Source organism: Salmo trutta, chromosome 12, assembly GCF_901001165.1.
Source record: "Salmo trutta chromosome 12, fSalTru1.1, whole genome shotgun sequence".
Lineage (NCBI taxonomy): Eukaryota > Metazoa > Chordata > Actinopteri > Salmoniformes > Salmonidae > Salmo > Salmo trutta.
Window position 1 is genome coordinate 36,715,262 of NC_042968.1, and position 125,524 is coordinate 36,840,785.

Below are 125,524 nucleotides of genomic sequence, written 5' to 3' on the forward strand. Positions count from 1 at the left end.
CCACCTGGCCATGCTGCTGCTCCAGTTTCAACTGTTCTGCCTGCGGCTACGGAACCCTGACCTGTTCACCGGACGTGCTTGTTGCACCCTCGACAATTACTATGATTATTATTATTTGACCATGCTGGTCATTTACGAACATTTTAACATCTTTACCATGTTCTGTTATAATATCCACCCGGCACAGCCAGAAGAGGACTGGCCACCCCTCATAGCCTGGTTCCTCTCTAGGTTTCTTCCTAGGTTTTTGGCCTTTCTCAGGAGTTTTTCCTATGGAGTTTTTCCCAGCCACCGTGCTTCTTTCACATGCATTGCTTGCTGTTTGGGGCTTTAGGCTGGGTTTCTGTACAGCACTTTGAGATTTCAGCTGATGTACGAAGGGCTATATAAATAAATTTGATTTGATTTGATGTATCCTCCTAACACACACAGACACGCATGCACACACACTTCCTTATGCAACATGTGTTGTGAGACACCTCTGTATGCCTTTTCCATCCATTCGTCCGTCTGTCTGTCTGTGGGGCTGTCCGTCCATCTGTCTGTTCACCCCCAGTCTGTTTTTTAGGTGATTGATTCCCCTGAGGTTAACTGTCCTCTTAGGGTCAGACTACAGTAGGTTGATAACATGGTGAGAGGTGAGTGTTCAGCTAATACTTAACTGGATTTCACATCTAAGGCTAATTATTACACAACACACACACACACACACAATTTTTGTTCAGTGTCGATGCTAAATGCATATATGGGAAACAATGACTACTTCACATTTGTTTTTCTGGAATGTAAAGTTGGAGGCCTTGCCTTGTTCATGTGTCAGTGAGCACAGATGTGAGTTACACGATGACCTGGGACACACCTGAAGTTAATTAAATCCAAGTCAATGAATATATGCTCAAAAAAATAAAGGGAACACTAAAATAACACATCCTAGATCTGAATGAATGAAATAATCTTATTAAATACTTTTTTCTTTACATAGTTGAATGTGCTGACAACAAAATCACACAAAAATAATCAATGGGATTCCAATTTATCAACCCATGGAGGTCTGGATTTGGAGTCACACTCAAAATTAAAGTGGAAAACCACACTACAGGCTGATCCAACTTTGATGTAATGTCCTTAAAACAAGTCAAAATGAGGCTCAGTAGTGTGTGTGGCCTCCACGGGCCTGTATGACCTACCTACAACGCCTGGGCATGCTCCTGATGAGGTGGCGGATGGTCTCCTGAGGGATCTCCTCCCAGACCTGGACTAAAGCATCTGCCAACTCCTGGACAGTCTGTGGTGCAACGTGGCATTGGTGGATGGAGCGAGATATGATGTCCCAGATGTGCTCAATTGGATTCAGGTCTGGGGAACGGGCAGGCCAGTCCATAGCATCAATGCCTTCCTCTTGCAGGAACTGCTGACACACTCCAGCCACATGAGGTCTAGCATTGTCTTGCATTAGGAGGAACCCAGGGCCAACCGCACCAGCATATGGTCTCACAAGGGGTCTGAGGATCTCATCTCGGTACCTAATGGCAGTCAGGCTACCTCTGGCGAGCACATGGAGGGCTGTGCAGCCCCCCAAAGAAATGCCACCCCACACCATGACTGACCCACCGCCAAACCGGTCATGTTGGAGGATGTTGCAGGCAGCAGAACATTCTCCACGGCGTCGCCAGACTGTCACGTCTGTCACATGTGCTCAGTGTGAACCTGCTTTCATCTGTGAAGAGCACAGGGCGCCAGTGGCGAATTTGCCTATCTTGGTGTTCTCTGGCAAATGCCAAACGTCCTGCACGGTGTTGGGCTGTAAGCACAACCCCCACCTGTGGACGTCGGGCCCTCATACCACCCTCATGGAGTCTGTTTCTGACCGTTTGAGCAGACACATGCACATTTGTGGCCTGCTGGAGGTCATTTTGCGGGGCTCTGGCAGTGCTCCTCCTGCTCCTCCTTGCACAAAGGCGGAGGTAGCGGTCCTGCTGCTGGGTTGTTGCCCTCCTACAGCCTCCTCCACGTCTCCTGATGTACTGGCCTGTCTCCTGGTAGCGCCTCCATGCTCTGGACACTACGCTGACAGACACAGCAAACCTTCTTGCCACAGCTCGCATTGATGTGCCATCCTGGATGAGCTGCACTACCTGAGCCACTTGTGTGGGTTGTAGACTCTGTCTCATGCTACCACTAGAGTGAAAGCACCGCCAGCATTCAAAAGTGACCAAAACATCAGCCAGGAAGCATAGGAACTGAGAAGTGGTCTGTGGTCCCCACCTGCAGAACCACTCCTTTATTGGGGGTGTCTCGCTAATTGCCTATAATTTCCACCTGTTGTCTATTCCATTTGCACAACAGCATGTGAAATTTATTGTCAATCAGTGTTGCTTCCTAAGTGGACAGTTTGATTTCACAGAAGTGTGATTGACTTGGAGTTACATTGTGTTGTTTAAGTGTTCCCTTTATTTTCTTGAGCAGTGTATTACTGGCAAACACTCTGAAACACATATACAAAGTGCTCGCTTAGGCTATTCAGTCATCTCAAATTGTTTAATGAATAAATGAATGAATACACTCAACTAATCCTAGCTATTTACCCACATACCAGGTCATTGGCATGTGGTATTCAGTGTTTAATGAATATATCCATATGCTTAAACATGAATCTACTCAGGTCGCTCTTGCAAAATAGATTTATTCCAATGAGACTACCCTGGATTTAAACTAAGGGTGAATAAATACCAAGAAAATGAAGCTTCACGTTAGCTTTGATGACTTGTCTGATAAAGAGCAGAGAGGCAAATTTGGAGTGGGCAACATAAGGCTAATTAAATGACTTAGACTTTGTGGTCTAACTAGGCTATACACTCTTAGAAAAGGGTTATTCAGCTGTCCCCATAGGACAACCCTTTGAAGAACTCTTTTTGGTTCCAGGTAGAACCATTTTGGTTCTAGGTATAACCCTTTTGAGTGTAGAGGGTCATCGGTTGACTTCACCAGTCATTAATCTTGGTGAATTGTTAAATAATCCCCTCAAATATCCAAATAATGGAATAGTACCTTATCTAACACGGGTTTTGGTGCTTGATGTATCTTGATTTGTTCCCGCCTGTCTTGATTGGATTGCTTAATAACGGATCTAAAATATCGCCAAATGTTGCAATGTTGGGTTAATCCTCAAACTCATTGACGTGGCGCAAGCCTGTTGTGTGGTCTCTGAACGCGTGGAAGGAATGGCTGTGGTAGATGACTTTTACCATCGATTGAAATCGATTCAAGTTATTCATTGAAACGTCATAGACTACCTTTAAAGGACTTGGACCTGCTGAAACCATGGGTCAATCACACAGTGAGCTAGACGACGAGGTGGCCCTCACACATATCCAGGAACGCTACCGAAAGTTCGCCAGCGAGTGTCCCAGTGGCAACATGCATTTACAGAATTCAAGAAAATCTTTGGAATTAACAGCGATTTGATAGAGGAATCCGCATACATGGACAACGTGTTTCGATCGTTTGATGCAAACAATGTACGGTTTTAGGTACCTGTGTACTGATTTATTAAGCTAAGCATCTTTAGAGGAAGGGATCATGGACATCGGTAGGCTAGTAGCCTTCGTCAGAAGCTGAGAGAATTGTAGATTATACAACAATTCATTAATTCTGATATTATCTTGGTTATATAGCCTAAAGAAATACAAAATTAAAAATATGAAAAAAAATATATAGCTGTTAAGAGCTTTGGACCAGTAACCGAAAGGTCGCTAGCCTGGTTCGAATCCCGAGCCGGTGAAAAATATGTTGATGTGCCAATATAAATGACTAAAATGTAATTGTCTGCCCTGGCTTGTATGCACGTTCTGTTTTGGGTATCCCCGCGCGCAGTCCGTGGTGCTGAAACGCTTAAATACGTAACAACGTCACACAAAGATCCTCTCCTACATCACATTCATTGGTGTTAAGTTTATTTAATTCCTTATTTTTGCTTCTACAGTAATTGTTTTTATCCATAGGACAACATGCTAGACTTTATGGAGTATGTGGCAGCAGTGCACCTCGTTCTTAGAGGAAAGCTCGAGGACCGACTGAGGTGGACGTTCAAATTGTACGACAGAGATGGAAACGGACACCTTGACAAAAAGGAGCAAAAACAAGTTGTCAAAGTAAGTGTATAGGGGCTTCGTTTTTATATGTGTGTTTTTTTGTTGTTGAAGTCCTGACTTAAACACATGGAAGCCAAAGTAATCTCAAATATGTTATACTACAAACTGGCCTGCCGATGTTCTTGTGGTTAAAGGCCTACGTGACGCCCACCCAGTGAATGGCCATAATAGCATCACATTTAAAAGGAGCTTCATCTTGTTTAGTCTCTATGGATTTGAAAGGTTTCCAGGAACACGTAGCCTAGTTTAGATGGTAACTTCGACCAATTAGATTGTTGAGTTCTAGGGGATCAATTGTCAGAGACATTGTGGAGGGAGTTGGCTTGGAACATCCCCTATAAGTGCCCTGAAGCTAAACAGCGGTGTATGCTGCCGGAGATCCTCTCTGAACGTGATGCATGTAAACAAGATACTGTGTATTATCCTCTCATCAAATTGAGATGCCTCAATATTTTCCCATGCTAATTGTACTTTTTAATGCACTGTGCATACCAAAACCCTATAACCAGCAAGCCTAATTATATGCAGGGATATGACACTAAACGTTTGATATGATATGCAGGATATTGAGGCATAATATCTGCTTCAATCTAGACAAAATGTGTGTATGTACCCTGCTCCCACTCATCATAGTACATTCGTTTTCTCATGTCTTCCTCTCTCTGCAGATCATCTACAATATCAAGAGGCATGGGAACCCATCTGAAACAGAGAACCTGACCCCTGATCAATTCAATGACCGGATCTTTGACCCAGTGGATAAGAATAAAGATTGCAAGGTGTGAGGTGTCTGTCTAGCAATAGAAATGTTGTATCTGTGTAGGCCTGTATTTGTGCAATACACTCATTACATTGTGGGTGTAGTAAGAAAATACAAAAACATTTCAGCTCGGCAAATTAAGGTATATACCCAGAGTCAGCAATGTTGAGATGACGAGTGCGTGGCCTAAGAGCTCTATTTTCATGGCATCTGACCATAGCACCACCAGGAGTTTGCTAAACGGCATTGGCGCTTGGATCGGAACCGGTGCTATGGTCATATGACACGAAAATAGATGTATTTGGCCTCGGCTTCTTGTTATTAGCTGATAGGAGTAGAACCCAGTGTGGTCATCTGCTGCAGTAACCCATCTGTGACAAGGACCATTCTGCACACCACTGTTGTACTGTGCCGTTATTTGCCTGTTTGTGGCCTGCCTTTTAGCTTGCACGATTCTTGCCATTCTCCTTCGACCTCTCATCAACGAGCTGTTTTCACCCACAGGATTGCCACTGACTGGTTGTTTTTTGTTTTTCACACCACTCTTGAAAACCCTAAACACTGTCGTTCGTGAAAAGCCCAGGAGGCCGTCCATTTCTGAGATACTGGAACCGGCGTGCCTGGCACCGACCATCATATCACGCTCAAAGTTGCTTAGGTCACTTGTTTTGCCCATTCTAATTTTCAATCAAACAGTAACTGAATGCCTCCATGCCTGTCTGCCTGCTTTATATAGTAAGCCATGGCCATGTGACTCACTGTCTGTAGTAGCGTACTAATTTTGTGAACTGGGTGGTGTACCTAATAAACTGGCCACTGATTATGTATATGGTATATATGTACAGTATACAGTTGAAGTCGGAAGTTTACATACACTTAGGTTGGAGTCATTAAAACTCATTTTTCAACCACTCCACAAATTTCTTGTTAACATACTATAGTTTTGGCAAGTCGGTTAGGACATCTACTTTGTGCATGACAAGTCATTTTACCAACAATTGTTTACAGACAGATAATTTCACTTATAATTCACTGTATCACAATTCCAGTGGGTCGGAAGTTTACATACACTAAGTTGACTGTGCCTTTAAACAGCTTGGAAAATTCCAGAAAATTATGTCATAGCTTTAGAAGCTTCTGATAGGCTAATTGACATCATTTGAATCAATTGGAGGTGTACCTGTGGATGTATTTCAAGGCCTACCTTCAACCTCAGTGCCTCTTTGCTTGACATCATGGGGAAATCAAAAGAAATCAGCCAAGACATCAGAAAGAAAATTGTAGACCTCCACCAGTCTGGTTCATCCTTGGGAGCAATTTCCAAATGCCTGAAGGTACCACGTTCATCTGTACAAACAATTGTACGCCAGTATAAACACCATGGGACCACGCAGCCGTCATACCGCTCAGGAAGTAGACACGTTCTGTCACCTAGAGATGAACGTACTTTGGTGCGAAAAGTGCAAATCAATCCCAGAACAACAGCAAAGGATCTTGTGAAGATGCTGGAAGAAACAGGTACAACGTATCTATATCCACAGTAAAACGAGTTCTATATCAACATAACCTGAAAGGCCCCTCAGCAAAGAAGAAGCCACTGCTCCAAAACCGCCATAAAAAAAGCCAGACTACAGTTTGCAACTGCACATGGGGACAAAGATCGTACTTTTTGGAGAAACGTCCTCTGGTCTGATGAAACAAAAACAGAACTGTTTGGCCATAATGACCATCATTATGTTTGAAGGAAAAAGTGGGAGGTTTGCAAGCCGAAGAACACCATCCCAACCGTGAAGAACCGGGGTGGCAGCATCATGTTGTGGGGGTGCTTTGCTGCAGGACGGATTGGTGCACTTCGCAAAATAGATGGCATCATGAGGGAGGAAAATTATGTGGATTTATTGAAGCAACATCTCAAGACATCAGTCAGGAAGTTAAAGCTTGGTCGCAAATTGGTCTTCCAAATGGACAATGACCCCAAGCATACTTCCAAAGTTGTGGCAAAATGGCTTAAGGACATCAAAGTCAAGGTATTGGAGTGGCCATCACAAAGCCCTGACCTCAATCCCATAGAAAAAGAGAATGCCTCAGTGAGGAATAGGCATGGGTCATTTTCAGATTGAAACCTACTCTCTGTTTCGGACCATTTTTGTCCTGTTCCGTGACTGGTGATCAGGACCCTGGCCTACCAATTACCACTGGCCAGCCACTCAGTCTCAAAGACCAAGAGATGAACAAGGGAAGCAACTGAGGCTTACTATGTAAGAAGAGGTTTAGAGCTTTGACAATGTGTGAGCTACCGATCTCATATAAGGTAACTTTTGAAACATTTCACAGGGTATCCACTTTTATCCAGCTTCGTATGAGTGTCTTTGTCTTCAGTACAGTCTCGTGTGTGTGTGTGTGTGTGTGTGTGTGTGTGTGTGTGTGTGTGTGTGTGTGTGTGTGTGTGTGTGTGTGTGTGTGTGTGTGTGTGTGTGTGTGTGTGTGTGTGAAATTGTTATTTTATTGTGTTTAGGAGCAACCTTGTTTGTGTATCCTGAAAATGTTTCACATGCAACATCCTTAATGTCTATAATACTGTATAACTGTAGCAGTAAATTAATAAAATGCCTTGAAAAAAATAAACATTCTTCGATATTGCTATGAAGTTGAAGGTTTAATGGCAAGTGAGATTCTGGCCACATTCAGTGTACACAAACAGCAGCATCTTCCAGTTACATGATTGGCTCTTATTCCTGGGTTAAAAGTATAAACTAAGCAACAAATATTTAAGGTAAGAAAAGTAAGAATGCTGTCCTAAGCTCTTTCAAGTTTAAAGAGAGGCATTACACTGATGGCCATTACACAGGTTCAAATGTCTGACCAAAGCTGACCAACAAGGAAGAGAAGGGCAAATCAGCCAATCAAGAGCTTGGGACTGTAAGGTTCTATCTGCATTTTTGTCTAAATGTAGTTATTGACATAGGTTTGTTCTGTTCAATGTTCTCTCCCTATATAGTAAGAGAGAACAAAGGAGACAGCATCGGTCAAAATCGTGATTTATGACCCTATGTCCGGCTGGTTCGTACATGCCCAAATAAGGGCATCCGGTCTGGACATCCTGGCGGGAAGGTGTCACGTGGTTAGGGTCATATAGTTTTATCCTGTTCTGTCACGTGTTAGAGTGTGTGTTATATCTATATTGCATCTCTTTGAAGTTGTCATGATGATTGATGTGTAGGGCCCTCATTGAACTGGGGGGGTTGTGTTTGAACATTTCAAAGAGGATGACCCCACACCCCCCCTATTTTATTGCTCTTAGGGTTGTTGTCTATGAATTAGGAATGTCCGGGGGGTTATGTGTTGGAGGCAGACGTCTTGTAAATACGCCCCAGACACACATGCGGCCCCAGAACACTAAACAAGATTTTAAAAATAAAAACCCTGAACATTAAACAGAAAATTATGACTCCTAGGCCAATTCTCGGGGTACTATGCGTCTCTTGTCGTGAACCCAATGATAAAAGCATCGAGGATCTTTGGGGTGAGGCCCCAGAATGTTTTAAAGAGTTTTTGGATACTAGTGATGGCCACATGACATATATGTTCAAACCTGAGGATTCAACGGTCAAGATTTTCACAGACAGTGGCCCCAGACCCCTTTATCGTGCAAAACCCGGGAGTTTTTCTCCTGCACTGCGTATGAGAGAATGGCTTAAGATACAGCTAGCGCTCTGTCAAATTGAACAGGCCCTGAGTGGTACAGCCGTTCCAGGCTATGCTATGGAAGAGAGGGTGGAGGGTCGCTATGATTTACAAGCCATCAGGATCTCTTCAATGGCTTATAGCCCCGACTCCAAAGTGACAATTTTAGCATGTGAACAATTTGATAGTACAAATGCTACCAAGTCTGTAAATTCATATGTATTATCGAAAGCCTGCAAGGATGTGAATTATTTTATGCCTGTGTTTAGCTTTAAATGGAGGTATTACCCTATATTCATAACCCTGATGAATAAGCTGGACAATCTTTTCAAAAATCGTGAACAATTACGTCGATGGCCGCTTCTATCCTTAAGACACACGGGCGAGAGTCTACAGGCCAGACGTAGGATCTATCCCTGGGGTGAAAACTTACCGAGTCTTGACGCTGGGGAGTTGGACACAGACAGCGGTTGGGGTTCAGTGACAACCCTATAGCCGGGCCCGTTATCCGTAAGAAAGGAACAGTAAAAATGTATTGTATTAATTATTCAAAGGTCTGTACTAAATATTATGAATTAAATAAATGGTTTTAAAGCTACCCCTTAACGAACGGGAATCTGTCATTTCTTCAAACGTTGTTTATACATAAAAAACATTAATGCGTGTTACAATATTGCACAAGCTGTTTTTAAAAAGGTCTGTACTAAATATTATGAATTAAATAAAATGGTTTTAATTAAAGCTGTATCTCACCTTTAAAGTTAGGGGCTATGCATTTACGAGCCATCCCCAGGCAGCGCTTGAGAAAAAAGGGATTCCGGAAAGACGTGTGCGTGCGCAGGGGGTGTGTGCGTGTGAGGGAGGGTAATTGTGTGTGTGTGTTTCAAAACAACAAAAAAGGGGGGGGGGTGTCTCTGCATGGGGGGCTTTTTGAAACCAGAAAAAGTGTGTGTGTGTGTGTACGTTTGTTTAGGACTGGCACGTGCGCAGGGGGGTGTGTGCGTGTGAGGGTGGGTAATTGTGTGTGTGTGTGTGTGTGGGTGTGTCTCTGAATGGGGGGGGCTTTTGAAACCAGAAAAGGTGTGTGTAAGTTTGTTTAGGATTGCCGGCGTCTCTTCAATTGGTCTAGGCACTTTCCATTTTATTACCCCCCAAGCCCTTTCAAATACGTATTTATCTCACCTTCAAACATGTGGGGGCTAAAAAAGTGAAAAAGCCCAGGCATAAGATATCAGGTCTAGACGAACTCCTACTGTTTAAAACATATGTTATTTTCTAATCAGCGCATATACTAACGGTCCCCCACCCCGGGATATAAATTTACAACGGACACCCCAACGCTGTGCTATGAAGCATAAGTGCAATATCGGCAGACCGAATATGTCGAGACACCCGCCTGTGGTTTTGGGTCTCTAGACATTAGAGTACTTTATATGGCCCTTTTTTTGCATACAGGATGACGCCCGAAAAAACGGCACCCCCACTCTGTAAACTCATTGCAGAATAGTGAAACTAGCCAGACGGTAAGACATCCTATAGCGCACCTCAAAAGACTCCCGGCCAACAGACAGAAGAGTTATCAGGCCAACAGATAATCTCGGAATCGGTCCTAATGGAGCTTTCTGAAGGTGAGTTAGTGAAAATAATATATTAGATTTGGAGAGGTATTTTCAGGGAATTGTATGGATATTAAAAATGTGATATCACTATTCTAAAACTGATGGACAATGATTTTAAGGTAATATGTCAAATGCCCGTATTCTCATATTTAAAAAATGTGTATATTTCGTATATATGTTAATATTATCTAACGTCTGTAGGCTCGCAATCCTTTACGCAGATGCTCCGTGGGCTAGATGATTTGGAACCGAATTTGTCAGAGAGGGATTCTCAGAATCAAACTGCGTGCAGCGCCGAAAGCAGCCAGTCTCCATCACACTATTGTAGACGTAAGTTCTATAGTAAAAAAAAAAATCCCTAAGAAAATGTATACATTAAAAACAAAAAGTGTGAACCCTATATTAAAAGCTATTTTTTGTGTTTACAGCGGACAGACCCAAAAGAAGGATCACGGGTGCTTCATGTACTCTGAACGAGGACATCGATGCTATTCTGCCTTTCTGTTCGAACGGGTTTACCCTAACACCACCCAGGAACCAAGCGACACATTTCCGCCCCAAACAGGGCACAACATCGGCGCAAGTGCATAGCGAAGAATCCCCCAGGCCCAAAAAGTTAGTTCTTCAAGAAACGGCCCTACACGGGCATGGTGTGAAGCCCTTATGTTATTAGTAATACAGAGTTTATTATAATTTATACATTTTTATGATTGAAAATGCTAAAACAATGACAAATAATGTTTTTACAGACTCCTCCCCGGCGTATAACGGCACAGAAGACCATACACACCGAGAACCCGCAAAGGATTTCGGAGCGCCTGACATTCACAATAAAACAATGAAACCGGATGATTTCAACGTTTTAAATGACATTTCACAGGTAGACGACTGGCTATTCTGTAACGCAGCCAATCTTCTTGATTCCTCCAATTCTTATGTAGAAACACCCAAACCTGAAATAGACCAAGTGGGGTTTATCAAGGCCTTTTCAAAGGCTCTAAAATCCAGAAATGTCTTGCTACACCAACGAATGGTTGATTTACTCGAGCGGCAATACAGTCAGGATCTATCCTTCTGGCATAGAACAATGCCCCGGTTGTTAAAACCGTTTAAAAAACGCAAATAACGGCGCTAAAACCAGTTACAGAAATGGACGTGCCTATAATTGAGACAGTTGAAAGCCTTTTGGCGAAAATACCCCCGATCTACAAGCTTTAATTGAACGGATGAACGAGGGTGGAGTATCAGACATAATTCCGATAGACGAAAATCTATTTTCCCAAATTCCCGCCGACCTAATTGAAATAATTAAACATATGAACGAGTCAGGAACAACATATGAAAACCAATTATCTCAAATCCCGCCCGCCCTAGTTTTTTTAATAAACCAGATGAACGAGAGCCTGAGATCTTCTACACCTGACCCTCCAAGCAGCCCGCTATTAATGCCCCTTTCAGAAGAGTCTGTAACGCAATATGATGTTTTTGAGGAATTGGAAAATTGTCTAATAAATCAGGAGGGAGATGGTCTTGATAGAAGTGTCAGGGTTGTGTACAGAAATAAATTCAGCAATACAGAGGTTAGACGGTTTTTCAATTTCACATGGGTGAATCAAAATCTCGATTATGCTGTTTTTTACGTGATGATTTTGGATACTCTGAACGAACTGTTAGAGAGGGCAAGAGATTATGGCGAACCTCGTGATGTCTTACAGTTGGAAATTTGTGGAGATAGCATGCAAAACACTGTATCTCTTATTTTACCCAATAGTGAAGCAGATCTTGAACAATTTATAGCCCTGCTGGAACGACTTGTTCAATCAAATTTATCCATCATAGCCGATAGGTCGCTGGAGCTTGTTGTGCAAATAATACGGCAACCCCTGGGTGGTGGGGGGCAGAGAAGGAAGCTAGACCTAGCACATTTACTAAACCCTGGATGTACGGATCTATAGGCGTTGCAAAAGGCTAGAGAGCTTCAAAATGCTGTCGGTCTGGGCATGCAGGATGCAGTGGCATTCTCTGACATAGTCAAATTTGAAAACTTTCTGAACATCAAGATTGTGGTTTTGTACCACAGTAGAGCTAATGCTTCTCTCTTGAAATTCCAAAACAACCCCCAACCTCATCCTCAGATCCTGTACTTTTATGTGCAAAACGACCATTACTATGCCATTACCAACATCGGAGCGTTTTTAGGCGCACCATATGTGTGTCCAGCCTGTCATACCGGCTACACCCGAAAGGGGGGCCACTCGTGCCGTTATAACTGTTCCGTATGTCTGGATGAAAAATGTCCGATGCAGCCCTTAAACCTGACACCCTGTGCCGATTGTCACAGGACATGCCGTTCGGCCTACTGTTACGAAAAACACAAAATTGAAACATGGCACCCCAAGGCCTGTAAATCTGTAAGCAGTTGTGATATTAACAGGAAATGTCCAAAATGTCAATGCAATTACAACCTTAAAATAGACAGCCCTAAACCTCATGTGTGTGGAATCATTCATTGCCCAATCTGTAAAGGGCCTTTGAAAAGCAGAGACTCTGAACTGGTTCAAGATGTGCCCCACGAGTGTTATATTCAACCCTTGTCTGAAGATGAACATTCAGAGAAATACGTTTTTATGATTTTGAGACTAATCAACAATCAGGGGTTCATTTGCCTATTTTTGTATCTACCATGACTTTCAAGGGGGATAAGTGGTCAGCTGAGGGACCCAATTGTGCACTCCTCTTTCTAAAACACTTCAGAAAACCCCAGTACAGAAACTTTACGTTTATAGCGCACAATTCTAGAGCATATGATTCGTACCTTCTTTTGAACCCTCTGATACAGCAAGGCGTTGCACCCAGTGTCATAGCTCAAGGTAGTAAAATCTTGTGTTTTGTAGACCCCGCTTTCAACCAGAGATACATTGACAGTTTAAGCTTCTTACCCATGAGATTGTCTCAAATGCCTGAGGCCTTGGGCTTTGAGAACTCTGTGAAAGGTTGGTTTCCCCATTTTTTTACATCTGAGGAGAATTTACACTATATAGGATCTTATCCGAGACCTGAAATGTACGGTTGTGATCAAATGTCTCCCAAAGAGCGAGAGAGATTCATGACATAGTACGAGACCGTATGTCACAGCACTTTTGATTTCCACAAAGAGATGGAGTCATACTGTGACAACGACGTGGTTATCCTTCGCGAGGGGTGCCTCAGATTCAGAGCGGAGGTCATCAAAGATGCAGGCATTGACCCCTGGAGTTGTACAACTATTGCATCGGCATGCATGAAAACCTATCGTACACACTTTCTACCTCTAGCATCTATAGCTATCCCCTCGCCTGACAACTACCGACGCCAATTTAAGTCATACTCTAGTGGCTCCAATCAGTGGTTGGAGTACTTGGCCCAGGATAAAGACATTTTTATTCAACATGCTTTGAATAGCGGTGAGAAGGCGTTTGGGCCTTATCATGTAGATGGATACACACAGATTGACGGTGTTGAGACCGTGTTTGAGTACAACGGTTGTTTCTTCCACGGTTGTAAATCTTGCTTTGAGCCACAGGCCATGTGTGTCCTAACCCAAAAGACTTTTGGTGAAATGTACCTAGAGTTTCAAGACAAATGTGAATCTTTACAGGCTACTTATGGTTTGAAAGTGAATGTTATGTGGGAGCATGAGTGGACCGCACTCAAAAAGTCTGATCCTCATGTTCGAGCTTTCCTTTTGCAGCTTTGACCCACCAGAACCCTTGGAGCCACGACAGGCCCTGTATGGAGGCTGTACCAATGCTTTGACCTTGCGGTATGTAGCGCAACCAGACGAGACAATAGGTTATGTAGATTTTACATCTCTTTATCCTCATGTAATGAGTTCCTCATGCTATCCTATGGGGCATCCTGAAATTATTCACCGCGACTTTGACTTACCCCAAAACTATTTTGGTCTGATCAAAGCAACGGTCTACCCACCTAGGGGTTTGTTTATACCAGTGTTGCCTTACAAGGGACCTCAAGGAAAACTTTTCTTTCCCCTATGTCGCACCTGCAGTGAAAACAACAACCAGGAAAAGCCTTGTGATCACTCACATCAGGAAAGAGCCCTTACAGCTGTCTGGGTTACACCTGAATTCACAAAGGCTCTAGAGAAGGGGTATCATGTGGCCAAAATCTTTGAAGTGTGGAACTTTTCCAGGAAATCAGACACTCTTTTTAAAGAGTACATCAAGACCTTCTTGAGATGCAAGCAGATGGCTTCAGGCTATCCTTCATCGGTCACAGATCAAGAGAGCAAAGACAAGTACATTCGAGACTATCACGACAAAGAAGGCATTCTTCTTGACCCTGACAGAATAGAGGTCAACAAGACCAAACGAAATGTGTCGAAATTGTACTTAAACTCGCTTTGGGGGAAGCTTTCGCAGAGATGCAATATGCTAACAACGTCGATCATTAAAGACCCCGAAGAATTTTTGGAATTTGTTTTTTCGGACCATAAGACCCAGGGTTAGAGGGGGTGTAATACACGTTTTTCAACATCTGCTCCGCCATCCTTCCTGCCTCTCTGAGGTACAATAACGTTAATGAGCCACTTTCAAATAACGACAACATTTCAGTTTCATTTTTGTATTTTTATTTTTGCAAACATCATGTATTACATATACAGACAATTTAGGATTCGTTGCAGGATACTTGTCCCCGTTTTCTCAATGATCCCAGCATGCAACACCCTGTATATTTGGTTTAGATTTACAGGCTTTTGTCGCTGAATTTTTAAAACACACACATCAGCTATATAAGTATATAAACAACAAATGTGATACATGTTACAATTAAACGGTGTTTCAAACAAATAAAGTAAAATCTTAGACAAGTTTGTTTCTAGTTCTTCAGAATCATCCACAAGACGGGAGACCAATTGTGTCCATTGCAAACTCTCGCCCGTATGTCGTACATGATTCATGATTTGCTCCATTTTTAGCACACGCTCTACATTAGCCCAGGTATTATGGGTTGTGTAGAATGATACAATGTTCACTTTATTTTCAATAATTTGATGCATCACATTTGTAAGTTCTCTCAAAAGAAAAAACGTATTTATTCTCTCTAACAACGTATGTATATAGTTCCCCATTGCTTTACATCTAAATAACAAATAGGTATTGTCACTCGGTCTCTGGGGTTTTGTTGAGCCAGAAGGTCATCACATCCTCCACCACAGCTTCCCGGTATTTGTTGTCGTCCACCAGGGTGTGTCGGATTTCTTTGAGTTTCTCGTGGATGTAGATCGCCTCCTTCAGTTCATGTAGGAAAGCCTCGGTTACCCCGTAAACTCTGGGAACAGACGGCACAAGACCCATAGACTCCAGGGCTCTGACCAGCGCAGGTTTAGGACCACAGTCTTTTCACCAGCTCCTCAAAATGGTTGAAGAAGTAGTATTTTGGGGGCTCGTATAAACACGGATGCCGGCGCTGGCTGGGGTGATTGATCTCACAACCGATGCATTTTTCAAGTATATACTCTCCAATCACCACGTTTAAAAGTGTGGCGACAGAGGCCTTGATGGTGTCCACAAAAATAGTACTGACCACCCCATCAAACACGTTCTCGTTCTTAGAGGAAAGCTCGAGGACCGACTGAGGTGGACGTTCAAATTGTACGACAGAGATGGAAACGGACACCTTGACAAAAAGGAGCAAAAACAAGTTGTCAAAGTAAGTGTATAGGGGCTTCGTTTTTATATGTGTGTTTTTTTGTTGTTGAAGTCCTGACTTAAACACATGGAAGCCAAAGTAATCTCAAATATGTTATACTACAAACTGGCCTGCCGATGTTCTTGTGGTTAAAGGCCTACGTGACGCCCACCCAGTGAATGGCCATAATAGCATCACATTTAAAAGGAGCTTCATCTTGTTTAGTCTCTATGGATTTGAAAGGTTTCCAGGAACACGTAGCCTAGTTTAGATGGTAACTTCGACCAATTAGATTGTTGAGTTCTAGGGGATCAATTGTCAGAGACATTGTGGAGGGAGTTGGCTTGGAACATCCCCTATAAGTGCCCTGAAGCTAAACAGCGGTGTATGCTGCCGGAGATCCTCTCTGAACGTGATGCATGTAAACAAGATACTGTGTATTATCCTCTCATCAAATTGAGATGCCTCAATATTTTCCCATGCTAATTGTACTTTTTAATGCACTGTGCATACCAAAACCCTATAACCAGCAAGCCTAATTATATGCAGGGATATGACACTAAACGTTTGATATGATATGCAGGATATTGAGGCATAATATCTGCTTCAATCTAGACAAAATGTGTGTATGTACCCTGCTCCCACTCATCATAGTACATTCGTTTTCTCATGTCTTCCTCTCTCTGCAGATCATCTACAATATCAAGAGGCATGGGAACCCATCTGAAACAGAGAACCTGACCCCTGATCAATTCAATGACCGGATCTTTGACCCAGTGGATAAGAATAAAGATTGCAAGGTGTGAGGTGTCTGTCTAGCAATAGAAATGTTGTATCTGTGTAGGCCTGTATTTGTGCAATACACTCATTACATTGTGGGTGTAGTAAGAAAATACAAAAACATTTCAGCTCGGCAAATTAAGGTATATACCCAGAGTCAGCAATGTTGAGATGACGAGTGCGTGGCCTAAGAGCTCTATTTTCATGGCATCTGACCATAGCACCACCAGGAGTTTGCTAAACGGCATTGGCGCTTGGATCGGAACCGGTGCTATGGTCATATGACACGAAAATAGATGTATTTGGCCTCGGCTTCTTGTTATTAGCTGATAGGAGTAGAACCCAGTGTGGTCATCTGCTGCAGTAACCCATCTGTGACAAGGACCATTCTGCACACCACTGTTGTACTGTGCCGTTATTTGCCTGTTTGTGGCCTGCCTTTTAGCTTGCACGATTCTTGCCATTCTCCTTCGACCTCTCATCAACGAGCTGTTTTCACCCACAGGATTGCCACTGACTGGTTGTTTTTTGTTTTTCACACCACTCTTGAAAACCCTAAACACTGTCGTTCGTGAAAAGCCCAGGAGGCCGTCCATTTCTGAGATACTGGAACCGGCGTGCCTGGCACCGACCATCATATCACGCTCAAAGTTGCTTAGGTCACTTGTTTTGCCCATTCTAATTTTCAATCAAACAGTAACTGAATGCCTCCATGCCTGTCTGCCTGCTTTATATAGTAAGCCATGGCCATGTGACTCACTGTCTGTAGTAGCGTACTAATTTTGTGAACTGGGTGGTGTACCTAATAAACTGGCCACTGATTATGTATATGGTATATATGTACAGTATACAGTTGAAGTCGGAAGTTTACATACACTTAGGTTGGAGTCATTAAAACTCATTTTTCAACCACTCCACAAATTTCTTGTTAACATACTATAGTTTTGGCAAGTCGGTTAGGACATCTACTTTGTGCATGACAAGTCATTTTACCAACAATTGTTTACAGACAGATAATTTCACTTATAATTCACTGTATCACAATTCCAGTGGGTCGGAAGTTTACATACACTAAGTTGACTGTGCCTTTAAACAGCTTGGAAAATTCCAGAAAATTATGTCATAGCTTTAGAAGCTTCTGATAGGCTAATTGACATCATTTGAATCAATTGGAGGTGTACCTGTGGATGTATTTCAAGGCCTACCTTCAACCTCAGTGCCTCTTTGCTTGACATCATGGGGAAATCAAAAGAAATCAGCCAAGACATCAGAAAGAAAATTGTAGACCTCCACCAGTCTGGTTCATCCTTGGGAGCAATTTCCAAATGCCTGAAGGTACCACGTTCATCTGTACAAACAATTGTACGCCAGTATAAACACCATGGGACCACGCAGCCGTCATACCGCTCAGGAAGTAGACACGTTCTGTCACCTAGAGATGAACGTACTTTGGTGCGAAAAGTGCAAATCAATCCCAGAACAACAGCAAAGGATCTTGTGAAGATGCTGGAAGAAACAGGTACAACGTATCTATATCCACAGTAAAACGAGTTCTATATCAACATAACCTGAAAGGCCCCTCAGCAAAGAAGAAGCCACTGCTCCAAAACCGCCATAAAAAAAGCCAGACTACAGTTTGCAACTGCACATGGGGACAAAGATCGTACTTTTTGGAGAAACGTCCTCTGGTCTGATGAAACAAAAACAGAACTGTTTGGCCATAATGACCATCATTATGTTTGAAGGAAAAAGTGGGAGGTTTGCAAGCCGAAGAACACCATCCCAACCGTGAAGAACCGGGGTGGCAGCATCATGTTGTGGGGGTGCTTTGCTGCAGGACGGATTGGTGCACTTCGCAAAATAGATGGCATCATGAGGGAGGAAAATTATGTGGATTTATTGAAGCAACATCTCAAGACATCAGTCAGGAAGTTAAAGCTTGGTCGCAAATTGGTCTTCCAAATGGACAATGACCCCAAGCATACTTCCAAAGTTGTGGCAAAATGGCTTAAGGACATCAAAGTCAAGGTATTGGAGTGGCCATCACAAAGCCCTGACCTCAATCCCATAGAAAAAGAGAATGCCTCAGTGAGGAATAGGCATGGGTCATTTTCAGATTGAAACCTACTCTCTGTTTCGGACCATTTTTGTCCTGTTCCGTGACTGGTGATCAGGACCCTGGCCTACCAATTACCACTGGCCAGCCACTCAGTCTCAAAGACCAAGAGATGAACAAGGGAAGCAACTGAGGCTTACTATGTAAGAAGAGGTTTAGAGCTTTGACAATGTGTGAGCTACCGATCTCATATAAGGTAACTTTTGAAACATTTCACAGGGTATCCACTTTTATCCAGCTTCGTATGAGTGTCTTTGTCTTCAGTACAGTCTCGTGTGTGTGTGTGTGTGTGTGTGTGTGTGTGTGTGTGTGTGTGTGTGTGTGTGTGTGTGTGTGTGAAATTGTTATTTTATTGTGTTTAGGAGCAACCTTGTTTGTGTATCCTGAAAATGTTTCACATGCAACATCCTTAATGTCTATAATACTGTATAACTGTAGCAGTAAATTAATAAAATGCCTTGAAAAAAATAAACATTCTTCGATATTGCTATGAAGTTGAAGGTTTAATGGCAAGTGAGATTCTGGCCACATTCAGTGTACACAAACAGCAGCATCTTCCAGTTACATGATTGGCTCTTATTCCTGGGTTAAAAGTATAAACTAAGCAACAAATATTTAAGGTAAGAAAAGTAAGAATGCTGTCCTAAGCTCTTTCAAGTTTAAAGAGAGGCATTACACTGATGGCCATTACACAGGTTCAAATGTCTGACCAAAGCTGACCAACAAGGAAGAGAAGGGCAAATCAGCCAATCAAGAGCTTGGGACTGTAAGGTTCTATCTGCATTTTTGTCTAAATGTAGTTATTGACATAGGTTTGTTCTGTTCAATGTTCTCTCCCTATATAGTAAGAGAGAACAAAGGAGACAGCATCGGTCAAAATCGTGATTTATGACCCTATGTCCGGCTGGTTCGTACATGCCCAAATAAGGGCATCCGGTCTGGACATCCTGGCGGGAAGGTGTCACGTGGTTAGGGTCATATAGTTTTATCCTGTTCTGTCACGTGTTAGAGTGTGTGTTATATCTATATTGCATCTCTTTGAAGTTGTCATGATGATTGATGTGTAGGGCCCTCATTGAACTGGGGGGGTTGTGTTTGAACATTTCAAAGAGGATGACCCCACGCCCCCCCTATTTTATTGCTCTTAGGGTTGTTGTCTATGAATTAGGAATGTCCGGGGGGTTATGTGTTGGAGGCAGACGTCTTGTAAATACGCCCCAGACACACATGCGGCCCCAGAACACTAAACAAGATTTTAAAAATAAAAACCCTGAACATTAAACAGAAAATTATGACTCCTAGGCCAATTCTCGGGGTACTATGCGTCTCTTGTCGTGAACCCAATGATAAAAGCATCGAGGATCTTTGGGGTGAGGCCCCAGAATGTTTTAAAGAGTTTTTGGATACTAGTGATGGCCACATGACATATATGTTCAAACCTGAGGATTCAACGGTCAAGATTTTCACAGACAGTGGCCCCAGACCCCTTTATCGTGCAAAACCCGGGAGTTTTTCTCCTGCACTGCGTATGAGAGAATGGCTTAAGATACAGCTAGCGCTCTGTCAAATTGAACAGGCCCTGAGTGGTACAGCCGTTCCAGGCTATGCTATGGAAGAGAGGGTGGAGGGTCGCTATGATTTACAAGCCATCAGGATCTCTTCAATGGCTTATAGCCCCGACTCCAAAGTGACAATTTTAGCATGTGAACAATTTGATAGTACAAATGCTACCAAGTCTGTAAATTCATATGTATTATCGAAAGCCTGCAAGGATGTGAATTATTTTATGCCTGTGTTTAGCTTTAAATGGAGGTATTACCCTATATTCATAACCCTGATGAATAAGCTGGACAATCTTTTCAAAAATCGTGAACAATTACGTCGATGGCCGCTTCTATCCTTAAGACACACGGGCGAGAGTCTACAGGCCAGACGTAGGATCTATCCCTGGGGTGAAAACTTACCGAGTCTTGACGCTGGGGAGTTGGACACAGACAGCGGTTGGGGTTCAGTGACAACCCTATAGCCGGGCCCGTTATCCGTAAGAAAGGAACAGTAAAAATGTATTGTATTAATTATTCAAAGGTCTGTACTAAATATTATGAATTAAATAAATGGTTTTAAAGCTACCCCTTAACGAACGGGAATCTGTCATTTCTTCAAACGTTGTTTATACATAAAAAACATTAATGCGTGTTACAATATTGCACAAGCTGTTTTTAAAAAGGTCTGTACTAAATATTATGAATTAAATAAAATGGTTTTAATTAAAGCTGTATCTCACCTTTAAAGTTAGGGGCTATGCATTTACGAGCCATCCCCAGGCAGCGCTTGAGAAAAAAGGGATTCCGGAAAGACGTGTGCGTGCGCAGGGGGTGTGTGCGTGTGAGGGAGGGTAATTGTGTGTGTGTGTTTCAAAACAACAAAAAAGGGGGGGGGTGTCTCTGCATGGGGGGCTTTTTGAAACCAGAAAAAGTGTGTGTGTGTGTGTACGTTTGTTTAGGACTGGCACGTGCGCAGGGGGGTGTGTGCGTGTGAGGGTGGGTAATTGTGTGTGTGTGTGTGTGTGTGGGTGTGTCTCTGAATGGGGGGGGCTTTTGAAACCAGAAAAGGTGTGTGTAAGTTTGTTTAGGATTGCCGGCGTCTCTTCAATTGGTCTAGGCACTTTCCATTTTATTACCCCCCAAGCCCTTTCAAATACGTATTTATCTCACCTTCAAACATGTGGGGGCTAAAAAAGTGAAAAAGCCCAGGCATAAGATATCAGGTCTAGACGAACTCCTACTGTTTAAAACATATGTTATTTTCTAATCAGCGCATATACTAACGGTCCCCCACCCCGGGATATAAATTTACAACGGACACCCCAACGCTGTGCTATGAAGCATAAGTGCAATATCGGCAGACCGAATATGTCGAGACACCCGCCTGTGGTTTTGGGTCTCTAGACATTAGAGTACTTTATATGGCCCTTTTTTTGCATACAGGATGACGCCCGAAAAAACGGCACCCCCACTCTGTAAACTCATTGCAGAATAGTGAAACTAGCCAGACGGTAAGACATCCTATAGCGCACCTCAAAAGACTCCCGGCCAACAGACAGATGAGTTATCAGGCCAACAGATAATCTCGGAATCGGTCCTAATGGAGCTTTCTGAAGGTGAGTTAGTGAAAATAATATATTAGATTTGGAGAGGTATTTTCAGGGAATTGTATGGATATTAAAAATGTGATATCACTATTCTAAAACTGATGGACAATGATTTTAAGGTAATATGTCAAATGCCCGTATTCTCATATTTAAAAAATGTGTATATTTCGTATATATGTTAATATTATCTAACGTCTGTAGGCTCGCAATCCTTTACGCAGATGCTCCGTGGGCTAGATGATTTGGAACCGAATTTGTCAGAGAGGGATTCTCAGAATCAAACTGCGTGCAGCGCCGAAAGCAGCCAGTCTCCATCACACTATTGTAGACGTAAGTTCTATAGTAAAAAAAAAAATCCCTAAGAAAATGTATACATTAAAAACAAAAAGTGTGAACCCTATATTAAAAGCTATTTTTTGTGTTTACAGCGGACAGACCCAAAAGAAGGATCACGGGTGCTTCATGTACTCTGAACGAGGACATCGATGCTATTCTGCCTTTCTGTTCGAACGGGTTTACCCTAACACCACCCAGGAACCAAGCGACACATTTCCGCCCCAAACAGGGCACAACATCGGCGCAAGTGCATAGCGAAGAATCCCCCAGGCCCAAAAAGTTAGTTCTTCAAGAAACGGCCCTACACGGGCATGGTGTGAAGCCCTTATGTTATTAGTAATACAGAGTTTATTATAATTTATACATTTTTATGATTGAAAATGCTAAAACAATGACAAATAATGTTTTTACAGACTCCTCCCCGGCGTATAACGGCACAGAAGACCATACACACCGAGAACCCGCAAAGGATTTCGGAGCGCCTGACATTCACAATAAAACAATGAAACCGGATGATTTCAACGTTTTAAATGACATTTCACAGGTAGACGACTGGCTATTCTGTAACGCAGCCAATCTTCTTGATTCCTCCAATTCTTATGTAGAAACACCCAAACCTGAAATAGACCAAGTGGGGTTTATCAAGGCCTTTTCAAAGGCTCTAAAATCCAGAAATGTCTTGCTACACCAACGAATGGTTGATTTACTCGAGCGGCAATACAGTCAGGATCTATCCTTCTGGCATAGAACAATGCCCCGGTTGTTAAAACCGTTTAAAAAACGCAAATAACGGCGCTAAAACCAGTTACCGAAATGGACGTGCCTATAATTGAGACAGTTGAAAGCCTTTTGGCGAAAATACCCCCGATCTACAAGCTTTAATTGAACGGATGAACGAGGGTGGAGTATCAGACATAATTCCGATAGACGAAAATCTATTTTCCCAAATTCCCGCCGACCTAATTGAAATAATTAAACATATGAACGAGTCAGGAACAACATATGAAAACCAATTATCTCAAATCCCGCCCGCCCTAGTTTTTTTAATAAACCAGATGAACGAGAGCCTGAGATCTTCTACACCTGACCCTCCAAGCAGCCCGCTATTAATGCCCCTTTCAGAAGAGTCTGTAACGCAATATGATGTTTTTGAGGAATTGGAAAATTGTCTAATAAATCAGGAGGGAGATGGTCTTGATAGAAGTGTCAGGGTTGTGTACAGAAATAAATTCAGCAATACAGAGGTTAGACGGTTTTTCAATTTCACATGGGTGAATCAAAATCTCGATTATGCTGTTTTTTACGTGATGATTTTGGATACTCTGAACGAACTGTTAGAGAGGGCAAGAGATTATGGCGAACCTCGTGATGTCTTACAGTTGGAAATTTGTGGAGATAGCATGCAAAACACTGTATCTCTTATTTTACCCAATAGTGAAGCAGATCTTGAACAATTTATAGCCCTGCTGGAACGACTTGTTCAATCAAATTTATCCATCATAGCCGATAGGTCGCTGGAGCTTGTTGTGCAAATAATACGGCAACCCCTGGGTGGTGGGGGGCAGAGAAGGAAGCTAGACCTAGCACATTTACTAAACCCTGGATGTACGGATCTATAGGCGTTGCAAAAGGCTAGAGAGCTTCAAAATGCTGTCGGTCTGGGCATGCAGGATGCAGTGGCATTCTCTGACATAGTCAAATTTGAAAACTTTCTGAACATCAAGATTGTGGTTTTGTACCACAGTAGAGCTAATGCTTCTCTCTTGAAATTCCAAAACAACCCCCAACCTCATCCTCAGATCCTGTACTTTTATGTGCAAAACGACCATTACTATGCCATTACCAACATCGGAGCGTTTTTAGGCGCACCATATGTGTGTCCAGCCTGTCATACCGGCTACACCCGAAAGGGGGGCCACTCGTGCCGTTATAACTGTTCCGTATGTCTGGATGAAAAATGTCCGATGCAGCCCTTAAACCTGACACCCTGTGCCGATTGTCACAGGACATGCCGTTCGGCCTACTGTTACGAAAAACACAAAATTGAAACATGGCACCCCAAGGCCTGTAAATCTGTAAGCAGTTGTGATATTAACAGGAAATGTCCAAAATGTCAATGCAATTACAACCTTAAAATAGACAGCCCTAAACCTCATGTGTGTGGAATCATTCATTGCCCAATCTGTAAAGGGCCTTTGAAAAGCAGAGACTCTGAACTGGTTCAAGATGTGCCCCACGAGTGTTATATTCAACCCTTGTCTGAAGATGAACATTCAGAGAAATACGTTTTTATGATTTTGAGACTAATCAACAATCAGGGGTTCATTTGCCTATTTTTGTATCTACCATGACTTTCAAGGGGGATAAGTGGTCAGCTGAGGGACCCAATTGTGCACTCCTCTTTCTAAAACACTTCAGAAAACCCCAGTACAGAAACTTTACGTTTATAGCGCACAATTCTAGAGCATATGATTCGTACCTTCTTTTGAACCCTCTGATACAGCAAGGCGTTGCACCCAGTGTCATAGCTCAAGGTAGTAAAATCTTGTGTTTTGTAGACCCCGCTTTCAACCAGAGATACATTGACAGTTTAAGCTTCTTACCCATGAGATTGTCTCAAATGCCTGAGGCCTTGGGCTTTGAGAACTCTGTGAAAGGTTGGTTTCCCCATTTTTTTACATCTGAGGAGAATTTACACTATATAGGATCTTATCCGAGACCTGAAATGTACGGTTGTGATCAAATGTCTCCCAAAGAGCGAGAGAGATTCATGACATAGTACGAGACCGTATGTCACAGCACTTTTGATTTCCACAAAGAGATGGAGTCATACTGTGACAACGACGTGGTTATCCTTCGCGAGGGGTGCCTCAGATTCAGAGCGGAGGTCATCAAAGATGCAGGCATTGACCCCTGGAGTTGTACAACTATTGCATCGGCATGCATGAAAACCTATCGTACACACTTTCTACCTCTAGCATCTATAGCTATCCCCTCGCCTGACAACTACCGACGCCAATTTAAGTCATACTCTAGTGGCTCCAATCAGTGGTTGGAGTACTTGGCCCAGGATAAAGACATTTTTATTCAACATGCTTTGAATAGGGGTGAGAAGGCGTTTGGGCCTTATCATGTAGATGGATACACACAGATTGACGGTGTTGAGACCGTGTTTGAGTACAACGGTTGTTTCTTCCACGGTTGTAAATCTTGCTTTGAGCCACAGGCCATGTGTGTCCTAACCCAAAAGACTTTTGGTGAAATGTACCTAGAGTTTCAAGACAAATGTGAATCTTTACAGGCTACTTATGGTTTGAAAGTGAATGTTATGTGGGAGCATGAGTGGACCGCACTCAAAAAGTCTGATCCTCATGTTCGAGCTTTCCTTTTGCAGCTTTGACCCACCAGAACCCTTGGAGCCACGACAGGCCCTGTATGGAGGCTGTACCAATGCTTTGACCTTGCGGTATGTAGCGCAACCAGACGAGACAATAGGTTATGTAGATTTTACATCTCTTTATCCTCATGTAATGAGTTCCTCATGCTATCCTATGGGGCATCCTGAAATTATTCACCGCGACTTTGACTTACCCCAAAACTATTTTGGTCTGATCAAAGCAACGGTCTACCCACCTAGGGGTTTGTTTATACCAGTGTTGCCTTACAAGGGACCTCAAGGAAAACTTTTCTTTCCCCTATGTCGCACCTGCAGTGAAAACAACAACCAGGAAAAGCCTTGTGATCACTCACATCAGGAAAGAGCCCTTACAGCTGTCTGGGTTACACCTGAATTCACAAAGGCTCTAGAGAAGGGGTATCATGTGGCCAAAATCTTTGAAGTGTGGAACTTTTCCAGGAAATCAGACACTCTTTTTAAAGAGTACATCAAGACCTTCTTGAGATGCAAGCAGATGGCTTCAGGCTATCCTTCATCGGTCACAGATCAAGAGAGCAAAGACAAGTACATTCGAGACTATCACGACAAAGAAGGCATTCTTCTTGACCCTGACAGAATAGAGGTCAACAAGACCAAACGAAATGTGTCGAAATTGTACTTAAACTCGCTTTGGGGGAAGCTTTCGCAGAGATGCAATATGCTAACAACGTCGATCATTAAAGACCCCGAAGAATTTTTGGAATTTGTTTTTTCGGACCATAAGACCCAGGGTTAGAGGGGGTGTAATACACGTTTTTCAACATCTGCTCCGCCATCCTTCCTGCCTCTCTGAGGTACAATAACGTTAATGAGCCACTTTCAAATAACGACAACATTTCAGTTTCATTTTTGTATTTTTATTTTTGCAAACATCATGTATTACATATACAGACAATTTAGGATTCGTTGCAGGATACTTGTCCCCGTTTTCTCAATGATCCCAGCATGCAACACCCTGTATATTTGGTTTAGATTTACAGGCTTTTGTCGCTGAATTTTTAAAACACACACATCAGCTATATAAGTATATAAACAACAAATGTGATACATGTTACAATTAAACGGTGTTTCAAACAAATAAAGTAAAATCTTAGACAAGTTTGTTTCTAGTTCTTCAGAATCATCCACAAGACGGGAGACCAATTGTGTCCATTGCAAACTCTCGCCCGTATGTCGTACATGATTCATGATTTGCTCCATTTTTAGCACACGCTCTACATTAGCCCAGGTATTATGGGTTGTGTAGAATGATACAATGTTCACTTTATTTTCAATAATTTGATGCATCACATTTGTAAGTTCTCTCAAAAGAAAAAACGTATTTATTCTCTCTAACAACGTATGTATATAGTTCCCCATTGCTTTACATCTAAATAACAAATAGGTATTGTCACTCGGTCTCTGGGGTTTTGTTGAGCCAGAAGGTCATCACATCCTCCACCACAGCTTCCCGGTATTTGTTGTCGTCCACCAGGGTGTGTCGGATTTCTTTGAGTTTCTCGTGGATGTAGATCGCCTCCTTCAGTTCATGTAGGAAAGCCTCGGTTACCCCGTAAACTCTGGGAACAGACGGCACAAGACCCATAGACTCCAGGGCTCTGACCAGCGCAGGTTTAGGACCACAGTCTTTTCACCAGCTCCTCAAAATGGTTGAAGAAGTAGTATTTTGGGGGCTCGTATAAACACGGATGCCGGCGCTGGCTGGGGTGATTGATCTCACAACCGATGCATTTTTCAAGTATATACTCTCCAATCACCACGTTTAAAAGTGTGGCGACAGAGGCCTTGATGGTGTCCACAAAAATAGTACTGACCACCCCATCAAACACGTTCTCGTTCTTAGAGGAAAGCTCGAGGACCGACTGAGGTGGACGTTCAAATTGTACGACAGAGATGGAAACGGACACCTTGACAAAAAGGAGCAAAAACAAGTTGTCAAAGTAAGTGTATAGGGGCTTCGTTTTTATATGTGTGTTTTTTTGTTGTTGAAGTCCTGACTTAAACACATGGAAGCCAAAGTAATCTCAAATATGTTATACTACAAACTGGCCTGCCGATGTTCTTGTGGTTAAAGGCCTACGTGACGCCCACCCAGTGAATGGCCATAATAGCATCACATTTAAAAGGAGCTTCATCTTGTTTAGTCTCTATGGATTTGAAAGGTTTCCAGGAACACGTAGCCTAGTTTAGATGGTAACTTCGACCAATTAGATTGTTGAGTTCTAGGGGATCAATTGTCAGAGACATTGTGGAGGGAGTTGGCTTGGAACATCCCCTATAAGTGCCCTGAAGCTAAACAGCGGTGTATGCTGCCGGAGATCCTCTCTGAACGTGATGCATGTAAACAAGATACTGTGTATTATCCTCTCATCAAATTGAGATGCCTCAATATTTTCCCATGCTAATTGTACTTTTTAATGCACTGTGCATACCAAAACCCTTTAACCAGCAAGCCTAATTATATGCAGGGATATGACACTAAACGTTTGATATGATATGCAGGATATTGAGGCATAATATCTGCTTCAATCTAGACAAAATGTGTGTATGTACCCTGCTCCCACTCATCATAGTACATTCGTTTTCTCATGTCTTCCTCTCTCTGCAGATCATCTACAATATCAAGAGGCATGGGAACCCATCTGAAACAGAGAACCTGACCCCTGATCAATTCAATGACCGGATCTTTGACCCAGTGGATAAGAATAAAGATTGCAAGGTGTGAGGTGTCTGTCTAGCAATAGAAATGTTGTATCTGTGTAGGCCTGTATTTGTGCAATACACTCATTACATTGTGGGTGTAGTAAGAAAATACAAAAACATTTCAGCTCGGCAAATTAAGGTATATACCCAGAGTCAGCAATGTTGAGATGACGAGTGCGTGGCCTAAGAGCTCTATTTTCATGGCATCTGACCATAGCACCACCAGGAGTTTGCTAAACGGCATTGGCGCTTGGATCGGAACCGGTGCTATGGTCATATGACACGAAAATAGATGTATTTGGCCTCGGCTTCTTGTTATTAGCTGATAGGAGTAGAACCCAGTGTGGTCATCTGCTGCAGTAACCCATCTGTGACAAGGACCATTCTGCACACCACTGTTGTACTGTGCCGTTATTTGCCTGTTTGTGGCCTGCCTTTTAGCTTGCACGATTCTTGCCATTCTCCTTCGACCTCTCATCAACGAGCTGTTTTCACCCACAGGATTGCCACTGACTGGTTGTTTTTTGTTTTTCACACCACTCTTGAAAACCCTAAACACTGTCGTTCGTGAAAAGCCCAGGAGGCCGTCCATTTCTGAGATACTGGAACCGGCGTGCCTGGCACCGACCATCATATCACGCTCAAAGTTGCTTAGGTCACTTGTTTTGCCCATTCTAATTTTCAATCAAACAGTAACTGAATGCCTCCATGCCTGTCTGCCTGCTTTATATAGTAAGCCATGGCCATGTGACTCACTGTCTGTAGTAGCGTACTAATTTTGTGAACTGGGTGGTGTACCTAATAAACTGGCCACTGATTATGTATATGGTATATATGTACAGTATACAGTTGAAGTCGGAAGTTTACATACACTTAGGTTGGAGTCATTAAAACTCATTTTTCAACCACTCCACAAATTTCTTGTTAACATACTATAGTTTTGGCAAGTCGGTTAGGACATCTACTTTGTGCATGACAAGTCATTTTACCAACAATTGTTTACAGACAGATAATTTCACTTATAATTCACTGTATCACAATTCCAGTGGGTCGGAAGTTTACATACACTAAGTTGACTGTGCCTTTAAACAGCTTGGAAAATTCCAGAAAATTATGTCATAGCTTTAGAAGCTTCTGATAGGCTAATTGACATCATTTGAATCAATTGGAGGTGTACCTGTGGATGTATTTCAAGGCCTACCTTCAACCTCAGTGCCTCTTTGCTTGACATCATGGGGAAATCAAAAGAAATCAGCCAAGACATCAGAAAGAAAATTGTAGACCTCCACCAGTCTGGTTCATCCTTGGGAGCAATTTCCAAATGCCTGAAGGTACCACGTTCATCTGTACAAACAATTGTACGCCAGTATAAACACCATGGGACCACGCAGCCGTCATACCGCTCAGGAAGTAGACACGTTCTGTCACCTAGAGATGAACGTACTTTGGTGCGAAAAGTGCAAATCAATCCCAGAACAACAGCAAAGGATCTTGTGAAGATGCTGGAAGAAACAGGTACAACGTATCTATATCCACAGTAAAACGAGTTCTATATCAACATAACCTGAAAGGCCCCTCAGCAAAGAAGAAGCCACTGCTCCAAAACCGCCATAAAAAAAGCCAGACTACAGTTTGCAACTGCACATGGGGACAAAGATCGTACTTTTTGGAGAAACGTCCTCTGGTCTGATGAAACAAAAACAGAACTGTTTGGCCATAATGACCATCATTATGTTTGAAGGAAAAAGTGGGAGGTTTGCAAGCCGAAGAACACCATCCCAACCGTGAAGAACCGGGGTGGCAGCATCATGTTGTGGGGGTGCTTTGCTGCAGGACGGATTGGTGCACTTCGCAAAATAGATGGCATCATGAGGGAGGAAAATTATGTGGATTTATTGAAGCAACATCTCAAGACATCAGTCAGGAAGTTAAAGCTTGGTCGCAAATTGGTCTTCCAAATGGACAATGACCCCAAGCATACTTCCAAAGTTGTGGCAAAATGGCTTAAGGACATCAAAGTCAAGGTATTGGAGTGGCCATCACAAAGCCCTGACCTCAATCCCATAGAAAAAGAGAATGCCTCAGTGAGGAATAGGCATGGGTCATTTTCAGATTGAAACCTACTCTCTGTTTCGGACCATTTTTGTCCTGTTCCGTGACTGGTGATCAGGACCCTGGCCTACCAATTACCACTGGCCAGCCACTCAGTCTCAAAGACCAAGAGATGAACAAGGGAAGCAACTGAGGCTTACTATGTAAGAAGAGGTTTAGAGCTTTGACAATGTGTGAGCTACCGATCTCATATAAGGTAACTTTTGAAACATTTCACAGGGTATCCACTTTTATCCAGCTTCGTATGAGTGTCTTTGTCTTCAGTACAGTCTCGTGTGTGTGTGTGTGTGTGTGTGTGTGTGTGTGTGTGTGTGTGTGTGTGTGTGTGTGTGTGTGTGTGTGTGTGTGTGTGTGTGTGTGTGTGTGTGTGTGAAATTGTTATTTTATTGTGTTTAGGAGCAACCTTGTTTGTGTATCCTGAAAATGTTTCACATGCAACATCCTTAATGTCTATAATACTGTATAACTGTAGCAGTAAATTAATAAAATGCCTTGAAAAAAATAAACATTCTTCGATATTGCTATGAAGTTGAAGGTTTAATGGCAAGTGAGATTCTGGCCACATTCAGTGTACACAAACAGCAGCATCTTCCAGTTACATGATTGGCTCTTATTCCTGGGTTAAAAGTATAAACTAAGCAACAAATATTTAAGGTAAGAAAAGTAAGAATGCTGTCCTAAGCTCTTTCAAGTTTAAAGAGAGGCATTACACTGATGGCCATTACACAGGTTCAAATGTCTGACCAAAGCTGACCAACAAGGAAGAGAAGGGCAAATCAGCCAATCAAGAGCTTGGGACTGTAAGGTTCTATCTGCATTTTTGTCTAAATGTAGTTATTGACATAGGTTTGTTCTGTTCAATGTTCTCTCCCTATATAGTAAGAGAGAACAAAGGAGACAGCATAGGTCAAAATCGTGATTTATGACCCTATGTCCGGCTGGTTCGTACATGCCCAAATAAGGGCATCCGGTCTGGACATCCTGGCGGGAAGGTGTCACGTGGTTAGGGTCATATAGTTTTATCCTGTTCTGTCACGTGTTAGAGTGTGTGTTATATCTATATTGCATCTCTTTGAAGTTGTCATGATGATTGATGTGTAGGGCCCTCATTGAACTGGGGGGGTTGTGTTTGAACATTTCAAAGAGGATGACCCCACACCCCCCCTATTTTATTGCTCTTAGGGTTGTTGTCTATGAATTAGGAATGTCCGGGGGGTTATGTGTTGGAGGCAGACGTCTTGTAAATACGCCCCAGACACACATGCGGCCCCAGAACACTAAACAAGATTTTAAAAATAAAAACCCTGAACATTAAACAGAAAATTATGACTCCTAGGCCAATTCTCGGGGTACTATGCGTCTCTTGTCGTGAACCCAATGATAAAAGCATCGAGGATCTTTGGGGTGAGGCCCCAGAATGTTTTAAAGAGTTTTTGGATACTAGTGATGGCCACATGACATATATGTTCAAACCTGAGGATTCAACGGTCAAGATTTTCACAGACAGTGGCCCCAGACCCCTTTATCGTGCAAAACCCGGGAGTTTTTCTCCTGCACTGCGTATGAGAGAATGGCTTAAGATACAGCTAGCGCTCTGTCAAATTGAACAGGCCCTGAGTGGTACAGCCGTTCCAGGCTATGCTATGGAAGAGAGGGTGGAGGGTCGCTATGATTTACAAGCCATCAGGATCTCTTCAATGGCTTATAGCCCCGACTCCAAAGTGACAATTTTAGCATGTGAACAATTTGATAGTACAAATGCTACCAAGTCTGTAAATTCATATGTATTATCGAAAGCCTGCAAGGATGTGAATTATTTTATGCCTGTGTTTAGCTTTAAATGGAGGTATTACCCTATATTCATAACCCTGATGAATAAGCTGGACAATCTTTTCAAAAATCGTGAACAATTACGTCGATGGCCGCTTCTATCCTTAAGACACACGGGCGAGAGTCTACAGGCCAGACGTAGGATCTATCCCTGGGGTGAAAACTTACCGAGTCTTGACGCTGGGGAGTTGGACACAGACAGCGGTTGGGGTTCAGTGACAACCCTATAGCCGGGCCCGTTATCCGTAAGAAAGGAACAGTAAAAATGTATTGTATTAATTATTCAAAGGTCTGTACTAAATATTATGAATTAAATAAATGGTTTTAAAGCTACCCCTTAACGAACGGGAATCTGTCATTTCTTCAAACGTTGTTTATACATAAAAAACATTAATGCGTGTTACAATATTGCACAAGCTGTTTTTAAAAAGGTCTGTACTAAATATTATGAATTAAATAAAATGGTTTTAATTAAAGCTGTATCTCACCTTTAAAGTTAGGGGCTATGCATTTACGAGCCATCCCCAGGCAGCGCTTGAGAAAAAAGGGATTCCGGAAAGACGTGTGCGTGCGCAGGGGGTGTGTGCGTGTGAGGGAGGGTAATTGTGTGTGTGTGTTTCAAAACAACAAAAAAGGGGGGGGGTGTCTCTGCATGGGGGGCTTTTTGAAACCAGAAAAAGTGTGTGTGTACGTTTGTTTAGGACTGGCACGTGCGCAGGGGGGTGTGTGCGTGTGAGGGTGGGTAATTGTGTGTGTGTGTGTGTGTGGGTGTGTCTCTGAATGGGGGGGGCTTTTGAAACCAGAAAAGGTGTGTGTAAGTTTGTTTAGGATTGCCGGCGTCTCTTCAATTGGTCTAGGCACTTTCCATTTTATTACCCCCCAAGCCCTTTCAAATACGTATTTATCTCACCTTCAAACATGTGGGGGCTAAAAAAGTGAAAAAGCCCAGGCATAAGATATCAGGTCTAGACGAACTCCTACTGTTTAAAACATATGTTATTTTCTAATCAGCGCATATACTAACGGTCCCCCACCCCGGGATATAAATTTACAACGGACACCCCAACGCTGTGCTATGAAGCATAAGTGCAATATCGGCAGACCGAATATGTCGAGACACCCGCCTGTGGTTTTGGGTCTCTAGACATTAGAGTACTTTATATGGCCCTTTTTTTGCATACAGGATGACGCCCGAAAAAACGGCACCCCCACTCTGTAAACTCATTGCAGAATAGTGAAACTAGCCAGACGGTAAGACATCCTATAGCGCACCTCAAAAGACTCCCGGCCAACAGACAGAAGAGTTATCAGGCCAACAGATAATCTCGGAATCGGTCCTAATGGAGCTTTCTGAAGGTGAGTTAGTGAAAATAATATATTAGATTTGGAGAGGTATTTTCAGGGAATTGTATGGATATTAAAAATGTGATATCACTATTCTAAAACTGATGGACAATGATTTTAAGGTAATATGTCAAATGCCCGTATTCTCATATTTAAAAAATGTGTATATTTCGTATATATGTTAATATTATCTAACGTCTGTAGGCTCGCAATCCTTTACGCAGATGCTCCGTGGGCTAGATGATTTGGAACCGAATTTGTCAGAGAGGGATTCTCAGAATCAAACTGCGTGCAGCGCCGAAAGCAGCCAGTCTCCATCACACTATTGTAGACGTAAGTTCTATAGTAAAAAAAAAAATCCCTAAGAAAATGTATACATTAAAAACAAAAAGTGTGAACCCTATATTAAAAGCTATTTTTTGTGTTTACAGCGGACAGACCCAAAAGAAGGATCACGGGTGCTTCATGTACTCTGAACGAGGACATCGATGCTATTCTGCCTTTCTGTTCGAACGGGTTTACCCTAACACCACCCAGGAACCAAGCGACACATTTCCGCCCCAAACAGGGCACAACATCGGCGCAAGTGCATAGCGAAGAATCCCCCAGGCCCAAAAAGTTAGTTCTTCAAGAAACGGCCCTACACGGGCATGGTGTGAAGCCCTTATGTTATTAGTAATACAGAGTTTATTATAATTTATACATTTTTATGATTGAAAATGCTAAAACAATGACAAATAATGTTTTTACAGACTCCTCCCCGGCGTATAACGGCACAGAAGACCATACACACCGAGAACCCGCAAAGGATTTCGGAGCGCCTGACATTCACAATAAAACAATGAAACCGGATGATTTCAACGTTTTAAATGACATTTCACAGGTAGACGACTGGCTATTCTGTAACGCAGCCAATCTTCTTGATTCCTCCAATTCTTATGTAGAAACACCCAAACCTGAAATAGACCAAGTGGGGTTTATCAAGGCCTTTTCAAAGGCTCTAAAATCCAGAAATGTCTTGCTACACCAACGAATGGTTGATTTACTCGAGCGGCAATACAGTCAGGATCTATCCTTCTGGCATAGAACAATGCCCCGGTTGTTAAAACCGTTTAAAAAACGCAAATAACGGCGCTAAAACCAGTTACCGAAATGGACGTGCCTATAATTGAGACAGTTGAAAGCCTTTTGGCGAAAATACCCCCGATCTACAAGCTTTAATTGAACGGATGAACGAGGGTGGAGTATCAGACATAATTCCGATAGACGAAAATCTATTTTCCCAAATTCCCGCCGACCTAATTGAAATAATTAAACATATGAACGAGTCAGGAACAACATATGAAAACCAATTATCTCAAATCCCGCCCGCCCTAGTTTTTTTAATAAACCAGATGAACGAGAGCCTGAGATCTTCTACACCTGACCCTCCAAGCAGCCCGCTATTAATGCCCCTTTCAGAAGAGTCTGTAACGCAATATGATGTTTTTGAGGAATTGGAAAATTGTCTAATAAATCAGGAGGGAGATGGTCTTGATAGAAGTGTCAGGGTTGTGTACAGAAATAAATTCAGCAATACAGAGGTTAGACGGTTTTTCAATTTCACATGGGTGAATCAAAATCTCGATTATGCTGTTTTTTACGTGATGATTTTGGATACTCTGAACGAACTGTTAGAGAGGGCAAGAGATTATGGCGAACCTCGTGATGTCTTACAGTTGGAAATTTGTGGAGATAGCATGCAAAACACTGTATCTCTTATTTTACCCAATAGTGAAGCAGATCTTGAACAATTTATAGCCCTGCTGGAACGACTTGTTCAATCAAATTTATCCATCATAGCCGATAGGTCGCTGGAGCTTGTTGTGCAAATAATACGGCAACCCCTGGGTGGTGGGGGGCAGAGAAGGAAGCTAGACCTAGCACATTTACTAAACCCTGGATGTACGGATCTATAGGCGTTGCAAAAGGCTAGAGAGCTTCAAAATGCTGTCGGTCTGGGCATGCAGGATGCAGTGGCATTCTCTGACATAGTCAAATTTGAAAACTTTCTGAACATCAAGATTGTGGTTTTGTACCACAGTAGAGCTAATGCTTCTCTCTTGAAATTCCAAAACAACCCCCAACCTCATCCTCAGATCCTGTACTTTTATGTGCAAAACGACCATTACTATGCCATTACCAACATCGGAGCGTTTTTAGGCGCACCATATGTGTGTCCAGCCTGTCATACCGGCTACACCCGAAAGGGGGGCCACTCGTGCCGTTATAACTGTTCCGTATGTCTGGATGAAAAATGTCCGATGCAGCCCTTAAACCTGACACCCTGTGCCGATTGTCACAGGACATGCCGTTCGGCCTACTGTTACGAAAAACACAAAATTGAAACATGGCACCCCAAGGCCTGTAAATCTGTAAGCAGTTGTGATATTAACAGGAAATGTCCAAAATGTCAATGCAATTACAACCTTAAAATAGACAGCCCTAAACCTCATGTGTGTGGAATCATTCATTGCCCAATCTGTAAAGGGCCTTTGAAAAGCAGAGACTCTGAACTGGTTCAAGATGTGCCCCACGAGTGTTATATTCAACCCTTGTCTGAAGATGAACATTCAGAGAAATACGTTTTTATGATTTTGAGACTAATCAACAATCAGGGGTTCATTTGCCTATTTTTGTATCTACCATGACTTTCAAGGGGGATAAGTGGTCAGCTGAGGGACCCAATTGTGCACTCCTCTTTCTAAAACACTTCAGAAAACCCCAGTACAGAAACTTTACGTTTATAGCGCACAATTCTAGAGCATATGATTCGTACCTTCTTTTGAACCCTCTGATACAGCAAGGCGTTGCACCCAGTGTCATAGCTCAAGGTAGTAAAATCTTGTGTTTTGTAGACCCCGCTTTCAACCAGAGATACATTGACAGTTTAAGCTTCTTACCCATGAGATTGTCTCAAATGCCTGAGGCCTTGGGCTTTGAGAACTCTGTGAAAGGTTGGTTTCCCCATTTTTTTACATCTGAGGAGAATTTACACTATATAGGATCTTATCCGAGACCTGAAATGTACGGTTGTGATCAAATGTCTCCCAAAGAGCGAGAGAGATTCATGACATAGTACGAGACCGTATGTCACAGCACTTTTGATTTCCACAAAGAGATGGAGTCATACTGTGACAACGACGTGGTTATCCTTCGCGAGGGGTGCCTCAGATTCAGAGCGGAGGTCATCAAAGATGCAGGCATTGACCCCTGGAGTTGTACAACTATTGCATCGGCATGCATGAAAACCTATCGTACACACTTTCTACCTCTAGCATCTATAGCTATCCCCTCGCCTGACAACTACCGACGCCAATTTAAGTCATACTCTAGTGGCTCCAATCAGTGGTTGGAGTACTTGGCCCAGGATAAAGACATTTTTATTCAACATGCTTTGAATAGGGGTGAGAAGGCGTTTGGGCCTTATCATGTAGATGGATACACACAGATTGACGGTGTTGAGACCGTGTTTGAGTACAACGGTTGTTTCTTCCACGGTTGTAAATCTTGCTTTGAGCCACAGGCCATGTGTGTCCTAACCCAAAAGACTTTTGGTGAAATGTACCTAGAGTTTCAAGACAAATGTGAATCTTTACAGGCTACTTATGGTTTGAAAGTGAATGTTATGTGGGAGCATGAGTGGACCGCACTCAAAAAGTCTGATCCTCATGTTCGAGCTTTCCTTTTGCAGCTTTGACCCACCAGAACCCTTGGAGCCACGACAGGCCCTGTATGGAGGCTGTACCAATGCTTTGACCTTGCGGTATGTAGCGCAACCAGACGAGACAATAGGTTATGTAGATTTTACATCTCTTTATCCTCATGTAATGAGTTCCTCATGCTATCCTATGGGGCATCCTGAAATTATTCACCGCGACTTTGACTTACCCCAAAACTATTTTGGTCTGATCAAAGCAACGGTCTACCCACCTAGGGGTTTGTTTATACCAGTGTTGCCTTACAAGGGACCTCAAGGAAAACTTTTCTTTCCCCTATGTCGCACCTGCAGTGAAAACAACAACCAGGAAAAGCCTTGTGATCACTCACATCAGGAAAGAGCCCTTACAGCTGTCTGGGTTACACCTGAATTCACAAAGGCTCTAGAGAAGGGGTATCATGTGGCCAAAATCTTTGAAGTGTGGAACTTTTCCAGGAAATCAGACACTCTTTTTAAAGAGTACATCAAGACCTTCTTGAGATGCAAGCAGATGGCTTCAGGCTATCCTTCATCGGTCACAGATCAAGAGAGCAAAGACAAGTACATTCGAGACTATCACGACAAAGAAGGCATTCTTCTTGACCCTGACAGAATAGAGGTCAACAAGACCAAACGAAATGTGTCGAAATTGTACTTAAACTCGCTTTGGGGGAAGCTTTCGCAGAGATGCAATATGCTAACAACGTCGATCATTAAAGACCCCGAAGAATTTTTGGAATTTGTTTTTTCGGACCATAAGACCCAGGGTTAGAGGGGGTGTAATACACGTTTTTCAACATCTGCTCCGCCATCCTTCCTGCCTCTCTGAGGTACAATAACGTTAATGAGCCACTTTCAAATAACGACAACATTTCAGTTTCATTTTTGTATTTTTATTTTTGCAAACATCATGTATTACATATACAGACAATTTAGGATTCGTTGCAGGATACTTGTCCCCGTTTTCTCAATGATCCCAGCATGCAACACCCTGTATATTTGGTTTAGATTTACAGGCTTTTGTCGCTGAATTTTTAAAACACACACATCAGCTATATAAGTATATAAACAACAAATGTGATACATGTTACAATTAAACGGTGTTTCAAACAAATAAAGTAAAATCTTAGACAAGTTTGTTTCTAGTTCTTCAGAATCATCCACAAGACGGGAGACCAATTGTGTCCATTGCAAACTCTCGCCCGTATGTCGTACATGATTCATGATTTGCTCCATTTTTAGCACACGCTCTACATTAGCCCAGGTATTATGGGTTGTGTAGAATGATACAATGTTCACTTTATTTTCAATAATTTGATGCATCACATTTGTAAGTTCTCTCAAAAGAAAAAACGTATTTATTCTCTCTAACAACGTATGTATATAGTTCCCCATTGCTTTACATCTAAATAACAAATAGGTATTGTCACTCGGTCTCTGGGGTTTTGTTGAGCCAGAAGGTCATCACATCCTCCACCACAGCTTCCCGGTATTTGTTGTCGTCCACCAGGGTGTGTCGGATTTCTTTGAGTTTCTCGTGGATGTAGATCGCCTCCTTCAGTTCATGTAGGAAAGCCTCGGTTACCCCGTAAACTCTGGGAACAGACGGCACAAGACCCATAGACTCCAGGGCTCTGACCAGCGCAGGTTTAGGACCACAGTCTTTTCACCAGCTCCTCAAAATGGTTGAAGAAGTAGTATTTTGGGGGCTCGTATAAACACGGATGCCGGCGCTGGCTGGGGTGATTGATCTCACAACCGATGCATTTTTCAAGTATATACTCTCCAATCACCACGTTTAAAAGTGTGGCGACAGAGGCCTTGATGGTGTCCACAAAAATAGTACTGACCACCCCATCAAACACGTTCTCGTTCTTAGAGGAAAGCTCGAGGACCGACTGAGGTGGACGTTCAAATTGTACGACAGAGATGGAAACGGACACCTTGACAAAAAGGAGCAAAAACAAGTTGTCAAAGTAAGTGTATAGGGGCTTCGTTTTTATATGTGTGTTTTTTTGTTGTTGAAGTCCTGACTTAAACACATGGAAGCCAAAGTAATCTCAAATATGTTATACTACAAACTGGCCTGCCGATGTTCTTGTGGTTAAAGGCCTACGTGACGCCCACCCAGTGAATGGCCATAATAGCATCACATTTAAAAGGAGCTTCATCTTGTTTAGTCTCTATGGATTTGAAAGGTTTCCAGGAACACGTAGCCTAGTTTAGATGGTAACTTCGACCAATTAGATTGTTGAGTTCTAGGGGATCAATTGTCAGAGACATTGTGGAGGGAGTTGGCTTGGAACATCCCCTATAAGTGCCCTGAAGCTAAACAGCGGTGTATGCTGCCGGAGATCCTCTCTGAACGTGATGCATGTAAACAAGATACTGTGTATTATCCTCTCATCAAATTGAGATGCCTCAATATTTTCCCATGCTAATTGTACTTTTTAATGCACTGTGCATACCAAAACCCTTTAACCAGCAAGCCTAATTATATGCAGGGATATGACACTAAACGTTTGATATGATATGCAGGATATTGAGGCATAATATCTGCTTCAATCTAGACAAAATGTGTGTATGTACCCTGCTCCCACTCATCATAGTACATTCGTTTTCTCATGTCTTCCTCTCTCTGCAGATCATCTACAATATCAAGAGGCATGGGAACCCATCTGAAACAGAGAACCTGACCCCTGATCAATTCAATGACCGGATCTTTGACCCAGTGGATAAGAATAAAGATTGCAAGGTGTGAGGTGTCTGTCTAGCAATAGAAATGTTGTATCTGTGTAGGCCTGTATTTGTGCAATACACTCATTACATTGTGGGTGTAGTAAGAAAATACAAAAACATTTCAGCTCGGCAAATTAAGGTATATACCCAGAGTCAGCAATGTTGAGATGACGAGTGCGTGGCCTAAGAGCTCTATTTTCATGGCATCTGACCATAGCACCACCAGGAGTTTGCTAAACGGCATTGGCGCTTGGATCGGAACCGGTGCTATGGTCATATGACACGAAAATAGATGTATTTGGCCTCGGCTTCTTGTTATTAGCTGATAGGAGTAGAACCCAGTGTGGTCATCTGCTGCAGTAACCCATCTGTGACAAGGACCATTCTGCACACCACTGTTGTACTGTGCCGTTATTTGCCTGTTTGTGGCCTGCCTTTTAGCTTGCACGATTCTTGCCATTCTCCTTCGACCTCTCATCAACGAGCTGTTTTCACCCACAGGATTGCCACTGACTGGTTGTTTTTTGTTTTTCACACCACTCTTGAAAACCCTAAACACTGTCGTTCGTGAAAAGCCCAGGAGGCCGTCCATTTCTGAGATACTGGAACCGGCGTGCCTGGCACCGACCATCATATCACGCTCAAAGTTGCTTAGGTCACTTGTTTTGCCCATTCTAATTTTCAATCAAACAGTAACTGAATGCCTCCATGCCTGTCTGCCTGCTTTATATAGTAAGCCATGGCCATGTGACTCACTGTCTGTAGTAGCGTACTAATTTTGTGAACTGGGTGGTGTACCTAATAAACTGGCCACTGATTATGTATATGGTATATATGTACAGTATACAGTTGAAGTCGGAAGTTTACATACACTTAGGTTGGAGTCATTAAAACTCATTTTTCAACCACTCCACAAATTTCTTGTTAACATACTATAGTTTTGGCAAGTCGGTTAGGACATCTACTTTGTGCATGACAAGTCATTTTACCAACAATTGTTTACAGACAGATAATTTCACTTATAATTCACTGTATCACAATTCCAGTGGGTCGGAAGTTTACATACACTAAGTTGACTGTGCCTTTAAACAGCTTGGAAAATTCCAGAAAATTATGTCATAGCTTTAGAAGCTTCTGATAGGCTAATTGACATCATTTGAATCAATTGGAGGTGTACCTGTGGATGTATTTCAAGGCCTACCTTCAACCTCAGTGCCTCTTTGCTTGACATCATGGGGAAATCAAAAGAAATCAGCCAAGACATCAGAAAGAAAATTGTAGACCTCCACCAGTCTGGTTCATCCTTGGGAGCAATTTCCAAATGCCTGAAGGTACCACGTTCATCTGTACAAACAATTGTACGCCAGTATAAACACCATGGGACCACGCAGCCGTCATACCGCTCAGGAAGTAGACACGTTCTGTCACCTAGAGATGAACGTACTTTGGTGCGAAAAGTGCAAATCAATCCCAGAACAACAGCAAAGGATCTTGTGAAGATGCTGGAAGAAACAGGTACAACGTATCTATATCCACAGTAAAACGAGTTCTATATCAACATAACCTGAAAGGCCCCTCAGCAAAGAAGAAGCCACTGCTCCAAAACCGCCATAAAAAAAGCCAGACTACAGTTTGCAACTGCACATGGGGACAAAGATCGTACTTTTTGGAGAAACGTCCTCTGGTCTGATGAAACAAAAACAGAACTGTTTGGCCATAATGACCATCATTATGTTTGAAGGAAAAAGTGGGAGGTTTGCAAGCCGAAGAACACCATCCCAACCGTGAAGAACCGGGGTGGCAGCATCATGTTGTGGGGGTGCTTTGCTGCAGGACGGATTGGTGCACTTCGCAAAATAGATGGCATCATGAGGGAGGAAAATTATGTGGATTTATTGAAGCAACATCTCAAGACATCAGTCAGGAAGTTAAAGCTTGGTCGCAAATTGGTCTTCCAAATGGACAATGACCCCAAGCATACTTCCAAAGTTGTGGCAAAATGGCTTAAGGACATCAAAGTCAAGGTATTGGAGTGGCCATCACAAAGCCCTGACCTCAATCCCATAGAAAAAGAGAATGCCTCAGTGAGGAATAGGCATGGGTCATTTTCAGATTGAAACCTACTCTCTGTTTCGGACCATTTTTGTCCTGTTCCGTGACTGGTGATCAGGACCCTGGCCTACCAATTACCACTGGCCAGCCACTCAGTCTCAAAGACCAAGAGATGAACAAGGGAAGCAACTGAGGCTTACTATGTAAGAAGAGGTTTAGAGCTTTGACAATGTGTGAGCTACCGATCTCATATAAGGTAACTTTTGAAACATTTCACAGGGTATCCACTTTTATCCAGCTTCGTATGAGTGTCTTTGTCTTCAGTACAGTCTCGTGTGTGTGTGTGTGTGTGTGTGTGTGTGTGTGTGTGTGTGTGTGTGTGTGTGTGTGTGTGTGTGTGTGTGTGTGTGTGTGTGTGTGTGTGTGTGTGAAATTGTTATTTTATTGTGTTTAGGAGCAACCTTGTTTGTGTATCCTGAAAATGTTTCACATGCAACATCCTTAATGTCTATAATACTGTATAACTGTAGCAGTAAATTAATAAAATGCCTTGAAAAAAATAAACATTCTTCGATATTGCTATGAAGTTGAAGGTTTAATGGCAAGTGAGATTCTGGCCACATTCAGTGTACACAAACAGCAGCATCTTCCAGTTACATGATTGGCTCTTATTCCTGGGTTAAAAGTATAAACTAAGCAACAAATATTTAAGGTAAGAAAAGTAAGAATGCTGTCCTAAGCTCTTTCAAGTTTAAAGAGAGGCATTACACTGATGGCCATTACACAGGTTCAAATGTCTGACCAAAGCTGACCAACAAGGAAGAGAAGGGCAAATCAGCCAATCAAGAGCTTGGGACTGTAAGGTTCTATCTGCATTTTTGTCTAAATGTAGTTATTGACATAGGTTTGTTCTGTTCAATGTTCTCTCCCTATATAGTAAGAGAGAACAAAGGAGACAGCATAGGTCAAAATCGTGATTTATGACCCTATGTCCGGCTGGTTCGTACATGCCCAAATAAGGGCATCCGGTCTGGACATCCTGGCGGGAAGGTGTCACGTGGTTAGGGTCATATAGTTTTATCCTGTTCTGTCACGTGTTAGAGTGTGTGTTATATCTATATTGCATCTCTTTGAAGTTGTCATGATGATTGATGTGTAGGGCCCTCATTGAACTGGGGGGGTTGTGTTTGAACATTTCAAAGAGGATGACCCCACACCCCCCCTATTTTATTGCTCTTAGGGTTGTTGTCTATGAATTAGGAATGTCCGGGGGGTTATGTGTTGGAGGCAGACGTCTTGTAAATACGCCCCAGACACACATGCGGCCCCAGAACACTAAACAAGATTTTAAAAATAAAAACCCTGAACATTAAACAGAAAATTATGACTCCTAGGCCAATTCTCGGGGTACTATGCGTCTCTTGTCGTGAACCCAATGATAAAAGCATCGAGGATCTTTGGGGTGAGGCCCCAGAATGTTTTAAAGAGTTTTTGGATACTAGTGATGGCCACATGACATATATGTTCAAACCTGAGGATTCAACGGTCAAGATTTTCACAGACAGTGGCCCCAGACCCCTTTATCGTGCAAAACCCGGGAGTTTTTCTCCTGCACTGCGTATGAGAGAATGGCTTAAGATACAGCTAGCGCTCTGTCAAATTGAACAGGCCCTGAGTGGTACAGCCGTTCCAGGCTATGCTATGGAAGAGAGGGTGGAGGGTCGCTATGATTTACAAGCCATCAGGATCTCTTCAATGGCTTATAGCCCCGACTCCAAAGTGACAATTTTAGCATGTGAACAATTTGATAGTACAAATGCTACCAAGTCTGTAAATTCATATGTATTATCGAAAGCCTGCAAGGATGTGAATTATTTTATGCCTGTGTTTAGCTTTAAATGGAGGTATTACCCTATATTCATAACCCTGATGAATAAGCTGGACAATCTTTTCAAAAATCGTGAACAATTACGTCGATGGCCGCTTCTATCCTTAAGACACACGGGCGAGAGTCTACAGGCCAGACGTAGGATCTATCCCTGGGGTGAAAACTTACCGAGTCTTGACGCTGGGGAGTTGGACACAGACAGCGGTTGGGGTTCAGTGACAACCCTATAGCCGGGCCCGTTATCCGTAAGAAAGGAACAGTAAAAATGTATTGTATTAATTATTCAAAGGTCTGTACTAAATATTATGAATTAAATAAATGGTTTTAAAGCTACCCCTTAACGAACGGGAATCTGTCATTTCTTCAAACGTTGTTTATACATAAAAAACATTAATGCGTGTTACAATATTGCACAAGCTGTTTTTAAAAAGGTCTGTACTAAATATTATGAATTAAATAAAATGGTTTTAATTAAAGCTGTATCTCACCTTTAAAGTTAGGGGCTATGCATTTACGAGCCATCCCCAGGCAGCGCTTGAGAAAAAAGGGATTCCGGAAAGACGTGTGCGTGCGCAGGGGGTGTGTGCGTGTGAGGGAGGGTAATTGTGTGTGTGTGTTTCAAAACAACAAAAAAGGGGGGGGGTGTCTCTGCATGGGGGGCTTTTTGAAACCAGAAAAAGTGTGTGTGTACGTTTGTTTAGGACTGGCACGTGCGCAGGGGGGTGTGTGCGTGTGAGGGTGGGTAATTGTGTGTGTGTGTGTGTGTGGGTGTGTCTCTGAATGGGGGGGGCTTTTGAAACCAGAAAAGGTGTGTGTAAGTTTGTTTAGGATTGCCGGCGTCTCTTCAATTGGTCTAGGCACTTTCCATTTTATTACCCCCCAAGCCCTTTCAAATACGTATTTATCTCACCTTCAAACATGTGGGGGCTAAAAAAGTGAAAAAGCCCAGGCATAAGATATCAGGTCTAGACGAACTCCTACTGTTTAAAACATATGTTATTTTCTAATCAGCGCATATACTAACGGTCCCCCACCCCGGGATATAAATTTACAACGGACACCCCAACGCTGTGCTATGAAGCATAAGTGCAATATCGGCAGACCGAATATGTCGAGACACCCGCCTGTGGTTTTGGGTCTCTAGACATTAGAGTACTTTATATGGCCCTTTTTTTGCATACAGGATGACGCCCGAAAAAACGGCACCCCCACTCTGTAAACTCATTGCAGAATAGTGAAACTAGCCAGACGGTAAGACATCCTATAGCGCACCTCAAAAGACTCCCGGCCAACAGACAGAAGAGTTATCAGGCCAACAGATAATCTCGGAATCGGTCCTAATGGAGCTTTCTGAAGGTGAGTTAGTGAAAATAATATATTAGATTTGGAGAGGTATTTTCAGGGAATTGTATGGATATTAAAAATGTGATATCACTATTCTAAAACTGATGGACAATGATTTTAAGGTAATATGTCAAATGCCCGTATTCTCATATTTAAAAAATGTGTATATTTCGTATATATGTTAATATTATCTAACGTCTGTAGGCTCGCAATCCTTTACGCAGATGCTCCGTGGGCTAGATGATTTGGAACCGAATTTGTCAGAGAGGGATTCTCAGAATCAAACTGCGTGCAGCGCCGAAAGCAGCCAGTCTCCATCACACTATTGTAGACGTAAGTTCTATAGTAAAAAAAAAAATCCCTAAGAAAATGTATACATTAAAAACAAAAAGTGTGAACCCTATATTAAAAGCTATTTTTTGTGTTTACAGCGGACAGACCCAAAAGAAGGATCACGGGTGCTTCATGTACTCTGAACGAGGACATCGATGCTATTCTGCCTTTCTGTTCGAACGGGTTTACCCTAACACCACCCAGGAACCAAGCGACACATTTCCGCCCCAAACAGGGCACAACATCGGCGCAAGTGCATAGCGAAGAATCCCCCAGGCCCAAAAAGTTAGTTCTTCAAGAAACGGCCCTACACGGGCATGGTGTGAAGCCCTTATGTTATTAGTAATACAGAGTTTATTATAATTTATACATTTTTATGATTGAAAATGCTAAAACAATGACAAATAATGTTTTTACAGACTCCTCCCCGGCGTATAACGGCACAGAAGACCATACACACCGAGAACCCGCAAAGGATTTCGGAGCGCCTGACATTCACAATAAAACAATGAAACCGGATGATTTCAACGTTTTAAATGACATTTCACAGGTAGACGACTGGCTATTCTGTAACGCAGCCAATCTTCTTGATTCCTCCAATTCTTATGTAGAAACACCCAAACCTGAAATAGACCAAGTGGGGTTTATCAAGGCCTTTTCAAAGGCTCTAAAATCCAGAAATGTCTTGCTACACCAACGAATGGTTGATTTACTCGAGCGGCAATACAGTCAGGATCTATCCTTCTGGCATAGAACAATGCCCCGGTTGTTAAAACCGTTTAAAAAACGCAAATAACGGCGCTAAAACCAGTTACCGAAATGGACGTGCCTATAATTGAGACAGTTGAAAGCCTTTTGGCGAAAATACCCCCGATCTACAAGCTTTAATTGAACGGATGAACGAGGGTGGAGTATCAGACATAATTCCGATAGACGAAAATCTATTTTCCCAAATTCCCGCCGACCTAATTGAAATAATTAAACATATGAACGAGTCAGGAACAACATATGAAAACCAATTATCTCAAATCCCGCCCGCCCTAGTTTTTTTAATAAACCAGATGAACGAGAGCCTGAGATCTTCTACACCTGACCCTCCAAGCAGCCCGCTATTAATGCCCCTTTCAGAAGAGTCTGTAACGCAATATGATGTTTTTGAGGAATTGGAAAATTGTCTAATAAATCAGGAGGGAGATGGTCTTGATAGAAGTGTCAGGGTTGTGTACAGAAATAAATTCAGCAATACAGAGGTTAGACGGTTTTTCAATTTCACATGGGTGAATCAAAATCTCGATTATGCTGTTTTTTACGTGATGATTTTGGATACTCTGAACGAACTGTTAGAGAGGGCAAGAGATTATGGCGAACCTCGTGATGTCTTACAGTTGGAAATTTGTGGAGATAGCATGCAAAACACTGTATCTCTTATTTTACCCAATAGTGAAGCAGATCTTGAACAATTTATAGCCCTGCTGGAACGACTTGTTCAATCAAATTTATCCATCATAGCCGATAGGTCGCTGGAGCTTGTTGTGCAAATAATACGGCAACCCCTGGGTGGTGGGGGGCAGAGAAGGAAGCTAGACCTAGCACATTTACTAAACCCTGGATGTACGGATCTATAGGCGTTGCAAAAGGCTAGAGAGCTTCAAAATGCTGTCGGTCTGGGCATGCAGGATGCAGTGGCATTCTCTGACATAGTCAAATTTGAAAACTTTCTGAACATCAAGATTGTGGTTTTGTACCACAGTAGAGCTAATGCTTCTCTCTTGAAATTCCAAAACAACCCCCAACCTCATCCTCAGATCCTGTACTTTTATGTGCAAAACGACCATTACTATGCCATTACCAACATCGGAGCGTTTTTAGGCGCACCATATGTGTGTCCAGCCTGTCATACCGGCTACACCCGAAAGGGGGGCCACTCGTGCCGTTATAACTGTTCCGTATGTCTGGATGAAAAATGTCCGATGCAGCCCTTAAACCTGACACCCTGTGCCGATTGTCACAGGACATGCCGTTCGGCCTACTGTTACGAAAAACACAAAATTGAAACATGGCACCCCAAGGCCTGTAAATCTGTAAGCAGTTGTGATATTAACAGGAAATGTCCAAAATGTCAATGCAATTACAACCTTAAAATAGACAGCCCTAAACCTCATGTGTGTGGAATCATTCATTGCCCAATCTGTAAAGGGCCTTTGAAAAGCAGAGACTCTGAACTGGTTCAAGATGTGCCCCACGAGTGTTATATTCAACCCTTGTCTGAAGATGAACATTCAGAGAAATACGTTTTTATGATTTTGAGACTAATCAACAATCAGGGGTTCATTTGCCTATTTTTGTATCTACCATGACTTTCAAGGGGGATAAGTGGTCAGCTGAGGGACCCAATTGTGCACTCCTCTTTCTAAAACACTTCAGAAAACCCCAGTACAGAAACTTTACGTTTATAGCGCACAATTCTAGAGCATATGATTCGTACCTTCTTTTGAACCCTCTGATACAGCAAGGCGTTGCACCCAGTGTCATAGCTCAAGGTAGTAAAATCTTGTGTTTTGTAGACCCCGCTTTCAACCAGAGATACATTGACAGTTTAAGCTTCTTACCCATGAGATTGTCTCAAATGCCTGAGGCCTTGGGCTTTGAGAACTCTGTGAAAGGTTGGTTTCCCCATTTTTTTACATCTGAGGAGAATTTACACTATATAGGATCTTATCCGAGACCTGAAATGTACGGTTGTGATCAAATGTCTCCCAAAGAGCGAGAGAGATTCATGACATAGTACGAGACCGTATGTCACAGCACTTTTGATTTCCACAAAGAGATGGAGTCATACTGTGACAACGACGTGGTTATCCTTCGCGAGGGGTGCCTCAGATTCAGAGCGGAGGTCATCAAAGATGCAGGCATTGACCCCTGGAGTTGTACAACTATTGCATCGGCATGCATGAAAACCTATCGTACACACTTTCTACCTCTAGCATCTATAGCTATCCCCTCGCCTGACAACTACCGACGCCAATTTAAGTCATACTCTAGTGGCTCCAATCAGTGGTTGGAGTACTTGGCCCAGGATAAAGACATTTTTATTCAACATGCTTTGAATAGGGGTGAGAAGGCGTTTGGGCCTTATCATGTAGATGGATACACACAGATTGACGGTGTTGAGACCGTGTTTGAGTACAACGGTTGTTTCTTCCACGGTTGTAAATCTTGCTTTGAGCCACAGGCCATGTGTGTCCTAACCCAAAAGACTTTTGGTGAAATGTACCTAGAGTTTCAAGACAAATGTGAATCTTTACAGGCTACTTATGGTTTGAAAGTGAATGTTATGTGGGAGCATGAGTGGACCGCACTCAAAAAGTCTGATCCTCATGTTCGAGCTTTCCTTTTGCAGCTTTGACCCACCAGAACCCTTGGAGCCACGACAGGCCCTGTATGGAGGCTGTACCAATGCTTTGACCTTGCGGTATGTAGCGCAACCAGACGAGACAATAGGTTATGTAGATTTTACATCTCTTTATCCTCATGTAATGAGTTCCTCATGCTATCCTATGGGGCATCCTGAAATTATTCACCGCGACTTTGACTTACCCCAAAACTATTTTGGTCTGATCAAAGCAACGGTCTACCCACCTAGGGGTTTGTTTATACCAGTGTTGCCTTACAAGGGACCTCAAGGAAAACTTTTCTTTCCCCTATGTCGCACCTGCAGTGAAAACAACAACCAGGAAAAGCCTTGTGATCACTCACATCAGGAAAGAGCCCTTACAGCTGTCTGGGTTACACCTGAATTCACAAAGGCTCTAGAGAAGGGGTATCATGTGGCCAAAATCTTTGAAGTGTGGAACTTTTCCAGGAAATCAGACACTCTTTTTAAAGAGTACATCAAGACCTTCTTGAGATGCAAGCAGATGGCTTCAGGCTATCCTTCATCGGTCACAGATCAAGAGAGCAAAGACAAGTACATTCGAGACTATCACGACAAAGAAGGCATTCTTCTTGACCCTGACAGAATAGAGGTCAACAAGACCAAACGAAATGTGTCGAAATTGTACTTAAACTCGCTTTGGGGGAAGCTTTCGCAGAGATGCAATATGCTAACAACGTCGATCATTAAAGACCCCGAAGAATTTTTGGAATTTGTTTTTTCGGACCATAAGACCCAGGGTTAGAGGGGGTGTAATACACGTTTTTCAACATCTGCTCCGCCATCCTTCCTGCCTCTCTGAGGTACAATAACGTTAATGAGCCACTTTCAAATAACGACAACATTTCAGTTTCATTTTTGTATTTTTATTTTTGCAAACATCATGTATTACATATACAGACAATTTAGGATTCGTTGCAGGATACTTGTCCCCGTTTTCTCAATGATCCCAGCATGCAACACCCTGTATATTTGGTTTAGATTTACAGGCTTTTGTCGCTGAATTTTTAAAACACACACATCAGCTATATAAGTATATAAACAACAAATGTGATACATGTTACAATTAAACGGTGTTTCAAACAAATAAAGTAAAATCTTAGACAAGTTTGTTTCTAGTTCTTCAGAATCATCCACAAGACGGGAGACCAATTGTGTCCATTGCAAACTCTCGCCCGTATGTCGTACATGATTCATGATTTGCTCCATTTTTAGCACACGCTCTACATTAGCCCAGGTATTATGGGTTGTGTAGAATGATACAATGTTCACTTTATTTTCAATAATTTGATGCATCACATTTGTAAGTTCTCTCAAAAGAAAAAACGTATTTATTCTCTCTAACAACGTATGTATATAGTTCCCCATTGCTTTACATCTAAATAACAAATAGGTATTGTCACTCGGTCTCTGGGGTTTTGTTGAGCCAGAAGGTCATCACATCCTCCACCACAGCTTCCCGGTATTTGTTGTCGTCCACCAGGGTGTGTCGGATTTCTTTGAGTTTCTCGTGGATGTAGATCGCCTCCTTCAGTTCATGTAGGAAAGCCTCGGTTACCCCGTAAACTCTGGGAACAGACGGCACAAGACCCATAGACTCCAGGGCTCTGACCAGCGCAGGTTTAGGACCACAGTCTTTTCACCAGCTCCTCAAAATGGTTGAAGAAGTAGTATTTTGGGGGCTCGTATAAACACGGATGCCGGCGCTGGCTGGGGTGATTGATCTCACAACCGATGCATTTTTCAAGTATATACTCTCCAATCACCACGTTTAAAAGTGTGGCGACAGAGGCCTTGATGGTGTCCACAAAAATAGTACTGACCACCCCATCAAACACGTTCTCGTTCTTAGAGGAAAGCTCGAGGACCGACTGAGGTGGACGTTCAAATTGTACGACAGAGATGGAAACGGACACCTTGACAAAAAGGAGCAAAAACAAGTTGTCAAAGTAAGTGTATAGGGGCTTCGTTTTTATATGTGTGTTTTTTTGTTGTTGAAGTCCTGACTTAAACACATGGAAGCCAAAGTAATCTCAAATATGTTATACTACAAACTGGCCTGCCGATGTTCTTGTGGTTAAAGGCCTACGTGACGCCCACCCAGTGAATGGCCATAATAGCATCACATTTAAAAGGAGCTTCATCTTGTTTAGTCTCTATGGATTTGAAAGGTTTCCAGGAACACGTAGCCTAGTTTAGATGGTAACTTCGACCAATTAGATTGTTGAGTTCTAGGGGATAAATTGTCAGAGACATTGTGGAGGGAGTTGGCTTGGAACATCCCCTATAAGTGCCCTGAAGCTAAACAGCGGTGTATGCTGCCGGAGATCCTCTCTGAACGTGATGCATGTAAACAAGATACTGTGTATTATCCTCTCATCAAATTGAGATGCCTCAATATTTTCCCATGCTAATTGTACTTTTTAATGCACTGTGCATACCAAAACCCTTTAACCAGCAAGCCTAATTATATGCAGGGATATGACACTAAACGTTTGATATGATATGCAGGATATTGAGGCATAATATCTGCTTCAATCTAGACAAAATGTGTGTATGTACCCTGCTCCCACTCATCATAGTACATTCGTTTTCTCATGTCTTCCTCTCTCTGCAGATCATCTACAATATCAAGAGGCATGGGAACCCATCTGAAACAGAGAACCTGACCCCTGATCAATTCAATGACCGGATCTTTGACCCAGTGGATAAGAATAAAGATTGCAAGGTGTGAGGTGTCTGTCTAGCAATAGAAATGTTGTATCTGTGTAGGCCTGTATTTGTGCAATACACTCATTACATTGTGGGTGTAGTAAGAAAATACAAAAACATTTCAGCTCGGCAAATTAAGGTATATACCCAGAGTCAGCAATGTTGAGATGACGAGTGCGTGGCCTAAGAGCTCTATTTTCATGGCATCTGACCATAGCACCACCAGGAGTTTGCTAAACGGCATTGGCGCTTGGATCGGAACCGGTGCTATGGTCATATGACACGAAAATAGATGTATTTGGCCTCGGCTTCTTGTTATTAGCTGATAGGAGTAGAACCCAGTGTGGTCATCTGCTGCAGTAACCCATCTGTGACAAGGACCATTCTGCACACCACTGTTGTACTGTGCCGTTATTTGCCTGTTTGTGGCCTGCCTTTTAGCTTGCACGATTCTTGCCATTCTCCTTCGACCTCTCATCAACGAGCTGTTTTCACCCACAGGATTGCCACTGACTGGTTGTTTTTTGTTTTTCACACCACTCTTGAAAACCCTAAACACTGTCGTTCGTGAAAAGCCCAGGAGGCCGTCCATTTCTGAGATACTGGAACCGGCGTGCCTGGCACCGACCATCATATCACGCTCAAAGTTGCTTAGGTCACTTGTTTTGCCCATTCTAATTTTCAATCAAACAGTAACTGAATGCCTCCATGCCTGTCTGCCTGCTTTATATAGTAAGCCATGGCCATGTGACTCACTGTCTGTAGTAGCGTACTAATTTTGTGAACTGGGTGGTGTACCTAATAAACTGGCCACTGATTATGTATATGGTATATATGTACAGTATACAGTTGAAGTCGGAAGTTTACATACACTTAGGTTGGAGTCATTAAAACTCATTTTTCAACCACTCCACAAATTTCTTGTTAACATACTATAGTTTTGGCAAGTCGGTTAGGACATCTACTTTGTGCATGACAAGTCATTTTACCAACAATTGTTTACAGACAGATAATTTCACTTATAATTCACTGTATCACAATTCCAGTGGGTCGGAAGTTTACATACACTAAGTTGACTGTGCCTTTAAACAGCTTGGAAAATTCCAGAAAATTATGTCATAGCTTTAGAAGCTTCTGATAGGCTAATTGACATCATTTGAATCAATTGGAGGTGTACCTGTGGATGTATTTCAAGGCCTACCTTCAACCTCAGTGCCTCTTTGCTTGACATCATGGGGAAATCAAAAGAAATCAGCCAAGACATCAGAAAGAAAATTGTAGACCTCCACCAGTCTGGTTCATCCTTGGGAGCAATTTCCAAATGCCTGAAGGTACCACGTTCATCTGTACAAACAATTGTACGCCAGTATAAACACCATGGGACCACGCAGCCGTCATACCGCTCAGGAAGTAGACACGTTCTGTCACCTAGAGATGAACGTACTTTGGTGCGAAAAGTGCAAATCAATCCCAGAACAACAGCAAAGGATCTTGTGAAGATGCTGGAAGAAACAGGTACAACGTATCTATATCCACAGTAAAACGAGTTCTATATCAACATAACCTGAAAGGCCCCTCAGCAAAGAAGAAGCCACTGCTCCAAAACCGCCATAAAAAAAGCCAGACTACAGTTTGCAACTGCACATGGGGACAAAGATCGTACTTTTTGGAGAAACGTCCTCTGGTCTGATGAAACAAAAACAGAACTGTTTGGCCATAATGACCATCATTATGTTTGAAGGAAAAAGTGGGAGGTTTGCAAGCCGAAGAACACCATCCCAACCGTGAAGAACCGGGGTGGCAGCATCATGTTGTGGGGGTGCTTTGCTGCAGGACGGATTGGTGCACTTCGCAAAATAGATGGCATCATGAGGGAGGAAAATTATGTGGATTTATTGAAGCAACATCTCAAGACATCAGTCAGGAAGTTAAAGCTTGGTCGCAAATTGGTCTTCCAAATGGACAATGACCCCAAGCATACTTCCAAAGTTGTGGCAAAATGGCTTAAGGACATCAAAGTCAAGGTATTGGAGTGGCCATCACAAAGCCCTGACCTCAATCCCATAGAAAAAGAGAATGCCTCAGTGAGGAATAGGCATGGGTCATTTTCAGATTGAAACCTACTCTCTGTTTCGGACCATTTTTGTCCTGTTCCGTGACTGGTGATCAGGACCCTGGCCTACCAATTACCACTGGCCAGCCACTCAGTCTCAAAGACCAAGAGATGAACAAGGGAAGCAACTGAGGCTTACTATGTAAGAAGAGGTTTAGAGCTTTGACAATGTGTGAGCTACCGATCTCATATAAGGTAACTTTTGAAACATTTCACAGGGTATCCACTTTTATCCAGCTTCGTATGAGTGTCTTTGTCTTCAGTACAGTCTCGTGTGTGTGTGTGTGTGTGTGTGTGTGTGTGTGTGTGTGTGTGTGTGTGTGTGTGTGTGTGTGTGTGTGTGTGTGTGTGTGTGTGTGTGTGTGTGTGTGAAATTGTTATTTTATTGTGTTTAGGAGCAACCTTGTTTGTGTATCCTGAAAATGTTTCACATGCAACATCCTTAATGTCTATAATACTGTATAACTGTAGCAGTAAATTAATAAAATGCCTTGAAAAAAATAAACATTCTTCGATATTGCTATGAAGTTGAAGGTTTAATGGCAAGTGAGATTCTGGCCACATTCAGTGTACACAAACAGCAGCATCTTCCAGTTACATGATTGGCTCTTATTCCTGGGTTAAAAGTATAAACTAAGCAACAAATATTTAAGGTAAGAAAAGTAAGAATGCTGTCCTAAGCTCTTTCAAGTTTAAAGAGAGGCATTACACTGATGGCCATTACACAGGTTCAAATGTCTGACCAAAGCTGACCAACAAGGAAGAGAAGGGCAAATCAGCCAATCAAGAGCTTGGGACTGTAAGGTTCTATCTGCATTTTTGTCTAAATGTAGTTATTGACATAGGTTTGTTCTGTTCAATGTTCTCTCCCTATATAGTAAGAGAGAACAAAGGAGACAGCATAGGTCAAAATCGTGATTTATGACCCTATGTCCGGCTGGTTCGTACATGCCCAAATAAGGGCATCCGGTCTGGACATCCTGGCGGGAAGGTGTCACGTGGTTAGGGTTATATAGTTTTATCCTGTTCTGTCACGTGTTAGAGTGTGTGTTATATCTATATTGCATCTCTTTGAAGTTGTCATGATGATTGATGTGTAGGGCCCTCATTGAACTGGGGGGGTTGTGTTTGAACATTTCAAAGAGGATGACCCCACACCCCCCCTATTTTATTGCTCTTAGGGTTGTTGTCTATGAATTAGGAATGTCCGGGGGGTTATGTGTTGGAGGCAGACGTCTTGTAAATACGCCCCAGACACACATGCGGCCCCAGAACACTAAACAAGATTTTAAAAATAAAAACCCTGAACATTAAACAGAAAATTATGACTCCTAGGCCAATTCTCGGGGTACTATGCGTCTCTTGTCGTGAACCCAATGATAAAAGCATCGAGGATCTTTGGGGTGAGGCCCCAGAATGTTTTAAAGAGTTTTTGGATACTAGTGATGGCCACATGACATATATGTTCAAACCTGAGGATTCAACGGTCAAGATTTTCACAGACAGTGGCCCCAGACCCCTTTATCGTGCAAAACCCGGGAGTTTTTCTCCTGCACTGCGTATGAGAGAATGGCTTAAGATACAGCTAGCGCTCTGTCAAATTGAACAGGCCCTGAGTGGTACAGCCGTTCCAGGCTATGCTATGGAAGAGAGGGTGGAGGGTCGCTATGATTTACAAGCCATCAGGATCTCTTCAATGGCTTATAGCCCCGACTCCAAAGTGACAATTTTAGCATGTGAACAATTTGATAGTACAAATGCTACCAAGTCTGTAAATTCATATGTATTATCGAAAGCCTGCAAGGATGTGAATTATTTTATGCCTGTGTTTAGCTTTAAATGGAGGTATTACCCTATATTCATAACCCTGATGAATAAGCTGGACAATCTTTTCAAAAATCGTGAACAATTACGTCGATGGCCGCTTCTATCCTTAAGACACACGGGCGAGAGTCTACAGGCCAGACGTAGGATCTATCCCTGGGGTGAAAACTTACCGAGTCTTGACGCTGGGGAGTTGGACACAGACAGCGGTTGGGGTTCAGTGACAACCCTATAGCCGGGCCCGTTATCCGTAAGAAAGGAACAGTAAAAATGTATTGTATTAATTATTCAAAGGTCTGTACTAAATATTATGAATTAAATAAATGGTTTTAAAGCTACCCCTTAACGAACGGGAATCTGTCATTTCTTCAAACGTTGTTTATACATAAAAAACATTAATGCGTGTTACAATATTGCACAAGCTGTTTTTAAAAAGGTCTGTACTAAATATTATGAATTAAATAAAATGGTTTTAATTAAAGCTGTATCTCACCTTTAAAGTTAGGGGCTATGCATTTACGAGCCATCCCCAGGCAGCGCTTGAGAAAAAAGGGATTCCGGAAAGACGTGTGCGTGCGCAGGGGGTGTGTGCGTGTGAGGGAGGGTAATTGTGTGTGTGTGTTTCAAAACAACAAAAAAGGGGGGGGGTGTCTCTGCATGGGGGGCTTTTTGAAACCAGAAAAAGTGTGTGTGTACGTTTGTTTAGGACTGGCACGTGCGCAGGGGGGTGTGTGCGTGTGAGGGTGGGTAATTGTGTGTGTGTGTGTGTGTGTGGGTGTGTCTCTGAATGGGGGGGGCTTTTGAAACCAGAAAAGGTGTGTGTAAGTTTGTTTAGGATTGCCGGCGTCTCTTCAATTGGTCTAGGCACTTTCCATTTTATTACCCCCCAAGCCCTTTCAAATACGTATTTATCTCACCTTCAAACATGTGGGGGCTAAAAAAGTGAAAAAGCCCAGGCATAAGATATCAGGTCTAGACGAACTCCTACTGTTTAAAACATATGTTATTTTCTAATCAGCGCATATACTAACGGTCCCCCACCCCGGGATATAAATTTACAACGGACACCCCAACGCTGTGCTATGAAGCATAAGTGCAATATCGGCAGACCGAATATGTCGAGACACCCGCCTGTGGTTTTGGGTCTCTAGACATTAGAGTACTTTATATGGCCCTTTTTTTGCATACAGGATGACGCCCGAAAAAACGGCACCCCCACTCTGTAAACTCATTGCAGAATAGTGAAACTAGCCAGACGGTAAGACATCCTATAGCGCACCTCAAAAGACTCCCGGCCAACAGACAGAAGAGTTATCAGGCCAACAGATAATCTCGGAATCGGTCCTAATGGAGCTTTCTGAAGGTGAGTTAGTGAAAATAATATATTAGATTTGGAGAGGTATTTTCAGGGAATTGTATGGATATTAAAAATGTGATATCACTATTCTAAAACTGATGGACAATGATTTTAAGGTAATATGTCAAATGCCCGTATTCTCATATTTAAAAAATGTGTATATTTCGTATATATGTTAATATTATCTAACGTCTGTAGGCTCGCAATCCTTTACGCAGATGCTCCGTGGGCTAGATGATTTGGAACCGAATTTGTCAGAGAGGGATTCTCAGAATCAAACTGCGTGCAGCGCCGAAAGCAGCCAGTCTCCATCACACTATTGTAGACGTAAGTTCTATAGTAAAAAAAAAAATCCCTAAGAAAATGTATACATTAAAAACAAAAAGTGTGAACCCTATATTAAAAGCTATTTTTTGTGTTTACAGCGGACAGACCCAAAAGAAGGATCACGGGTGCTTCATGTACTCTGAACGAGGACATCGATGCTATTCTGCCTTTCTGTTCGAACGGGTTTACCCTAACACCACCCAGGAACCAAGCGACACATTTCCGCCCCAAACAGGGCACAACATCGGCGCAAGTGCATAGCGAAGAATCCCCCAGGCCCAAAAAGTTAGTTCTTCAAGAAACGGCCCTACACGGGCATGGTGTGAAGCCCTTATGTTATTAGTAATACAGAGTTTATTATAATTTATACATTTTTATGATTGAAAATGCTAAAACAATGACAAATAATGTTTTTACAGACTCCTCCCCGGCGTATAACGGCACAGAAGACCATACACACCGAGAACCCGCAAAGGATTTCGGAGCGCCTGACATTCACAATAAAACAATGAAACCGGATGATTTCAACGTTTTAAATGACATTTCACAGGTAGACGACTGGCTATTCTGTAACGCAGCCAATCTTCTTGATTCCTCCAATTCTTATGTAGAAACACCCAAACCTGAAATAGACCAAGTGGGGTTTATCAAGGCCTTTTCAAAGGCTCTAAAATCCAGAAATGTCTTGCTACACCAACGAATGGTTGATTTACTCGAGCGGCAATACAGTCAGGATCTATCCTTCTGGCATAGAACAATGCCCCGGTTGTTAAAACCGTTTAAAAAACGCAAATAACGGCGCTAAAACCAGTTACCGAAATGGACGTGCCTATAATTGAGACAGTTGAAAGCCTTTTGGCGAAAATACCCCCGATCTACAAGCTTTAATTGAACGGATGAACGAGGGTGGAGTATCAGACATAATTCCGATAGACGAAAATCTATTTTCCCAAATTCCCGCCGACCTAATTGAAATAATTAAACATATGAACGAGTCAGGAACAACATATGAAAACCAATTATCTCAAATCCCGCCCGCCCTAGTTTTTTTAATAAACCAGATGAACGAGAGCCTGAGATCTTCTACACCTGACCCTCCAAGCAGCCCGCTATTAATGCCCCTTTCAGAAGAGTCTGTAACGCAATATGATGTTTTTGAGGAATTGGAAAATTGTCTAATAAATCAGGAGGGAGATGGTCTTGATAGAAGTGTCAGGGTTGTGTACAGAAATAAATTCAGCAATACAGAGGTTAGACGGTTTTTCAATTTCACATGGGTGAATCAAAATCTCGATTATGCTGTTTTTTACGTGATGATTTTGGATACTCTGAACGAACTGTTAGAGAGGGCAAGAGATTATGGCGAACCTCGTGATGTCTTACAGTTGGAAATTTGTGGAGATAGCATGCAAAACACTGTATCTCTTATTTTACCCAATAGTGAAGCAGATCTTGAACAATTTATAGCCCTGCTGGAACGACTTGTTCAATCAAATTTATCCATCATAGCCGATAGGTCGCTGGAGCTTGTTGTGCAAATAATACGGCAACCCCTGGGTGGTGGGGGGCAGAGAAGGAAGCTAGACCTAGCACATTTACTAAACCCTGGATGTACGGATCTATAGGCGTTGCAAAAGGCTAGAGAGCTTCAAAATGCTGTCGGTCTGGGCATGCAGGATGCAGTGGCATTCTCTGACATAGTCAAATTTGAAAACTTTCTGAACATCAAGATTGTGGTTTTGTACCACAGTAGAGCTAATGCTTCTCTCTTGAAATTCCAAAACAACCCCCAACCTCATCCTCAGATCCTGTACTTTTATGTGCAAAACGACCATTACTATGCCATTACCAACATCGGAGCGTTTTTAGGCGCACCATATGTGTGTCCAGCCTGTCATACCGGCTACACCCGAAAGGGGGGCCACTCGTGCCGTTATAACTGTTCCGTATGTCTGGATGAAAAATGTCCGATGCAGCCCTTAAACCTGACACCCTGTGCCGATTGTCACAGGACATGCCGTTCGGCCTACTGTTACGAAAAACACAAAATTGAAACATGGCACCCCAAGGCCTGTAAATCTGTAAGCAGTTGTGATATTAACAGGAAATGTCCAAAATGTCAATGCAATTACAACCTTAAAATAGACAGCCCTAAACCTCATGTGTGTGGAATCATTCATTGCCCAATCTGTAAAGGGCCTTTGAAAAGCAGAGACTCTGAACTGGTTCAAGATGTGCCCCACGAGTGTTATATTCAACCCTTGTCTGAAGATGAACATTCAGAGAAATACGTTTTTATGATTTTGAGACTAATCAACAATCAGGGGTTCATTTGCCTATTTTTGTATCTACCATGACTTTCAAGGGGGATAAGTGGTCAGCTGAGGGACCCAATTGTGCACTCCTCTTTCTAAAACACTTCAGAAAACCCCAGTACAGAAACTTTACGTTTATAGCGCACAATTCTAGAGCATATGATTCGTACCTTCTTTTGAACCCTCTGATACAGCAAGGCGTTGCACCCAGTGTCATAGCTCAAGGTAGTAAAATCTTGTGTTTTGTAGACCCCGCTTTCAACCAGAGATACATTGACAGTTTAAGCTTCTTACCCATGAGATTGTCTCAAATGCCTGAGGCCTTGGGCTTTGAGAACTCTGTGAAAGGTTGGTTTCCCCATTTTTTTACATCTGAGGAGAATTTACACTATATAGGATCTTATCCGAGACCTGAAATGTACGGTTGTGATCAAATGTCTCCCAAAGAGCGAGAGAGATTCATGACATAGTACGAGACCGTATGTCACAGCACTTTTGATTTCCACAAAGAGATGGAGTCATACTGTGACAACGACGTGGTTATCCTTCGCGAGGGGTGCCTCAGATTCAGAGCGGAGGTCATCAAAGATGCAGGCATTGACCCCTGGAGTTGTACAACTATTGCATCGGCATGCATGAAAACCTATCGTACACACTTTCTACCTCTAGCATCTATAGCTATCCCCTCGCCTGACAACTACCGACGCCAATTTAAGTCATACTCTAGTGGCTCCAATCAGTGGTTGGAGTACTTGGCCCAGGATAAAGACATTTTTATTCAACATGCTTTGAATAGGGGTGAGAAGGCGTTTGGGCCTTATCATGTAGATGGATACACACAGATTGACGGTGTTGAGACCGTGTTTGAGTACAACGGTTGTTTCTTCCACGGTTGTAAATCTTGCTTTGAGCCACAGGCCATGTGTGTCCTAACCCAAAAGACTTTTGGTGAAATGTACCTAGAGTTTCAAGACAAATGTGAATCTTTACAGGCTACTTATGGTTTGAAAGTGAATGTTATGTGGGAGCATGAGTGGACCGCACTCAAAAAGTCTGATCCTCATGTTCGAGCTTTCCTTTTGCAGCTTTGACCCACCAGAACCCTTGGAGCCACGACAGGCCCTGTATGGAGGCTGTACCAATGCTTTGACCTTGCGGTATGTAGCGCAACCAGACGAGACAATAGGTTATGTAGATTTTACATCTCTTTATCCTCATGTAATGAGTTCCTCATGCTATCCTATGGGGCATCCTGAAATTATTCACCGCGACTTTGACTTACCCCAAAACTATTTTGGTCTGATCAAAGCAACGGTCTACCCACCTAGGGGTTTGTTTATACCAGTGTTGCCTTACAAGGGACCTCAAGGAAAACTTTTCTTTCCCCTATGTCGCACCTGCAGTGAAAACAACAACCAGGAAAAGCCTTGTGATCACTCACATCAGGAAAGAGCCCTTACAGCTGTCTGGGTTACACCTGAATTCACAAAGGCTCTAGAGAAGGGGTATCATGTGGCCAAAATCTTTGAAGTGTGGAACTTTTCCAGGAAATCAGACACTCTTTTTAAAGAGTACATCAAGACCTTCTTGAGATGCAAGCAGATGGCTTCAGGCTATCCTTCATCGGTCACAGATCAAGAGAGCAAAGACAAGTACATTCGAGACTATCACGACAAAGAAGGCATTCTTCTTGACCCTGACAGAATAGAGGTCAACAAGACCAAACGAAATGTGTCGAAATTGTACTTAAACTCGCTTTGGGGGAAGCTTTCGCAGAGATGCAATATGCTAACAACGTCGATCATTAAAGACCCCGAAGAATTTTTGGAATTTGTTTTTTCGGACCATAAGACCCAGGGTTAGAGGGGGTGTAATACACGTTTTTCAACATCTGCTCCGCCATCCTTCCTGCCTCTCTGAGGTACAATAACGTTAATGAGCCACTTTCAAATAACGACAACATTTCAGTTTCATTTTTGTATTTTTATTTTTGCAAACATCATGTATTACATATACAGACAATTTAGGATTCGTTGCAGGATACTTGTCCCCGTTTTCTCAATGATCCCAGCATGCAACACCCTGTATATTTGGTTTAGATTTACAGGCTTTTGTCGCTGAATTTTTAAAACACACACATCAGCTATATAAGTATATAAACAACAAATGTGATACATGTTACAATTAAACGGTGTTTCAAACAAATAAAGTAAAATCTTAGACAAGTTTGTTTCTAGTTCTTCAGAATCATCCACAAGACGGGAGACCAATTGTGTCCATTGCAAACTCTCGCCCGTATGTCGTACATGATTCATGATTTGCTCCATTTTTAGCACACGCTCTACATTAGCCCAGGTATTATGGGTTGTGTAGAATGATACAATGTTCACTTTATTTTCAATAATTTGATGCATCACATTTGTAAGTTCTCTCAAAAGAAAAAACGTATTTATTCTCTCTAACAACGTATGTATATAGTTCCCCATTGCTTTACATCTAAATAACAAATAGGTATTGTCACTCGGTCTCTGGGGTTTTGTTGAGCCAGAAGGTCATCACATCCTCCACCACAGCTTCCCGGTATTTGTTGTCGTCCACCAGGGTGTGTCGGATTTCTTTGAGTTTCTCGTGGATGTAGATCGCCTCCTTCAGTTCATGTAGGAAAGCCTCGGTTACCCCGTAAACTCTGGGAACAGACGGCACAAGACCCATAGACTCCAGGGCTCTGACCAGCGCAGGTTTAGGACCACAGTCTTTTCACCAGCTCCTCAAAATGGTTGAAGAAGTAGTATTTTGGGGGCTCGTATAAACACGGATGCCGGCGCTGGCTGGGGTGATTGATCTCACAACCGATGCATTTTTCAAGTATATACTCTCCAATCACCACGTTTAAAAGTGTGGCGACAGAGGCCTTGATGGTGTCCACAAAAATAGTACTGACCACCCCATCAAACACATCCTCAGGCTGTGGACATGTAGGGGGTGTCGAGGGTCTTGGCTGGGGGGAGTAGAATGGTTGGCTGCTAGGCATACAGTCCTTAGGGTCTGGCCCCCATGACGTATCAGAGTCCAGGTATGTTGTAGGAATATCCATGGTATTTGCTGAAATTAAGAAGTGGAGGCTTTAAGGGACCTCCTTTTATTGTAGAACCAGGCCTTTGGGTGGGGTCAGGGCGTGGTTAACGCAACCGCGTACTTAGTTTTCTTCAGGGGCTGACCCTTCTGAGGATGACCCTTCTTGGGATTGCTTTGAATCATAATCCTCAGGATTCGTATATATTATGCACTTCCTTAGCTGAACAATGCTCTGCCACTGTTGGCTCTGTACAAAAAGAACGTCCAACAACTCTAACATGCTCAATTCCATTAGATCCCAACTTTTAAAAGGAATAAGCATGCACAACCTGCAATCCCCAGTCAGGCCACCATCACAAATGTTTTGGTTGCGGGTTTCCTCGTTGCTGATATAGAACTCCACGCAGCCACATGGAAGTCCATTCTTTCTCTGTATTTTCACCCTGTGAAATACTCTTCCTGAGGAGTCTGGGGTACCTTCCCAACGGGTCTCGTAGCCCGTGAACAAGCTATACCCCTTGGTGATAACTCTCAGTTCGGGACACAAAACCTTGCGAAAAACCGCCCAGTCTTCAACCCCATAGTCCACTCCTAAAGTCTGGTCTGTATATTCTCCACCTTCGGCTACAGTATAGAGTTTCACTCTACGGGCCGGGTAATCAAACTGATACCCCCAGTGCTGTCCATTAGACATCATCACTTGATCTTTCAGTGCAGTTGCGGGCGGTATTTGGGTTCTACACATACATAGAAACCACTTTTTTGGCGCGTCGTATATTGTTGCTTTATACTGGGTCTTTTCTCTATGTTTCAACCGAGGTCCTGCTTCCGTTGTTACGGTCATCACTGCTTTACCAAAATCCATGTTTATTTTTAAAATCTTGTTTAGTGTTCTGGGGCCGCATGTGTGTCTGGGGCGTATTTATAAGACGTCTGCCTCCAACACATAACCCCCCGGACATTCCTAATTCATAGACAACAACCCTAAGAGCAATAAAATAGGTGTGTGTGGGGTCATCCTCTTTGAAATGTTCAAACACAACCCCCCCAGTTCAATGAGGGCCCTACACATCAATCATCATGACAACTTCAAAGAGATGCAATATAGATATAACACACACTCTAACACGTGACAGAACAGGATAAAACTATATGACCCTAACCACGTGACACCTTCCCGCCAGGATGTCCAGACCGGATGCCCTTATTTGGGCATGTACGAACCAGCCGGACATAGGGTCATAAATCACGATTTTGACCGATGCTGTCTCCTTTATTCTCTCTATAGTACTCTAAATTCTCCAATTCATGTTGTTAAATTCAAAAGAATATGATTTTTTTTTAAATCACTGACACCATTCAAACCAATGAGGGTTCAGAATATTAAAGCCGATTATCTCAGAATCCTTTTTTTGCAGTTAAAACCTCAGTCACAAGCTCTTGTAATGATACACATTTACTTTTAAAAGTCAAATATAAAACATGATCACAATTATCAAAAATATAATGTAATTATAACAAATATATATCAGCTACAAAAATATAAACAATAGAGACATAGGTCTTTGTTTTTTGTGTGTGGTTATAAGACAAATTCCACGGTAACGGAATTATGCTGCGACTCCAATTTTTACCCTTTAAAATGTATGCCAAACAAAAAACTATGATTTCAAAGTTGAACAAAACATACAACTATGCACAATGACTACTTTGACCAATTTATACAGTAAATAATATATATATCATATATTTAGTGGAAGAATTGCAGATGCTAAATTTGGTTGCAGAATTACAGTAAAATCTCCCTGTTTTATTATGTTACCAAACGTATCTGCACAGTTCTTCCTGTTAATGTGTTTTTGTAAAATGTTCCATGTAAATTGTTAAAATTAGTAATTGTGCATAGAGTTCTATGGTTTGTTAAAAGGATACTTTGGGATTTTGTCAAAGAAGACCTTTGTCTACTTCCCCAGAGTCAGATGCCATTTTTATGTCTCTACCACAGGAGGTTGGTGGCATCTTAGTTGGGGAGGACGGGCTCTTGGTAATGGCTGGAGTGGAATATGTGGAACGGTATTAAATCCATCAAACATGGTTTCCGTGTGTTTGATGCCATTCCATTTGCTCCATTCCGGCCATTATTATGAGCCGTCCTCCCCTCAGCAGCCTCCACTGGTCTCTACATCCAGTATGAAGGAAGTTAGAGTTAGAGCGTTAGTGCAATGACTGGAAGTCAGTGGTATTTACTAGCTTGCTATCAGTTACCATAGACTTCCAGTCATTGCTCTAACGCTAGTTAGCAATTGCGCTAATGCTAGTTAGCAACTTACTTCAAACTGCATGCAGAGACAAATGGTATCCACGAGTTCATCTGACTCTGGGTAAGTAAAGTGCTTCATTGCCAAAATCCTGAACTACCCCTTTAAACTTTGAAATCAATTGGTTTTGTTCAGTATGCATTTTAAAGAAGAAAAAAATTGCAGTCTCAATGTAGGATGATTGTAGACTCCATCAATTTGGAAGTAAATTCTTGAAAATCAGAACATTTTAATTTGTTAAAATTACTGAAGATCTACAGACTTCAGGGTTGATTTATTTCCTCCAATTTGAATTGTCAGATTTTACATGGCATAAAAAAACATGAAAAGTTGTACCCTAGAAACCTAGATAGGCTCCCGAGTGGCGCAGCGGTCTGAGGTACTGCATTTCAGTGCTAGAGGCGTCACAACAGACAGCCTGGTTCGAATCCAGGCTGTATCACAGCCGGACGTGATTGGGATCCCTTAGGGAGGCGCACAATTGGCTCAGCGTCGTCCGGGTTTGGCCGTTGTAGGCCGTCATTGTAAATAAGAATTTGTTCTTAACTGACTTGCCTAATTAAATACAAAATAAAAAAACACCTGGGATGGGCAACTGGCGGCACCCATGCGACCCCCTTTAGAAGGCCCTTGGATCAACCCCCCCCCCCCAAAAAAAAACAGAATACAGCTTTGTAGTGAATTTCAAAAAAATAAAACAAATAACAGAACAGTCTCAACAGCCAACAGTCTCCCCCATCATCAATGTTGCCCATCCCTGGGCTACAATAATGACTCGCTGTATATATTGTACTTATATAGATGATTTACCTCGTCCTCCCTGATACATACCTTATTCGTGGGCACGCGGACTTCGGGCAAGCGCACGCAGCATCGCAGTAGGAGCGTCGTTGCCTGCCTTCACAGCGCGTGCGTGCCTTCGCTGTTTTTATTCACCTGACGAACATGGCCGCTGGTGATTGAAGGATACCTCGGATCTCTTGTGATTTCTTAACTTGAGCAATAAACATGCGCTTTTTGACGATTTCATTATAGAATATGTGAATGAACATCTTTATGAAGCGATAAATTGGGTAAGCGTTTGGGTTTTGCTATCTGACCAGTGCAAGCAGCTGTTAATGCTAGCTAACGTTAGTGTTAGCAAAATTGTCAGCTGCCGACTGGCTTATAAGGCTCCTAGCTGACATTCATTATATTATAATACTCATTAAGTAGCCTTTAGTTACATAGTGGAGGCGACGTTATAGAACAGGTTTTGCATGCTGATACATTTGGCATGCCAAGTCGAGCTGGCTAACGTAGCTAGCTAAAATGTAAATGGTCATGTTACAGTAACCTTAGTTAGGTACTTGGGGGGGGGGGGGGGGGCAACGTTAGTAAATGTAGTTAGCAAGTAAATGTAGTTAGCAAGTGTAAGCCCAATGAACAGAACAAGCACCTCCATTCCAGCTAGTTTACAATTGTTTGCGGACATGTACAAACACGTGAACGGTCAACCGGCTTTCTTTCAAAGCCATTATTAAACCATTACTAACGTTACCATGCTACTAAGGATGCAACACCAGCAGCAAAAAAGATGACTATATATACAATGGCGCAGTCAGCGAGTAGCTAATAATGTCGATAACGTTTAGCGGTGCCTGCGGCTGATAATGTAATAAACCTCGTAGGGCCAACCCTGCATTTTTCTGCTGTAGATTATTAACGCTCTGTTACGGGCCAGTGAAACCGAGGAATGAGATTTGGGCAGCTGGTCACAGAGGGAGCGGCAGGACTTGCTGTGGTACAGTATGCATGAGTGAACTGGTTTGGCCTGATTTTCTCCTGGCTGTATGTCATGTGACATGTGCGTCAAACAGCTAAGTGCTTTTGGCTGCCAGCATCTCAGGGCACTCCGTTAAATGACTGGCTTCCAGCCCTTGTTGTGCAATATAACAACAACTCACCTTAACTGTCTAGATTGCAGAATCATAAGCAACACACTGCTCATTGTCATTAGTAGCAGCCAGAATTGAGTGATTCCTCACTCCTCTCCACTAACATGACCTCAAATCAAATTGTATTAGTCACATGTGCCGAATACAACAGGTGGTAGACCTTACAGTGAAATATTTACTTACGAGCCCCTAATCAACAATGCAGTTAAAAATATATGAATAAGAACAAGAAATAAAAGTAACAAATAAAAGTAACAAGTAATTAAAAGAACAATAGCGAGACTATATACAGGGGGGTACCAGTACAGAGTCAATGTGCGGGGGCACCGGTTACAGACCTGGGCCTGTATTGACAACGAGTCTCAGAGTGCTGATCTTGGATCAGTTTAGTCTTTTCAGTCATAATGAGTAAGGTTATATGGACAGGGGGGGTTCTTGATCAGCACTCCTACTCTGAAATGCTTGATCCCTGGCATGTAACAAGCTGTTCATGGAATAGGCTAGTCTGTGAGTGGGAACCAATGTAGCCTCACTGTGGTGCACTCGAAGGTGCAGTAGCCCAACAAATGGGTGTATTCATTAGTCGGATTCTGTTGAAAAACGTCTGTTGCAAGAGGGGGTGAATACTGTAGGCCTATGTCTTATCTTAGTCTTGCGTTATGTCAGTTAGGCTATGGATAGACATCATTTCACAAACATAGGGTATTTGACACCCTAGTGTAGTTGTGCAAATTAAAAAGCAAACGGATTTGCTGTCACAAGAACAAAACAAGTAAAAACTATTTTTTAGAGTTTGCTTTTAAACATGTAAAAATCTACTATATGTAAGCTTGCATGCTTGTTTTCACTCATACATTCCACACTACTCACAATACCTAGGCTAGTATTGGGTCCTAGAGCCTGAGGAACCTCTTGGGGGACATTGCAACATTTCTGTGGACCGAGATATGTTTGGTGTTCCCAAATTAATTATGTGGCACAGGCCTTGAAAAAGCCCCAGGATCTGAAACTGACATTGGTATGTTGTTGTTGAAAACAGCCCTCAAGACAGCTCAGTGACTCAACTTCTGAAGCAAGACCTTCAGAGCTTCACTGAAGCTTGAATTTGATAGGCCGCTTAAGTTTTAGCCTAGCCGCAGCAGTCCTTCCAGCTCAGATGAGGTTTAGTCATTGTTATCCCAAATTTCATTGAATGTCCTGTGTTAGTTGTCATGGTTATGTGTAGGGTAGCCTATTTGTTAAATGCTTTGGTTGTGGATTAAATGTCCCTGTTGTTTATTTGACCCTAGGAAGTAGCACTCTAAACCATGCTGAAGTGGTTTTCCAATGAAGATGGTGCTCCTGGCCAGGGAGTAAGTATCAAACCAACATGTCTGTTTGTGAAGGAATGCACCTGTGCTATGTATGTCTGTGTGTACGCATGTGTGTGTGTTCTTTCAAAGCCATCAGCCCATAACCCCATAGATGGGGGGAGGGGATTAGGGAGAGTGCTGAGCACACAGCTTTTGACTGTGAGGATCAGAACTCGTACTTCCTGTAGTGAAGCCACAACTACCCCACCTCCACCTCAATTCACGACAATCAACCCCTAACAACAACCCCACAGACTTTTCCTTTCAGTCCCTAGCCTAGCCCATTCTCCTTGTTCTTATCCATTAGCTGTTTGTATAATACGTTTATTGGAGTGGGGCTATGTTATTAGCTGAAACCTGTCCGGTCCTCACACATCTAGAATCCCTCCAAACATTACCATAGTGATGACATGGAGCTGTCCCCCTGTGTATACCCCATCTCTTTCTCATCCATACTGTGCCCTCCTCTGTCCCAGCGAAGGCTAGCTTTCTGTTTTCACTAACATATTGTCTCTCTCTCTCCTTGTCTGTCTCTCGTGTCTCTCTCCTCGTTGCTCTCTCTCCTCGTTGCTCTCTCTCCTCGTCGCTCTCTCTCCTCATCTCGCTCTCCTCGTCTCTCTCTCCTCATCTCTCTCTCTGCTTGTCTCTCCTCGTCGCTCTCTCTCCTCGTCTCCTCACCTCTCTCTCGCCTTGTCTCTCTGTCTTTCTCTTGTCTCTCTCTCTCTCCTTGTCTCGCTCTCTCCTTGTCTTTCTCTCTCTCCTTTTCTCTCTCTCTCTCCTTGTCTCTCTTCTCGTCTCTCTCTCTCTCCTCGTCTGTCTATCTCCCCCTCCTGGCTCTGTACCATATCTCCCTCCCCCATCCTACCCTTGGTCCCCGGTCTCTCTCCAGGCGCTCGGCTCCCCCCAGGGTGGTGCTGGTGCTGGAGGAGGAGAAGGAGGCCAGGCAGCCCTGGTGGAGTTGGCGGAGCGGCTGGCCCAGACAGAGCAGCTGGTGTCCCAGCTGAAGGAGCTGATCCGGGAGAAGGATGGCTCGCTGCGCACCAAGGACGAGCAGCTCAAGGTACGTCCTGGGTGCTACAGTTTGATGATGCCCCTAGACACTCTCCCAAATGCCTAACCCTAACCATTAGGAGGTGAATATTTTTAAACTGACCGTGGATCAGTTCTTACCAACTGCAACATTGTGGCAGTTCAAGGCCCTCCTAAAGCCACAGGGATTGGTGACGGACAAAGCAGAGGCATTTATCAGAAAGCGCAATGCAAACACGGCCACGGCAGAGTGAGGCCCATATGTTGTCAGTTTGTTTTTAATTCAAGCCAATAGAATCACTCATCCTGTTTCAATGGCAGGGAGTGGTTTAGTTACTTCTGTCTATTCATTTACAAGTCAAAGTCCACTTGTGCTGCACAGAGTTCTGACACCATTTCTGCATCCCAAATGTCACCCTATTCCCGATATAGTTCACTACCGGGTACTGGTCAAAAGATATGCACTATATAGGAATTAGATGGGTCCTGGCCAAAAGTAGTACACTATATAGGGATTAGATGGGCCCTGGTCAAAAGTAGTGCACTATATAGGGATTAGATGGGCCCTGGTCAAAAGTAGTGCACTACATAGGGAATAGAGTGCAATTTGGGACACAACCCATGTCTACAAGAGGGCTGCTGAGGAATTTACAACCAATTTATTTTGTCCAATAGAAACACTGTGGTCTCTACTGATACTACAGCCATAGATGGCAGACCATAGCTTATCACTGTCTACCTGAGAGGCTCCATAGATAGACTATATAGTAAAACAGGATTAGAGTCCACAGGGAATAGTATACGCTATTATCGCTAACTCACAGTCCAACCAAGGTGCATGAATGAAGAAACAGACTGGCTAATATGTGAGAGGTATTCATGCAGTCTGAGATCACAGCACAGTGCATCACATAAAAAAAACACAACTCATAAACGCAGTGTCCATATGGCCTTTTTAAGGCATAGTTAGCCCAAAATAGCTTCTTACAGTTATGCTTAATAAGAATTGATGCCGTAGATATGACAACTCCAAAGAGTAGGATACCCCTCTAAATCGGAGCAAGAAATGCAGTGAATGTGTGACACCCTTAGTTTTAACTAAAGGTACCATGTCTCTCTCTCTCTCTCCCACCCCTTCTTTTCTACACAGGCAGAGAAGGAGGCGTGCGAGGCCAAGCTGTCCAAGATGCGTCTCCAGAACAAAGCCAAGGTCACCTCCCTCAGCGCCCAGCTGGAGGAGCTGAAGAAAGGAGGTGGAGCTGGGGGCCAGGGGACTCCCACCCACAGTAAGAAGGTAACACGCTCACACACATACATGCACATATGTTTGCCCGTGCGTACGCATGACACATCCATCCACCCACCCAAGTTCAGTGAGCAATAGCAACAGGAAACCACAGTAACCCTTCTGACCTTTGACCCTGTTTTTCCCTGCGTGTGACCCCTGTAGGGAGCTGCAGAGGGAAGCGAGCAGGCCAGCCGTGGGAAGATCCTCCTCCTTAGGAAGAAGGTGGAGGAGCTAGAGCATCAGCTGTCACAGAGAGATGAGGAACTGGAAGTCAAGGTACTACCTACATCCTTTTTAGATTTGAATTTTGAAGCAGAAAAATGTGAAGGAAGTTCAAAGGGGTGTAAACTTTCTTTAGGCATTGTACATGCATTCATACTAGCTTTATAATGCCTTATGACACTTGGTTTGGTTTAGGGAATGTTCACATTCACAGTTTAAAGCTTAGTTGCTATATACAGTGCATTTGGAAAGTATTCAGACCCCTAGACTTTTTCCACATTTTGTTATGTTACAGCCTTATTCTGAAATGGATTCCATATTTTTTCCCCCTCATCAATCTACACACAATACCCCATAATGACAAAGCAAAAACAGGTTTTTAGACATTTTTGCACATTTATACAACATAAAAATTAAAATATCGCAATTAGATAAGTATTCAGACCCTTTACTCAGTACTTTGTTTGAAGCACCTTTGGCAGCGATTAAAGTCTTCTTGGGTATGACGTTACAAGCTTGGCACACCTGTTTTTGGGGAGTTTCTCCCATTCTTCTCTGCAGATCCTCTCAAGCTCTGTCAGGTTGGATGGGAAGCGTCGCTGCACAGCTATTTCCAGGTCTCTCCAGAGATGTTCGATTGGGTTCAAGTCCGGGCTCTGGCTGGCCCACTCAAGGACATTGAGAGACTTGTCCCGAAGCCACTCCTGCGTTGCCTTGGCTGTGTGCTTAGGGTCATTGTTCTGTTGGAGGTGAACCTTCGCTGCAGTCTGAGGTCCTGAGTGCTCTGGAGCAGGTTTTCATCAAGGATCTCTCTGTACTTTTCTCCGATCAGCTTTCCCTCGATGCCGACTAGTCTCCCAGTCCCTGCCGCTGAAAAACATCCTCACAGTATGATGCTGCCACCACCATGCTTCACCGGCCAAATAGTTCAATCTTGGTTTCATCAGACCAGAGAATCTTTTTTAGTCCTTTAGATGCCTTTTGGCAAAATCCTAGCTGGCTCTCATGTGCCTTTTACTGAAGTGGCTTCCGTCTGGCCACTCTACCATTCAGGCCTGATTGGTGGAGTGCTGCAGAGATAGTTGTCCTTCTGGAAGGTTCTCCCATCTCCACAGAGGAACTCTGGAGCTCTGTCAGCGTGACCATCGGGTTCTTGGTCACCTCCCTGACCAAGGCCCTTGTCCCCCGATTGCTCAGTTTGGCCGGGCGGCCAGCTCTAGGAAGAGTCTTGGTGGTTCCAAACTTCTTCCATTTTTAAGAATGATGGAGGCCACTGTGTTCTTCAGGACATTCAATGTTGCAGAAATGTTTTGGTATCCTTCCCCAGATCTGTGCCTCTACACAATTCTGTTTCGGAGCTCTACAGACAATTCCTTCGACCTCATGGCTTGGTTTTTGCTCTGACATGCACTGTCAACTGTGGGACCTTATATAGACAGGAGTGTGCCTTTCTAAATCATGCCCAATCAATTGAATTGACCACAGGTGGACTCCAATCAAGTTGTAGAAACATCTCAAGGATGAGCAATGGAAACAGGATGCACCTGAGCTTAATTTCGAGTCTCATAGCAAAGGGTCTGAATACTTATGTAAATAAGGTATTTCAGTTTCTTAGAATAAGGCTGTAATGTAACAACATTTGGAAAAAAGGAAGGGGTCTGAATACTTTCCAAATGCAGTGTACATAACTACAGTACACAAATAAATGAATACTGTGTTACCTAGCTAAGGCCATAACAATGTTGTTAGTGTTCCAGTGGACTTTAGTGTGTCACTAAAACATTCCACAGTAAAAATGCTTTAATACTCAGTGTATGTGTAGTATAGAACATGGCTTTCGTCAATCCAGTGTGATTGTGAACTAACCTTTTCAAACAACCCTTTATTTTTTGCCTACATACCGGTAGTAACAAGAGAATGTCACCACTCCAAATATAAACATTGTTCCTGAGCAGAAAGTCCAGGTCCATGTTTCCTTAGCCAGCGGACAGATAAGGGAAGCCAATATCCTTCTGCAAGGATGTGAGGAATGAGTTGGCGTAGTGTTATTATCTCCTGCAAGGTGCCCTCAGGCCACAGCTAATATGGGTCCTGTTCATTAGGCACCAAGTGCACGAAAACGAACTGAAACAGAGAAGTACTGCCTGGACTTGTTTTCTGTTGCAAACTGTTTTGCTACGTCATGCCCTAATGAATGTGACCGAGGTGTTTGCCTCCATCCTCTTATCTACAAAGTAATTTCTCCTACTAGGCCTATTCAGAATGTCTCACAGTGCTCAGCTCTCATTTCCTTAACTATGGGAATGTTCATATCCCATGGCTATGTTTTAATACAGTGAAGCCTTGTCAGTGAGATATGAGAGGTTGTGTCCTAGAGTTTAGAAAAAGGTATTTTAGTGTCACTCCACAATGATACAAAATATAGATTTTTCAAACCACATTGTGGACCACTCAGTTTTGAGACACTAAAAACAATCCTAGTCAAACATGGTAGAGGCATCATCTATAGTGCATTACAACATCTATACACATGTATGCATAAACAAAACGACGTACAGTAGACAAAAGGACAGTTGGTCCCTTATAAAGACATGTCTCCTTTGGAGGATAAGGTGGCATGCTTTATTAATAGTATTACCTGATAACATTAGCTGATAATATTACCTGATAACAACTAGACCTAGGTCGATCCGTCCCAGGTCGATCCGTCCCAGGTCGATCTTGTAGCCAAGGCCTACTCTGTTAAATGGAGAATAGGTCTTAAGTCATGTTTGTGGTTCAGGTTGCTTTGTCCATCAAGTGTGTTTGTATAGTGTGTCTGTCTTTTCATACTTAGTTGTATCTGATCCAGTATCTTCAAGGTGTTTGGAAAATTCTCAAAATTGTGTGTGAATTAGTATATATTTTTTGTGTTTGAGTGTTGTTGTGTCTACTGTGTGTGTGTGTGTGTGTGTGTGTGTGTGTGTGTGTGTGTGTTTGTTTGTGTGTGAATGAGTATATATTATTTGTGTTGTTGTGTTTGTGTGTGAATGAGAATATATTTTTTGTGTTTGAGTGTTGTTGTGTTTGTTTGTGAATGAGTATATATTTTTTGTGTTTGAGTGTTGTTGTGTCTACTGTGTGTGCGTGTGCGCCGATGTGCATCTGACCCATGCCCACGTCTTTCCCTCTACCAGTCACGAGAGCTGGAGGACCAGAGGCAGCGTGGGGCGGACATGGACGCCATGCTGGTGGAGCGAAACAGGAAGCTGTCAGAGAAGGAGGCCTACATAGTCCACCTGCAGATGGGCATGGCCACCGGAGAGCAGACGGCCACGCCTACAGCCCAACCCGACACGGAGCACAGGGTAAATACAAATTCCAGAAGCTTTATTGTCCTTGAAATATACATCACATGGACAAATTGGCACGACCGAACAATGATGCTTCTGCTATTGGGACACTACGGATTTCAGAGAGAAGTTGGGGGTACCAGTAACAGTATCACCAGCCCTGGTCCTGGAGATACATGGGGTGTGCAGCTTTTTGTTCCAGACCAGCACAGTCATATTATCTCATGACCTCATGCACACAATCTAATACGAGGTTTCCCACCACACAGTCTAATACGAGGTTTCCCACCACACAATCTAATACGAGGTTTCCCACCACACAATCTAATACGAGGTTTCCCACCACACAGTCTAATACGAGGTTTCCCACCACACAGTCTAATACGAGGTTTCCCACCACACAGTCTAATACGAGGTTTCCCACCACACAGTCTAATACGAGGTTTCCCACCACACAATCTAAGACGAGGTTTCCCACCACACAGTCTAATACGAGGTTTCCCACCACACAATCTAATACGAGGTTTCCCACCACACAATCTAATACGAGGTTTCCCACCACACAATCTAATACGAGGTTTCCCACCACACAATCTAATACGAGGTTTCCCACCACACAATCTAATACGAGGTTTCCCACCACACAGTCTAATACGAGGTTTCCCACCACACAATCTAATACGAGGTTTCCCACCACACAATCTAATACGAGGTTTCCCACCACAATCTAATACGAGGTTTCCCACCACACAGTCTAAGACGAGGTTTTCCATTCCCACCACACAATCTAAGACGAGGTTTCCCACCACACAATCTAAGACGAGGTTTCCCACCACACAATCTAAGACGAGGTTTCCCACCACACAATCTAAGACGAGGTTTCCCACCACACAATCTAAGACGAGGTTTCCCACCACACAATCTAAGACGAGGTTTCCCACCACACAATCTAAGACGAGGTTTCCCACCACACAATCTAAGACGAGGTTTCCCACCACACAATCTAAGACGAGGTTTCCCACCACACAATCTAATACGAGGTTTCCCACCACACAATCTAAGACGAGGTTTCCTATTCCCACCACACAATCTAATACGAGGTTTCCCATTCCCACCACACAATCTAAGACGAGGTTTCCCACCACACAATCTAAGACGAGGTTTCCCACCACACAATCTAATACGAGGTTTCCCATTCCCACCACACAGTCTAATACGAGGTTTCCCACCACACAATCTAATACGAGGTTTCCCACCACACAGTCTAATATGAGGTTTCCCACCACACAGTCTAATACGAGGTTTCCCACCACACAATCTAATACGAGGTTTCCCACCACACAGTCTAATACGAGGTTTCCCACCACACAGTCTAATACGAGGTTTCCCATTCCCACCACACAATCTAATACGAGGTTTCCCACCACACAATCTAATACGAGGTTTCCCACCACACAATCTAATACGAGGTTTCCCACCACACAATCTAATACGAGGTTTCCCACCACACAATCTAATACGAGGTTTCCCACCACACAACACAATCTAATATGAGGTTTCCCACCCCCACCACACAATCTAATACGAGGTTTATCATTCCCACAACACAATCTAATACGAGGTTTCCCACCACACAATCTAATACGAGGTTTCCCACCACACAGTCTAATACGAGGTTTCCCACCACACAGTCTAATACGAGGTTTCCCACCACACAATCTAATACGAGGTTTCCCACCACACAATCTAATACGAGGTTTCCCACCACACAATCTAATACGAGGTTTCCCACCACACAATCTAATACGAGGTTTCCCACCACACAGTCTAATACGAGGTTTCCCACCACAATCTAATACGAGGTTTCCCACCACACAATCTAATACGAGGTTTCCCACCACACAACACAATCTAATACGAGGTTTCCCACCACACAATCTAATACGAGGTTTCCCACCACACAGTTTAATACGAGGTTTCCCACCACACAGTCTAATACGAGGTTTCCCACCACACAGTCTAATACGAGGTTTCCCACCACACAATCTAATACGAGGTTTCCCACCACACAATCTAATACGAGGTTTCCCATCACACAGTCTAATACGAGGTTTCCCACCACACAATCTAATACGAGGTTTCTCACCACACAATCTAATACGAGGTTTCCCACCACACAGTCTAATACGAGGTTTCCCACCACACAATCTAATACGAGGTTTCCCATTCCCACCACACAATCTAATACGAGGTTTCCCACCACACAATCTAATACGAGTTTTCCCATTCCCACCACACAATCTAATATGAGGTTTCCCACCACACAATCTAATACGAGGTTTCCCACCACACAATCTAATACGAGGTTTCCCACCACACAATCTAATACGAGGTTTCCCACCACACAATCTAATACGAGGTTTCCCACCACACAATCTAATACGAGGTTTCCCACCACACAATCTAATACGAGGTTTCCCACCACACAATCTAATACGAGGTTTCCCACCACACAATCTAATACGAGGTTTCCCACCACACAATCTAATACGAGGTTTCCCACCACACAATCTAATACGAGGTTTCCCACCACACAGTCTAATACGAGGTTTCCCACCACACAGTCTAATACGAGGTTTCCCACCACAATCTAATACGAGGTTTCCCATTCCCACCACACAATCTAATACTAGGTTTCCCATTCCCACCACACAATCTAATACGAGGTTTCCCACCACACAGTCTAATACGAGGTTTCCCACCACACAATCTAATACGAGGTTTCCCATTCCCACCACACAATCTAATACTAGGTTTCCCACCACACAATCTAATACGAGGTTTCCCATTCCCACCACACAATCTAATATGAGGTTTCCCACCACACAGTCTAATACGAGGTTTCCCACCACACAGTCTAATACGAGGTTTCTCACCACACAATCTAATACGAGGTTTCCCATTCCCACCACACAATCTAATACGAGGTTTCCCATTCCCACCACACAATCTAATACGAGGTTTCCCATTCCCACCACACAATCTAATACGAGGTTTCCCACCACACAATCTAATACGAGGTTTCCCACCACACAATCTAATACGAGGTTTCCCACCACACAATCTAATACGAGGTTTCCCACCACACAATCTAATACGAGGTTTCCCACCACACAATCTAAGACGAGGTTTCCCACCACACAATCTAAGACGAGGTTTCCCACCACACAATCTAAGACGAGGTTTCCCACCACACAATCTAATACGAGGTTTCCTATTCCCACCACACAATCTAATACGAGGTTTCCCATTCCCACCACACAATCTAATACGAGGTTTCCCATTCCCACCACACAATCTAAGACGAGGTTTCCCACCACACAATCTAAGACGAGGTTTCCCACCACACAATCTAAGACGAGGTTTCCCACCACACAATCTAATACGAGGTTTCCCATTCCCACCACACAGTCTAATACGAGGTTTCCCACCACACAATCTAATACGAGGTTTCCCACCACACAATCTAATACGAGGTTTCCCACCACACAATCTAATACGAGGTTTCCCACCACACAGTCTAATACGAGGTTTCCCACCACACAATCTAATACGAGGTTTCCCACCACACAGTCTAATACGAGGTTTCCCACCACACAGTCTAATACGAGGTTTCCCACCACACAGTCTAATACGAGGTTTCCCACCACACAATCTAATACGAGGTTTCCCACCACACAGTCTAATACGAGGTTTCCCACCACACAGTCTAATACGAGGTTTCCCATTCCCACCACACAATCTAATACGAGGTTTCCCACCACACAATCTAATACGAGGTTTCCCACCACACAATCTAATACGAGGTTTCCCACCACAATCTAATACGAGGTTTCCCACCACACAATCTAATACGAGGTTTCCCACCACACAACACAATCTAATATGAGGTTTCCCACCCCCACCACACAATCTAATACGAGGTTTCTCATTCCCACAACACAATCTAATACGAGGTTTCCCACCACACAATCTAATACGAGGTTTCCCACCACACAGTCTAATACAAGGTTTCCCACCACACAGTCTAATACGAGGTTTCCCACCACACAATCTAATACGAGGTTTCCCACCACACAATCTAATACGAGGTTTCCCACCACACAATCTAATACGAGGTTTCCCACCACACAGTCTAATACGAGGTTTCCCACCACAATCTAATACGAGGTTTCCCACCACACAATCTAATACGAGGTTTCCCACCACACAACACAATCTAATACGAGGTTTCCCACCACACAATCTAATACGAGTTTTCCCACCACACAGTTTAATACGAGGTTTCCCACCACACAATCTAATACGAGGTTTCCCACCACACAACACAATCTAATATGAGGTTTCCCACCCCCACCACACAATCTATACGAGGTTTCTCATTCCCACAACACATCTAATACGAGGTTTCCCACCACACAATCTAATACGAGGTTTCCCATCACACAATCTAATACGAGGTTTCCCACCACACAGTCTAATACGAGGTTTCCCACCACACAGTCTAATACGAGGTTTCCCACCACACAATCTAATACGAGGTTTCCCATCACACAACACAATCTAATATGAGGTTTCCCACCACACAAGTCTAATACGAGGTTTCCTCACCACACATCTAAGACGAGGTTTTCCATTCCACCACACAATCTAATACGAGGTTTCCCACCACACAATCTAATACGAGGTTTCCCACCACACAATCTAATACGAGGTTTCCCACCACACAATCTAATACGAGGTTTCCCACACAACACAGTCTAATACGAGGTTTCCCACCACACAAGTCTAATACGAGGTTTCCCACCACACAGTCTAATACGAGGTTTCCCACCACACAATCTAATACGAGGTTTCCCACCACACAATCTAATACGAGGTTTCCCCACCACACAGTCTAATACGAGGTTTCCCACCACACAATCTAATACGAGGTTTCCCACCACACAGTCTAATACGAGGTTTCCCACCACACAATCTAATACGAGGTTTCCCACCCACACAATCTAATACGAGGTTTCCCACCACACAATCTAATACGAGGTTTCCCACCACACAATCTAATACGAGGTTTCCCACCACACAATCTAATACGAGGTTTCCCACCACACAATCTAATACGAGGTTTCCCACCACACAATCTAATACGAGGTTTCCCACCACACATCTAATACGAGGTTTCCCACCACACAATCTAATACGAGGTTTCCCACCACACAATCTAATACGAGGTTTCCCACCACACAATCTAATACGAGGTTTCCCACCACACAATCTAATACGAGGTTTCCCACCACACAATCTAATACGAGTTTTCCCATTCCCACCACACAATCTAATACGAGGTTTCCCACCACACAATCTAATACGAGGTTTTCCCACCACACAATCTAATACGAGGTTTCCCACCACACAATCTAATACGAGGTTTCCCACCACACAATCTAATACGAGGTTTCCCATCCACCACAATCTAATACGAGGTTTCCCACCACACAATCTAATACGAGGTTTCCCACCACACAATCTAATACGAGGTTTCCCACCACACAGTCTAATACGAGGTTTCCCACCACACAGTCTAATACGAGGTTTCCCACCACACAGTCTAATACGAGGTTTCCCACCACAATCTAATACGAGGTTTCCCATTCCCACCACACAATCTAATACGAGGTTTCCCACCACACAGTCTAATACGAGGTTTCCCACCACACAATCTAATACGAGGTTTCCCACCACACAATCTAATACGAGGTTTCCCACCACACAATCTAATACGAGTTTTCCCATTCCCACCACACAATCTAATACGAGGTTTCCCACCACACAATCTAATACGAGGTTTCCCACCACACAATCTAATACGAGGTTTCCCACCACACAATCTAATACGAGGTTTCCCACCACACAATCTAATACGAGGTTTACCATTCCCACCACACAATCTAATACGAGGTTTCCCACCACACAATCTAATACGAGGTTTCCCACCACACAATCTAATACGAGGTTTCCCACCACACAGTCTAATACGAGGTTTCCCACCACACAGTCTAATACGAGGTTTCCCACCACACAGTCTAATACGAGGTTTCCCACCACAATCTAATACGAGGTTTCCCATTCCCACCACACAATCTAATACGAGGTTTTCCACCACACAGTCTAATACGAGGTTTCCCACCACACAGTCTAATACGAGGTTTCTCACCACAATCTAATACGAGGTTTCTCACCACACAATCTAATACGAGGTTTCCCATTCCCACCACACAATCTAATACGAGGTTTCCCACCACACAATCTAATACGAGGTTTCTAATACGAGGTTTCCCACCACACAATCTAATACGAGGTTTCCCACCACACAATCTAATACGAGGTTTCCCACCACACAATCTAATACGAGGTTTCCCACCACACAATCTAATACGAGGTTTCCCACCACACAATCTAATACGAGGTTTCCCACCACACAATCTAATACGAGGTTTCCCACCACACAATCTAATACGAGGTTTCCCACCACACAATCTAATACGAGGTTTCCCACCACACAATCTAATACGAGGTTTCCCATTCCCACCACACAATCTAATACGAGGTTTCCCATTCCTACCACACAATCTAATACGAGGTTTCCCACCACACAATCTAATACGAGGTTTCCCACCACACAATCTAATACGAGGTTTCCCACCACACAATCTAATACGAGGTTTCCCACCACACAATCTAATACGAGGTTTCCCACCACACAATCTAATACGAGGTTTCCCACCACACAGTCTAATACGAGGTTTCCCACCACACAGTCTAATACGAGGTTTCCCACCACACAATCTAATACGAGGTTTCCCACCACACAATCTAATACGAGGTTTCCCACCACACAATCTAATACGAGGTTTCCCACCACACAGTCTAATACGAGGTTTCCCACCACAATCTAATACGAGGTTTCCCACCACACAATCTAATACGAGGTTTCCCACCACACAACACAATCTAATACGAGGTTTCCCACCACACAATCTAATACGAGTTTTCCCACCACACAGTTTAATACGAGGTTTCCCACCACACAATCTAATACGAGGTTTCCCACCACACAACACAATCTAATATGAGGTTTCCCACCCCCACCACACAATCTAATACGAGGTTTCTCATTCCCACAACACAATCTAATACGAGGTTTCCCACCACACAATCTAATACGAGGTTTCCCATCACACAATCTAATACGAGGTTTCCCACCACACAATCTAATACGAGGTTTCCCACCACACAGTCTAATACGAGGTTTCCCACCACACAATCTAATACGAGGTTTCCCACCACACAACACAATCTAATATGAGGTTTCCCACCACACAATCTAATACGAGGTTTCCCACCACACAGTCTAAGACGAGGTTTTCCATTCCCACCACACAATCTAATACGAGGTTTCCCACCACACAATCTAATACGAGGTTTCCCACCACACAATCTAATACGAGGTTTCCCACCACACAATCTAATACGAGGTTTCCCACCACACAGTCTAATACGAGGTTTCCCACCACACAGTCTAATACGAGGTTTCCCACCACACAATCTAATACGAGGTTTCCCACCACACAATCTAATACGAGGTTTCCCACCACACAATCTAATACGAGGTTTCCCACCACACAATCTAATACGAGGTTTCCCACCACACAATCTAATACGAGGTTTCTCACCACACAATCTAATACGAGGTTTCCCACCACACAATCTAATACGAGGTTTCCCACCACACAGTCTAATACGAGGTTTCCCACCACACAATCTAATACGAGGTTTCCCACCACACAATCTAATACGAGGTTTCCCACCACACAATCTAATACGAGGTTTCCCACCACACAATCTAATACGAGTTTTCCCATTCCCACCACACAATCTAATACGAGGTTTCCCACCACACAATCTAATACGAGGTTTCCCACCACACAATCTAATACGAGGTTTCCCACCACACAATCTAATACGAGGTTTCCCACCACACAATCTAATACGAGGTTTACCATTCCCACCACACAATCTAATACGAGGTTTCCCACCACACAATCTAATACGAGGTTTCCCACCACACAATCTAATACGAGGTTTCCCACCACACAGTCTAATACGAGGTTTCCCACCACACAGTCTAATACGAGGTTTCCCACCACACAGTCTAATACGAGGTTTCCCACCACAATCTAATACGAGGTTTCCCATTCCCACCACACAATCTAATACGAGGTTTTCCACCACACAGTCTAATACGAGGTTTCCCACCACACAATCTAATACGAGGTTTCTCACCACAATCTAATACGAGGTTTCTCACCACACAATCTAATACGAGGTTTCCCATTCCCACCACACAATCTAATACGAGGTTTCCCACCACACAATCTAATACGAGGTTTCTAATACGAGGTTTCCCACCACACAATCTAATACGAGGTTTCCCACCACACAATCTAATACGAGGTTTCCCACCACACAATCTAATACGAGGTTTCCCACCACACAATCTAATACGAGGTTTCCCACCACACAATCTAATACGAGGTTTCCCACCACACAATCTAATACGAGGTTTCCCACCACACAATCTAATACGAGGTTTCCCACCACACAATCTAATACGAGGTTTCCCATTCCCACCACACAATCTAATACGAGGTTTCCCATTCCCACCACACAATCTAATACGAGGTTTCCCACCACACAATCTAATACGAGGTTTCCCACCACACAATCTAATACGAGGTTTCCCACCACACAATCTAATACGAGGTTTCCCACCACACAATCTAATACGAGGTTTCCCACCACACAATCTAATACGAGGTTTCCCACCACACAGTCTAATACGAGGTTTCCCACCACACAGTCTAATACGAGGTTTCCCACCACACAATCTAATACGAGGTTTCCCACCACACAATGTAATACGAGGTTTCCCACCACACAACTAATACAAGGTTTTTGGGTGGTTTTGCAGGCGTTGCCGGAGGAGAGCGGAGCGGGCTCCCTGGCGGAGCTGCAGCTGCTGGTCCTAAGTCTGACCAGGAAGGTGGGCGAGGGTGATGAACGTTACAGCCTGCTGCAGGAGCAGACTGAGAGCCTCAAGGAGCTCCTAGTCACAGAGAAGGCTGCCTTCGAGGACAAGGAGAACATGTACAAGCAAAACGTAGGTTATGGTGAAAAATCACAGATTTCGCAGATGTGATTTTTTTTACGTGATTTATCAGCAAATCTGCTTATTACTTTAGATTTGTTTTATATAAGAGGTATGTACAATTTTTTTAATCATCACATTATTTATCATCACGTTTATTAATGACAGATAAACATTAAAACAAAAACAAAAAATCCAGTTACAACTCAGCTCCTCCCCCCGTCCCTGTAAAATCTTTTTAAAAAATACGCTTTTTCATGTTTGCTGTGTCATGGCCAATAATATCACTGTTCACCTCATCAGCTGAAGAAATCGCAAGCGCTCTATTTCCCTGTCAGACCAGCCTTGACCAGCCGTGTATTACATTTACATTTACATTTTAGTCATTTAGCAGACGCTCTTATCCAGAGCGACTTACAGTAGTGAATCCATACATTTCATTTAATTTTTTTACATTTTTTTGTACTGGCCCCCCGTGGGAATCAAACCCACAACCCTGGCGTTGCACACACCATGCTGGCGTTGCAAACACCATGCTCTACCAACTGAGCCACAGGGAAGGCGTATTCAAGCTTCCCTGTCAGACCAGCCGTGTATTCAAGCTTCCCTGTCAGACTAGCCGTGACCAGCCGTGTATTCAAGCTTCCCTGTCAGACCAGCCGTGACCAGCCATGTATTCAAGCTTCCCTGTCAGACCAGCCGTGACCAGCCATGTATTCAAGCTTCCCTGTCAGACCAGCCGTGACCAGCCATGTATTCGAGCTTCCCTGTCAGACCAGCCGTGACCAGCCGTGTATTCAAGCTTCACAAATGTCTTCTGAATGAACTGTCGTTTCAGATCCAGACGTTTAAAGACATCATTCTGCAGAAAGACAACAAGCTAACGGAGGTCAACCAGATGCATGAACAGGAGCTCTTCAAGTTGGCCGCCAAGTCTGACGCCAGCGCTGATCTGGAACAGGTAAACTAGACTAGAGGATTTACCGCTGTTACTTTTGTTTTACCATTAAAATGACCAGTAAAATCGACTATGAACCCACTTTAAATGGTCCTTATTCCGTGAAGTTACTCTATTCATTCTGAACTCTGTAACCCGGCTGCATGCTAGCTGTAGATACACTATAGATTATTCTATCTTAAGTCATTGGAAGGAACGTTCTGTTTCCAAACAGTTATACATCCAGCAAATTGTACCAAAAGTTAAAATTTCCAGTTACAACATGCAATGTGCTAGTGTGACCACAAGACCAAGTTGTGATGTACAGTATCACTGCTGTGCACCGTGGGTAGTGTAGTTGCTGACATGGCTGTCTGTCCTCCCCAGCTCTTGAAGGCTCTGAAACAGAAACTACATGAGAAGGAGGTGGTGCTGCAGGGTAAAAACCAGGTGATTGACGTCCTCCAGGGGGAGGTGGACTCCAGAGACCAGCAGATCAAGGTGAGAGGTTATTTAAATAGGTCAAACTTTATTTAAGGTGAACTATCCCTTTAAGGGGTCCTCTTTGTGTCTCAGGTAGAGCATGGCGCTTGCACCGCCTGGATCAGGGGGTTTGTTTCCCGCTGGGGCCACCCATATGAAGAATGTATGCACACATGACTGTACGTCGCTTTGAATAAAAGCTTCTGCTAAATGGCATATATTATGATATATTATAAGGAACCACATGGGTGTTAACAGCTATACCCATTGGAAGGGTGGGCCAAAACAATATGGGCTACGTTCCAATTTTCTTCTTTTCTCCCAAAGTGTGTGTCCACTTCCAAACCTTCCTGCATTCATTTAACAATGACGAGAACTCTCTAGACTACTCTTAAATCAATCCCAATGCTTTTAGATCCCTTAAAGGGAGTGTGCAAGTGCACACTACTAGGAAAAGGGTGGAGAATCAAGGATACAGTCTTGGTGATGGCTACTACTATAATGAATAATAATAATAATTTGGTGGGTGCTTATATTTGTCATATTTCATACATGTACAAGTGTGTACTAATACGCCTGTGCGAATTCTAAATGTCTTTTTTGTGTATCCCATCTCTCCGGACACCCTCGGAGAGTGGCGTGACGGCCAGGGTCTGCCACTATCAACGGTGACCCTGGAGTAATTAACTTCAGATGAGGGAGACCAATCCCCTTATGATGTCATCTCTCTCGCGACAACCCTAGCCTAGAACAGTGATCACCAATTGTCCCTCCTTTCCTCATCCATCCCTCTCTCTCCCCTCCTCCTGCTCTTCCCTCATCCCTCCTTTTCTCTCCCAGGACCTGGTGGAGCGGGCGCGGCGGCTGCAGGTGGAGCGCGAGAGCCTCGGGTCCAAGATGGAGGCTGAGAAGCACGTGATGCGGGCTCAGCTGCGTGACCTCTTGGAGAAGCATCAGGGCGAGCTGCGCCGTGCCACCGAGTGCCACGAGGCCCAGCTGGCTGAGCAGGAGCAGGCACTTCGCGGGCAGCTACAGGAGGAGCTGGGAAGGACCCCTGTCTCCGAGCTTCAGACCCAGACGCAAGCAGGGAGCGGCAGGGATTCTCCAGCCACGGCCCAGAGGATGAACGAGCTGGAAGGTAGGTAGTCGGTACAGATGTGGACAGATACACACACATTCTACAGACCATAGGATGCTTTTTAATGTTGATGGGCTTCCTGGGATGTTAAGCTCTTCTTCAGGTCTTGTGAAGATCTCATGATCTGCTTTTCTCCTGTCACTCTCATTTCTCTCTCTGTCTCCCCCCTTCTTTCTCGTCTCTCGCAGCACAAGCCAAGCTGAAATCTGAGGAGGCCAGTAAATCGGAAGCAAAGTTCCTAAAGATGAAAGCCTGGTCAAAGTCTCGTATTCGACAGCTGGAGGATGAGCTGAGGAAAAGCCAGGTAAGAGATTCAGTTATATCTAGCAAACTAACTGTAACATTTTAATTAGGCGGGATGAGTAAATTTATAGCGTGATGATCAATGTTGTAACTTTTCTGTAACAATGGTCTGAGAAGAGGGCAATTATTTTAGCAGCGTTTAATTCAGAGCTCCCATCTATTTAGACTTCTGTGATTAGTATGCTCAGAGGGCACGTGTCTTTGGGAGAGGGAAAATGTTGTCCTGAATGTATGTCGTACACCTTTAGTCTCATTCAAGAACCAGACATGTTGCGCTGAGCTTTCCTTGACCTGTGAACTTTGACCCTCCTCCAGTCTGGCAGAGTGGTCCCTAACGTGACGTCCCTGCGTAGCCGCATCACGGATCTGGAGGAGGAGCGGGAGGAGACGCTGTGGAAGCTGGAGCAGTACGACGAGATCAAGGCCAAGAACGGTGAGGAGATTCTTCAACTATCATCAATCACCTGACTACACTTATCTGGACCATGGTGTAATGAACTTAACGTGCTAGCTAGTTTTGTAAGTGTTATCTTATTGTGGACTTCTCCTTGGTGTTATCATTTATAACTCTTTAAAAAACTGTGTTAATTGGGTATTTAGCAAACACCCCACCCCCTCTTTTGTCTAGCGTTTTTGGAGAATTTAGCAATGCTAGAAAAAAAAGCATTTCTTTAAATTCAAAGTGAACTATCTCTTTAACAAAAGGGTTTTCTACTGCAGATGTTCTCTAGATGTTCTCTGTACTGAAACTAATCTCTGTGTAGTCTGGTGATGATTTACAAGAGGTTTGAAGACCCATCTAAATGAGCAACGGCTCCCCATTTTTACAAGTGATCTGTTTCAGCCTTGTACATCTGTATGTTATTTTGGTCGCTTGTTCTGTTTGATCTTTGTCAATGTACCTTCAGCATGTTATTCAGAATCTGTTTACATTGTGTTCTGTCTCTAACATGTCCTCTGTCCTCATGTAGATGTGCTGGAGGTGGTTAACATGTCCTCTGTCCTCATGTAGATGTGCTGGAGGTGGTTAACATGTCCTCTGTCCTCATGTAGATGTGCTGGAGGTGGTTAACATGTCCTCTGTCCTCATGTAGATGTGCTGGAGGTGGTTAACATGTCCTTTGTCCTCCTGTAGATGTGCTGGAGGTGGTTAACATGTCCTCTGTCCTCATGTAGATGTTAACATGTTCTCCTGTAGATGTACTGGAGGCCAAGCTGGTGGTGTACGAGGAGCAGCAGAGGAAGATGGCCTCCGACCTGGAGCAGGTCACCAAGAGAGCCGCCTCTCAGGTCAGAGTTCAAACCCCACCAGACGGTACCCCCAACATGCACTGCAACGAGGAAGTACCACCTACATCCCGGCATGCAGTGCAGTAGTGGTGTCTAGTCATGATTCTTGAGAATCAATGTTGAGGAAAACAGTGAGGGGTAGATGAATTCATCTATGGATGCATACCTTGACTGTCACTCAAGGTTTCCGTTAACCAGTAATAGCCGGCTTTTGCCCCCCCAACTGGTAATTGAAGCGCGCTTTACATTCGCCAATCAAGTGCATAGGTAGGCAGGCTTCAGCATGTCCCACACCACTTTGCAATGAGCTGGAAGCAGTATGCATTTTGAAAACGTATACTTAATTGTTTGAAACCTGAATGTTTTACTTCATATTATGAGGCATGTCTAACCTTGCATCAAAGTAGCCTAGCCAAAAGTATTTTATAAAGACTTCCATAGGCTTATGCCATTGAAACCAGCAGCCTGTTTCTCTCATGTTCTATTGGTTTTCAAATCAACTTTCTTTCATTGACCAGTAGTCAAACTTCAACCCTAGTCATATTAGCAACCCATGCTAGTTGTTGCATTATTAGATCTCCCCTGCTAAATGTTTTATCTCTGTCTCATGAACCTGCTTTCATGTGCGGTCCGCTAATTGCATTATGGAACAAACATTCGCGTGTAGCCTACTGCCTTGTGCGCATTGCTGCACTTATGTGAAGAAATAATAGTTTATCAACATTTCAAGCAAAACGTTCTGATCTGTTGCATCAGTCTTATTGCTTTTTAATGCAACTGGTTGTATGAATGGTTGTATACAACCTACTGGTTGTATGAATGGTTGTATACAACCTACTGGTTGTATGAATGGTTGTATACAACCTACTGGTTGTATGAATGGTTGTGTACAACCTACTGGTTGTATGAATTTGGGATCTATCGTCCCACAACTGTACCAGAGTGTGTTTGGAATAGCCTATTTCTTTCTTGCACAGAACGAGAAGCTGAACAATAGAATAGGTCAACTTTTCTACTATGGGGGATAGTAGATTGTCATAGGCTAGTGATGTTGCTGTTGGTTACTCCTTGTTGACTGAGGAACAGTAAATGTGGACAGTTATTCTAACATCTTCAAAGTGCTCATCAGAATTCAGTAAGAAGGAGGATTCACAACGTTGCATCCTCCTGTTGCATGTTCTGTTCAGATGAATTACCATCATCTAAATGGGATTTCTCAGCACCTTGGGTGGATGACGTAATCAGGTTACACACCCATCTGGTAAATGCAAATGCTACCGGTCAAATGTCCGGCGCCTCATTTTCCTAACGGAAACCCTGCTGGCACTGTACACCAAACACATCTGACACATCTATCCTATTGACGACTTCACTTCTCTGATGGAAAGCCACTTGTCCTCAGATGAAATCAAACACCACATTCTCCCATGTTGAGTAATCCCTGGATGAGAATAAATGAATGCCCCTTGTGCCTTATCTCTGGACCCAATACTTCCTCCACCCCAAACCAATATCCTGCTTCTCATGTCTTTCTGATCCTATACACACTAGGCCAGCGAGTCAGGTAGTGCCGACGACGCCCAGAGCCAGGTGCTGGACTGGCAGGAGATGGTGTCGGAGGCGGTGACGGCCAGGGACCGTGCCCGCGAGGAGAAGGCCACCATGGCCCTGCGCATGAGCCACATGGAGGAGGAGAGAGAGGGTAAGGGCCCCGCCACCGCTGGGGGGTGATCCACACACACAGGGCGCACTGGCACTACCACGGGGCTGACACACTGTGACACAACACACCACAGACACTAAACCTCACCTCAGACCAAAATGCAAAAGTCGTATCACCCAGCAGCCACCAACCCGCCTCCCTCGACGACACAGAACACAGCTACTTCTCCGTCCAAACCTTTTGTTACATGCTGTCAAACAGCATACATCTTTTACCCAAGGAAAACAGGGAGGAAGGAAGGTGGGAGGGAATTCTAGAGAAGTTATCTGTTAAAGTTCAATGTCTTCTGTTGTTGTTTGAGAGCCCCTCATTGTCCAACTGAGCATGTTTATTTTTTCTTTCATTTTTTCCCTCCAACCCATCCGTCCCCGGCGAGCTTTTCATTCTGGCTCTGCGCCCCCCCCAACCCCTACCCCATGTCCTCCCCCTCCTCCTCCGCTCCCTGCTCCTGGGATGGGGGCAGCCAACAAGAACCTGTTTCCCATCAGTTTTGTGCATGCAGGCCCATCCCCCTCAGCAAAAGCCTGCCCCCACTGTACTGTCCTCAGTTTCCCAGGATCCTTTCCACCTCCTCCGGGGTAAACTGGAGGCAGTACAGTGGAGGCCTGTGCTTTTTTTTAGTCCCTCCTCCATGTAGTGTTTCTTTCTTTCAGTATCTCCCTCTCTTTTTAAGTTTCCTTTCCTCCCACTTTCCCATCCCTCTCTCCTTCCTTCCGTCTCTCCCTCCCCCAACTTTCCCTGCCACCTTCGGACTCCGTTATGACTTCACAATGACGCTGTCATTGAACTGATCTGCAAAACATATTAACACAACAAAATGACAAGGCTTCAATGGTGGTGGGAAGGCTAACGCTAACACTGGAATTAGGACTAGCTGAGGGCGGAGCTTATATGGAAAAAAGAAATTAACCAATGATCTTTATAAAAAAGAATTAAACCAATGATCTTCTTTATAAAAAAGAAATAAACCAATGATCTTGTTTATAAAAAAGAAATAAACCAATGATCTTCTTTATAAAAAAGAAATAAACCAATGATCTTGTTTATAAAGAAGAAATAAACCAATGATCTTGTTTATAAAGAAGAAATAAACCAATGATTTTGTTTATAAAGAAGAAATAAACCAATGATCTTGTTTATAAAGAAGAAATAAACCAATCAAAAGAGCCTTAGAGGACTCTCCTCTAATAGAATTATGAAATATCCTTATTGTTTAATTTATAGAAGATTGAGACTATATCTAAACCACTAATAACATTAAAGTGAAAATTCTAGGCTACAGTCGTGATGTCATTGTGAGCATATTTACTTGACAGATGATGTGGACTGGAATTATATATTATACTGACATAATAGCTTGAGGGAGTTTTAGGTGTTCTCCTAACACACACGCGTGCACACTCATACACAGCAAGTGGTGCTGTTTTTCAACGCTTTCGTCCTCTCCAATCATCTATCCATCTTTACTAACGCTTGCTAACCTCATTGCTGTCATTTGCCTGTGTAACGCTGCCACCCTTGCTGCTTTTAGTTGCTGAAGTAGCTAACTGTTGCAATATCTGATTGGTGCATTCCTACTCAAATGTGGTTTCTGGAGCTCATCTTAACATCTAAATAACAACTGGCTGTCAATGAAATATTGTCATGTCCATTCAATGATTGCTCATCACTTAATAAATTATATGGAGTCAATTCCATATCAGTTCAGTCCGTTCAAGGAGATTCCTTGGAATTCAAGAATCTAAAGTGTCCTCATTGAAAATAAATGACAATTTTTTTATTCGCTTGGCTACATTGACCACTTTGCACTACCACGTCTGCAATCCTAACCCAGTGAAACCCTTCTCTCTGTCACCCAGTGAAACCCTTCTCTCTGTCACCCAATGAAACCCTTCTCTCTGTCACTCTTTGCTTTTAGCTAGTCCTCCCCCATCTACCTGATATCACAAAACAGATGGGAATGAGTTTTGTGCAAATTGTTGGCCCTGATTGATCAATTTGACATAAATGTGATTGCTGCCCCCTCCCCTTCCCGTTGATGGTCCAATCACTGACTAGTGACCACTGATAATTAAAAATGTAGTGACCACTGATCACGGTCCAATCACAATGTGGGCAGCTTTCAGTCGGAATGGCTGTGACCTCCCTGCTTTCCAGTATGCCAAATCACCATTGAAAATGTTGTTGCAGTACAGTCTCCTTGAGCCGTAAAGACAACCACTGCCCCGGCCCGCCCCCCTTCCATCCTCCTCCTGTTTGGTTGCAGCCTGTCTCCCTCCCTATTAGCTGTGCATGGCTTTGACCAGAAACTCTGCTTTTAGGAAAGTCTACAGAGCCACACAATCATCACACACACACACACACACACACACACACACACACACACACACACACACACACACACACACACACGTACGTAATGAACACACGCTCACAGGAGTCTGGAGTGCTCTAGCTTTCTTTCTCTCTCTGGAGTGAGTCTGCACGTTTCCTTGTGTGCAATGCGGCTGTTGTGTGTTCATCCATTGGGTGAGCGTGCTCTTTTGCAGTCTTTCCCTCTTGTCTTTCACCCTCTCTCACTCTTCTCTCCCTATCCATTCTCTCTGTCTCACTCCCTCCTTTCCCTGTATCATCTGTCTTTCTTAAACCATCCTCTATCTCTCCATCTCGCTCTCTCCATCTCGCTCTCTCCATCTCGCTCTCTCCATCTCGCTCTCTCCATCTCGCTCTCTCCATCTCGCTCTCTCCATCTCGCTCTCTCCATCTCGCTCTCTCCATCTCGCTCTCTCCATCTCGCTCTCTCCATCTCGCTCTCTCCATCTCGCTCTCTCCATCTCTCTACCCCCCTCCTGTAATGCATCTCTGGGGTTCAACTCTGTAACCCCAAAACACCGCCCTCATCGCTCCCTTCCCTTCCCTGTGGCACAAAACTGATTGAGGATGACTGGTTCTTTCCCGGCTGCTCCGATCCAGCGCTGGCCAGCCGGCAGCAGGAGTTGGAGGAGGAGCTGGTGCAGGCCCGGGGTCTCACAGGGCCACATAGGAGCGGCAAGAAAATGGGAGGCACCGCCCACCAACACAGCCTGCAGGTACGGAGTAAAAGGGAGAGGGGGAGAATGAATGATGGAGGGGAGGTGTCAAGATGGGTGAGTGATTTAGTAGAGGGGGGGGTGAGTTCAGAGCTGGGAAGGAATAAGGCAGCAATAATAATAAATTGGTGTGTGCTAATATTTGTCCTATTTCAAGTACAAGTGTATTAATACACGTGTGAATCTTTGCATATCCCAACTCTCCCTGAGACACCCTCAGAGTGTGGTCACATGGTCACGGCCAGCAAGGATGCCTGTAGATGATCAGTATAACAAGGGAGATTAAATGTTACTGTAGTTCTGTCTGACGTTAGATTTGTACGCTATCCTCTGTAACATCCCAGACAAAATGTACTTCAGTCACTAGACTAAAATGAGTATTGTCACTCCACCCCCACGCAGGAGGACTTTGAGTTTGATGGCAAGCAGGCGTTCCACCAGGACCCACACAGTGGCGTATCTGAGAGCACCGCCCCGATGGAGGAGGAGGGGGAGAACATGGGAGGTTGGTGGCCTGAGTACACTTCCCCCAACACAGGTGTGAGACCCACTAGACAGTTTACGCTAGCATGCACGTTGTCGCTTTTTGTGTATTTGTCACCCACCCACCACCATTATGGGAGCTTGAGATGTTTTAGTCATTTGGGTTGTTTTGTTGTCATTTTGTCAACGTAGGCCTAACACTCCTCTGCCGTTTTTGGGGTTTTACATGTGGGTGTTTTTTCTCCCTCCAGTCAAACACATTCAACCCCAGAGTTGACTCATCTGTGGGGTTTTATGTCATCTCATCACAAGTTGAGGTGGTTATTATTTGAACATGTGCATGCTGGTTGAACTGGCTTGTATTTGGCTCGCTACGATGTTGGTCCATGTCGAATGGATTGAACTCTTGTCAGTTCATATGAATTTAGGTGGAGAGTTTCCCCCGTCTGTGGTAAGTGTTTGGCTTTTATGCTGTTTTGCATGCCCTGTCTGTTCTTCTTTTTCCTCTCATCTCTCCTTGTGTTTGACACATTCACTGTGTTGAAAGGTTCATGGTTTTTAATGGGACAAAAATATATAAATAAATGTACAAAAACCAGTGACCTTGCATGGGGCAAGTAGCAGGCCAACGATCATAAACTTTGTAATCCATCACAACAATATGTTTGCATGGAAACGTTTCAGTTGTGACTGTATAAAGTGCTGATTCTATGATTACAATTTGCATCCATTTTCGCTAATTATTGTTGATGATAGATAACTACCAGATTTCTCAACCACTGAGTTGATTGTCTCTTTCTTGTCTATGCGACTGCCCTTGCAGGTGGCCTGCGGTCGGTAGTGGAGGAGTTGGAGCTGGAGAGGAACCAGCTGCAGGAACAGATCCTAGGACTGGAGGACCGCTGTCAGGACCTTGAGGACCGGCTGCAGCTGCAGGCTCGCATCGAGTCCCTACAGGTAAACTCTCACGTCTCACAGACCTGGTTGGAACCTCATATCTCACACCTTGTAGAGCTATCAGACCCACATGCTCCTTGCAGAATGCCACACTGTACCAAGATAGCCTCCATAAAGACACTTAAAGCAGGGGTTCCTAAACCTTTTCACTCAGGCCCCTCTTCCAGCATTGGGGAACATCCCACGTCTGTTTCTATGGGCACAAGCACTGTTCATGACACAAACTGTTCACACATTTTGCAGGTTTAAAGCTTATTTCCTGGAATTCTACACATTTTGTTATGGGTTGTATAGAAAATGTTGCAGTTTTAATGCAAATGTTCTTGCAATTATATATATCCTGCCATGTCTAATGTGTATTCATGTAATATTTGTGCTAAAAAACATTAGCTGACATGGGCTAGTTGATCTGGACATTTCTGACAAGTTATAAATAGATCTCTAAGGTATACAATGACCGACATGACAAGAGGAATACTGATAATTTACTACCCAATTCGAAATTTCCCCTTGTCCATTCTATAATTACAACTTTCAAGAGTAAGTTGAAAGCCGGACTGAGTTCCCTAAAAATAATCTCACATTTTTTTGGGGGGGGCCCACAGTTTAGGAACCACTGACTTAAGGGACCTTTCTTACTCCCCTCTCACACTTCCATACCACTCACCATAGATTACCCGCTTATACCCTCCTATACCTCCTGGTCTGTTAATAAAAAGAAGCACACAACTGACTTTGTTCACGGCTTACTTACCTGTGCCAGTTCCTGAGGTAGTGGAAATCTAACCCAGTATATTGTAACTTTGTCAGCTGCTCCCATTATCAACATGTTGCATCTTATAAGTTCTCCTTTGTGTTTGGGAGTTTGTTTTGCCTTTGCTTTTGGATTGACTTTTTACTGAATTCATTTGTACTATTCAGTTCATTGCATGTTTCTTCCCGAGGACTAGGATTTTGTAACAAACTCCTCTAACACAGGTGACGTTTGATGTAGATGAAGAAAGGCGGCCATTTTGGGTTTCCCAGGTGTGTTAGTGTTTGTGTGCGCTAGAGAGAGTACCACCGGCGGTGAAGGCTAATCCTTTGGCTTGTTTGTTTTGGAAACCCACTGTTCTGTGTTCACGGCTTGCGAGCAGTCTTCTAATAAGCGAGTGCTATGTTGAGCATATTTTGCCCACAAATTCAGTGTGGAGAACAAACTCACTTGGTTGGTTAATTGTTCAACCATCATATAAGGAGCATACAAAAGTATATGACAATTCTAATCCGGCCAAGTTCAAAGCATTTTTTTATCCTAAGAAAGGCAAAATAGATAATAGAAATGATACTAAGCCAAAATGTCCTGAAAGCTGAAGTGTGTTCCTTTTATGCTGTGTTGTTTGGACTAAACCTAACACTGTACATAGAAGAAAGGGAGTAGTATTTTGGGTCAATATGTGTGCAGTGAGATGGAGTGAGCTTCCTACTGGCTTTACTCTGAGCTTTTCTCCAAACCATGTTAAACCTTCCCTCTCCTCCCCCTCCCCACAGAACGAGTCAGAGAGACTACAGGGTCAACTGGTCAGCCTTCGGAGCCAGCAGAGCAGGGATGCAGAGAAACACCATCTCCTGGTCACCAGCCTCAACGAGCAGCTCAAAGGGTAAGCCCACGCAATTCATCCTCAATCAAAGTGCTAAACCAAAAAAGGTCACGGGTCACACACATAAATAGTAAACCGGTTCATTTCCCAAATTTGTATTCAGTGCCAGTTACTCATTTAAGGGTAAAAGGAATGTAAGGTTTTTGTACTGAATAGTTTAGCTCCATGCATCTAACTGTAGTCATACGCAAGTTATAAATAAACAAATACAATCAAGCATGTGTAAAGTTGTGCATTGATGATGATCATGTGTTTGTGCTAAAAAAAAAAAGCATGAAATGTATGCATTCACTACTGTAAGTCGCTCTGGATAAGAGCATCTGCTAAATGACTAAAATGTAAATGTAAAATGCTTTTTTGCATTGGAGAATGTAAGATTATCACCATGTCCTCATTTGTAACCTTTAAAACATCTCCTTTCTCTTTGATGCCTTTTAGATTGAGCGACACCCAAGAGTGTCTCGAAACCTCTCTTATAGAGAAGGAGAACACATTAGTCAAGACCTCTGAGAAACTGGAGCTCATCGACAGCCTCCGAGATTCTTTAAAGGAAAAGGAGGCGCAGCACAAAGAGGTCTCCGACAAGCTGCTTCAATCTGAGAACAATGTAAGTACAGTAGCCTGTTTTGGCAATCAATTAATAGTCAAATCTGTTTTATAGTAAGTCATGACACCTTCTTTTCTTCTTTCAGCTCACTGAAGTCTCCGCAAAATGCAGTACCTTTGAAAAACAGTGTTCAGAACTGAAGACAGCGGTTGCAGATCTCACACATAAGCTGAGTGTGCTTAAAGAGAAGGTAAGGTTTCGGGATATGACTACCATGGCTTAATTACTGTGATGAAATATAAATATTAATTGGAATTCAGGTTACAGTTTTTGCATATAAGAAACCAGAACACATGTTTATCTCAGATTTAATAGTTTAGGCGAACTATTACCTTCACACTCATTAAATGGCAATGATATTGACAGTACTTTAGGAGATTTCTGCCTCCAGTAACATATTTGTATTTTTTCCAAACCCGTAGACACAGAAACAAGAGGCCACAATAAAGACTCTTAAAAATGACCTGGATCAGACAAACGATGAACTGGACAAGTTGAACACCACCCATCTGGAAGAAAGGTCTCAGCTGATCCACAACCTTCAAAGCTGTGAACGGGAGATTGATAACCTCAGAGACGTCCTCTCAGACAAGGACAAGGAGATCTTAGCCCTCTCGGGCAACATGGCGGAGTATGCAGAGCAGATCATGGGGCTGAAGCGGGAGATCAAGCACAAGGACGAGGACCTGGTTCGCATCGAGACCGCCCTCACCAAATCGGAGCGGGAGGCACAGATCATCAGAGACTCTCAGAACTCGGACCACCAGGCTCTGAACACCAGGACGGCAGACCTAGTGGAACAGCTGAAGGATGCAGAGACTGAGCTGAGCAAGGCCAAAGAGGAGAAGAAGTCGAGGACAGTAGAGGTGGAGGAGCTGAGGAAGCAAGTGGAAGAGGACAAGCGGATCATCCTGGAACTTCGAGGGGAGATCCAGCAGCACAACGTGGGCCATCGTAATCATCTCTTGGAGTGCGAAACTCAGATCTCTTCACTGAAGGAGAATGTGACTGTTGCTTCCCAGAAACTACAGGAGTCCGAGGGTCTCATCTCTCAGTTGAGGGAAGCAAGTACATCCAGCAAGACACTGAAAGACCAGCTCCAGGACAAGGAGCAGACGTATGAGAAAGAACTCAAATCGGTCGAGGAGGAACGGCACAAGCTTCGCGCAGAGGTGTCCAAACACAACGATGACCTTAAGACCCTGTCCAACCAGCTAGAGAAGCAGACAGAGTGTCACGTACAGTTGAAAAAAGAGGTGCAAGAAAAACTGGAGACAATATCCTCTCTTGAGGAAAAACTCAGGGCCATCCAGGAAGAGGCCAAAGTAGAGCAACAGAAATTTAACACAGAACTGCAAGTCAGAGATTCTGAAAAGGAGAAGTTGACGAAAGACCTGCAGGTTAAATTGGAAAATATCTCAAATATGAAGAAGCTCTTGAAAAACTTGAAGACTGAAAAACAACAACTGCAAGCTGACCTGAAGGAGAAGGCAGATGAACTTAAGTCTCAAAAGCAGCTTGTAGATGAGCTTAATAAAACATCTACGGCAGCTCTTGAACTTAACAGCAGTTTGAACTCTCAAGCAAATGGCCTCAGAGAGGAGAATCAGAGATTGCAACAGGATGTAGCTGGAAAGCAGAAATCCATTTCAGAGATGACAGATGAAAGGGATTCTCTGAGAAGCAAAGTCTCCAACTTCGAAACACAGCATTCAGAAAACAGCAAAGTCATTGAAGGGCTTCTGAAAGACAAGGTGGAGCTGAGTGTTAGAGCCAATGAACTGAACAAGGCCCTGGAGCAAAATAAACAGTCAATTTCCGAGAGTCTATTTGAGAAAACAAATGAATGTAGTCTTCTAACTAAAACACTCCGGGAAAAGGAGGAGACAGTTGCACGTTTACAGGTGCAAATTGACAGTTTGAACACTCAGGTGGAGCAGTTCCATCACAACATTGCTGAAAAAGAGAAGTCTGTCACTGATCAAAACTCACAAGTAGAGGCACAGCAGAGCCAGCTGTCGCAACTCCAGGAAACAATGTATTTACTGCAGGAGCAGGTAACTGCCCTGAAAACTGGGCTCACGGAGAAAGACACCGTATTGCAGCAGAAATCAGATGAGTGTAGCTCTTTACAGAATAAACTTGGGCAGCAGAAAAAGCTTCTATCTAAGCTACAGGGTGAGACTAAATCACTTAAAGGACAATGCTCACAACTGACCCAGCGTCTGGAAGAAAAAGAAGAGACCTTCAGACAAATTACACAGGACTGTGAAAGTCACAAAGACGAGCTTAACAAGAGGAACGAGTCATTGAAGTCACTAAGCAGTCAGCTTGGTGTCATGAACGAGAGCAGTGTGAAGTTGGAGTCTGAAAATACAGAGCTGAAAACCACTCTGGAGAACCACGAAGCAGAAAACAACAAGCTGAGGCATGAGATGGAACAGAGGCAAGCTGAGGTGGTTGGCCTCCACAGTCACTTCCAGGCACTGAGTGAGCAAAACCAACAACTCCGAGCTGCTTATGAGATCAGAGATAAGGAACTTGCCCAGCAAATGCAGGTTACATCTGAGCTTGATAGAAGGGTAAATGTGACTCTTGAGCAGAACACAAACCTGTGCTCACAACTGAACAGTCTGACAGAGGAGAAGCAGATAGTGCAACAGGAATTAGCTGTACAGTCGGAGTCCATTTCTGAATTAACCAAAGAGAAGAACTTACTTCTAGATAAACTTTCCAATTTTGAAATGCAACATTCAGAAAACTGCAAAATTATTGACGGGCTACTGAAAGACAAAAAGGAGCTCAGTGTAGCAGTAGAGGAACTCAACAAGGTCCTAGAGCAAAACAAACAGACCATTTCAGAGAGTTTGCTGGACAAAACAAATAAATGTACTAATCTCACCAAATTGCTTAGAGGGAGTGAAGAGGCACTTGAACATTCACAAGACCAAGTTGACAGCTTGATCACCCAACTTGATCAACTGAACAACAACATGACCGAAAAAGAGAAGACTATCAGAAATCAAAACTCACAATTAGAGGCCCAGCAGAGAGAGTTGTCGCAACTCCAGGAGACATTGGCTCTATTACAGGAGCAGGGGACCGCACTGAAATCTGGGCTCACAGAGAAAGACACCATGTTGCAGCAGAAAGCAGAGGAGTGGAGCTCTTTACAGAATAAACTTAATCAACTGCAGGGCGAGACTAAATCACTTGAAGGGCAATGCTCACAACTGACTCAGCGTCTGGAAGAAAAAGAAGAGACCTTCAGACAAATGACACAGGACTGTGAAAACCACAAAGACGAGCTGAACCAGAGGAACGAGTCATTGAAGTCACTAAGCAGTCAGCTTGGTGTCATAAACGAGTGCAGTGCGAAGTTGGAGTCTGAAAATACAGAGCTGAAGACCACTCTGGAGAACCACGCAGCAGAAAACAAGAAGCTAAGGGAAGAGATGGAACAGAGGCAAACTGAGATATTAGATCTTCGGGACAACATCCAAGCATTGCATGAACAGAATGTCAGACTAAAAACCGAACTCAAAAACTCTGTCACAGAGGCATCCAAGAAACTTGAGGAGATTTCAGTTCTCAGGGCAGAGATCTCTAAAAGGGACAGTTATGTGTCTAATTTAACAAAGCAACTGACAGCAGCCTGCTCGGACAGGGATAGCTTAGGTTTGAATTTGCAGCAGAGTGGTGAGTCCCTAAATCAGCTGGAGATGTTTATTAAGCAGTTACAAGCTAAGTCAGTAGAGGGTGAGGGTCAGATGAGCCAGGCCATAACTGAGCTGCAGACACAAGCTCAGAGTCTTCAGAAAAGCCTTCAAGACAAAGATGTTTCGCTGCATGAGGCGGAGAAACGGCTGAGTCTGCTCAGAGAGAAGTTCACCTTAGAATCTGAGGATTTCAAAACCCAGCTGAATTCAAATGCGGAAACAATGAAATGGCTTCAGGGTGATCTGCGTAATGCGGTGGAACAGAGTAACCAGCTCAGTGGGAGGCTTGAAGAACAAGAGGCACAGCTTAAGCAGAAAGTTGATGATTATGTGAGTTTAAGGACATATGTTTCAGAGCTGGAGGATTCCACCACACAGCTCAGAGGTCAAGTTGACAGCCTGACCTCTGAGTCATCCCTGTTAAAAGAGACCCTGAAAGAGAAAGTGAAGTTCATCCTTGAGGCCCAGAGCACCTCCTCAGCTGTTAGCGAAAGCCTAAATTCAAAACTCAAAACCAAAGATACAGAATGTGAGAGCTTAAAAGAGCAGCTTTCGCACCTCCAAGAGTCTGTTTTAAAGCTCAATACCAAAGATGCAGAATGTGAGAGCTTAAAAGAGCAGCTTTCACACCTCCAAGAGTCTGTTTCAAAGCTCAATAGTAGCCTCAGTGCCCAGTCCTCTGAAGTGGCACGACTTCAACAAGCCTTAGAGGAAAGAGGGACTGCCGTTATGGACCAGTCAAAGGCCCTTCAGGAGCTGCAGAGAAGGGCAGATGAAGCAGCCCTCTTCAAAACCCAGTTCATGGAGAGCACAGAGTTGGTGTCACAACTGCAGGGTCAGATTCAGGAACTCTCCACTAAGTCTGCAAGCCTCAGCCAGTCAGCAGAGGAGAACCAAAGTGCCTTTGTAAATCTTCAGGAGAAGTATGCTGCTCATTTAGAGGAGCTCCAGGAAGCTCGGACGATGCTTTTTCAAAGGGCCGAGGAGATGTCCAGTCTTAACAAGGCCCTCAGTGACAGCAACTGCGCAGTTCAGGCAGCAGAAAACACCATAGAGGTGCTGAGGAATGAGTCTTCCTTGCTACGTCAAGACCTTCGGCAAATCCAAACACTGAATGTCGACCTTTCAAAACAAAAGGAAGACGCCCTTGAAACCCATCAAAGGAGCACCTCAACATTCACTGTCGAAATTGAGAGACTAAAATCTCAGTATTTGCATGTGGCTGCTCAGGTAAATGCACTGACAGAAAATCTTGAGCAGAGAGAGATGTCTCTACATGCCATTAACAGTCAGTACACAGCCCAGGTGAAACAGGCAGAGCATGTAGTGTCAGAAATGAATAAACTAGAAGAGCAAAATAAGAAGCTAAGAGAGGAGATCGCACTGTCAAAGCAAGAAAATCAACAGCGGCTGGATGCAGCAATCAGTGAAAAAGAACGTCTGCAGCAAGAAGTTCAGAAACTCATAATTGAGAGAGATGAACATGGCGAGAGCTACAGCAGCCAGATACAAACAATGCAGGAGCAGTTGCATCTCCAAAAGCAGCAGCAATCCAGCAGCATGAATGAAGTCATGGAGAAAATGGTGGCTGAGAAGGAAAGACTACAGGTTGAGGTTAGTGTCAAAGGTGAAGAAATCACCGGATTGAAATCAGACATTCAAAAGATAGGGAAAACTCTTCAGGACTCTGAGAAGGAGTGGCTATCGGTCCTGGATAGAGAGACGCAGGATAAAAATATCATTGCGGAGCAGTTGAAAAGTGTTGAAAATGAAATTAAATCAAAAGATATTAAAGTTCAAGCATTGAAACAAGACCTAGATAGTTTGCATGAAAAGTTGGCAGAGGCAGCAACAGCAATTAGACAGGGTTCAGATCTGCTTAAAGCGAAAGAGGTAGAGGCATCCACATCCAGAGTTCAGATTGAAAACATCTTAGTATCTGTTCAGGAAAAAGACAAGCATAATATTGAATTGAGGCAGGCTCTTCAAGATATGGAAAGTGAGTTAAGACAATTGGAGGTTAGCAAAGAGTGTTCTGACAAAGATTTGTCTGTATTGTCACTAACCATGTCTGATAGATTAGTTGCTTTAGAGGAGGAAAAGGTCTCCCTACAGACTATGCTCAAACAGTTGAGAGAAAGACATCAGTGTGAGGTAGATTCTTTGAGGGGTGAATTAAATAAAGTTTCAGAATTGTTGAAATGGACAGAGTGTACCCTTAATGATAAAGAAATGGGCTATAAAGGTGAGAATCAACAGAATGTTTTATTGCAAGAAAAGATCCAGCACCTTCATGCACAGCTCCAAACTGAGACTGAGAATCTGAGAGAGGCAGGTATTAAACAGACAGCTCTACTTAGTGACATCCAAACGAAAGATGAGCAGGTCAGCTGCATGACCATCCAAATAAGTCACCAGAAGGAATTGCTAGCAGGTCTCAGTCAACAGTTGAGGGAGAAAGATGCTTCAGTAGCACAGGTAATTGAATCCGCCTCAAACGAAAGGATGAAATACGCAGAGGAAAATAGTAATTTCCTCTCACAGCTGGAAAGCTTGGAAAATGCACAAAGTAGCTCTATGAAACAGCTTGAAAATATGTCCTTGCAACTAGAAGAGAGCAAAGCTCATCTGTCACGCTCTCAAAGTGAACTTGAGACCAAGGATTTGGAGAATGGAGATTTGGTTAAAGAAAGGGATAATCTCAACACTCAGCTCACTAAGTTAACCAAAGAAAAAGAGGTAATGAAAAAGAAGCTCCAAGCTGCCCTGGTTGTAAGGAAAGAACTTTTGAAGAAGCTAGAGGATCATGAACATCAAATAGAGCAGAATGTGAATAAAGGAATTGAGATTTCAGGCTTACAGGATCGGTTGCAAGAACTCACTTTACAAGCTCAAGCTACTACAAAAGAGCATGAAGACATTGTTGCAGATATTAAACGGCAAGTACATCAAAAAGAGGGTGAATTCCTAGAACTGGCCAAGGTCTTAACAGTGCGAGACAGTCTTGTAGAATATTTTGAAATAAATATGCAAACTTTGCAAGCGAAACTAGATGAACAAGAAGCAAGTTTGACAACAGCACTGCATAATCTCAATGAAAAGAGCATCATCATTGATCAACTTAATTCCAACATCTCTGAGAAAGAGGAGGCTTTTGAACAGGAGAGAAGTGGTATGATGCTGAAGTTAGAGAAGCTTCAAGAGGATATGAAAAAGAGTGAGGAGAGTTTGAAGGAGGACATGTCAAGCTCCAGTGCTACAGCTGTTGACATTGAAAACGAGTTGACAAAGGTGAAGCAAGAAAAGGCAATGATGCAGAAAAAGGCTCAAGCTGCTTTACTGGCACGAAAAGAGACTATAAAGAAGTCTCAAGAAAGTGAGAAAAAGTACATCCAAGAGCTTTCAGAATTAAAAGATGATTATAAAGCACTCCTGGAACAACACTGTCAGCAGACCAATGACCTTAATGCTGTCCAGTTAAGTTACGACCAGAAGGTCAGTCAGGCCTCAGTCTCTCAGCTAGGTGAATTGGAGACCCTAAGACTGCTTGTACAGGAACGGGATAAAACGCTTCAAGACCTCAACATGTCCCTATCAGAGAGGGAGAGTCAAGTCCATGCCTCCTCATCATATCAAGCAGAGTTAGAAACCCTTCACTTCAAACTGGAAAGCATGTCCTCTGAGTTGGCAAATAAGGACAAGGTTCTCATAGCACTGGAACAGAAGTCCAAAGCATTATCTGAGAGAATGAGCTGCACAGAAAGTCAACTTAAAAAAGCCCATGCGGAGATAAAGGAGAAGATGGAAGAGCTCGCAAGACAGCAACAAGCAGTGGAGATGGCCGAGCAGCAGCACCAGCAGGAAAAACAAACTATGGTAGATGACCACCTGGTGCTGCAGAACCATTTGGGCGCATTACAAGCCACAGTGGAGGAGCTAAAACACACCTTAGAAGCACTTGTTGGTGAGAAAGAATCCCAGTCGCAGAAATGTATAAGTGAAAGCAAAGAACTAATAGAGGACAGGGATCGAATGAAAGGAGAGCTGGAGAATGCACTCACTACCATCGCCCAGCAATCGTCTGAACTTCAAATCCTCCAAAACACTTGGGCTGAAACTCAACAGCAACTCGGTGAAGAAAAGGAACAGCTGAAAGTGGAGCTTGAAAAAGCACAGTCTCATTCTGCAGAGTCCCAGGCTGAAATGGAAAGTCATAAGCTGCACATGGAATCACTACAGCAGGAAAAAGAAAGCGCCTTCATGGTCATAGAACAATTAAACTGTGAAGTTGCCATGCTGGATGCTCAGCTAAAGGAAGCTGGAAAAGTTTATGAGGAGCTTCTTCAAAAGATACCTGGTTTGCAGGATACATCCTCTGAACACATTGGTGTAATTGGGAAGGAGGTCCAGTATCTTAAGATATCCCCTGAAGAACATGAGATGAGTCTCAAGGAAAGAGATGATGCCCTGGTGATTTCTCAGGCTCTGGCCACAGAAAAGGAAGAGCTTATTGCTGCCTTGGAACAGCAACTGCAGCGGCAGATTCACCTTCACGAAGTTGCCATGGAAAAGATGAGGACTGAAGTTGATGAGCTTCAGCAGAGGTCTCAAGAAGATGCCAGCAAAACAAAGGATCAGGGCAACCAAAGCAAAACAGCACTTCTCACCAGGAAGCTTCAAGCAGCCTTAGTTTCCAGGAAAGAAATCTTGAAAGATAATAGCTCTCTGAAGGAACAAATGCGTATACTCTCAGCTAAAAATGAAGAAATTGGGGCATCATCCACTGTACTGGAAATGTCTGTTACCAAGTTGAAACAACAAAAAGAGGATCTGGAGAGTTCTGTATCATCCCTAAGCAAGGAGAAAGAGAAGCTCATTGCTGAGGTTGATCGCATCCTCAATGATAATCACAATTTATCTGCAGCCTGTGAAAGCCTCAAACTCACCATAGAAAATATCACCCAACAGAAACAGGCATTTTCGTGTCAGCTTGAGTCCCTGAAAGACTCGCAGACGGATGAGTTGTCGGAGTGGAAATCTAAGCACACAGAGCTGAAACAGGAGTATGAGTCACTTTTACAAGCGTACGAGAATGTCAGTAGCGAAATGGACAAGATGAGACAACTATTGGAGGGGGCAAGAAGAGAGAGACAAGAAGCGCTCTTTAAAGCAAACAAATCTGAATCTGAGAGGGAGAATCTGGAGAAGCAAGTTGGGGAGATGGAGGATGAAAATGAGAAAATTAAAGAGAAGATGAGAAAGTTTACTCAGGCCAAGCAGCAGAAAATGGAAGAGCTGGAGGAAGAGAATAAAAAAATCAGAATAGACTTGCTAGAGTTCGACGATAAGCAGAAAGTCACAGTTGAAGAGTTGACTATTAAAAACAACCACTTGGAAGCAGAGATCCACAGCCTTGTAGAGTCCTCAGAAGCTCTCAGAAGGAAGCTAACAGAGATTCAGCTCAACAATGGCAGTATGGCAGAGGCACTCAAAGAAGCAACCTGTTCATTAGAAAAGTGGCCCACCGATTCAAAGGCATGTGAGCAAAACATTCAGCTTAAACTAGATGATGCACTCATTTTGAATAATTCACTGACTGCCCAGATTAAGTCACAGAAGACAGAACTTGCTTCCCAACAGGAAATCAATAAATTAATGCAAAAGGAGAAAGAAACTCTCTCTGAAAGAATTAAACAAATGCAGAATAAGCATGAAAAGGAATTGGGAGAAAAAGACGATGCAATCTCAGAGCTCCAAGAAATGATCAACAGACACAGCCAAGAGACCATCAGCCTAAATGAGAAGGTCAGGATCTTGGAGGACGACAAGTCTATATTACAAGAGGAGCTTGAAAATGTCCAAGAGATCTCGGACAAAGTAAAAAATGAGAATGAATATTTGGAGATGGTGATCCTCAAAAACTCTGAAAGAATTGATGAACTGACAGAGACAGTCAATGTTCTCCAAGCCCAGAACACACAGCTCTCCTCTCAATTGACTGAGAGCAAAGAGAAGGTGACTCAGGTTTGCCAGGAGAAGGAGGAACAGCAGCTGAAGTTAGTTAAGGAGTTTGAGGAGAAACTCAAAATGTTCCAGAGAGGCAATGAGGGCTCCAGAAATATAAAGAAGGAGCTACAGGAACTGCTGAAAGAAAAGCATCATGAAATCAATCATTTGCAACATGACTCCATCAAATACCAGGAGCTTATTTTAGACCTAGAAAGGTCTCTGAAGTCTTCAGAGTCAGCGCATGAACAGGTGGAGAAGGAGCTGAGAGAAATGACAGAGAGGATATCTTCTCTAGAAGAAGGGAGGAGGCATCTTGAAGCTGAGCTTACCACACACAAGAACCTTCTCAATGAGGCAAAGAAAGATTTGACAAACATTAGCTCTGAAAAAGACCAATTGGTTGAGGTAGTATCAGAAAAGAACAATCAATCAGAATGTCAGGTCATGGAGAGAACTAAAGCACTACAGCATGTAGCTGAGCAGCAAAAGAGTATTTTCATGGAGAGGGAGGTAATTTTCCAGCAACATATAGAGGAACTTCTGGGTTCCAAGGAGAGAGAGAGTCAGGTAGTGTTAGAATTGAAGAGGAAAATAGATTCTCAAGATTTACAGATGAATACTCTGACGAGAGAGGCTGACACTAATTTGGCTAAGTTAGCAGCCTTGTCCTCTAGTCCTCATGGTACCGATGCTGTGAAACAGTGGAATGATATGTTCCTAAATACCTTGCATGAGAAAGACAGCCAGCTTCTAGAACAGGGCTTTGTCATAACGAGATTCCTTGAAGACATTCGAGTGAAAGAGAAGGAGATAACTGAACTGCAGGTAACCAAGTCGAGGCTCGAAAGGACACTTGGTGATTACACAGTAGCTGCCACAGCTCAGCAGAGGCAGTTGTTTATAATGGGTGCCAGCAATAGAGAGCTTAACGAAACCGTGGAGCTCCTGAATCAACAGTTGCAGGAACTGAGTGAGCAGGTTGAGAGATTAGAACAGGATAGGAGTGCACTCAACATACATCTCACTGGCAGTGTAGATTCCACATCTAAAATGGAGTTTGATCTTCAGCAGCTGGAAAATACACTTTTAGACACAGAGTCCCAGCTACTCCTCTCGCAGTCTCACGGTGACATGCTTCAGGTTGCTTTTGAGAAACAGGAGGCCATTTCACTGCACCTGAAGTCACTCCTGCAGAACAAAGATGCAGAAATCTCCTCTCTGCTGTCCTCCAGAGATGGACAGATGTCTGGGTATCTAGAACAGCTGCAAGCCAATCACCGTGCCCAGGTTGAAGGCTACGAGGACAGATTAACTGCCTTGTACTATGAAAGGGAGAAAGCTGACAAGGAGTTCAGAAGGCTGGAGAACAAAGTAAAATCCCTTCAAATGAAAGTTGACAAGTCCATTCAGGAAAAGGAAAAAATGGCTGCTCAGATGGGAACATTCAGGAACTCCATGGTCTCCTTGCAGACAGAGAGAGAGCGTTTGATGTCAGAATATAGGATGTCTGAGGCAAGGAATCAGACTGTAATGCAAGGCAAGGAGGGGTCGGCTGAAGGAGACCTCAGTGCAACCAAGGGCCTTAAACACGAGATTAGGACTCTCCTTCATCAGATGGATGACCTGAACTCGGAGAATGCCATGCTCAGGGCACAGCTGATCAGATATAGAGAAGACTTGAATCAGGTCCTGTCCTTGAAGGACAGCCAGTTGAAAGAGTTGCTCAGGAAGCAGCAAGATGCCATCAAAAACCTGGAAAATCAAAAAGCCACAGCTGAAAAGCAGAACCGGAAGACCCTTCTGGAACTCGAGAGGGAAGGAGAGGCAAGCGATGCCTTAAAAGCTGAGAATTCCAAACTTCAAACACAGGTCACTGATCTGGAAGCTAACATATTGGCCCTGAATAAGGGAATGCAAGAAACGAATAAAGGCAAAGTGATTGCCGACTTGCAGCATGCCGTGGCAGCCAAAGCTGCGGAATGTAACGACCTCCAGCAAAAACTGTTTGCTCAGAAAGTGGCAGCGGATGACTGGAAAGGCAGCCTGCAGCTCTTGCAGCGCGAGACTGAGGAGAAACTGGGAGAGGCAGAGGACAAGTACAACAGCGAGCTCGATGCATTTGAACAAGAAGTCGAACTGATGAGAAACGAGAAGGAGACCGCTGACCAGAGGGTTGCTGAGCTGGCCAGGGACCTGATGCAAACTGAGCAGCTGCTGTCCAATGCTAGAGTCCAAAGCACGGACCTGAAGTCTCAGAACGAGTCTCTGGGTAAAGCCATGGCCGCCTTGCAGAACGACCGCGACCAGCTCATCGAGGACTTCAAGATCCTCCGGAACCGATACGACAAGGAGCTCCGAGAGACCCAGGGGGCCATGACCAAGGTGGAGAGACATCTAGGCGACACCACCTCGGAGCTGGCCACCTTGGCCAAAGAGAGACACATACTTGTACAGAAACTCTCTGCTCTAGAGAGCAAAGATGCTCCCTCCCAGCTCACTTCACTGGTAGACGAGCTGTCTGTGGCCTTGTCAGAGAAGGAAGGGCAGTTCCAACGGGTTTCCCTGGAAAACGACACGTATAGCAGTAAGGTATCGGCTTTCTCTAGGTCCATGGCCAGCCTCCAAGATGACCGAGACCGGCTGATGGAGGAGCTGGCTGGGGCAAAGAGGGCATTCGAGTCCAGGCAAGGATTAGGTCCAGAGGTAGTAGGCATCGCGAACACGGGGGAGTCAAATAGCCATAGAAGCAGTGGTATTCAGGCCCTTCAGACTGGGAGAGATGGGCTGGTAAGTCACCAGTTGTGACTCAAAGCTTGTTGTTTAGTTGTCATTTGGTTGTGTTTTGGTTTAGGCTGTGTGTGTGAACTTGCTGACAGCATGCAGGGGACCAGTCAAAAAGCTAATCTACCTGTCATGGCTTTGGTGTGTGCAAGCATGACAATTTGGTTGTGTCGCAGGAATGCAATTTTTTTGTGAAGTGTTCAAATGAGTCTCCTCAATGTGCGTTGTTGTTGTGTCTCTAGTGGTTTGTTTTGTCTATTGAAGGAGACGAAACAGAGGGTGGATGAGCTACAGAGCGCCTTGCAGCAGGCACAGGCCTTCAAACTGCAGACTGAAACAGAAGTCAGCGGGTACCAGGCAGAGCTGGCTGAACTGAGGTATGATCCTAACTGCACCTGGAAAGATTTGAGTTGGCCATTAAATTGTATTACTTCTGCCAATTGGGTTACTTTTGCACATTGGTGAGGTCAATGCTCGAAAGCACTCAATGTGTTCTGAAAGATGAGACGTCGAGGATTATAATAAATAAGTCTTTGATGTAATACAAGCAAACCACACACACGGGAGTCCAAATGTGCACTTCACATTTCAAAATTCACAGTATGGAAATGTATGATCTCTATGTTTGATGTAGAATTACGAGGATGACATGCCATCATACCCTGGGTTGTTCTAAACAGAATGTTTGCTTTATTGTGAAGAAAATCTGCAATGGAACACACACCTGAATGCCCTCACGACTCCGTTCTTTGCTCATCAAAATGTGTGTTTTGCTCTGAAGTGCCTTGTGAAATCCTAACACCGTATAATCGTATTTTAGAACTTGGCTAGTCTTGTTGGCAATAGAATGAGCATGCCCACCTGACCTAGACAGTATTTGTGTAATGGTGGGGATGCAGGGCTGTGTTCCAAACAAAAACTACCACTGTGCTTGCTTCACTTAAAAAAAAAATATATATATATATATTTTTGTATTTACTTAACCTTTATATTATTATTATTATGTAACTTCCTCAATTGCACAGCTTGAAGGCTCTTTCTTTGAGTGATACATTTATTGGAATTACTTCGGAACTGTGCACACTTTGTAGAGGTGTGAGGCCTCATGGAAACACCAGTCAGACCTCTCACTCAAACCCTCAGTTTGGAGAGGTGTGAGGCCTCATGGAAACACCAGTCAGACCTCTCACTCAAACCCTCAGTTTGGAGAGGTGTGAGGCCTCATGGAAACACCAGTCAGACCTCTCACTCAAACCCACAGTTTGGAGAGGTGTGTGGCCTCATGGAGACACCAGTCAGACCTCTCACTCAAACCCACAGTTTGGAGAGGTGTGAGGCCTCATGGAGACACCAGTCAGACCTCTCACTCAAACCCACAGTTTGGAGAGGTGTGAGGCCTCATGGAGACACCAGTCAGACCTCTCACTCAAGCTCTTTTCATTTTATTGTCTTATGTTGCAATTACCCCAAATGTTGCATGAATATTATCATGTTACCAAATGTATACAGATGCTGCGGAAAGTAGAGTAAATGTAAAAATCACATAAAATTAACAAGTTTATTTTTGGATTCGGTCTTGTCAGATAAAATGTTGTCTCCTCACCTTTGTTCTGATCATTTCCCCATAATCTCCAAGGTGTTCCCTTTCAACTGCTACCAGGATTGTACATGGGCCTATGCGTCTCATATTATTTTCTGTTCGAAAAATGACAATTTGGCCCTGTTCATATATGCCAATTCCCCTGAGTGTAAATGGTGAACAAAGGCCCCTCTTGACATTTCACAAAATAAAATAGCAAATTATGTAATTGTTATGCAACAGATGGCATCTAGTTACCACAGTGGAAACTGTGTTGCTGCACCAGAAAAAGTATTTAGCTCACCAGCAGGTGACAGCCCATCTATCTGTCCTCATTGTGTCCATTCAGGTTGTCTCCCCACCCACACAGAGCCCTCCCAAGCCCCACTCGCCCTGGCAGGTCCCCATGGTCAAGCACTATATGAGTTGTCTCGTGATGACAATCCCCTTCAGCTACTAGATCTCCTGCCAACCCCATCTCCAATACAAACCAGGGCTCAATTCCATTTGTTAGAGAATTGGGAAAAAAAGGAACATCTATTTTCAATACGCCTCTTATATTGACTGTGTTTGAAGTGGAATTGGAATCTCCCCTGACCCACACCTCTATGTGCGTTCATTGTTTTGCCCAGTAGTGGTTCACTGCTTACTGCAGCCATACAAATAGATCGCTTGTCCGCTACTAAACAGAGACTACTGAAGAAACCACATTACTGACTGGGTCCATCAGTGTGTCACTCAAGTGTTGAGGCAATGACCTCTGACCTCTGTTCATCCCCAGGTCTGAGAGTAGCAGGCTGCAGTCTGAGTGCCAGCGCCTGGCTGGGGAGAGGAAGGAGACCATGGCCCTGGTGGGGAAGGATGTGTCTGATGACCCGTCACTGACCCAGCTCCAGGCAGAGAGAACTCAGCTGCAGAGTCACCTGCAGCGCTGCCTCTATGAGATCCAGCAGAGAGATCTGCACTGCCAGCAGCTCAACGCCAAGGTACTGAACACGCACGCACTCACAAAACGACCCAAATCAGCTCAGCAACCAAAGTGCTGAACACAGAAACCAACGCACAGGTATTGAATCAGTTTCCACTAAGTTCACCATACTCAACACAAATCTTCTCTCCTCCCAACCACTCCTCTGCTCATCTCCCCATCTCAGCTGCAGCAGGTGGTGGAGGAGAAAGGGGGTGTGTCGGCCCAGCTGAGGGCAGTGTCTCAGACGCTGAGAGACACCCAGAACCGCTGCTATTGGCTGGAGAACCAGGCCCTGCCTAACCAGCACCACCAGGGCCTTGCAAAGGTAGAAAGTTGTGTGTGTGTGTCTCAGGCTTGTCTGGTGTCTGAATGACTATAGTGTGTTTGTGTGTGTTTGTCTGGTATCTGTGTCTCACTGTGTGTGTATCCTTGTCTGTGTGTGTTTTAATGAATAGTAGCCTGGCTGTACTCTGTGTCAGTAGGTTACTATATGTATGTTTGCGTTTGCATATAATGTTGGACACATGCTCATCCTACTGAAGTGAATCAACTCAAATGTCCAGCTGTTTGCTCTCCCGTCCAGCAGGGGGCGGTGTCTGTAGAAGTGGCTCCGGGAGCTCCCCAGGAGAGGAGCAGTGCTGTGGTAGACATGGAAGCAATGGAGGCCGGCGAGCTCAGGACCAGGTGACTCTCTGTCCCTTCGGTCTGTCTCTCTCTCAAACTCGCTCTCTCTCTCGGTCTGTCTCGCTCTCTCACTTTCTTGGTATCTTTTGCTCTCTATCTCTCTCTATTATGTTCTCCCTTTCTTTCTCTCTCGCTCTCTGTGTCCATGCATGGTTAGCCTGTTTCCAGATGTGTTTGTGCTCTTGCCAACCATTGCTGTCAGTGTCAAGCCAAACAGCCTGCCAGTCTTCATATATATCAACAACCAATCAGTGACCTCTCATAAATACAGTTTCATAGTGAACATTAAGAATCTCGTGATGCCAGACTGTTTGGCATGACAAGGAGTGTCAGAATGACTACATTGTGTGTGTGTGTTCCAGGCTGGTGGAGATGGAGCAGAGCGTGGTTCAGCTAAGTGAGAGTCTGGCTGAGGAGAGGACCAGGAGGGAAGCAGCCGAGGAAGCTCTGGGATTGGCTGAGGACAGAGCCAAGAGGTGACGCGCGCGCACACACACACACACACACACACACACACACACACACACACACACACACACACACACACACACTAATGCAGGGTTGAGACATGCCTAGGGGAGGGGTCTGGTCTGAGGAGGAGGATAAAATGTATTCTGTAGTACTGGGATAGGTAAAGATTTTGCAACAACTGGACGGGGACACACACACACACACACACAGATATTTTCACACTATGTGTGGGTGCCAGTCTGTTTGAGTTACCATGCCAACTCATTGTCATGCCAAACAGCAGTCTGGCCTCACAGCATTCTCAACGTTCACTACAGCCTTCAATGTCCACACCATCACTGGCATTAGGGGAGACGGCAGGAAATGTAGCTAATAAACTTTAATTTGACCATTAATAATATACACACTCTGTCTCTGTCTCTCTCACACTCTAACACGCTACCCATACCGGAAGCGTGTGCGAGCGTTGCAAAATAATAATATTATTCAATCATTGCACCCACACTGCTCGCCTGCGCCAAAGAACGTCTACGCAGACGTTCTTTGGCGCAGGCGAGCAAAATAGAAGTTGCTTCTATTTGTGACTCTGAACACAGTGCAAGTCCTGCCTCTCCCACCTCCTCATTGGCTTTTAGAAGCATATACCCACGTGCCATCTCCTCATTGGTTATGCCCATGTGGGTGATTAAAAGATGAACTGAGGTCGGTCGGTTGGTTGTGGTAATACATCTTAGTATGAAAGTTAGATGCCAATCGCCATATAAAGTCCAAAGAAGAAAAAGCCTGAAATGAGGATAGATGACTAGAAATGATTCGGTTGATCGTTTTATGTGTGGATTAATTGTCGTTGAGTAGAGAACCTTGTGAATTTCAGGTAAATTAACAACTCAACGTTTATATTCCAGGGCAAATTAGCTAGCAACAGAAAGCTAGCTAAATAGGACAAATTAGCTAGTACAGTGAGGGGAAAAAAGTATTTCATCCCCTGCTGATTTTGTACGTTTGCCCACTGACAAAGAAATTATCAGTCTATAATTTTAATGGTAGGTTTATTTGAACAGTGAGAGACAGAATAACAACAAAAAAATCCAGAAAAATGCATGTCAAAAATGTTATAAATTTATTTGCATTTTAATGAGGGAAATAAGTATTTGACCCCCTCTCAATCAGAAAGATTTCTGGCTCCCAGGTGTCTTTTATACAGGTAACGAGCTGAGATTAGGAGCACACTCTTAAAGGGAGCGCTCCTAATCTCAGTTTGCTACCTGTATAAAAGACACCTGTCCACAGAAGCAATCAATCAATCAGATTCCAAACTGTCCACCATGGCCAAGACCAAAGAGCTCTCCAAGGATGTCAGGGACAAGATTGTAGACCTACACAAGGCTGGAATGGGCTACAAGACCATCGCCAAGCAGCTTGGTGAGAAGGTGACAGCAGTTGGAGCGATTATTCGCAAATTGAAGAAACACAAAAGAACTGTCAATCTCCCTCGGCCTGGGGCTCCATGCAAGATCTCACCTCGTGGAGTTGCAATGATCATGAGAACAGTGAGGAATCAGCCCAGAACTACACGGGAGGATCTTTTCAATGATCTCAAGGCAGCTGGGACCATAGTCACCAAGAAAATAATTGGTAACACACTACGTCGTGAAGGACTGAAATCCTGCAGCGCCCGCAAGGGCCCCTGCTCAAGAAAGCACATATACATGCCCGTCTGAAGTTTGCCAATGAACATCTGAATGATTCAGAGGACAACTGGGTGAAAGTGTTGTGGTCAGATGAGACCAAAATGGAGCTCTTTGGCATCAACTCAACTCGCCGTGTTTGGAGGAGGAGGAATGGTGCCTATGACCCCAAGAACACCATCCCCACCATCAAACATGGAGGTGGAAATATTATGCTTCGGGGGTGTTTTTCTGCTAAGGGGACAGGACAACTTCACCGTATCAAAGGGATGATGGACGGGGCCATGTACCGTCTAATCTTGGGTGAGAACCTCCTTCCCTCAGCCAGGGCATTGAAAATGGGTCATGGATGGGTATTCCAGCATGACAATGACCCAAAACACACGGCCAAGGCAACAAAAGAGTGGCTCAAGAAGAAGCACATTCAGGTCCTGGAGTGGCCTAGCCAGTCTCCAGACCTTAATCCCATAGAAAATCTGTAGAGGGAGCTGAAGGTTCGAGTTGCCAAACGTCAGCCTCGAAATCTTAATGACTTGGAGAAGATCTGCAAAGTGGAGTGGGACAAAATCCCTCCTGAGATGTGTGCAAACCTGGTGGCCAACTACAAGAAATGTCTGACCTCTGTGATTGCCAACAAGGGTTTTGCCACCAAGTACTAAGTCATGTTTTGCAGAGGGGTCAAATACTTATTTCCCTCATTAAAATGCTAATCATTATATAACATTTTTGACATGCATTTTTTTCTGGATATTTTTGTTGTTATTCTGTCTCTCACTGTTCAAATAAACCTACCATTAAAATTATAGACTGATAATTCCTTTGTCAGTGGGCAAATGTACAAAATCAGCAGGGGATCAAATACTTTTTTACCTCACAGTAACTGCAAGCTAGCTAGATAAATTGCCATAAATGTTTAATGCTTTGACCTGTCCCCAAATTAATATAATTGGTTCAGAGTTTGTTTTGATATTTCAACCTGTGTGTCGTGATCGCGTTTGGTGTGGAGGGACAAAATCGATTTGCACACAATGGTGCACGTGCCTGGTTTGGGCATGGTGTAATACACACGCACAAATTCATTTAGAGGCTATTCTCATTGACAAATATTTAAGGAGAGGCAGCATGACAAGATTTCAATTTACATAATATGTACATCAACTTTTCAATTTACGTTACAAGCTTGCCTTACCTTTCATTGAGGCTGGCAACGTGACATTCTTGCTCTGCAGCTCCAAATTTACTGTAAATATCAGAATGGCAGTAGCCACTGACTAGCCAGTAAGCTTTGAAACTATTCAACAATGCGACCAACTTTTCCTCTAAAACAGATTAACTACGCTCTTGAATAATGCAACCAAACCATATTACACTCTTGAATAATACAACAATTCACAAGCATGTGCAGACAATTAAAGTTTTTTTTCTTCTCGTTCTTACGCGTATTAGCTAAACTTAGCTTGCAAGATGTAGCTTGCAATGGGGGGCAGGTAGCCCAGCGTTTAAGGGTGTTGTGCAGGTAACCGAGCATTTGCTGGTTCGAATCCCAGAGCCGACTAGGTGAAAGAAATCTGCTAGTGTGTTCTTAACCCTAATTGCTTATGTAAGTCGCTCTGGATAAAAAAAGTTTGCTAAAATGTAAATGTAAGACAATAATACAGCTAGTCAGCTTTGCTAGCTAGTAACGTTAGCATATCAAACATTAACATTTACCCCTCTCATGCGAAAAGTATAGTTTCAGCGTATTAAAGTCACCTTTGAACAAACCAGGCTTAATTTTATCAATATCGTGGAAGTTATTATATGTGGTAAATGCAAAATTGCGACTGAATACTTTTGATAAATCTCCTAGTGAGTTGATCAGCTTCTTGCCTGGATGTTGACTCTGAGCAGCCAAGGGAGGAAAAACACTGTTGAGCATCACTTTCTTAAATATACAGTGATAATTTCAGAATGTAGCAGGCTGTTACTGCAATTTCAGGTGAAAACTCAATAAACTATACATTGAAAATTCTGTTTACACTGTCCTGCTTAGACGGGTGCAGCTGTCAGGTGAGTGCCGTGCGTGAACTCCGGAGGTATCGTTTGAGATGTGAGAAATACTTACGTTTACATTACAGTAATGTCTCTCGAGAATAGATACCTCTCGAGAATCAATACCTCTCGACAATCAATACCTCTCAAGAATCTCTAGAAATTCTCCTTAATTCTCGTGAATAAGAATAGACCTTTAGCTCCTACTCTCGAGAATCTTTCAAAATGATTCTTAATTCTTGTCAATGAGAATAGACCCTTTCTCTTTGGCACATGATCCTACTTTCTGACACAGGTGCTTTTTAAATAGACCGGTCAGTAGTTGTTATGCTGGTAACGGTTCATGATGATTTGATGATGTGAATGGTTGTCGCTGTGGTAGTTTTGGTTGTTGTTGCAGAAGCACATGCATAAAGTAATTGCCGCGCAGGGATGAATAAAGTTATTTGAATTGAATTCCCACACACACTTAGTACTAAAGGCGGATGTCTCTTTCCTCTCCAGTGTTGACTCCAGTCCATCCAGGACGACCCAGAGAGACTTCAGCATCCAGCTGGATACAGAGGAGGAGTGGGAGGCCCTCATCCTCAACCCCAACGAACCCCTGGTCACACGCAAGGTCAGTGTTACTCACAAAACTTAAATTAGTCGATGTCCGCAACCCTGTAGAAAGCTATTTGGCATAATAAAACAAATCCCCATTAAAATATGTCTGTTTAAGCTAGAGACGTCTGTTTCTTTGCTGCATCTCAATCCAATTAATTTATTGCCACCGTGGCCCGCCAGGTGTAACTGCTAAACTGCTTGCTGTACACTGTTTTGTGTGATTGTACACATGGATTGGATTGTGGGTTTACTAACGTTTTAGTTCTAGGTTGACTATAACGTTAATATGGTGACAACAATGAAGTCTGTGTAGCGGTTTGGCTTGGATATGTTTTTTTTTTGCACCTGGTCACAGACCGCTGAAGTCACAAGCGAAGGGAAAAGGTGAGAGGAGGAGAGCCTGTAGATGCCAGAAGGAAAGTGTTTGATGCTGTAGGTGGATACTATGAAAGTGAACTGTGTGATCGGGTGTATTCATTCCGCCGATTCTGTTTCAAAACGTTTCTAAATAAATGGAAGCTAATATGGGCCTCCCGAGTGGCGCAGTGGTCTAAGGTACTGCATCGCAGTGCTAGCTGCGCCACTAGAGATTCTGGGTTCGAGTCCAGGCTCTGTCGCAGCCGGCCGCGACTGGGAGACCCATGGGGCAGCACACAATTGGCCCAGCGTCGTCCGGGTTAGGGGAGGGTTTGGCTGGCAGGGATCGACCTTCGCCTCTCCCGAGTCCGTACGGGAGTTGCAGCGATGAGACAGGACTGTAACTACCAATTGGATACCACGAAATTGGGGAGAAAACGGTAAAAAAAAAAAAAAAATGGAAGCAAATGAAATGGGGAGAGAGACTTACCTGAATGTGTCCAATGAAAAGTTATTTTGCAACTGTTTGGACTAATGATTACACCCCAGATCAGCTAAACGCAGGCAAGAGTGTTGAAGGCTGCGTTGAATGTGTCACTGTCTGTCATTTTGATTACCAAAATCTGTCTCTCGAGCTGTGCAACTACGTTATTAACTTTCATTTGTAGGCTAGGGTGTCGCAACATCATGATACGTATACGGCAAAGTTGAGTATCTTGTAGTAGCATTAACCTATGGATGTTACATTTATCTGGGTGAATGGAATATGAATGACATCATCCAATATGATGTAATAGAAATAAGGCCATGCACCAAAAAAAAAAAAAACATCCTCCCTAATCTTAAACGGCACCAGCCGCCACCGATGCAGAACTACCTGGTCCCAGATCTTTGTGCTCTTGTCAGCACCCCTGGAGAAAGGCAGAAGTAACGTTGGGGCTGGTTTAGATATTGAATTCAACAAATGTATTAAGAATCAAGCTACAACGTGTGTTTTTTGACATGTGCATCCTCATTCTACTATGTGCTCTGGCCAACTCCATTACTGTCATTGCAAGGCAAACGTGTTTGGCATGACAAGGAGTTGGCATGATGGCACAAACAGACTGGCACTCAGGCTAGGACTGTTCTTCTTGACTCACCAATCATCAATCACATGTATGATGACCAATGGCAACCAATATGATTGCCAATGCCTGTTTGACGAATGACTCTCCCCCTCCCTCTCCTCCCCTCCCTCTCCTAACCAGGTGAAAGGCGGGATGCTGGCCTGCAGGCGCTGGCTTCGGGGGCGGAGCCTGTACTGCTCCAAGCTGCTGACGTCACGGGCCCGCTCGCGCTACCTCTTCCTTGGCTACCTGCTGATTCTGCATGTGGCTGTCCTCATGTGCCTCACCGGCGCCCTCTAGTGCCGTGGGGGTGAAAACAATCACAAATTGCAGATAGAAATATAATGTATAGAGCAGACTGAGGCCCGTTTCCTTCATGACAAAGACGGTCTGTTCTGCGCAATGTTTTTCTATGTAGTTCACTTGACGCTGGGGGTGTTAACATTGCAGATACAGATGTCATGTGTAGACAAGACACCATGGCCCGTTTCCTCCACGACAAAGACGAATGTCTGTTCTACTCCATTTCTAGGTAGTTCACAATGTGTTTTTTCCCTGGAACGTTATTCCACCTTTCAGAAGAAGCTGCAGGTTTTTGTCTAGTATCCAGAGTTTTCATAAGAGTGAGGGCTTTTGTGGTGTGTCTCGAAAGTCTTGTGGCTTCTTCACCTCGCCTCCTTCCCTTGGTTCTCACTGGTCTGAAAAGAAAATGGACAGCTGAAACTGGATCCTTTGGTTAGATCCTACCTTGTTGTTTTCACCCATAATTTTTTTGTCAGATCAGTGCAGATGAAGGGAAGGAGGCGAGGGGAAGAAGACTGTTATTGACTATTAAGACTCACCCTTTGGAGTGTCTCAGGAGAAAGTGCTGTTTCGATCCTGTCTGTTATGTGTTAAAGCCTGAGAGGGAACAGAAAGCCATATCCATTCTACATGAACGCTAGCCTAAGACTGTGTGTGTGTGTGTGTGTGTGTGTGTGTGTGTGTGTGTGTGTGTGTGTAACACATTTGTGTGTGTTAATTTGCACGTGTACAAGAAAAAAACACTAGTCCACTGTAACCTCATTTAGATTTGACCTTGGAGAACAAAGATTGGTGTAAGTCTGAGATGATACATCAACAACATGCTGAAAATGCCCCACTCAGACTGATGCTGGTGTCTGGCAAGACGCAGATACAGTATTTCAGGAGAGAAGGGTGGGAAAAGCTACCCATACTACTATTTCTGCAAAGATGCCTATGTTATTGCACTGCTGCTCAACCCTTCTCCCTAATACCAAACCCACTGTGTGCTCAACCTGGCACTACCAGGCCATGGCACAATGTTCCCGCTGGCACCCCCTGGTGTCTCCTGGGTAATAACTGTCTCATGGTGGCCTTGGCACAATTATAAGGTGCATTCTATAGCTGCTGCAGTCAAAGTTATGCACTAAAACTCCAAGGTGTATGGATCTCATCTCTCATCAGGGGGTGGCGGTTTCCCTTCTCTCCTTCAGCAAAGATATTCAACATAATGTAGGGCCAGGAGTTTTATCTGACCACGTGTCCTGATAAGGAAATACTGATCTGGCCCCTAGTAATAGGATCTATCTGGCCCCTAGTAATAGGATCTTTCTGGACCCTAAAGGTTTTACCTTGTCAGATCACATGGTCTGAAAAATATCCTCCTACCCCGTTTGTGAGCATGTACCCTGGTAAGTGTGTAAGTAAGATGTTGTATTTAAGGGTGGAGTGTAAAAGGGTGCGAGTGTGCACCCTTGAAAGTCTACTTTGTGTATTTATGTATCTGTATTTGTTGCTCTGTGCCCCCCAATGCTCTGTTGTTCACTGTACATTTCTACTTCATCTGTTGATTGATTACATGCTGATTTAGTCACTTGATTGATAGTGCAGGGTGGCAATTAACAAAGCAGGAGGCAATATGTCAGCCGTCTTACTTTGAGACACTATTTGTATTTCTCTGGTTCGTATCTCATCTGTTTCAAGTTTAGCATGGGAAGTACTGAGAGAATGTCATACTAATAACAAGTGTGTTTATTACATCTCTGCACTAGGAAATATGAAGCCTGAGTGACAGGCTGTTTGTGCCATCATGCCAACTCTTTGTCACTCATTGTTATACCAAACACGTTTGGCTTGACAATGAGCAATGGAGTTGGCCAGAGCACAAACAGATTTGGGTCCAGAATAGGAAATGTGGTGTTTCAGAATATTTACAGTAGTTAGCTAGCTGAGCTAAAAACATTGCTCCTGCTTTGTGGGATACCACCATAGAGAATGATAGAGGCCTCTAGTGGCCAAAAGGCTATGTTAGCATGGGCAGCGCCATTGAGGGCTTCCACCATTTTAATGTAGTCAACTGGGTTGGACTTCCAACTTCATTGGCTGATCCCTCCTGGTGACCCTGTTGGAGTCATGTCCAACCGGGTCATTAGGAGGGATCAGCTAATTGTGAAGAAGAAGATTGACTACTTCAATGACACTGCCCATGCTGTCAGACGCTGTAATGGCACAGATACAAAGATGAGTGTAATGAAATGTAATGAGTCCTCTATCTCTATGGATACCACCCTGTTCTAACGTTGGTGTTATGGTACCGTGTTCCTGATGGTCTGTATATATGGTGTGATTGAGGAAAGGATGACAAAATACATCTATTTATAAGAGGAAATGCTACTGAGTGACGCCGAAATGTCATATTTTCTAAATAGGGTCTATTTTTTAGAAGTCAAATCGTGTGGGACAGCAATACTATCCTATCCAGGCATTAATGGGTTCAATACCTTGAGAGGTTGACTTTCACGAAGAAAGGAATTTTAATAAATCTGTTTGAAAAACACGACTCAAGTTACCTGTTTTTGAGGTTTGTGTGTGGACGTGAAGTCCCCACAAAAATAGTAAATGAACAACAAAGATTTGACCAACTGGGGACATTTTGTTTGTCCCCACAAGGACAAATGCTATTTCTAGGGGGTTTAGGGTTAAGGTTAGAATTAGTGGTAGGGTTAGGAGCTAGGGTAGGGGTTAGGGAAAATAGGATTTTGAATGGGACTGAATTCTGTGTCCCCACAAGCTTAGTTATACAAGACTGCTGCATTCAAAGCTATGTACTAAAACTCCCAATTGTATGCATCTCATCTCACATCAGGGGGTGGAGGTTTCCCTTCTCTCCTTCAAAGATATTCAACATAATGTAGGGCCAGGTGTTTTATCTGACCACGTGTTCTGATAAGGAAATACTGATCTGGACCCTAGTAATAGGATCTAACTGGACCCTAGTAATAGGATCTATCTGGATCTTAGTAATAAGATCTAATTGGAACCTAGTAATAGGATCTATCTGGACCCTAGTAATAGGATCTATCTGGACCCAAGTAATAAGATCTAATTGGAACCTAGACTTTGTCCTGGTCAAGTTGCATGGTCAGAAAAACTTACTAACTTTTTCATATTTGGCATGGGAACTAGAGAGAGAATGGCATACTAATAACAAGTCTGTTTATTACCTCTCTACTAGGAAATATGTAGCCTGAGTGACAGTCTGTGCCATCATTCCAACTCCTTGACACTTGTTTGGCTTGAGAATGAACGATGGAATTGCCCAGAGCACAAAACCAGTGGAAGCAGAATTGCCCCAAAACACAAATGATCCACCACCATTTCTTTACAGTAAGTATGGGGTTATTTTCTGTTAATGCATCCTTCTTTCAACAACAAACCCAACACTGGTGTGTGTGAACAAAGAGATCTATTTCATGTCATCCAAGAAATGTAAACACCTGGAGTTTGTTAAACGACATTGGTACTTGGATTGGAACCGGTGCTATGGTCAGATTACATTCAAATCTAGCTCTATGGCCACGAACACAGGTGGTGGGTTGGTGTTGAAATAAGGATGCTGTGCCGAAGTGACATTGACATCCATATGTCCTCAATGTCCTCTCTGGTGGTACCACCATGTACTCTGGTATCGGTGATCACAGCCCTGGCCCCTAGCAACATGAAGATCAAGGTAAACCACTGAGAACATGTTGGGAAACTGTTAAAGAATACACCCAGTCTGAAATCAGCTCCCACTCCTACTTAATCCACTGCAGGTCTGTTTTTGTAATCAGTCCATCTGTGTCATTTCCACAACTATAGCATTTAGACCAGGGGTGTTAAACTCAATGGAGCACCTAGTGTCTGCTGCTTTTTCCTTTTCTACCTCATTTTCATTATCTCCAGCGTCTGCCAACCCATGTGAGAGACGCAGACTCAGTCTCAACCTTTAAGTCTTTACTGAAGACTTATCTCTTCAGTAGGTCCTATGATTAAGTGTAGTCTGGCCCAGGAGTGTGAAGGTGAACGGAAAGGCTGGAGCAACGAACCACCCTTGCTGTCTCTGCCTTGCCGGTTCCCCTCTTTCCACTGGGATTCCCTGCCTCTAACCCTATTACAGGGGCTGAGTCACTGACTTACTGGTGTTCTTCCATGCCGTCCATGGGAGGGGTGTGTCACTTGAGTGGGTTGAGTCACTGACGTGGTCTTCCTGTCTGGGTTGGCGCCCCCCCCCCTTGGGTTGTGCCATGGCGGAGATCTTTGTGGGCTATACTCGGCCTTGTCTTCGGACGGTAAGTTGGTGGTTGTAGACATCCCTCTAGTGGTGTGGGGGCTGTGCTATGGCAAAGTGGGTGGGGTTATATCCTGCCTGTTTGGCCCTGTCCGGGGGTATCATCGGATGGGTCCACAGTGTCTTCTGATCCCTCCTGTCTCAGCCTCCAGTATTTATGCTGCAGTAGTTTGTGTCGGGGGGCTAGGGTCAGTCTGTTACATCTGGAGTATTCTCTTGTCTTATCCGGTGTCCTGTGGGAATTTAAATATGCTCTCTCTAATTCTCTCTTTCTCTCTTTCTTTCTTTCTCTCGGAGGACCTGAGCCCTAGGACCATGCCTCAGGACTACCTGGCATGATGACTCCTTGCGGCTACGGAACCCTGACCTGTTCACCGGACGTGCTTGTTGCACCCTCGACAACTACTATGATTATTATTATTTGACCATGCTGGTCATTTATGAACATTTTAACATCTTGACCATGTTCTGTTATAATATCCACCCGGCACAGCCAGAAGAGGACTGGCCACCCCTCATAGCCTGGTTCCTCTCTAGGTTTCTTCCTAGGTTTTTGGCCTTTCTAGGGAGTTTTTCCTAGGGAGTTTTTCCTAGCCACCGTGCTTCTTTCACATGCATTGCTTGCTGTTTGGGGTTTTAGGATGGGTTTCTGTACAGCACTTTGAGATTTTAGCTGATGTACGAAGGGCTATATAAATAAATTTGATTTGATTTGATAAATGATACAGTAGGTCATTGGTGACCTGGAAAACTCATGTAACAAGAGTTTAGAATAGACAAGGTACTTGTGGTGTGTTTTCTCTAGTGATGCTGTGGAGTAGACTAGAGCACCATACAGTACCTCTGGCTTTCAGAACCCAACACAGGGTCAGTGTCATGACAACCAAGGTGGCAACCACAAACAAGATGATGCGAGTGATGTCCACGATGACCCTGAGCATGTCTGGTTAAACAACAACCACAACAATAACAAAAGGACAAAACTAAGCCACAGGGTCAACTTTTTCATGAGGAAATTAGTCATGAGCTAGGTACTTTTTTTAGGGTATTTATATTTTTGACAACTTTGACTTTTAAAGAAAATAATGTACTTTTTACTCAATACATTTTCCTGACACCCAAAAGTACTTGTTACATTTCGAATGATTAGCAGTACAGGACAATTGTCAAATGCATGCACTTATCAAGAGAACCCTGGCATCCCTACTGCCTCTGATGTGACGGCCTCAATAAACACAAATGCTTTGTTTGTAAATGATTGCCTAAGTGTTGGAGTGTGCCCCTGGCCATCTATAACTGTTTTGCTTAACATAAGGAATGCACAATTATTTATACTTTTACTTTGACTTTTGATACTTAAAGCATATTTTAAACGAAATACTTGGGTGACTTTCACTTTTATTTGAGTCATTTTCTATTAAGGTATCTTTACTTTTACTCAAGTATGACAATTGAGTAGTTTTTCCACCACTGGTTAATCGTCATATGATCTGTGATAACTGTTTAAACCACAGTGTTTCGCAGCACTCTGACTCGGTCAGTCGCATGGCAGGGATCTTGTCCTATTTTCCATTAGGAGAATAAGGAGCCCCTACTATAGATCAGTAATTGGTGATAGTTTCACTATATTGCCCAAATGAGATGTGAGACTTTTCAGTAAAAAAATATATGTTTACGAATATATGTTTACGAATATTGTCAAAACGTATGACATGTCCTGAGGTTCACTTTCTGTAGTAAGTATACATTAGTCATTATTGAGTGGTCCTGTATGGCTCAGTTGGTAGAGCACAGCTACCTGTAAATCGCTTTGGATGAAAGCATCTGCTCAATGGCACATATTAATTTTAGTTAGAGTTCATGTATTCATTAAATATATCATTGCAAAAATATATATTTTTTATACAACTTTGAATAAATAATTTTGTGCAAGGACGTTACCAAGCAGGCCTTTCCCCTCATTACTTTGTATACCTGTTCTCTTAACTTGAGGCTGACGATACTAACTGGTGTGCACTATATTCTTGGATAAAGGAAAAATATCCCTGACCTGCCCTACTGAATGCTATTTTCCTACCGAAGAAATAATCAGAAGCCTACTTGTGAAGACAAATTCTGATGTGGTTTTTCAACGGCTTTACACCTAAGATGCAATGACTATGGCCATCCTTCTTTCCACTGTTGTTTTGATTATTTAAAATATATTCTTGAATAATTACAGGGTAAAGTGAGTTTCCCCCCTTCCGTACAGCGCTTTGAGCATCTGGAATTGAATTGAATTATTATAGGTAAATGTGTGTCGGTAGGTAACCTACTCTGTGTAACGTCTGCTTCCAACTCACACCCTCAAACACGTAGATCCCCTGAACGCAGCTCACTTTCCAGCCCACTTTCCAGCTCACACCCTCAAACATGTAGATCCCCTGAACGCAGCTCACTTTCCAGCTCACACCCTCAAACATGTAGATCCCCTGAACGCAGCTCACTTTCCAGCCCACTTTCCAGCTCACACCCTAAAACACGTAGATCCCCTGAACGCAGCTCACTC

At 43.5% G+C, this 125,524-nt stretch overlaps 1 protein-coding gene, 5 long non-coding RNA genes and 1 pseudogene across 9 annotated transcripts; all 7 read left to right on the plus strand.

Moving 5' to 3' along the window:
• Positions 1-3,321: 3,321 nt before the first annotated feature.
• LOC115202534 (guanylyl cyclase-activating protein 2-like) lies at positions 3,322-5,107 on the plus strand (annotated as a pseudogene).
• Positions 5,108-9,534: 4,427 nt separating this feature from the next.
• On the plus strand, positions 9,535-11,343 carry LOC115203475 (uncharacterized). The gene is made up of 4 exons (XR_003880174.1): positions 9,535-10,223; positions 10,416-10,544; positions 10,643-10,829; positions 10,964-11,343. It is a non-coding gene; the product is annotated as an uncharacterized LOC115203475 (long non-coding RNA).
• Positions 11,344-21,906: 10,563 nt separating this feature from the next.
• Positions 21,907-23,710, plus strand: LOC115203476 (uncharacterized). Its single transcript, XR_003880175.1, has 4 exons — positions 21,907-21,961; positions 22,154-22,282; positions 22,381-22,567; positions 22,702-23,710. It is a non-coding gene; the product is annotated as an uncharacterized LOC115203476 (long non-coding RNA).
• A 9,401-nt stretch (positions 23,711-33,111) lies between these two features.
• On the plus strand, positions 33,112-35,474 carry LOC115203471 (uncharacterized). The gene is made up of 4 exons (XR_003880171.1): positions 33,112-33,725; positions 33,918-34,046; positions 34,145-34,331; positions 34,466-35,474. It is a non-coding gene; the product is annotated as an uncharacterized LOC115203471 (long non-coding RNA).
• A 9,420-nt stretch (positions 35,475-44,894) lies between these two features.
• On the plus strand, positions 44,895-47,236 carry LOC115203473 (uncharacterized). The gene is made up of 4 exons (XR_003880172.1): positions 44,895-45,487; positions 45,680-45,808; positions 45,907-46,093; positions 46,228-47,236. It is a non-coding gene; the product is annotated as an uncharacterized LOC115203473 (long non-coding RNA).
• Positions 47,237-56,687: 9,451 nt separating this feature from the next.
• Positions 56,688-59,002, plus strand: LOC115203474 (uncharacterized). The gene is made up of 4 exons (XR_003880173.1): positions 56,688-57,253; positions 57,446-57,574; positions 57,673-57,859; positions 57,994-59,002. It is a non-coding gene; the product is annotated as an uncharacterized LOC115203474 (long non-coding RNA).
• Positions 59,003-66,217: 7,215 nt separating this feature from the next.
• LOC115203463 (golgin subfamily B member 1) lies at positions 66,218-121,206 on the plus strand. Of its 4 annotated transcripts, none has more exons than XM_029768157.1 (28): positions 66,218-66,355; positions 68,509-68,571; positions 69,461-69,631; positions 70,751-70,894; positions 71,051-71,164; positions 74,287-74,457; positions 83,534-83,722; positions 84,549-84,671; positions 85,035-85,148; positions 85,971-86,268; positions 86,457-86,572; positions 86,887-87,004; positions 87,770-87,861; positions 89,413-89,564; positions 92,514-92,673; positions 93,076-93,211; positions 93,980-94,113; positions 95,644-95,753; positions 96,192-96,360; positions 96,446-96,550; positions 96,783-108,875; positions 109,134-109,246; positions 111,230-111,434; positions 111,603-111,743; positions 112,005-112,102; positions 112,465-112,578; positions 116,797-116,911; positions 118,506-121,206. In XM_029768157.1, exons 2-28 carry the CDS (start codon positions 68,527-68,529, stop codon positions 118,662-118,664), a joined length of 15,699 nt encoding a protein of 5,232 aa, XP_029624017.1. In that variant the 5' UTR covers positions 66,218-66,355; positions 68,509-68,526; the 3' UTR covers positions 118,665-121,206. The 4 variants fall into 4 exon arrangements, with proteins under 4 accessions (XP_029624017.1, XP_029624020.1, XP_029624018.1 ...); XM_029768160.1 differs by having other exon boundaries at positions 96,783-101,693; positions 112,002-112,102; XM_029768158.1 differs by having other exon boundaries at positions 93,076-93,178; positions 112,002-112,102.
• Positions 121,207-125,524: the final 4,318 nt, after the last annotated feature.

Bases quoted from the DNA above. Each gene is read 5' to 3' on its own strand.
- LOC115203463 (XM_029768157.1), top strand. From the start codon at position 68,527: ATGCTGAAGTGGTTTTCCAATGAAGATGGTGCTCCTGGCCAGGGA. The intron at 70,895-71,050 runs GTAACACGCTCA...TGACCCCTGTAG, and splicing joins CTCCCACCCACAGTAAGAAG to GGAGCTGCAGAGGGAAGCGA. The intron at 108,876-109,133 runs GTAAGTCACCAG...TGTCTATTGAAG, and splicing joins AGACTGGGAGAGATGGGCTG to GAGACGAAACAGAGGGTGGA.